Genomic DNA, 144,179 nt, shown 5'->3' with positions numbered 1-144,179 from the left:
TTTTATTCACATTACACTGTGAATACAAATAGCAATACACTATCATCTTGCAGGGCTTCTCTAACTATTTGGATCCAGGGACCCCTTATAAAGGAGAATATTTTTCAAGGACCCCCTTATCATCCCAGTGTCAGTTAAACACAATTTAGTGCCATTTGCAGCCCTAAATACCTTCGGAATTATCTATTCTTTGAACATTTCAACTCGAATATTTAAGATCTGTGTAGTAGAAAAAAACCTAAAGAGTAGCTGTACTAGTTTTATATAACAAAAAATATGTTTAATGTATACCAATAAACAAAACATAGCAACATTTATTTGAAATAAATAAAAGTGTAGTATGTTTGTTTTATTTGTGCATTGGTCCCTTACTGTATATGTTGTTTTATGCTTTTATAATGATAAGACATAAGTAAACCACTTTGTTTTTTTTGTTTTTTTAATTATCTTATGGACCCCCAAGCTATGACTCTGGTCCTCAGACCTCAGTTTGAGAACCACAGCATAATGATTCAAAGAACACCCAAAAAGCCTAAATGTAATGATCATTTAGTCCTTTAAATGTAGAAAAGTTTCTAAAGCGTCGGCTAAACAGTTTTTGATTTTCTTCTGTATACACTTTTTAAAAATGTCTTCCGCAACAATTTAACCACGTTTAATCTTTTCGACAAAGTTAAAACAGATGAATAGAAAAACTTTGCTGTTTTTTAACTATTATTTTTCTTTTCGTCATATTGTCTTCTTTTAATAAACTCAGCCACTTTTGTGACAATGAAAAAAACTCAGAAATACAACATCATTAGGTGGTTCATTATAACTGCTGTCAGCGCATACAAAAGTTACAAAGGTTAACTGCATCAGCTCTTTTTATTGACTTACAGGGTCCAGAAGTTGTCTTATCTAACTGGACAATAGAAAGAGAAGGTGCCGGTAATCTTTCCCGATAATAGAGTTTAATAAACCTCAAGAATGGCAATAATGCTGTGATATTTACTTGATCACCCTGAAAAAATATTTTCATCAGTTACATCAGTGCTTCACTAATTATTGCACATTTATTCTATGACATATTACTGAATTTGCACCTTTAATAATTAACAAGCTTGTATAATAAATGCAATAAAGGCCCCATTAAACCTGTGATACCAGCTCACACTGTTAAATATTAATAATTATTAGAAAATACATTATCTCATTAATTGCTTTGTTCACACTTCAAGTTATACTGCACCAGATAAGATTTTATCAAAGTGCCTATTTTGACAGGTCCATATATTAACATTGAACAGCTCATAATTGCACACTGCAGTACAGAATGTTGTCACGTGCACGTGTAGGCAAACCCAAATGCATTGACGGAGGCGTAGCTCAGGTGCATAATACCAACATTTATTGTTTTCTTAGGCATGGTCAGGCACACAGGTGGTCAGTCCAGGGAGGCAGAGGTAATCAAAAACACAAAAAGCAAAACCCAAGAACAACGGAGCGAGGGTAAACAAGAAGAATGTCCAAAAGCAAATAACACTTTTTGTCAATCCAGGAATTACTGGCATGAAACTGAGCCCAGGTCACAAGTGAATAACATAGAAAATGTCCCTGCACTCAACTGAAGCAAAGCCTCCCCATTTATACAAAGCAGTTAATCAAAATAAAACCCCATCCTGACAATTATATTGAGAACTTTGAGTTTATTTTACATGTACACGTACAAAAGTCAGCAGTTTATCACTTGTGTAAACATGATGAACCTGAGACCAGAAAAAAAAGTTACTAAAAAAGCCAATGAAACTCAAACTTCTTTTTCCCGGAGGGAAAATCTGTTTAATTATCTTTATTGGCTATTATAATTGATGTCTAAATACAGTTCGAGCAGGTACATTAAACAGTTTCACCAGTCCTAAAAGAAACTTCATAAACATGTCAGCAATCCACCACTGTCTGCTGTCCATCCATCCAGGCGTTAGAACGTGATCTTACTCTTCTTTTTTCATCTTCTTATCAAAAGGAAATGTTATAAAAACCAGATTCCTTCCCCCAGTGCCGAAAATGACATTTAAAGGCAGTGTAGTTTTAGACATCAAGTGGTTTGATAAAGTCACAAATGCAGGATTCCTGCGCCGTGTGAACCTGCCAAGTATGACTGATTTTCTTAATAAAGAAGAACCGTAGATGTTTGGACACGTGCACAGGATGGAGAAATACCAGCTAACCATGACAACTACTGTACTCCAAGCTCTGCGAAGGAGGAAGAAACCAAGGAAGAGCTTGACTCAGATTCAAAGATGTGGCAAAGTGAAATATTAGATGGAGAGACACAAAATCTTGGCAGTCAACAGCGAGTAACAGAACTGTATGGAGAACTGTCATCAAACCGAAGCTGAAACTATAGAACAGTCAACTGACTGTAAGAGAGAGTTTTAAAATTGTCTTTGGCAGTGGCTATCCGTACAGTTGCCGCATCAATATACCAACATTCTATCTGTATGCAGCGCCCCTCTTTGGCCAGTTTAGGTCTTGTGATAGGTCAGTCATTGGTAAGTTTAGGTCGCATGACTAAGACTAAACCTTACACTAACCCTAAAAATTGTTGCGATATTGGGTTATAACCTAACCCTAACCCTTAAAAGCTACGTACGTGTACATCCGTAACCGTACCGTACCAATCCGTGTTTGCGCATGCGCAGTCAGGTCCCCAATGTGACATCAATTTACGGGTAAAGGCAGTGTAGAGAGTTGCCTTTGCACGTAACTGCGCTATGCTAAATGCTATACTTAAGTTCACAGCACATTAGTGAATAGATGACACGTGACTGCTGCTGCTACGTTCTTTAACTAGTGGGCGGGTGACAGCGCTAGAGATGATAGAGAAACTTTGTTTTGAGGAAAAACGACAGCTTTTGAAAGATGGAGACCAACACCTGAGCTACCAGACCTTCAGCTAAGGTAAGGTCAGAAAATGTTTCATACTTTTCACAGTGAATGGTACAAAAGGAAGGATTGGCTTTGTGGATGCTCCTCACTGAGGATGTTCTAAGTTGTTGTCATTTTCTCTGTGTTTCTGTGTTTCCAACACAAACAACAGATGCGCTGTCGTGTCATGAGATATATGTTGTTGGGAGAGTATGGAGGCTATATTAAATAATTGTTTATGTTTCTTTAATGGTGTTTATGATGTTGATTTTGTTATATGGCTAAATACTTGTTCATGTGGATCTTATTGGGTTTTTTCTTTCTTTTTATGAATTTTATATTTTGATAAGCGCATTGAGATGACTTTGTTGGAAATTGCTTTATACAAATAAAATTGATTTGAATTGAATTAACACTTGACAGCAGAAACATATGAAATTGTCATTGGTGGTCTCGATTTGCAACGTGCCTACCCAGCCCTAGTGGTCACGGCACGTCACTGATGGTTACTACTAGCCAAGCCACTCTTGACACAATAACATTCACTGTCCAGGGAAAAAGAAAGAAAAAAAGGAAAAAAGCGCCCCCTGGTGTTGAAATATATAATATTGGCGATGACGTCATGTTTCTCGGAAATGATGATGATAATGGCAATTGTTGCTTTATAGACCTACAAGATTTGATAGGTAGGGTCATCCTGATGAAACTTCTGACTCTCCTTTCCTCTGTATCAATGCAAGTGTCAATAAAACTCAATCATCGTGCACTCATGGTCCAATAAAAGCATCATGTACATACTTTACATACAGTGTGTTCTGCTTATTTTATGCTGCCTGTGCTTGTTTTGCCCTTGTTTTGCCCATTTTTAAATTGTAATACATCAAATGTGTACTAAATAGTAAGTAATACTAAGCTCAAGGCCTGGAGGCCAAATTCATCCCTTAGTTAGAGAATCTAATTCAGCCTGCAGGAGAAAGTAAAAATAACTGAGAAAATATAAATTGTTGTGTAAAATACCAACTAATTCAGTTGTAGATATCTCAGCCAATCTAAAAATTAAAAATGATATGAAACTTAATATTTATCAGGGCTCACATTACATTACATGATGGCAGTCATTTTTTTATAGTATAAAATATATTACAAAAAAATAAAAGAACGCTCAACTTTTCCAAAATCCTTCAATTGTGCTAGAAATTATTTCACAAAATTTCCCCAAATTAAACATGATTTGGTCAAAAAAATCAAGGAAATTTAAGTGACGTTCCTGCAGGGCTGATGTCGGTCATTTATTGGTTAGATATTAATTGTCGGTGCCTTACACACTGAACATATCATTTGTATGTGGAAGTGCAGATTCGAGCACATTTATGTTGAAGTTGCTGGTTTTCCTCACCTATTATCTGAAGCCCTATATATATAAATATATATATATATATATATATATATATATATATATATATATATATATGTGTGTGTGTGTGTGTGTGTGTGTGTGTGTGTGTGTGTGTGTGTGTGTGTGACACCCCGGCCCTAATTGTTTCCTCTATTACACAGGAAGTTGTCACATATGAAATGTACAGTAACTCTAAAATTAAGTGAATATTATTACTAATTTATCATAATAGAATACAAAGTTTACAAGGAAAATATTTTATTGTTTTTTTTAAAAAAAAAAAAAAGAAAGAAAGCAACAAACACCAGCAGTCACATACAAAGTAATGATTATATGTTAAAAGATGAAAGATTTTAAACATTTATTTTATGAAATTTGCAAAATGTACTGCCTTTTACATTCTTTAAAAAAATATTTATTCAAACAAAGGACTAACATTGATAGGTGATTCACATTCATTCACCAAGGGGGTAGAGCACAATGCAGGGGGGTATATACATCTATTGCCTGATTAAAAAAAACAAAAAAAAAACAATTTATATATACAGCATATATGCATTTGATAATGATTGTCAGAAGAAACATCAAAGGCAATGACAAAATGCTAAATACAATATACTGGAGAGGAGGATATATAGAGGAGGATATATATATATATATATATTTTATTATTATTATTTATTTATTTTTAAATCTTCTGGATTCACTTTACAAAATGATCAGTAAGCATTTGTGTATTATTTCAACACTTTCTCATGGTTTCATTTTCATTTGTACTATTTTATTCTATTTATCTATACTGTGTAAAAGGACATCATCTAGTGGCGAAAGGTGAAGCTGCTGAAAAGGTGCTCTCTAGTCTTCAGCCTGACATGCTAGAGATGATTGGCGTAGTTTTCCTCACCATCTGCTGAGAGGATGGCTTTGGTTCGCTGAGTCTGCACCGAAGCATAAAGATCAGACATAATGGAAACATCATCTGTGATGGACTCCTCTACCTTCTCCCTCTCCACCTCTACTACATCCACTATATCTGAGTACTGGGTGGCCTCTGTTTGAGAAGAACTGAGGCCGGACTGCAGGTGAGGAGTCTGGGTCAGGTTGGCATAGCAATCCTAAGAGAAAAAGATCAACAATGTAACAGAAATCATGCTTTGTTAAATGTATCGGCTCCTTATTTTAACTTTAAATAATTCCACTACTGTCAAAGAGGCCCACGGCATAAGAGACCAGGCTTTTACCTGTGCGTTCAGATTGACTCTGTGTCGATCCTTGTGCAATGGGTGGGAAGCGTCAACTTCCGTGTACAAAACCTGTCCTGAGGAAATCATCATCACACAGTCATTTGCAGAAATGCAAACATGCAACTGCACAATCATAACCACAGAATGCACTCACTTGCACTGCTTACGTTTCCATAAATAGGATTATCTGCCATTTGCCTTGAACTTTGGCTTGCATTTCACAGAAAGAGAGGAAAAATATTTAAAACAATAAACAATCAGAAGAAAATTCAACACTAAAACGAGTGGATGTGTACCTTTTTTTTGTTTTTCGCCGACATGCCTTTTTTCCTGCATTGGCAATAAAAAATTCAAATAAATACCAAAAAATGAATAATGTCTTTTTTTAGGATATTTTTTTTATATTGAATTTACCTGAGGAGCATCTCAATGTACAGCAATAGATGTTCAAAAACAGAGAGATGCCCAACATTCCGGCTAATACCACAAAGACCACCTTAACATCCCAAGACAAACAGTTAAAGGTCAACGTTCCTAAAAGAAACAACAAGAAAAAACATTATTATTAGCAGTGGTAATAGTAGTAGTAGTATTAAACCTTTAGTATTTAAATACTGAATGTACAGCAACAAGACATAAGGTAGCCAAGGTGTATCAGCAGCTCTCTCACAGATTACAGGATTACAAAGCTACTGGGCACCAGACATGACAGTAGAAAAGTAAATTGTGGCCCCGAACTATCTATGACGCGTGCCCTAAACTCTCACTTTCGTCAGTAAAGCAAGCTGGTTCTCAATATGCTGTTGTCATACTGTACTGCTAGAGTCTGAACCAGAACAAAGAGGTCAGAACACTTTTTGTAACACAATTACTCCAGCCTCAGAATAGACTTTAAAGTTCTGCCGCTGGTGTATAAATGTGTGAATGGGTTTGGTCCAGAATACATCAGTGAGATGTTAGTCAGGTATGAACCCAGCAGGTCTCTCAGATCTATGGACACAGGTCAGATAGTGGAGCCCAGAGCTCACAGTAAACATGTTGACGCTGCTTTTAGTTGTTATGCTGCAAAGAAGTGGAACAAACTCCATCAGAGGTGAAGTCGGCATCACATGTGAACATTTTTAAATCAAAGTTAAAGTTGCACTGTTTGATCATATAAAGCACATTGAGTTGCCTTGTGTATGAAATGTGTTATAAAAATAAATTTGCCTTGCCTTGCCTTACTGTACCTCTTGATTAAAATGGTTCCTTGCAATGCCAAGCTTTTCAGAACGTGTCTGTTTCTCATTCCCAACCTACAATAAAACATCATTAAACAATATCTGTCTTTCATGTATCTTTAGCCCCTCTACTGTCTCCTCTACTACCTTAGTCATTATTCGCTTAACTCGAGTTGTACAAGCATGATATTGCTATTTCCTGCATACATTGTACTTATTTCATGATTACAAATTAAAATTATGTGGCTACAAATTAGTGTTTTGTGCATACATCATAGCTAATTTGTGACCACAAAGACTGAGGTTTAAAGATATGCATGTAATTGTTAGTTTTTCCATTGGACAGGGAAAAGACCATTCAACTACGCTTGAAAACAATTCAATCAACGTGAAGATCTTTGGAAAACCTGGTGGAAGAACCTTTCCCAAACCTGCTTGTGTGTACCTGAGGGAAGAATTCATGCTTTGCTTATTTGTATTCATTGCATTTTGGTAATTAATGAACATGATTTGTAGATTTTGCAAAACCACAATGAGTCCCCTGTGCAAAAGATAGTAACACATCTACTTCAGACACACAGCAGAGAGGAAGTTGGGGAATTTACAAGGCCACTCACTGTGGTTGTACATTGTATGTGCAATACAAACATAAAAAAAAAAAATGTTTTTTTTAGAGAAAGCAAAGAGGACAAACGCACTCTGGTTCCCAAAATAAACAAGACAGATAGTCAGTTTTCACCTTCGTGGTTTCATGGCTCATCTATCCAAGAAAAACTAAATAAAAGACACATATAAATGTATATAGTCAGTAACACATGGTGGACTGTGGGAGGAACCAATAACTGAAGCATTTCACAATCTGATCACATTCAAACTGTGAAGCAACCTGGGTAATCTCAATTAAAACGGATGAAAGTCAGGTGCAATTTTGGAGGTGTTTTCTCATCTCCCCTATAATGAAATGTTAATGTCTTTCATCAATCTATGATTAACAGTAGCTTTCTAGTCAATTAATTTTCAACAGGCAGTGTTTAATAAGAGGATTTTTTTTTAATCTGCTGAAGAGAAAAAAACACGTGTTAGTCATGTTTTAATTTGCTCCATCACTGAAGATGCCAGCTGCACTTCCTATCTCCAAATTATTCCATGAAATTACAAGTGACAAATCAGGTTTGAGGGGGGAAATGGAGTTTGTTGTGAAACTCAATGTTTCTGGTGGAAAAATGGCTTATCATAATTTCGAAATTCTTTTCATGTTGACAGTAACTCGTTATGTTTGGTATTTTTATTGAAAGACTTATCTTTTTCAAATTGAATTTTAGTCTATGAGGTTCATAGAAAGTGGACACACTGATTCATAATCGATTTAGGATCGATCAGATGCTTCCTAAATTAAAATAAATTAACGATGAAACGTCAATGCTTTCACTACTGAAACATTAACAAGGTAATGAAGACAATAAGCAATGTTTAAACTCTGACTCTACATAACAGATTTGTATGCTGTCATCATCTTCTTACAATAGTTGCATCATATTTTGGTATGTATGTAATTAGTATGTCAATATAGGCTCCGGTGTTTCTGTGTGATGTGAAAACTGAACAATAAGGAGTTATTCACCGTTTGGTTTTCAACAGAGGTGTATAGTAATGAAGTAAATGCGCGTAGTTGCATTACTTTTGGTGTAGTGTAGTACAAGAACTTAAGAAGTCATTTTTTCATAATTTCTTAAGGTTTTTACCTCCTCACAAAATGTACTGTGACTTCATTTTTTCAGCATGGTTCCCCTCATTACCTGTACAATTTTTAATACAATCTAAATATAGTTGAACATCCAAGCAAGTTCTAGATGACGAGCACGTCAATGTTTTTTTGATTTAATCAGGTAACGATGAAGACATGGGAAATTACATAGTTGGCCTACTTTGCTTCTATGTTTAGCTACATGACGTGCGGTGAGGTTCATGGCTTGGCACTTACTTTTAGTGATAAGATATCTAAAATAAGATTTACCAAATGTAGCTTATTTACCGTTTGATTTCATGTTGACATTTTTTACCTTTTATTTATACTTTTAATGCACTTTTTAAGTTTAAAAATTATCTGTCTCTTTTTTTCCAACTTTGATATATAATTCATTTAGATTTCTTTAATTGTATTTTATTTTTTCACCTTGTCCGCACATGCTGTCAAAGGTCAACACTATCTGTAGCGTGATCTTTTCATGACAGCTATGCATGTTTTATTATTGCAAATAAATAAATGCATTTATTTTATTGCGTAATTGTGACCAACACCAGCTCTCCCGAAGGAAGGGAAAGAAAAACTTTATTAAATGGAGAATATAAAAAGAGAGGCCAATGTTAGGTAAGGGAACAGGGAAGAGGGAGTCAGGGTAGGACAACGGAAGGGGTGGGGAAGAAACGACTATTTTTTTTTTTATTTTTTTTTTAAAGGATTTTTTGGGCTCTAGTGGCCTTTATACGACAGTTGCTTGACAGGAAAGGGATCAGAGAGAGCAGGGAATGACATGCAGCAAAGGGTCCCAGGCCAGGAATCGAACCTGGACCGGCTGCAGATGAGGAACTACAGCCTCCGTTTATGGGGCGGGCGCTCAACCCACTGAGCTAAATACCACCCCAGAGTCGACTATTTTAAGATGCAAGTGAAATGCATGTGATGTTACAGTTGCGCATATTGTGCATATTGTGCTGTGTAATCAGTTCAACCAGTCTGGTGACAAGTGTGGGGAAATTGAAGCGGGTGACAGCACCCAGCTTTAGTATAATGCTGGTGGCCGTGAACAGGGGGAAGGAGTGAGTGGTAACACCTAAAACTGGTATTTGGGATCTACGTGTCTAAGGTTAAGCCCAGTATGAGCTTATCCCACAGCCCAAGACATGCCAGTGTGTGCACGACCAATGTTTGTACAAGAGCAACTTCTGAAAACTCAGGCGCCGCCCTGGGCCCAGAGGTGCAGCCAGGCTGGCAGAAACAACGAGAGCTAAGGAGCGCCAGGCCTGGTCAACCCCCACGACCGCGCAGCCCCCCCAGATGACCTAGAGACCCCAGGCCGAGAGGCAGCAATATACACAAACACATATCTCTTAATTTAGATAAAGTTGATGTTAATTGAGAATCACTGCATTAGGAGAAATCATTTAAAGTGCAATTCGCAGTCTTGGAAATACAGCATTATTTAAGCAAGCAAGACCTCCTCCGAGCTCCACCTCCTCCTCCCTCTCTCATATAATCCCGTCAGGGATATGTTCAATGCATGGGGTGCTTTGTGGGGGAGTGGCCTATATGATGTAAAATTTAAAAATCCTGCAAAACAACAAGCAAAACAAATAATGAGATGTCCAACAGAAAGACAGCAACCAGTGCATCGCAGGAGAAGGGGGGACAGAGGGGGGCGAGGGCAGGACGAGGCATGAAGGCATCTGATTGGTTCTTTCTATGCGGACCAGATGCATTGGATTGGTCAGAGTTTTTACAGGAGTCTAGCTGCTACAGAGGTCTGATTTTGTTTGATGGAAGAACCACTCCACCCAGAATAACAAAAAGTGTTTCTGAACAGGATTGTGGACTCCACCTTTAACTATGGGCGACCGTGGATCAGGTGGTAGTGGGTCGTCTTCTGATCGAGAGGTTCGGGGTTCGATCCCAGTACCTGACTATGTGTCGAAGTGTCCTTGGGCAAGACACTGAACCCTAAGTTTCTCCCAGTGGTCGACTAGTGCCTTGCATGGCAGTCCTGTCCCACTGGTGTGTGAATGTGAGAGTGATTGGGTGAATGAGCTGATGTGTAAAGCGCTTTGAGACTGTTTCAGTGTGGTGATAAAGCGCTATATAAAATCAAGTCCATTTAGTCCATTTACCATTTAACTATACACGTTGAGTCTTTAGACTATCACACTACTAGTGCTAATTTTGTGTTTTGTACATATTTTTTCAATACTGTACACTGTAAATTGTAGTTTATTTTACTTATTATTTTTATTTCTTAAGTACATTTTTTCACAAGTTACTTTCTGTACTTTAGAACATTTAATTTGAGCTACTTAAATACTTTTATTTTAATAACTTTCCTTTGGGTGTCTTTTACTTTTACCAAGCATTTTCACTTCTGGTATTTGCTCTTTTTTTTTTTTTTTTTTTTTTTCTCCATGTACTTCATATACCTCTGCTTTTTCAGCCCATGTGCCTTTTAAACAAGAACTGAAGAAAGCTTTGTTGTTTAATTGAAACATAATTATAAATAATGATGAGAATAATGCAGATTTTACTTGTTTTAATTTTAATAATTCCATATCAATAAAGTCATTTTTCTGCCTCTAAAACACATGTGTCAAACTCAAGGGCCGGGGACCAAATCCGGCCCTGTTAAACATCCAATCTGTCCTGCAAGGTAAAGTAAAAATGACTGAGAAGACAATAATCATTGTGTCAATTACCAAATAATTTACATACGTAGGTGTGGATATCTTAGTAGGGTTGCAAAGGGGTGTAAAATACAGTGTTTGGCAAATTTCCACAATACTAAAATATAGGAATTATTTATTTAAATTAACCAGAAATTTGGAGTAATTTTACATCACTGTATCATCTTACCATGATGCAAAATGGAGCGCTTTAGACATTCCTTTGTTCCCACTGCAACCACTGTTTAATACAATTGCTGTCATCACTCTGATACCCCCCCGCCCCAACGAAATTCCTTTATTTGTCATATTTGTTGTTTTATTCAATTTAAAAAAAAAATTAATTTACAGTATGTCTGTCTTATAGTCATACAATTTGCACTCATATGATATTCATTCTTGTTCATACTGTCTGCTGTTCTACTGTGTTGCTGCAACATGTATATTTACCCTGTGGGGATCAATAAAGGTCTTTTTTATTCTACAATCTATTCTATTCTATTCCATACCTGAACATAAATATTGGCATGCAAGCAAAATACTACACTTAAAAAACCATAAAATTTCAACAGATTTATTTGGAAGTAGAACTTTGTCACAAATTTAATTAAACTCAACAATATTTGCAGGGGTCTCCAGTTTTCCCATGCTTGTATAACACAATGGTATTTGTTTTTACTCTTGAATTGATGGAATAAACCTAGTTTTTCCAAAATCCTGCTCAATCCTCAAATTATTTGAAAAATGTTCCAACTGTGAACTATTTACCATTCTCATGTACATGGTGCCGACCCTAAAAACGCTGCATGCAGTTTTAAACATTTGTTGGTGAAAATATGCTTTCATAAAAAAAAAAAACACTGTGCACTCAATCATCACACTCTGCTAGTAACGTTTGCATGAATGCAGTAACTGAAAATACATGCAATTTTTTGGGGTTTTTAAAAATTGTAGCAAGACAACAGCAATCAATTGGCAAAACAAATGTATCATGAAGAACTTGCTGTGAGTTACCTATTGATAGACTTTGTAATTTCAATGACAACGTGTCTCTCTTCATTTAAAACTTACCATTGCAGTTTGCCATGTGAAGATGGGACAAAGGACAGTTTTTCTCTTAAATGACGACGGTACCGACGACTCTGTGTGGCAGAATCTCATGTAAGAAAAAACTACAATGCCTCAAACATGTTCGTCCTAGCGCACCGTCAGCTACAGAGAGGAGGGCCTTTTTCTTTTTCAATGCTCTGTTACAGGATGTGTGCTCTTGCAGAAAACCACAAGCTTCTTGTATACAGTATATAAAAAAAATACTGAGGAAAAAAGATGCACACTGTATGCCAGAACCAAAGTCATCAACACATTGATTTCATCTTACATATCAACGACACAGTCCAATTAAAAACCACTATTTCTTATAAAACCACACAATGACGAACATGTACTAGACTGTATGGCTGCCATTCTCATCTTTGTTACACAGGTGATTTGTTTAAATATATATTGTTTTCTATCTGACAAAACCCTAGACAAAGGTAAGTTAAGACATATTAAGCCAGTAAAGTAATTTCAGAAAAAAAGTTTTTCTCAAGTTGGTAAAAATTTGAATGATTTATCAAAATTTTAAACTTCTTTCAGGGCTTTGATAATTCCCTCTCTTTTAATGCATGAACAATAAACACTGTGAATAAAGACTGATGAAACAGGGGTGGGACGACGCATGACTTCACAATACGATACGATATTTTTGAAAAGGGAAAGAAAAAAACAAAACAAAATTTTGGTTGGGAAAAATAACCATGCTTTTATTTGACGTTGACTCTGAACATAGGCCTACGACTTTGACAACTACTGTAAGTAAAAACAAACAATAACAATCTGGTGTGTAGAAGACTGTGTAGATTATTTTTATGTTAATCACATTAATGCTCACTGGACTTTACATTTATTTCCTTTCATGCTCCATTTGTACATTTGTAAATTTTGTGTTTAAATTCTACTTTATATATTGGCAATTGCTTCTCATATTTTATTTTTTTATTAAATACTTGTTACTTTAGCCTTGTTTTTTCTTTCGCAGCAATACACTAAGAGAAATTTCTTCAGTATTGGCTTCCCTTCATTGGCTTCCTGTAAAATCTAGAATAGAGTTTAAAATCCTCCTGTTAGCCTACAAAGCTCTACATGATCAAGCTCCTGTATATCCTAGTGTATCTGTTAGTGCCCTATCGTCCAGGCAGAACACTTCGCACTCAGTTTGCTGGTCTTCTGGAAGTTCCTAATGTGTCTAGAAGTAGAACAAGATGCAGAGCATACAGCTACGAGGCTCCTCGCCTTTGGAACCAGCTCCCAGTCTTAGTATGGGAGGCTGCTACTCTCTCCACCTTTAAGGCTAAACTTAAAACCTACTTATTAGCTAAAGCATATACCGTACAATAGCGTTAACCTAACCACTAGGAAAAAAGCCCTAAACCTAAAAATAGGAACTAAGAACTAAATGTATAGTAGAACACCAACATTATATTCAAACATGATTCACCATCTACACATAGTTCTAATGGGCTGCAATGGGATGATGTCCAGTCAGACACAGTTGTGCAGGGTTGTAAACAACCCCGCACTTCTGTCCGTTGTTGCATAACCCATCACACTGCTCACACTGCTTCACATCATTTACAATGATGTCCACCCCATATATCATTATGTGCGACCAGTACAAGACAAAACCTTGTCTGTAATGGTAGCATCTCAGAGCATGGAGGAAGCCGCAAGATGTTTGATGTTAACCTAACCACTAGGAACGAGTGTATCATAGTGTATCATATATTATTTCCTGCAGTCTGTGCCTTCTCCTCGCCCTCCGCGAGCTCTCTTTTCTGTTTCAGGTGTCTTGATGCTGGAGCTGGCGGTTCCTGATCAATGGTTCGTAGCTAAGCTACTCTAGCACACTCGAATGGACTGATCAATTGTTCGTGGCTCAACTAGTCTGGGACATCCGGATGGACTGATCAATGGTTCACAGCTCAACTAGTCTGGGACACTTGGTTGGACAATACTTCTATCCTATTCTGTTTGTTGTTCTGTTCACTAACCCCAGCCAGTCAAAGCGGATGATTGCCACCTCTGAACCTGGTTCCCCTGGAGATTTCTTCCAGTTCCAAGCTTTTTCTTCCCACTGTCGCTAAATGCTTGTTCATGTAGATCTTGTTGGGTTCTTTCTTTCTTACTATGGACTTACTTTGGTTAAGCGCTTTGAGATGACTTTGTTGTAATTTGCGCTATAAATAAAACTGAATTTAATTGAAATTCTTTGTATATGTAAATGTAGTTGGCAATAAAAAAAAAAACAATTCTTAGTCTGATTTTGATTCTGATTCTGATTCTATTCTCAAAGATATCTTGTAGTAGAATGTATTGGGCCACCTTAATGATGAAAGACTTAACTGCATATCTTGACTGTTTAGAAACAGGCATTTGTTTACAAGGAGCCCATTTCATTAGCACAACTGTAAGGGCAAATGTTATTTAGTCTAACATTAGTACATTACAAAGAGGAATTGGAATACTATCTGTATGAAAGTAGATTTGTGCCTTTGATATTCAATCAAAAAATAAAGTTGCGTTAACACAAAAAATATATTCAACAAAAAACATATTCAATAAAAAATATTTTCAAAGAAAAGTGTGCAAACAAATATTTCACACCCAAATTATAAAAGTAGATTAATGCCAATTTTGATGACGAAAATAATTTTGGCCAAATCAAGAATAAAGTCAAAATTTCAAGATAAAAGTTGAAATTTTGAGAATAAAGTTGAATTATAATGTCGAGATTAAAGTCAAAAAGACGAGATTAAAGTAGAAATTTTGAAAATGAACTCAAAATACAATATTGTGATAAAAGTCGAAGGTTTGCAATAAAAGTCAAATTACGGGCCAATTCATAACAACAAACAGCAGATTGTGGCCGTCTACAAAATGCTGTGTATTAATGAATATGTTAAACTATACTTTGAAGTTGGGTTTAACATCAAAAATTATTTCTCTTTTAGCTCATAAACACGATGTTGTAATCTCTTTAAGAACTTTGAAGAGATACTGCCAAAGGAAGAGGTGGAGCATTCAGTCCTATCAGTGGCTATTGAGGAGCTGTACGGAAACAGATTAGGGCCAGTTTTGATGGAGACTGTTGTCGTATATGGTGAATTGGCCCTAGTCTACTGCCGTAGAATTGACTTTATTATCAAACGTTCGGCTTTATTACGATATTGTATTTTCAGTTTATTTTCGAAATTTCGACTTTAATCTCGTCTTTTCAACTTTAATCTCGACATTTCGACTTTATTCTTGATTTGCCCAAAATTATTTTCTGTGTCATAATAGTCCCTAATTTGCTTCCATACACAAATAAATTGCATTTGAACACTTTTTGTCTTAGATTGAAATATTTATTTATTTTTATTGTTGTGAGGTATTATTTTATTGTTAACACTTCTGTTGTTTGAAGTCTTCTTTTTTTTAAAATTAGGACATATTTTGGGTAGGACATTTCATCATTCCTAAAATGTTGCTTTAAAGATGTACTTTAAGAAAAACAACAACTTTTGTTTGCATTCAGACACTTTTTTGTTTAAAGTTGAAGTGAATATTTTTTGATTGATTTTTTAGGTTTTCGGGGGTTGATTAGAAAAGACACAAATCTACCTCATACATCTGCTTTACTATGGAGGTAGATTTGTGTCTTTATCATTCATTCAAAAATAAAATACCTTTTAAAAAGAAATAGCTTCAATCAAAAATAATGTCTTCAATAAAAAATAAAGTTTTCAAATGCAAAAAAATATGTGGGACTCAAATAATTGTATTTGAACACTAAAGGTTTTTTGATTGAAAAGGTTTTTTTTTAAATTTTTTATTGAAGTCATCTTTTTTGTATTTGGGCCATATTATGGGAAGTACATTTGTGTCTTCGTTATTCAATCAAAACATTTAAAATTTCAATCAAAGAAAACATTTTCTATCAAAAAACATTTTCAATTAAAGAAAAAAGTCTTCAAATTTTTTTGCATTTGAACACTTTTTTCTTTGATTGAAAATATTTATTTTTCTATCCATCTACTTTCAGACCCTGACTGCAGTTTTCAATTCGGGGCGGGAATATTTATTTTGAATTGAAGTAAACTTTTTTTGATTGAAATGTATATTTATTTATTTATTGAATAATAGAGACACACCTCTATACTTTCCCATCATCACTGCATCATCTTTCTAGCATATTGAATTCTTTATATTTTAGCCCCGCCCACTACTTTGTTGACAGCCGTAGTGGGCGGGGATTGGTTCTCTTTGCCCCGCCCCTGCTGAGCTCCTGTCTTTCTTTTTACTAACGCTGATGTGGTGCTAGCTTCAGCTCTTCCTCTAATAAAATGTTTCATTTCAGCTCCAAGTTTGTGCTGCTTTTTCTGCTGGCTTTCCCCTGCGGTCTGCTGTCTATCGGTGAGTCCTGTTCACTCTGCCTTCGTCTGTTTGATTTATTGCTGTCATGTTAAAAGCTGATAGTTTACATTGACGTGGCACAGCCAGTCAGTCCATGCTGATTCTGCTGCTGCTCTGTGTAGTAACAGATGAGTTCACGTGAGTTTTATTCATAAACACATATGTGCAGCTTTGTTTGCTTTGTCAGTGAAAAACACTCGACAAACAGCACACGCTGATTCCTCCAAAGAACACATTAGCACTGAGAGGTTCAGGTGTATTTCATGTATTCACAGTTAGAGAAGAAGTTGTTAGAAAAGCAGCAGTTTACACTCACACACAGGGACACGTCACCATTGATGAGACGGTGCGTTCAGGTACACTGGGATTTGTTGGTTTTGCCTCTGGCTACTTTCAGACTGTCCTAAAGAAAAAAATGAACAGTCTTTATCAGTTAAATGACCCTAAAAAAGACTATTTAATCACTTATAGACTAATGTTTTGTTAGAATATTTAAAATGCACATGATAATTAGACATTAGAGCCATTTTTGAGGGAGTTGATAGCAATTTTCATACAGGCTCTAAAACCCCACCCAAGGTATACAGCAGTAGGTGAGGGTCTACTTCTCTATTTCCAGCTGTTACGCTCTATTTATGTTTTTTTTCTTCTTGTATTATACTTTTATAATTAAAGTATAAATGGCTTGGTTTGCACTATAGCGTTTTAACAAATTAATGTTTATTCTGAACAACAAAACAAAAACAAAAAAAATACAATATAGAAGTAGAAGTAAAGATAAGTACAAGTTTGTATGCATGATACAACCCTGCGGATATTGATTCACATATGATATATAGCAGCAGTTCTCAACTGGTGGGTCACGGACAGCTGGTCAAAAATAAATAAATACTTAATGTCTCTCATGTTGGACTTGTCTTTTATTTTGAAAGAAACTTTTATTTTGACAGGAATGCTGTGAAATGCATGTTGCACAGAAAAATATATAGATGTATGTTTGAAAAATATTGTATATTTATGTTTTCAACAACTATTTTTGAAAAACTAAGTTTGGTTGGTTGAATTCTGAAAAAAAAAAAAAAATGACTGTGGCAAAATGTGGGTCCCAGGGTGAGACTAGTTGAGAACCCCTGATGTATAACATTTGATACTTCATTGTTGGTAATTGTTTAAACTAATTATAGAGATTTTATGGGGGAAAAATGAGCATTTACTATTGAGGGACACTGTTTCATAAACTATTTGCATCCACGTTGGAATGATCTAGAACTCTACTTGCAGGTACCGTGCGTGCAGACACAGACTTTGAGGATGCTGTTGAGGATGCGGAGGACGCTGTAGAGGAGGAGGAGGAGGAGGAGGAAGATGATGAGGCCCTTGTTGAAGAAGATCAGATACAGCCATCGGTAAGTGCAACATTTGTGGTCATATTTTCACCGTTTCCTGGTTGCACTACAGCAGTGGTCACCAACATGGTGCCTGCGGGCACCAGGTAGCCCACATGCCCTCGGGAGCTCTAGTCACCAATGAGTTCCATCTAAAATCTGATTTACTTATGGGGAGTCGATTGTAAAGTTGCGCATGCCAAAATAAACAGCAACTGTTTGTAACATTTAGCAACAAACTACATTAAAAAAAAAATTTCAATTTTTTTAAAATCCTACTTTTGATCAGATTTACAGTAATATTTGTGAAATTTTGGATGTTTGTTAAATCTAAATGTTAAATGTTCGATATTGAATATAAATGTTGAATGTAAATGTTAAATCTAAATGTTAAATATTAAATATAAATATCAGATATTAAATCTCAATCTAAATGTAAATGTTATATATAAATGTTAGATATTAAATGTAAATGTTGAATCTCAATCTAAATGTTAAAAACAAATGTTAAATCTAAATGTTAGATTCTAAATCTAAATGTTAAATGTAAATGTTGAATCTCAATCTAAATGTTAAATACAAATATTTAGCTAATGTGCAAATTTACAGGAATGAGCTTTTATTTTTGTTACTAGTAGTACTAAACATGTTCTACCTTTTCAAGTTACTGCTAGCCTTTCTTATTATTTAACTCTCTGATTAACGTGAAACCGTAATCATTTAGTATTTAAGAAGCTCTTTTCTAACTGGTTGCCCTTCGGACTATACAGTACTTATGAAAGGTTGGTGACCCCTGCACTACAACTTCCTGTTTGTTGTCCTCAGGAAGGAGAGGAAGATGAAACGGACGAAACGGATGAAAAACAAGTGACCTCTCACGCTGACGCTGACACTACCATCGTCTTTGTGACAGGAAAAGGTTGGTGACGCCTTTCGAAATCTTTTAAATTGTTGCAGTGTATTTAAGCACCATGTATAATTTCCTCATGCTTCCATGTGCTTTAGACTTTCCTGCTAATGAAATAGTGAGGTTCCTGGTGGGCTTCACCAACAAAGGAAGTCAGGATTTCACCGTTCAGTCATTGGACGCATCTTTCCGTTACCCACAAGACTTCCAGTTCTACATTCAGAATGTGAGTCTGGTCTCAAAAACGTCACGCATCTTGGCATCACACGAACGCATCATTAGTCCCTGATAAGAGAGAGAGAGGGAGGAGTTGGGAATGCAACTCTACACCAAGCATTAAACACATTTGTGAACAAAGCAAGAAATAATGGAGAAAATAATACACAAGCCGTCTGGTTGGCTGAGGTCTAAAGGCACGCCAGTGATCCCTAGTGTTTTATCCCCTCAAGGTTTCATTGGTCCAGAAACTCTGCTTTTTTTGTGCCAGTGTGAACACGCAAACTAAGTCTAGAACACAACCTTTTTTGTCCCGTGTACCCATTGCATTTTTTTTTAATCATGTGTACCCCCCCCTTCATATTATTAGTACCCCCTCCATAATTTCATATAGTGTTAAACTCCTTGTCTCAAACATTGATTCTCTAAGGCAAACTCAAAATAATAGGTCCATTTAAAAGCAACTTTTATGAGATTACTTCAACAGTAAGTAAATACTGTCTCCTTTGTCGAATATAGCTCACTAATTTTTGTCTCCTATTGTCTGAAGTGTGATTAATCACCCTCTACAGCATAAATTAATCCTGTTTCAATACATGTAAATAAAACACAGTATTCCAAAGTGTTCCTACTATTTTGAAAACAATTGATAAAGTGTGAATACCCTCTGCAATGTGCTCCTCTACCTTTTGGGGTACGTGTACCCTTGGTTGGGAATCACTGGTCTAGAGCGAATAAAGCAAGCAAAATCTCCAGTGTTTGTTTTGGTTAGTTTGGGAGCGTTTGGAATCAAACTCACACGTCTGATGGAATGTTACATTAACAATGGATTTTATGAAGATGATACGTTCTGACTTGGTGCAACAAAAAAAACAAGCAGCTTTGTAATTAACTGTTTTTTTCATGTAATTTTGGAGCGGATCAAGAACTGTGAACACAAGTCATGGTGATAGAATGATTAGCATTGGCCTGAGTCTGGGACTATTAATGTGTAAATAGTTTAAGCAGGCATATCCTGACTGGAAGAAATGTACTATTTATCTCAGGATTAGTGAATGTATTATGAAATGAGTGCATACAAAGTGGTAAATTCAAAAACTAATTATTTTTGTGTAGTTGTAATTTGCATTAAATAGGTTTTTTTTCCAAATTTGGTCGGCTCTGATTTTAGGAGTCAGTGATTGTTTGCGTAGTTTTTTGGCAGTTTAGACGGTGTTTCGGGGGTGATTAATGCGGCCAGGATGGGTGGTGCACCTAATGAGTAGTCCCCGGAAACATTTGCCCATAAACGTTCCTTGCCTCACGGTGACGGCTTTTCATGCCGATTCTGTCCATTACCACGTTCAACAGTAGATTCCGTTTTCACTGATGGATTTCGTGACTCCCTCCACGATTTCGTTAACGTGGATTTTATGTATGGTTGTCACAAAATCACACGGTACACAGTTTGGGAACCACTGGTTTAAGCTGCATCAACTATAACTCAGATTACAAACTACTAAATCAATGTTTTTGCATGAACAGTTTTATTTACTGCATACTTTGTCATTGTTGGCATGTTTTTAATTGTGTATATATTCTTCTGTAACAATCTAGCATTGCTGCTTGTGCTGGTTATGGTCGGCTGTTGTTTTTTCCAGGTCTCTCTTTGCTAAAGGGATTGTGTGAATATGTGATTAATGAAGGTTTTGTCGTTTATCTGTGTGCTCACAGTTCACAGCTTTGCCTCTGAGCACTGTGATCCATCCCCAAGCTCAGGCCTCCTTTGAGTACTCTTTCATCCCAGCACAGCCCATGGCTGGCCGGCCCTTTGGCCTTGTTATCCTGCTCAACTATCTCGACTCTGAGGTATTGAAAAGTGAAGTTTTATTACAACAATTATTGTCCCAACATGACAAACTGTAATCATTCCAGATGAGTAACATTTTAAGATGCTGTGTAACGAAACAGTTTCTTTTTTGAATAACTGGTTTTACTTGTTCCTTCTCTTCGTCATATATTTATCATGAAGTTGTTCAGCGTGATGTTTTAAACAGTCTTTGAGTATATGCTGATTTATTGTGTTTCATCATCCATCAGGGCAACAGGTTCCAGACTGCTGTTTATAACCAGACTGTCGTCATCACAGAGAAAGAAGAGGGACTCGACGGAGAGACGTAGGTTTTTTTTTTTTTTAGAGGTTTAAAAGTTAAATAGGTTGTTCTACCATATTACTTTCAACGCAAGTAGTTCCCACTAAAAGAAAACATGGCCGAGTAACAAAACATCAAATGCAAAGCAGGAAAGTGTGATTTTTGTACAGTGAGAACGAGTCACGATTCACACTCTTTAATCCTGTATTTGGTGCTGAGGAGTATATTTGTCCCACTGAACAGAGGGATTAGTAGCCAATTTGTTAGAGTGTAAAAGCCAATTTAATTATTAAGTTAACCACACAAGCTTAAGGAGAACATGCAAACCACACAGAGAGAAACAAGGGGTTTATATCGCTTTAAATGCTTCCTCCCAGCTGCACTGGGGTTTAATCCCACCCACATTAGCCAGAGCAAACGTTGGTTCTCCCTAGGCTATCTTATTTGCTCCCACAGTTCAAAAACTCATATTTTACATCAATCAGTTTCCCTTAAAGAGTAACTAGACCCCAAAACCACTTTTTTTCCTGCTGAAAACAAACGTATTTGGGTATGAAATAGTATTATTGATTGAAGTATTTAAATTTAGCGGGGTTTTTTTGTCTTTCTTTTCTTTTCTTTTTTTTCTTTGTCTGCACATGCTGTCAAAGGTCAACACTACAAGAAGTGCAATCTTTTTAAGACAGCAATGCATTAAATGTAGTGTTTTTAGTTGTAAAATGTAAGAGTGGTTGCCCTTTATGGGTTGAATTACAATTGAAATTTGCTAATGGCTGAGAATGGTGGTTTGTGACATTTTAGTGGCTTCTTCACTGTTAGCCCCGCCCCTCTTATAAAAACTAACACCTGTCGACTCTGCAATCTGTGGTGAGTATATGGATTGAGCGAGTTCTGAATAGGGAAGTATAGTGAAGTACTGAGTAGGTAATTAACATAGCATAGATTGTTTGTTGGAGTTTTTATCGTATAGACTGAGTGTGTCTTAACTGCTCCAGGAGCCCCGCCCATAATCAAGGCATTTTTTTTTTTTAAATTTCCAGCCAAAACCTCTGGGTTTAGTAACACTTTAAAGGTGCAGTCCGCAACTCTCAGATCCCTCTCTCCCCCTCCTTCCCCGCTATTCTCTTGCCCTGCCTCCAAACTTTCCAAAGTCCCTCCCTCAGAGGAGCTAACAAGCTATCGTTAGTCTGACAGCAACATCACAGTAATATAACATGCTCTGTTAAAAGCATATTACTGCAATGCTTCTCTCTCTCAATGTGCACAAACCTCAGCAGCAACAACATGTGTCCCTTACAGCAGCCCACACGGAGGCTGCTGCACGCACATGAACAACACATGCACTACAGAGTTCTAGTGTAACAATTACAAATCAAACATAATGTAAATCAAGCAGGAGTAATTTTTATGCAGAAAAGTCACCAATTCCATCTTCTACTCCTCCAGACCATACACTGTAAAAAAAAAAAAAAAAAGACGGTGCTCTAGCTCCGGGAAAGGGGCGGAGACTATGAGCAACAGCTGTCAGACAGTCCATCAAACACAATCCTGGCTCTGATTGGTTCTTTTTGCTCGGTCGTGGTGCATTCTGGCAACCTGCCAAAGGCAGCAGGAGCAGCAGCAGGGGGGACTTATTGAGCCAGTTTTTTTTTCACACAAACTACTAGTTTGATGTAAAGCTGTCCTTGCATAGTGACAGCTTTAGAAAATATGACAAAAAAGTCACTTTTATAAGAGTTGCAGACTGCACCTTTAAATTGACAGCAGGTGTGTTTTGTATTACTTGTCTGTGATACTGCTCCATGCACTGAACCAGCTTTGATAGGCACAATGTAGAAAATGATGGAATAAGCAAATAAAGATAATTATTTTTCATTCAAATTTGATAGAAATCCAACTACGGCCTTCTAAGCGTAAGCATCTCTGCAGGCTTTACAATTCAACTCTTTCATGCAGACAACTGCAGCAAGTACAAACCTGTAATGGAAGGTGTGAAACTCGCACAAAGAGACTCACACTTTGGTTTTTTGCTGTTAGAAAAAACAACTAATAAAACAAAAACAGCTTATAGCTGTTAGCTACATTTGTCTTTGAACTGAGCAGTGTTTCTTTGATATGATTGAGCATCACTGAGGATAATAGGTCCACATTTGTTGCCTTTTTATTTGCAGAGTTTTCATGTACGTGTTCCTGGTCGGGCTCGTAGTTCTGATGCTGTTTGGCATCTACCACGTTCTGGAGACGAGAACGGTGAGTTATGCTCTGCAACTGGATCTTTGATTTTTTTTTTTTTTTTTAAGTGAAGCCTATAATCTTTTTATTGCAACTTATTTATGAAAGGTTATTGATTAGACTTTAATTTATTGATCATCTTTACACTTTGTTTTAATAATGAGAGTAACAAATTAAAAGTTATTATAATAACGTGTTCTGTCAACCTGCATCTTGCAGAAAAGGAGAATTCCTCTGAAAATAGAAAAGGGCACAGGTGGGATGAGCGATGTGGACATCAGCTGGATTCCTCAGGAAACGCTCAACGTCATGAGTATGTATAGTTTCATGTTTCAACACAGCTGTGGACATCTCCTCGTTACGCAACATAAAGGTGAAACGGCACTCAGAAACTCGTATCAATATGCTTTTTACAGACAGGAGTTCTCCAAAAACATCTCCACGGAAACGAGCCAACAGAGCAGCTGGGACCGATCAGTAGACGACGTGTCTGTTCCTTTCATTGTCAAACTATCGCGTGTCTTCAGAGAGTTGCCTTCTCTTCAGAACGAGAATTGTACCAGGAATAGAGCAAGGGTGTCATTTTCATGCGTCTGTGTGAAAGGTGCTTTAAAAAATAAAGAGAGAATATTGATATCATGATAGTAGATGGATTTAGTGCTGCTTCATTATGAATTTAGTGACTACAGTTCAGACCTTAAACACATTACTGGAAACAAAAAAAAGACAAATCCAGATTTAAATTTCTCCACCAATGTGCCTTAACTGCATTTTAGAGACCTTCCTCTGTGTTTTTTTATTTAACATCTTGTCACACGCGTCCAGAGGGAGATGGATTGACTCAAGGTGAGGGCTGGGCAATGGCAGCCAACAATAAAACAGTATTTTCATTGTGTCCACAGGTGAGTCCACCTGTGTCTATTTGCCTTTTTGCTGCTGCAAGAAGAGCATTACAGACTTGTTGGTGATAATAGTTCAGGCTTTAAGACTGTTCTCCATTATTTGTCACCTTTTTGAAATAAACAAAAACCATCACAAATATTTTTCAAATGTGTTGTGTCCGTCAAGTAAATTGGCAAATGTCAGAATACATACGATACATGCATTAGTGAAACCAATGTTTACAGAAACAATCTTGTAACTGTAGAGTTGCAGGTTTCAACCTGCTTTTGCCCCTTACTGTGGGCTTCTATAGGTGCAGGATCCCTAAACCACACTGCTCTCTGGGTGCCAACACTGCCCCTGCCCCTCAGTGATATGTTTCATGTTTCAGCCTCCCTATATACATATGTGATAAAGCAGTGGTTCCCAAACTTTTCACAGTCCCGTACCCCTTCAGACATTTAACCTGAAGCCATGTACCCCCTACTCCTGCAATCTTAAAAAAACATAATAATGTAATGTCATATACAATGTAGCCCTACAATGAAATTTGTCTCTGAATTGTACCTCCTGTTGAGGAATAATATATAATTTAAAAAAAAATTAATCTGTAACCACACAAAACATATTCAGAATTATTTCTTGATTTATTTGATTAATTAGTCTACTGGCATTTTCAGTGAGAATCAATCTCTTATTTTGGACAAATAAATCTACCAAACATTTGTTGATTGAACATAATGTGCCATATTTTAGCTTTTTTTTTTTTTTTTTAAATGAGATTTTTCTGTCACCACTAGACAGACTTGCATAGGCCAATGTCTATTTTGTGGCAATGCATGGAGGCTCCTGACTGCTAGTCAATTTATATTCTAGTTTCCAATGTCGATAGGCTGTTTTTTTTTTTTTTTTTAATGTACCCCCTATGACAATTTGAGTACCCCACTTTGGGAACCTAGGTGATAAAATATTCTTAAAGAAGATTGTGTCTGGGTTAACACAGAGGTGCAGGTTTTTAGACCTATTAGTATTAATAGCAGTAGTATTGGCATTGTTGTTGATACTATTTTGTTTTTGTTTTTTTATTTGGAGTTTTATTTTATTAGCAAACAAGATAACATACAACAACTTCCTCAGTTATACATCAATGCACAACATCTACAAACATGAACTAAATACACCACAAAATACAGGTCAAAAACCAAAGCAACAAGAGAAAATGCACACAAAAGGAACATTTTAGAGATTAAAATAATAATAACAAGGTTTTATATATATAAATTTAACTTGAGTATCAAATTAAATACATTTCTTCCATGAATATTTTCATTTAGCATATCTGCACTTGTGCGTATGATATTTCATCATAATTAAATTATTGGTCAAAAATGTACGAAGATGCCATAATGAATATTTTGAAATGACCAGAAATCCATATTTATATCTTTAGAAACAGCAAAACATAGAGATTTCCATATAGATTGGACTATTTTACACTCAAAAAATCAATGTTAACCTGTTTCGAAATTAGTTTTGCATAAATAACAATCATAATAGTAGTATTATTTTTCTAATACTGTATAATATGGATTCCTTGCAGTTCAGCAGTCGGACACCAGGGGGAGCTGCTCTCCTCCCCGCATGGGGGGTGGGGGTGGGGTGGGGGGCTGTCCGGTGCTGATGAGAGATGAGCTCAGCGCGCGCCGGGGGGCAGGTAACGTCAGCAGCATCCAGAGCCTCTCTCTCTCTCTCTCTCTCTCTCTCTCTCTTTTTCTCTCTCTCTCTCTCTCTCTCTCTCTCTCTCTCTTTTTCTCTCTCTCTCTCTCTCTCTCTCTCTCTCTCACACACACACAGGGAACTGGCAGAGGATCAGCTTTCCATCTTCAGATCTGTGAGTGCAGCATCCCGCGCCTTCCGCCTGGCTTGAAATGGGATGATATGGGATTTTCCATGTCGACGAAGATCGGAGAGATTCTTGTCTTTGCTGTCGGTAAGACATGCTTAGCACCTCTTTTGCTTCACTTATTGCTGTGAATCACTTGGTAAGGTGAGACATTAGATTTGTATCTGTTTAGCCACCCTGCTGCATGCTATACTAGGTTTTTATCCACCTCCATCAGCAGGGCTGAGCGATGGGACCTCCACCACAGCTCAGAGCCATATATACACACCCAGCATGCAGCGACGCTGGAGCTGATACTAATGTATCTATCTATCTATCTATCAGGGAGCAGGTTTTGTCCCATCAAACATTCAACTATTAAACCCTTCTATTGGTGATATTGTTGTACTTTTACATATTTGAACACTTTGATGGTGCATGTTTTATCATCAGTTTGTGTCTGCCTTACATCTACAGATGTTACAGTAACATTAACTGTAACAATTCTTCTTCATTACAGGCACAGATGCTCATATGAAAAGCCTTCAAACATTTCTGACATGTTTGTTTTGTTGCTTAGGGAGAAAACCAAAGCCCTGTCAAAGTTGTATAAACAAACTGTCTGCTCCTTGAGCAATGATTTATGATCAAACACAATAAATTGGTGAAACGTAGGGTCTGTGCTCGAGCTGCTTGATGATGATTGGTGTAGAATCTGCTAAAAGCACTTGAACACATGCACTAATGAATGTGAAAATCACAGATTGTGCCACTGGATGTTATCTTTACTTTTAAAGATGTGAAGAAGGTGTTTCTACCTATTTTTTGATTTTTTTTTTTTTTAAACTACAGTTTTTAATTGAATCTGTTTTGCAGCATTCTTGTCCCTTGCCGTGCCAGGAGACTCTGCAAATGTAAAGTGCGAGAACATTTACAAGGACTTCTCCCAATGTGTCCTGGAGTTGGGTGAGAGCATGGATAACTACCAGGAGAACGTGACCAGTGAGAGTGGAGTGGCAGCTGTGTGCAGGTGATGATTGCTTTATTAGTGATGGAGTGTGAACATAGGCCAACATCTGTCTGTGCACACACAACTTTCCGAGCTGAACAGACATCTTATTCTTTTATACCAAATGGGGGGAAAAGTCCATCAAAGATGCCACGGGATGTAAAAGAGATTAAAAAGTGTCTTTTGTACAGTTGCCGTATACAGACAACCCCCAGGGCTATTGGTAAGGTTACCGAAGTACACGTACGTTAGGGTTGGGTTTAGGTTATAACCCAATATTGCAACAATTTTTAGGGTTAGGTAAAGGAATGTGTTTTCTCGATGAGACCCCCCGGGGGGATTCGAGGACCCCCCCCAGTTGAACAAGGAACCAAAGGCAGGCACGGGCCGACGCTTGTTATTCGTGTTCCTCTCTTTCTTGTGCCACTCATCCAAAAGGGTTTTGTGAGGTGGTATCAGTATAGTGCAGTGTCAGTGCAGTGTTGTAAATATGGGACAAGGAACAGTGTGAGGGGGATGGTTGCACCCCGCCCATTCTGTGTCTGTTTGGACACCCTGTCGTCAATCAATGTGTCGTGTGGTATGGTATGAGGGTTCACAGAACTGTCAGCTGAGGGACAGAAGCAGGAGTCTGTTTGGGCTTCACCACAACTGGGTTTGTTTGGACCTCGTCCCAGCTTCCAGCCTCCCCCCATTACCTGTTGTCAGGAATGGGGTGGAGGTGGAAGTGTATTGGTGCATTCTGCCTTATTTTTCTTGGTAAATTTTACTTTCGATGTTGGGTTTTCTTTCAGTTTTGGTGTAAATTTAGGGTTTCTTCAAATAATTCTAGGATAAGGGTTATGGTTGGGGCCAGGGTTGGGGTAATTTGAGTTGAGGCGGTAGCGGTTAGGGTTAAGATCAGGGTCAGGGTTAGGGTCATTTGTGTGGAGGCGGTAGCAGTTAGGGTTAGGGTCATTTGTAAGGGGGCGGTAGCGGTTAGGGTTAGGGTTAGGGTCAGGGCCAGGGTTAGGGTCATTTGTAAGGGGGCGGTAGCGGTTAGGGTTAGGGTTAGGGTCAGGGCCAGGGTTAGGGTCATTTGAGTGGAGGCAGTAGCAGTTAAGTTTAGGGCCATAGGGTGGGGGCGGTAGCGGTTAGGTTTAGCATCAGGATTTAGGTTTTAAGGTTGGGGTTAGGGTTAGGTTTAGAGTTAGGTTTAGGTTTAGGGTTAGGGTTAGGTTTAGGTTATAACCCAATATCGCAACAATTTTTAGGGTTAGGGTTAGGGTTGAGGATTAGTCTTAGTCACGCGACCTAAACTGATCAATGACTGACCTATCACGTGACCTAACCTGGCCAAATAGGGGCACTGCGTACGAATAGAATGTCGATATATTGATACGGCAATCGTACGGACAGCCACTGCCAAGAAATTAATGCTTTGCAGAGGGAGGAAAACATTTCTTGTATAGCTCACCAATAGGCTCACATTTGCATTTTTAGCACAACCAGGAGGCCACTATGTGTGATTGAATGCTGCAATAAGGGCAGATGCATTGTGAAATATGCATTTCATAACAAAATACTGGCGAGAAAGAAAAGAGCATCTGCCATCGTTTCTCAGAGAGAACAGAGAATGGATGGTGCTGAGACACTGAGCCACTAAACTAAATAATGTATGACTTTGCTGCAGCAGTAATGACATTTCAAGGATGGTTTTTGTCTTTGCTACAGTGTGCACTGTAAAGGTCTTTATCAAACACAAAGATATGAACTAAAGCCTGTAGTTAAAAAGAAGAAGGGAAAAAAGCCCACTCACAATATGTCTGATACAGTTTCCCTCTGTGATGCTGTTACCATGGTAATTAAAGCCTGACTTACATGAAGCTGATGGTAGCCATCTGAGTGCTAGACTATTGGCAAAAGAATGAATCCCTACTACAGCTGTGGTTGATTGTGTAATAGATGTCAGAGCTGATACTGATCTCATGTCTTCTGTCTCCTGCAGCCACTGGGAGGCCTTCCACACGTGCGCGCTCAACGCCCTCTCTGACTGTCACGAGGAGGTCAGCTCCATCTGGGAGACTCTGAGGCAGGACTCCAGGAAGATCCGCTTCCAGGGAAGTCTGTTTGACCTGTGCAGCCCCAGCTCCTCCCCCAGCATGAGCTCGCCGTCTGCTGCCCTGACTCTGCCACTGATGCTGGTTCTGACTGGGAGCAAATGGTACTCTGTATTATAGGAGCAGGGCTGGAGCTGAGGGTTGGTAAATACCATTAGAGGTTCAAACTTAAAGCCAAGGATTTTAACACAATACATGTTTTAGATGATCTTACACGGAGCCACAGATATCTGCGGAAAGCCAATCAATACTTACTGTAATCAATTGTGTCTCAAAAATACTCTTTCTTATCCCGTCTCAACAAAATTGCTTTGATTCATTTCATTTCCATATTTAATTGTATTTGTAGGTTAAAAGTTGGTCACATGTACTCTCATGCAATCTAACACAGGCTGCAATAGTTTAGTTAATAATGAAGTAGTTGTTTTATTATCTCATTAAGTCAGTGCATTGTTCTTCCATCTCCTTATTTTAATGGAGTCGGTTTCAGAGAGAAGGCTTAACTCTGAGTCAACTCACTGAGATTTCAAATCCAGATGTTTAAATTTGTGATTGGGGAAAATATTGGTTGTCACACACAGGAATAACATTCCTGCATCAGGGATACCTGCAGAGGCCTGCAAATAGCTTTAGGTCAATTTAATCGCTCATTCAAAAACACGTAAAATAGCAATAAACTTCTGATTTATGAATTTTTAGATATAAATTTGACGGTCAAAATTGTCATTCAAAAATTATACAACATTCTCATTCAGAATACATTTATCATAAAATGTGACCAGCGTTCATATAATCATATATTTATATTGTCTGGGTGATTGGTTCACATTGATCTTTAAATAAATTATTAACATTCATCTTTGCATCCTATTTTTAATAGATACCTCATAGGGAATTCTATTCATAAGCATTTTGGGATATTTTCAGTTGTCTGGATCATTGATGCTGACCATGGTGCCATGATCATTCACACTTTAAGGATTGGAAGAAATGTTTGTCCCCATTCATAATTATATAGTTTGTCCAAATGAATGGGCAGTGGAGCATCCCCGTTTAAAAATAATAATAAATCGCATGAACTGTGCAATCTGGATGAAGCTCAGTGAGGTAAATGAGGAACTAACACAACATAACTCATCAAATTTCATAAAGATCAGTCAATTACAAACTGAGATGTAAAATTTTGAAATTTCACCAATAATGAGAAAAAGGGATTTTTTTTATTTTTCCAATGGCTCTAAATCTAAAATAGTTTTTCTCCATATCTTGTTTAATAGTTCACTTTTTTTTTTTTTACCATTTCATTAAATAATTTTAAGTAAAGTAAGTAAAGCCCAAAATATTATTGTGGCCCACCAGATACAGTATATGGTTACACAAATCAGGCCTATAGGTGCCTCAGATACTTTGACCATATAATGTTAAATCCTTCATGCTTTAAAGGGAACAAAACCCAAACCCTGTAGGTTTGAAGGATTACTAGAGACACTCTCTGGGTTCATCCCCACCAACAATGTGCAGGTTGGTTGCCATGGTAACAGACTCACAGCTGCAGGTATCTCAGGGTTACTATACATCTTCACTATTCCTGCTTTTCGAAACAGGCTTTATGGTGAGAGAATATAGATCCAACCAGGAGCAGTTACACACATGAGAGTGAGAAAACATTAAAATGATCAAACTTCTGTTAATTCACAGCAGCAATGTAGGTAAAAAAACAAAAATATCCATTATCATTTGTGAATGCCTGTCACAGAAAGAGAAAACCTTAAAGGGACATTTTACCAACTTAGTTTATAATTGAAAAACATGCATCTACCTAACCTAGGTGATATGAAGGCGATTTGAGTCCTTTAAAATGAAGTGTTTGTGATATTAAAGTGACAATCCAGGTACTTTTATCTGAGTTTTCAACCTCTGATCCTCACAACAGCGTTGGCCGACTGAGGCTAACGTTGCACAGCTGCTATTCAGACGCCAAAAACCGACACCTCTGATACAACTGGCCCATGCTTCAGTCACCATTGTGGTCATCATTGTGCAAAACATAAATCTGATGAATATTGTGTGTTGCATTTAACTTATTTTAAATAAAATAACAATGAGCAATACATTGAAATGAAGCCTTGACTAACGTACACAGAACAATAAAACAAACAAGAGCTCACTCTCTTTTTCTAACTACAGCCTCATTCATCCACCTTAATATTTAATAATGTGTTGGCTGAAGTATTACTTTTACGTGTTTACAAGTTGATAAAGGCAGCAGTCATTAAAGACAAGAGCACTAGGGAACAGATTAGCAAACAATGACTGATAACAATCAGCGTTATTAACATGCTTTTTCAAAATGAGCTCCTATTGGTGTGTTTAGTTTTACTACAGATGGTTTTAATAGACTTAATCCACATTGATTTCTTTTTTTCTGCTCTTGATTTGTATTACACTTGCATGGAAATCTAATTGTTTGGTGTTCCTGATCTCTGCATGAAGTTGGGCCGGATCTAAAATGTAAACAGCATCTATTGTTTGTTATGCAGATCTCTGAAGTGCACCTCCCTGCTTCCCTTTCCCCATAGCATGGTTGTTCTGCTTATGCTGACGTTGAAACGGTATCATGTCACCCATCGTATGTCTGACAGTGACGATCCAAAAATAGTGTTATATACTAAAAGCATGAGCAATATGTACAGCTACACCTTAGGAAGAGGACCTTGCTGTTTGATAAAGCATGAATACGATTGTGATCTGCATTAAACCATATATATTAGGGTATTAGGGGTGGGACGAGAGCTCGCGATATTTAATGGTCACGTCTCGTCGGGGAGTTTGCGTTGTGGTGGCACTTGAAGGTTTTTGCACTTTAAAAAGGAAAAGTGTTATTTCAGTTTGAAATTTCAAAAGATCATACAGGGTTCAAAGCAGTTTTAGTGCCAATTACATTTTTCCATTACAATTTTCCATGTTCAATTACAACTCAATTATGATTAAGATGACTCGCACTTTTTCCCAATGATAATTAAAATTACGGTTATTTTCCCCCTGAAAGTCAATTACAATTTCATTCTCTCCTCTTGTGTTAGCATTCTGTTAACATCTCTTATGATGTGTCTCAAATCAGCTGTAAAATATGCAAACAAATAATATCTATAATCTAATTTGTTGTTCATGTCTGAGTTACTTTGTTAGGCTTCCTAATCAATGAAAATATTGGTATTCATATTTTTGGCGTGGGTCAGTAAACCCCTCAATTTCATTTTTTTTTTTTTTTTATTTACGGTAAAATGATGCTGAAGAGAACCGTCAGGTAGTGAGAAAAGTAGATATTGAACACATTTTAATAATGAACTATGTATGTGTAAGCCATAGAACTGTAACATGGTTCCCCAGTTTTGCATTTAATTATATTGTAATGAACAGTTTTTGTAGAATTTCCATTAAATTCCATAGAATTACAATTACAAAGTCAATTATAATTGTATTACATGACTACAATTATAATTGACCCCAACCCAGGTTCTAAGTCATTTAAAAAATAAAAAAAAACAAATAACCAAATTTAATTTTTGTCTTTTTTTCCATATTGTATCGATCTCGTGAACCCATGATCATGTGAGGTATCATCCCACCCCTAATACGTATACTTCATTACAACAGTTTAAGCACACATTCTTGAATGTAAAAGCAGTTTTTTTCAAATTTTACCACTGCAAAGCACACCATATAGAGACTGTGAAAGCAATATGTGGAGAAGTGTTTGTGATAATAAAGCACTGTATTTAAAGTATCCACTGTGTGTTTGCTTGTATCCTTCAACAGAAAAAAAAAAAAAAAATGCACAGCCTTCCTTTTTTTTTTTTATGGTGACAAACTCATTTACAACCATAGCTGCAGTCGTTGTTCCCTGAAGCTAAAGTGTTGATAATGAGGGTCAAAACTACTCATTAGTGTTCTCCCATCTGCTCCATCCCACCTGGACACTTCCAGCTGAGGCAGAGGAGAGAGAGAGAGAGAGAGAGGATTTCATAAAGGTCGAGCCCATCCCATGCTGCCCTACTCCAGGATATCATAACTGGGACATAATGAGCAGTTTCCTCTTCACATCTTTGTTCAACACCAGCCAATTGTGTTTTAACATGCTGGCAGATTCATGGCTGTTGTAGCAGGGAAATATAATATGCATACATGCCTAAAGATGTGTTGGCCCGCTTATTTGCATCAGGCCTAAAAGCCCTTTGTGTTAGAATACAATACTTAGGACAATTATGTCAGAGAATACTAAATTGTAAATAATATCAGTAGTATATGGAGTTTCTACATTGTACGTTTGGGGAATAAAAATGCAGGGACCAACATGGCTCACTTTCCAGTTTGATTATGAAAATATCAAAGCTTCTTTTTCTTTCACCCTATCAGTTTATAATGTACTTTCTTAAATACAGTAGATTGTGTTCTTTTTAACATTTACAAGATTACACTTTATTATAAGATATAATGAAGTATATTTTTCAGATATTATTCTTAATGGAATACATATTACAATTAATATTAAATAATGATTCTAACCAGCCAGTGTTTGATGTAAACCTTTGGTTCTTTGTTTCTATATTATCCATCCATCTTTTGACTCGCTTGCTCCTTTTTCTATTGTTACGGGGGTTCTTGATTATTAAAATAAATTTAGATTACTTTTATAATCAGATTATTTAAATCAGAGGTTCTCAACTGGTTTTCGCTTATATTATAGATAATATAAGACAAACTTGGAATCAGGTGAGTTCAAATCTGAATATGAAAAATCTTTAAAATCATCATGCCGAAAAATCCCAACAAACTATCTGAGAGGAGGAATATGATTTAACCAGTTCATTTTAAAAAGAAATGCTGCACTGACTCAGCAAAGCCCCATGGAAAAAAAAGATTGAGAAAACAATAGTTAATCACATGAAATAAAAAATCTTTAAGAGAAAGTTAATAATAATTCAAAGATATACTTCACTGGAATATGGCTGACAGGGGTTTTGTGCTTCTTGATCAAACAACTAAAACACACAGCAGGATGTTTGCTGAAGCGTTTCACTGGTAGCAGCTCACAGTCAATAATCCGACATACAGCACTACTACCAAAGTAGTAAAATCACCATCTATCACCTGACATAAATCCTTTGAAGTTTGTATTTCACTTGATAAAAGCCAAACACTGAAGGGAAAAAGCCTCGAGATGGAACAGGAACTGGATACAGTAGCAGAACAGAACAGGCAAAGCATCACTAGAATCCCACTGCACTGTTATTGATTGCAAAGTATGGAAAACCAAATATTTGATTTACAGGTGCTGGTAATAAATTTAGAATATCATGAAAAAGTTGATTTGTTTCAATAATTCCATTCAAAAAGTGAAACATATATTATATTCATTCATTACACACAGACTGATCTATTTCAAAAGTTTATTTCCTTTAATTTTGATGATATAACTGACGACTAATAAAAATCCCAAATTCAGTATCTCAGAAATATTGAATATTACTTAAGACCGATACAAAAAAAAGATTTCTAGAAATGTTGGCCAACTGAAAAGTATGAGCATGTACAGCACTCAATACTTAGTTGAGTCGATCAGTCTGTGACATTGCTCAGGTGTTATGAGAGCCCAGGTTGCTCTGATAGTGGCCTTCAGCTCTTCTGCATTGTTGGGTCTGGCATCTTGTATCTTCCTCTTCACAATACCCATAGATGTTCTCTGAGGTTAAGGTCAGGTGAGTTTGCTGGCCAATCAAGAACAGGGATACCATGGTCCTTAAACCAGATACTGGTAGCTTTGGCACTGTGTGCAGGTACCAAGTCCTGTTGGAAGATGAAATCTGCATCTCCATAAAGCTGGTCAGCAGCAGGAAGCATGAAGTGCTCTAAAACTTAATGGTAGATGGCTGTGTTGACCATGGACCTAAGGAAACACAGTGGACCAACACCAGCACATGACATGGCACCCCAAACCATCAGACTGTGGAAACTTTACACTCGACCTCAAGCAACGTGGATTCTGTGCCTCTCCTCTCTTCATCCAGAGTCTGGGACCTTGATTTCCAAAGAACATGCAACATTTACTTTTATCAAAGAACATAACTTTGGACCACTCAGCACCAGTCCAGTCCTTTTTGTCTTTAGCCCAGACGAGACGCTTCTGACGCTGTCTCTAGTTCAGGAGTGGCTTAACACAAGGAATGCGACAGCTGAAACCCATGTCTTTCATACGTCTGTGCGTGGTGGTTCTTGAAGCACTGACTCCAGCTACAGTCCACTCTTTGTGAATCTTCCCCTCATTTTTGAATGGGTTTTGTTTCACAATCCTCTCCAGGGCGTGGTTATCCCTATTGCTTGTACACTTTTTTCTACCACATCTTTTCCTTCCCTTTGCCTCTATTAATGTGCTTGGACACAGAGCTCTGTGAACAGCCAGCCTCTTTAGTGATGACCTTTTGTGTCTTGCCCTCCTTGTGCAAAGTGTCAATGGTCATATTTTGGACAACTGTCAGGTCAGCAGTCTTCCCCATGATTTTGTAGCCTACAGAACTAAACTGGAGACCATTTAAAGGCCTTTGCAGGACACCAGGTGTCTTCAATATTGAACCTCTTCACAATATTCAAATTTTCTAAGATACACAATTTGGGGTTTTCATTAGTTGTCAGTTATAATCATCAACATTAAAAGAAATAAACACTTGAAATATGTCAGTCTGTGTGAAATGAATGTATACATTATACAACTTTTACTTTTTGAATGGAATTACTGAAATAAATCAACTTTTTTATGATATTCTAATTTTATGACCAGCACCTGTATGCCAGTTCATCCTATTTTGCAAGATCTTTTAAAAGTTGATTGCACTTGAATCAATATCCATGTCCAGTTTGAACATAAAGCATCCGATTCTTACACATTTTTCAAAATCTCATGAATCTTTTGTCTGGATGGCTCACACATCCAAGTGAAAATGAATTCACCTGTGAGATTCATCATCTGTGAAATTATTCCAGCAAGTAAATCATCCATCACTACTGAAACAAAATTAAGCGCCTGAACCACAAAATATGATCAGAGACCGGATTTTAAAAAAACAAGACACTGCATAATTCACACTCCCATAGCAGCTACTGTTCGGATTTGACAACGATTACACATATTAAGTGGAAATGTGGCTTTAATGTAAAATTATAGAGACATTTTAGGCTTTCAAGTTGAAAAAAGGGGCTTAAAATATAAATATAAAATTAGGGATATGACTACCAATGTAGAAACAATGCTAATGTCTGCTATGAAGGTTTTACAAACACAAATGGCAATAATTAGCCCCACAGACGCAGCCTGCTGGCAGAAGACAGCTGGTGTTTGACAAAATGTCCTCGACTCACCGTGGAAAACGCTCGACAGCATTGACGAGAAAGGCTGGTGACAACCATTCAAGTCAAACTGAGCCTGGTTATTACTTTTGTAATATGCAGAAAAATGATGGATAAACCATTTAATGAGTTTGAACATTTAATGAGTTTGAACATTTTTTTCCCCAGAAACATTACAGTACACCTTTAAAATCACCTTAATGTTCTTTCCAATAGCGACCAGGAGAGAAGATGCCTCTGATCGGACTTTTTTCACACCGTTATCTTTAAATTGGTGTCTGGATGACACATTTTTGATCAAGAATCAAAACATCAGAACATACTTAGTTGTTCAACTATTAAAATTTTATTACTGAGGGGAATATCACATCAACAGCCATTAGGTTTAGAAAATAGTGTGCACTTTGTTTTCAACTGCCTGGTATTGTCTGTGCCACAGAGATAATACTGTGAATAAATAGATTAGTTCATCTTTATATTCCCTTGATGTGGATATAAGCAGCGTTCCATTATTAGGGAAAAGAGCACCTCCTCAGTCAGTTCTTGGAGATTGGACAGCGCACCCCTCAGAGTATTGAAATTGGGACAAACAAAAGGTCACAGGTTAGATTTTGGTCCACTGTTGACTGGTATGGCTCTGAGCTCAGTCCGCATACACAAGTACTCTCCAATCACAGCCATTAAAGCTATGCAAGCGATGTTGACGAGCCACCAGGACAGAGCCACTGGGAAGTGAGAGTTATAGATCCAGCAGCCGATCATGTGAAAGAAGTGCACTGTAACTGTGAAGTCCAAGCACTGTTTCCCTCTGCGGATGAAGAACCACAGGCCCAGAGCGCTGTTGGGGACAGAGACGATTGGAAATTTCAAAAGAACTGCTTTTATTTCTGAGAGAAAAGCTACTTATCTTAAAAGTAGTGATGCACCGAAATTCTGGCCATTAAACATTTTTGGCCGAAAAGGGCCCAAAAGTGCACAGCGGTGCACCAGCAGCATGAATCTGGTTTCAGTCTGTCAGTGCACGTTTCACAGAGATCCTCTTTACTACATCACGACGGTACTTGGTCCGCGTTATAAAGATCATTACTTGGATGAGGTTAAAGCAGTGCGCACAAGAAATGATCCACGCCGCTATCAAAGCATAGAGCGTGTGCTCCTGGAGATGCACACGCTCTGTGACTTCAATGTCTTTGTGTTTTAATGGGAAAACATATTTAATGTGACTCTCTTCCAGCAGCCCAGTCAGTTATAGGCCTGTACAATATTATTTAATGTATGTGTGGGAACAAGTTAAACATTTTATATTGTGCATTGTTGGAATGTCAGTGCTAAATAAATATTTTTAATTGATTTATTCTGAAGCTTTATTTTTTATTTATACAATTGCAATGTTTTAATTTTAGTGGTTAGTACACATTCAGAGCCATAAACGCAATGGGAATAAGAAAATTGCATAATCATTTATTTTGGCGTTTAGGTTTTCTGCCTTGGTTCTCACATTTTTCGGTTTTGGGCCAAGAATTTTTATTTCGGTACATCTCTACTTCAAATACATTTAAAATGTGTTTTCATGTAAATAAATGACCAACTCTTACCAGGTCAGGGAGTTCAGAATAAAGGCCATCATTGAGAGCCGACCCTGCAGTGTTGCAAAGCCGAGGACCTGCCAGAGAGGAACAAGTTCTCAGTTATGAGTTGATAAAAACAATTACACAGAGACAGATTCTCATAACTTACTCCATAGCTGAAGACCTGATTGAGTGATCGACTGCTTTGTACGAGACTATCCACTGCGGCCAACCACAAACACAGAAAGCTGTAGTAGATGCACTGCATCAGCACAATCTGACACACGATGAGGACCGGGTCCCAGATGTAGCTGCGGAAATTGGCCATGGCTTGGATGATGTCCCACGTTTAGGCCTGAAGGACGTTTACTGGCCGACTGACACTAGCCAGCCTATCCAGCATGACCTGTGTCAGCGTGCTGTTCAACTGGAATGGAAAAAAACGCATTCGATTAAATCTGTGCAAATCTTACACATCCTCCGTTTGTAAAACAGGCCCAAAAGCATCAATGCAGAGAACGCTGACAATAAACTAAAAAACAAGAAAGCTGCTGGTAAAAATATATATATTTACAAATCCAACACCATTATTTATATTAAGATGCTAAAATTAAAAAAAAAACTACTAAATAATTAAAAAAAACAAAGTGATGTCAAGAAAAACTGGGCAGACACTGGACACATTACAGTTCACTTATTGGCCACACTGGTTTAGGAAAGGCAAAGATTCCTGAAAAAAACCTAATGTTTTAAAAGAGGGGCAGGGATCATAAGTCAGACGTTTATTTTATCAAAAATAATGCAGTGTTTGGTCCCACAATATAATCAAACATTAACAGGAATTAAAGGGATTATTTTTATCTTGTGAACACAGAGAGCACAGGGGAAAACTAATCACAGAGAATATCAAAGGAAGAGATCAAATTAGATGTGTGATTGATTAGTCAGTGAGGTACATTTAATTAGAACAATATAAATGTACCTAAAGAAATGTTCAAATGGTTAGTTTCTTCAAAATATGAAAAAAGACATTTAAAATTATATGATACAGGTTGAAAAACAAACCCTTACACATACATTAACTAAAAAAAAATAAGCGGCAAAAGCAAATACTGTGGCACCATTTCAAAATAGCAGTGGCTATTCGTACGTAGCCGAATCAATAAACCAACATTCTATCCGTACGTAGCGTAGTGTCTGTTTGCTATTGATACGTAAATTCCTAAACTACGTTACGGACTTACTAACCCTAACCTTAACTTTCTGAAGTGGATTTAAATTTCTTGCCACCGTGAAAACACGTTTTTACGTGACGTCAGCACTTGACCTAGCAACGCGCGCCGCTATTTCAAAAGGGCTATGCTTTAGCTTGACAGCCGCCATTGACCGCTGACAACACAATGGAGATCTTGCAGTCTGGCAGATTTTAATCGTCGAATGTCCAAATCCTGTGTAGTATTTGGCTGCCATAACCAGGCCAGGCTGAACGAAAAGATATAATTTTACAGAATACCTACAGAAAAAGGCCAGAAACGAAAATTACGGATCCATGCACTGAGGCGAACAAACGACGACTGAACTACATGGAGTTCAAAATCAAAATGGTTGTATGTTTGCAGTAGACATTTTGTTAATGGTTGGTTGTATATTCTGGGAATCTAATTTCTTCCTGACTGATTTCATGACATTGAATATGAATTAGCCTACATTTAAAGGGGCCAGAGGTAGAATTTGCAAGCAAATTCTGCCACCACCAGGAGGCAATACGCCTTTGAGGCATCTCGTCTGCCGGAAAGTAAAAAGAAAAATCAGAAAATACCTCATTGAACACCGAGGGGTTTAATAAAGTATAAGTATAGTATAAACGGCAAACAGCGCTGTGTTAAAAAAACAACACTAATAATGATTATTTTACACACGCAGAAGAAAAGAGTAAAGAAAATGTGCACTTCCTTCAAATTTGTACATTTAAATAATATAATAGCTTAATCAAAAATAATCATATGGACCTAGTTAATGAATGGTGTACCTCATAAATGTACCTTTTCAAAGTGAGAACTCGTACTGTAATACCTGCCTGGTCCACATCCCTGGTGTCATATAATGGCTAGTTTATATACATGTACAGTACATGTCTGTGATATGGATCAATTATTAGTCACAAACACATTAAGATTAGACCAAGTCAAGAAATAGGTGATACAGTATATTGTTCTTCACCATCTCACAGTACCATTAATATATGTTCAGTTATAATATCAAACAACATCACATATAAATTATATTTATAAATTGTATTCACACTTTTTTTATTTTCTTTGCGACTACTCATCCGTTACAAATAAAAGCGCAAATAGTAAATACTCATTGAAACTTGTTCGTTGAAAGCCGGTATAAGTGAGTACATGCAGTCTGAGTGTTGCACTTGCAATATATTGAATGTCAGGTAGATTAGGACTACCTTTATCGTACAAAAAGTCCGCTGAAATCTCAGCGCATAGCACAAACAGCGTCCTGTTGACATTTATATCCCTCTTCACCCATGAACCCGCGCCTGTTGCGCATGCGCACTTCCAGAGTGTGCAAATGCTTATAGGACCGGGGGGGGGTTGCCAGTACGGCAACCGTACGAATAGACACTTTCAATAATATATTTGTCAAAAGTGGGATTCGAACCCACGGCAGCGGAAGAAAGAATTCTTGAGGCACCTGAAGACCACTCGGCCATCCTGACACGGTGAAAACAGAGGCACATTACGCTTATGTAGAAAAGGTCCGGCAACGTACCCATAGTCCCAGTCACTTATGTGGTTCTGATCTTAACATAACCTTTGAGTAATGAAGATAATTTACTGACAACACTCCCGTTTAAATGAATATAAATAAATAAAAAAACAGTGCTGTGAGTCATGCCAACACGCTCTGATTATATTAGCCGATGATAATGATTCGGAGTTAGCATGTTTGTTTGTTTTGTGACGTTTAAACACAAACGGCCGACACACACCTGACTGACAGGAAGATCACAAAGACTCCAAAGTGTTGAGCTGTCCACAGTCTGTCCGACGAGAGAAGAAGTTCTAAACTCGGTTATTACTATAAACCAGGCCTGAAGTAACGGACTGAAGCATTGGCTGAAAGCTAGCTACCTGCTACAGCCGACCAACGACACGGAAGTCAAAGTTGCACAAGACCCGGAACCACAAAGTAATGCACAAGGAAGCACTTTCAGAATAAAACAGTTTGACCACGATCCCTTGCAAAAATAACACAAAGGAAAATCTACCCAGATTTTTGGTCTGGGTATCATTGAATAATTCCTACTTCATCTGTGAGCCAAAATAAAAGAACGGTTCTTCTTCCTCTCCTTTTCAAACAAAAAATAATAAAACTGTTCTAGCGTTTTAATCAAAAAAACAGAAAACAAACCAATATCGGCCCGTTTTTTTTTATTTGTTTCCTTTTTCCATTCTGAACCCTGAAACAACGTGTCAGAATAAAAGCATAGAGGGATCTATCACGGGGGTAATATATCATTAAAAGGCTAACAAAAACTACAGAAAGATCCCTTTTTTTGGTCATTTTTAATTTCGACATGAAATTATGCTGATGCTCGGGACTAGCACGGGCAAACTGTGATACAAAAAATGACCGCCAGGTGGCACTGTGGTAATATATTTCTTCTTTGTAGACTTGATTTGATGAATATTCACGTACAAAAAAGATACAGTAAACATATGAGTTGGAGATTGTCTTTTTATCAACCATATGGCTTACCCAGCAATGTCATTTTGGAGCTTTAGAATGAGCTCAGAGCAGGCTTGGTTTATTTTCTTCTTCTTCTTCTTCTTCTTCTTCTTCTTCTTCTTCTTCTTCTTCTTCTTCTTCATTATTATTATTATTATTATTATTATTAGTAGTAGTAGTAGTAGTAGTAGTAGTAGTAGTAGTAGTAGTAGTATTCAGTTTTATTTAAATGTGTATAAATTAAATTATTACGAGATCAAACACTATATGATACCATATGGCAAATCTATATACAATATAAAAAGTGCAGTGTGTTAACAGGAAGAAAACATGGGCACAATGAACATCCTAGTAAGAGGTCAGAGTTAACTAACTAATTTGGCACGCAGGATAAAGTGGGAATTACAGAAAGCATGAATCATTGTGTAGAACCAAGTAATTCAGTTGTAGAAATCTCAGCCCTTCCAAATACATACATTCAATGAATATCCACAAAATTTGCCAGTGCTCACAGTTTTCCCACACTTATATCACATGGTAACAGTCATTTTTAATCACAAATTGTTGAAAAACAAATCTTTATCTTTTCTAAAATGTATTAAAATTTTTCGACAATTTCTTTTCCTAAATTGAATAAAATATAGTCACAAACTCAAGGAAATTTAAATATTAGATATTGTGTGTAGCTTCCATTACTATACATTTAATTTATGGGGCAGAATAATGTTAAAATTGCCTACAATTTGTGGCCCACTTGAGATCAAACTGGTCCATGTTTGGCCCCTGAACTAAACTATGGCACTCCTGCTGTGGAACCTCTTCCCAAATAAAAGGACCACATGATGAATGAGCTTCTCTGTCATCTTCACCACTCACTGAAGACCTGCTGTCTGAAGCTGCAGAAGCAGAGGAAGATACGGCTTGATGGTGCAGTAGAATGTGGTAGACATCCCACACATCAGGTTCAGATGCTGCTGGGTTTACTAGACCATAGATGAAGTGTATAAAGACCAGTCCAGATTATCTGTTAAATGCACCCTCAGCTTATTGGTGCTGATGACCACCTCTACAGCCCTGCTGTCAATGCTGAGTGGAGTGTGACTAGGCTGATTTCTCCTGATGACCAATGAGTCTTGGCCTTATTCATCTCATTTCATCTTCTACCTGCTTTTTCCTGTACAGGGTAGCGGGGAATGCTGGAGCCTATCCCAGCAGTCATAGGGCGTAAGGCAGTGAAATTCGTGCTGGATAGATTTGGGGTGCAGAATGTAAAAACTCAGACACTGTTTCATAGCTGACATATTCTGAACATTTAGCTCACTTTCCTCACATTTAGCTCAAATTCATGTAAAGCAGCATGTTTTATATCATTGTTAAAAAATGTGTGAGCATAAAAGTTAAATATAAATGTAAATATAAATGCAAAAGTTAAATATAAATGTTAAATATAAATCTAAGGGGATGTACTACGAATCTGGATTCCCTCTTAACGCGCTAACTTTCGGGATTTAATCGGTGTGTCCTATACCATGATGCTGGCTAACTTCCTTCCGGGCTAAATCACCATGGTAACTTAGGGTGAACACCTAACCGGGTCAGGACCAGGTTTAGTGCTGAAAAAGATCTGAGCGAGTACTAAAATCCCGCCTCCTGACCAATCTATTCTCTTGTAAAATGAGCTGTCTATTGTTAGAAGATCTTGGTTGGTGCATTAAAGTACAATATAATAACTGTGTTGCACCGTTGTGTTGAGAGTGTACTTTGAAGTGCAGCTCGTACACATGCCATGGCCGCATGCTCGATCTCCGCCGCCGGGAGCGAACCAGCCATACATATCACCCAGGCAGGCATCGGTGAAGAGGTGTGTGGGAGCAGCTGTGTGTGTCTCTGCTTGTGTATTGGTTGAGGTTACAAGGGGCGGGGTCAATTAGCATATGTGTGAAACATTTAGGTTCAACATTTAGATTTATATTTAGATATAACATTTAACATTTAGATTTAACATTTAGATTTAGATTTAACATTTAGATTTAGATTTAAACATTCAGATTTAACATTTAGATTTAACATTTAGATTTAGATTTAACATTTAGATTTAGATTTAAACATTCAGATCTAACATTTAGATCTAGATTTAATATTTAGATTTAACATTTAACATTTAGATATAAGATTAAGCATTTAGATATGATATTAACATTTAGATTTAGATGAAATATTTAGACTTAGATTTAACATTTAAATATAACATATAACATTTAGATTTAGATTTAAAATTTAGATTTAGATTAAATATTTAGATATAGATTTAACATTTAGATTTAGATTTAAATATTTAGATTTAATGCTTTTTAACCTCTATATATGTAGTTAAATCTTGTGTTAAATGAAGGAAAATGTGCTAAATATGAGAAAAGTGAGATAAATAATGAAAATGTGTTAGCTACAAATTTTATACAAAATTTTTACACTTGGCACCCCATAACCTTGGTCATAACAGAATATAACCACACAAATACAGACACATTATTTTCATAAAACTATCTAGTGTAAAAGGGCTTATTGAAACACAAACTATATGTATTTGCTGTCTTGGGCTCACAGTTATTAATTACAGAATTAGCATACAGAGCTGCCACAGGGAAAAATATAATTTTAATCACCATATTGTTTGAACAATATAATTGTACAAACATTTTTGTACAATATAGTGATCAAGAATATATATTTTTTTTCCATGTGGCAGCTCTATGCTTCCGTAATTAATCACTAGCAAAGTCAACAAAGTGAAGAGTTTATTCTTTAATAACTACTCTGTCATATATCAGTGTCATTATAATGCTATGGAATCCTCATTAATATGAATATATTGTCAGTTTGTTCATACGGAGCGCCCCTCATTCGCCCTTTTAGGTGACGTGATAGGTGCACCATGTGACTTAAAGTTCCTTCAGTTTTATTTGAGCTCATATTTATTTTTAGCTATCCCGCTAACCCTTTTATTTTAGCCCTAACCCTAGCCCTATCCTTAACTTTATTTTTATTTTTTTTTACAAATTTTTTTTGTATATGTACTTTTAAAGGTGGAATTTGTCGTGTTAAATATGTTAAAATGAAAAAAATATTTATGACAAAAGTGGAATTTCAACCCATGTTAGCAGAAGGAAGAATTAGACCATCCTGGCACGGTAAATAAACATAGGCACATACAGTACTGTATGTTTCCGTATCAATAGACTCTTCCAATATTTTTTCAATGATAAGATCTGCTGCCCCAAGCTGTGTGATGGATTTCTACGGATTCCACTGAATACACAGTATTCTCTTGGATGTGTGGATGTGCAGAGCAGTACAGTACAATAGAATACAGTACGGTGCAGTTATCTTTCCAGCATCAATGCTGGTTAGAGCTCTTTACTCACACCAAAATAAATTCAGGTTTATCCCTAAAGGTTAAACATGCTTAAAATCCTGATGTTCTCCTTTTATCTTTATGGGTTGTTGCACCTCCCCTCGTAGTAAAAAGAAGTAAATGTGTGGGGAAAAAATCAATTGGAATAGGTTAATTCACATCACAACCATGAGTAAGTGTTAGTGTGTATGTGTGTTATCAACATGTGGTTTTTGGAAACTCAAATAATAAAGGGAAGCAAATTAGGGAAAGATCAAATTAGATGAGGATGAATAATTACTATCATAAGCTAATATGGCTGCTTGCTTTTAATCCATGTTGCCAGAGGGTCTCATCACTGTGTGCTTTATTGTGAATTTTAACTTCTATTGCATCACTTCATTGTAATCTAAAACTGAATGGGTGACACTCCCAAGTTTTTTGTTACTGAAGTATTTTATCTTAAAGGGAAACTAATCTGAGGAGCATTTTCAAAGAAAAATCCTGCAGGACTTTGTGTCTATCACTTATGACTTTTACTATTGTACAAATTGTCTGAATGTTAAGAAAACCCCTATTCGGGCAATAAAAAGTGAGGCCTAAGAAGGAATGAAGGCTGACTATGTGTGGCGTGCCTGGTCAGGTGCTCAGTGGAAGGATTTATTTCCTGAACACAGTTGTAAGCACATGAGGCGTCACATGCAGCGCAGCCTGAATGGTTTCACTAAGATGAAACGTCAACAGGAAAAGTGAGACTAGTATCAAAAGGCTGTTATCACTCTCTTTAGGAGAGAACTACTATGGTATATTAAACTGAATTCACTCTATAAAACCATTCTATCTCAAACAAGCTGAAGATTAAACACAATTTAGACGGTTCATATTATATATGTAGCTTGAGATAGGCACCAGTAGACCCACGCGACCCTGAAAACAAGAACAAGTGAGTCAGAAAATGGATGGATATATATTATATTGTTCACATTTTTCTACATACCTTTCAGTTTGAATCCTCTGCAATTTTACATAATCTTCTTCTTTCTATATTTTTCCAAGTTGTCACAGTGGATTATCTTCCTCTAATTTCCTGTTTTTCCTGTATCCTCCTTCCTATACCAACAACCTGCATATCCTTCCTCTCTGCATTTAACATCCTCCTCCCTGGCCTTCCTCATCTTGCCTGGTGGCATCAGCATCAGCATCCATTTTCCCACACATCTTATACATGACCAAAACATCTCAACTCCTTTCTCGTTGAGAAAACCTCGACAACCTCAGCTTTGAACCTCCAGTTCAGCTTCATGTCTGCAGCTCAGTGCCACCGTCTCTAAACCATACACATTACTGTCCTGTAAACTGGCTAAGGGCCCTTTTTGGTGATTGTTATTTTGTGTTTTTTCAATCAACAATGTACTCAAATTATCGAGTAAAATTTTGCTTTATCAAATAATTGCATTTATTTTTTGCGTTTTTAAAGGGAAGTAATGTCTTGGTGTGGATAAAACTGATTGCTTAGTCAATTTCAAGAGTAAAACCTTAGCGCTAAGGTTAAAAAATACAATGATAATTTAACATAATAGACAAAAAACAATAAATAGACAATAATAGACAATAAAAACATGGTTATATTTGATATTTCCAAAAGCAAGCTTTCTTCTTGTTCTTTTTTTAAATTGTCTATCATATTATAAACTCAATACATCGTCCCACTCCTACTCTTCAGTAATGACAATTTGTACAATAAATTATTATTGTATAAATTCTATAGCATGTTAGACAAGTAATATCTGCTACTTCTGAAATTACCAACATTTTTAAAAGGATTTACAAACTCTAATGTGGAATTTTTCAAATTCATTCTTGATATATATCTGATAGAGTTTTATGCCCTTATGACAGCGGGACAGACTCTAGCCCTTGTACAAAATAATGATAACGTTGAAAGATTTTGGGTATTTCTAGGAAATGTTGCATGTAAAAACATTCTGAACACATGTAAACTTTAATCGGAGAAAATGTGATGTAGTATCTGAACTTCATGGAATCCTTTCAGGTCGTAAAGGTCAAATGATGTCTCTTCCATCTTACAGTTCTGAAAGAGGACTTGTTTGACTGTGGGTGTGTCTCATATGTAACAGCCTGAGGTGAACGGTGGCATATGGAGGAACAGAAAAGGAAATAAGGATGCTTTGTATTTGGCCCCCATGCACTCATCTTATGATGTTCACGCACACACAGTAAGAAGGTCATACGTCAGACATGGGCATAACTTCTGCTTTGTTTAAAGCTTTCAGCCCTATCTATTGAACCAGATATTTACAAAGTGCAGAAAGTATTCATTGATTTCTTTAAAACACCATGTTAAAAAAGGGCCTTTGTTTGTCTTCACTTTTTTATTATTACCATAACCATCACTCTTTCTGTGCCCTAAAATCTTTTAAAAATCACATATTTTAGAGATGTGCTTGTGACTAATGTTACTGTGTTAAAAATTTCATATCTGGTTTTGATGATCAAAAACTCAAATTAACAGGCAAATGTCATTTTCAAAAGTCACAGTGTAAAAATACATTCTTGTGGGGGAAAAAAGTTGTTCGAGGAGGTGGTGCTAGACCTACAGTGAAGTCAGAGGTGTAAAGGGGTTGTACAGTCATTGAGGGGTAGGCTCCTCCTATAAAGAGTGAAGGAACTTTTGGCACTCTGGGATTTGTGTTTGGGGTTCAGGACTGCAGGGTGAGGATCAGGACTCAGAAAGGACAGAGACAACCACACAGGATGAAGATGCTGCTACTGCTCGTTTTGGCTTTCACTTCTGCCACAGCAACGAGTAAGTGAACACAAACTATATAAAACACATTCAGTCTGACTTTATGGCTTCTGTTTAGTATTATTAGACATAATTCAATCACGCTACAGAAGAATTTCCACCTGATCCGCATCACATTCATATGTCTTTAAAAAAAAAATGCATGTAGACACACGTTTATATGATAGATAAAGGATATAATAAATGAATGGAATCATGAAATTTTCTGTGTATTAATTGCTGTGACTAAAGCCATACAAAACATTTCTGAATCGAAAAGAGCAGTGGTTCTCAAACTTGTTTGGCTCAAGTACCCCCTTTTTCTCACTTCTGAATCCAAGTAACAACTTTATCCGACTACACCATTTTGCTCAGAATATTATGAAAAAACAACTATAGAGCATAACAAGTGATAAAAACACATTTCAATGAACTTAACTTTGTAAATAAATGGAATATAACAGCATTTAGTGTCTCCTGAATAGACTTATTTCTCTAGTTTTTATCAATTCCCATCATCTCCCACCTTGTTTGGGACCAAGACTTTTCAATTCATGTTCTAATCAAGATCATTTTTATTATCATTTTTAACTAAAAAGAAACTATTTTAAAATCCCATATTTCTAATGCTTTCACGCACCCCCTGTAGTGCCATCATGTAACCGCTATTTGAGAAACACTGAATTAGAGGCTTGTTTGTTGGCCTTTCTGCCAACTTGTCTACATTTGCTCCACTAAGTGAACAGCTGTTTCACACTTGCTAACGTTTCACGTTTTTTTCCCCCTAAACAGCCTATTTTTTTATGCCAGTTAGTGTTGGGAACTTAAAAGATTTGAAAAATCTTAAAAGGAGGCACAGCATAGGGGTTCAAACATTTACATCTACGAAGTATTTTTATGTTTTCTTGTGATGTAAAATGTATTAGTATAAATTCTATTTTTACTTGAGGAACAATAAGTTGAAAATGTTTCCTGCACTTTTGTAACCCGCCTTCCCTCACACCCCTTGGGATGAGGAAAAAAAAAATCAGTGATCCGGAGTCTGGGAGCCATCATTCCTCCCACTGGGATTACTGGTGGTGCTGCTCAGCTGATGGTCACATGAAAGGGATTGAGGGGGATTGTAGATCGTGTGACTCCCACTGCCAAGAACCCTCACCTACAACATGCCCATCAAGGCCCAGAATACTGACCTCTTCTTATTTACATAAGCATTCCAAGCATTCTGTTATGAACTGCAAAGCCATCATTTGTTAAGACGTAATCTATTCATTTTTGCATGTGTGGACGTCTAGATTTCAATGATGATCTAAGGCTTGCACTCTTTCAGGGCAAAGAAGTCACTTCACAAATTATCAATCATGGAACAGAGACATATACCCTGTGTGGAAAGATGGTGACCCCAAGTTTAGACACTGTTGGTTTGGTAAGATTTTAGGACTTTCTTTAAAAAAGTGAAAAGCTTTGCTCACTTCAGCCAAACAGATATTCTTTAATAAAGATATTTCTTCCAGGTGGCGAAGTGACTTTTGATCTGAAGAATGATGCTCCTACCTTGACAGGAGCAAAAGCTACCTTCAACATTAATATCAACTTCCCACCAAACCAGACAGTGCTTCCTGATGGGCAGGTGGTCTGGGCTCATGACGGCATCTTCAATGGTAAAATAACACCTGGCAGAAATGACATGAAGAAGAATTTGAGTCACTATGAATACTTAGACAAAAGTAGTACAGTACAGTAATACTTGTGTTTGTCAGACCTACTGTCATTTCCATGTAATTGTTTGTTTGTTGTAGTTGACATTAACATCTGTCAAATATAACCCCATGAAACATTTAAAGCTGCACGCATAAATGTTGGTCATTGTCTCTTCAGGCCAGCACTTCCACGAGGGCCATGCTGTGTATCCAAAACAAGACACTGATCGGACTGGAGTTTTCCCAGATGGCACACCTTTTACCCGCACCGGGGACCGGAAACCACAATATGTGTTTGTGTGGAAGACATGGGGTAAAGAACAGCCTAAGATACACCAAGAGTAAACTGAGGTTTCCCCAATTTTTTTTGAAAACACAAGAAATCTGTAATAAAGATGAATGTTGCTTGATCTTTACTAGAATGACTGTGGATTAAACAAATAATGGCCAGTACTTTGGGTTTCTGATAACAAAAGGCATTGTATAAATTCAATAACACATTTGAAAGAGCATGTCAGACCAGCCACTCTTTAAGAACTTGAATTTGTTTTTGTTCTGCACTGAAATGAAGCCACATTAATTTTCCTTCGATTGTTGCTGAATGGTACTTGGAATGCATCTAATCTCTACCAATATACAAATCATTCAATAATTAGCAATAACTGGATGCTAGTAACATTCATTCTTAAATATATTTTTCTTCCGAAGGACGTTATTGGCAGGTGGCAGATGGACCATCATCATCTCTATCCATCGGTACTGATAACGTCCCCCTGGGCTCCTACAATATGGAAGTTGTTATATACCACTGCCGTGGTGAAGACAGGTTTATTCCTCTTGGTTATGCGTCTACAGTTTTCACAATAACAGGTGACTCAGGAAACCTTTTCTAACATAATAATCTTTTGTGTCTTAAATTGATCATTAATATAACAAATCAGCATCTTTGTCTCTTTCATTAGACCAAGTTCCCTTCAGCATATCCCTAGCCCAGGTCAATGATGTCAACCAAAATGACCAAAACTTTATCCAGAACCACGCCATCGCCTTTACCATCAATCTCCATGACCCCAGCCAGTACCTGAGCAGCGCAGACATAAGCTTCAGCTGGGACTTTGGTGACAACACTGGAACCCTGATTTCCAGGGAGCGCTCCGTCACACACACCTTCCAGTCAGTTGGGACTTTCACACCTCAAGTGGTCCTAATGGCAAGCATTCCAAGTGCTTGTGAAGACCCCAATGCTGGTGAGATTTTTGAAGACCATACTTACTTTCACTAAGAAATCGTCTGGTATCTAAACAGTTTGCTACATCTCTGTTTTTCTAGCTGTTCCTGTTGATGCCTCAGCTGCTCCAGAGGTGGTTGTGATTGCCTCCACCCCATCTGTTCTTCCAGCGGAGGTCGGAGATGCAATTGCTCTTGATGCTGATGCTTCCGATGTTGCTGCAACAAATACAGAAGATGGGGAAGCAGCTGTTCCAGACACAGAAGCTGCAGGAGTCACCCCAGTGAATCCAGCAGTTGAAGATGCAGCTGCAGTGGAGGCAGGTGCTGCTGCAACAGATGTAGATACAGCTGCCACTGCTGTTCCTGCTGAAGATGGAGTAGTTATTGATGCAGCTTCAGAAGATGTACCTGCTGCAGAGGGTGAAGAAGCTGTTATTGACATTATTGAGACTGTCACAGCTGCCCCTGATATTGCTGCAGAAGAGGAAGCTGCTGCACCTGCTGCCGAAGTTAATGCTGCTGATGTTGATGCTGCTGAAGTAGATGCTGCGGCTGAAGCTGATGCTACTGCCGATGCTACTGCTGAAGTTGATGCTGCTGCTGAAGCTCCTGCTGATTTTGATGCTGCTGTTGCTGAAGTGGATGCTGCTGCTGAAGCTCCTGCTGAGGTTGATGCTGCTGTTGCTGAAGTGGACGCTGCTGCTGAAGCTCCTGCTGAGGTTGATGCTGCTGTTGCTGAAGTTGACGCTGCTGCTGAAGCTCCTGCTGAGGTTGATGCTGCTGTTGCTGAAGTGGACGCTGCTGCTGAAGCTCCTGCTGAGGTTGATGCTGCTGTTGCTGAAGTTGACGCTGCTGCTGAAACTCCTGCTGAGGTTGATGCTGCTGTTGCTGAAGTGGATGCTGCTGCTGAAGTTCCTGCTGAAGTTGATGTTGCTGTTGCTGAAGTTGACGCTGCTGCTGAAGCTCCTGCTGAGGTTGATGCTGCTGTTGCTGAAGTGGATGCTGCTGCTGAAGATCCTGCTGAGGTTGATGCTGCTGTTGCTGAAGTTGACGCTGCTGCTGAAGCTCCTGCTGAGGTTGATGCTGCTGTTGCTGAAGTTGATGCTGCTGCTGAAGTTGATGGTACTACGGCCATTGAAGCTGCTGAGGCCACTGAGGCTGTTGCAGAGGTTGTGCAAGCTGTATCAGAGGCCCCTGCTGAAAACATTGTGGCTCCTGCTGCAACTGAGGCAGCAGTTGAAGAAGTGGCAGCCCCAGCTGTTGCTGCAGATACTGAGGCTGAAGTGGTAGACGCTGAGAATGAAGCTACCACTGCTGCTGGTAACCACATACTCCAAACTCTTCTTACTGTATATGTGATGGTTAAAATACAAAAAATGCATTTTTTAAATGTTGAACACACAGGTGAGGAAGTGGCTGTTCCAGCTGAGAATGAAGTCCAACTTGAAGTGGAAGCAGAGCCAGCTCAGGTTGCCCTTGTTTTGGCAAAGAGGCAAGCCCCAGAGCTGATGGATGACTGCACAGTCTACCGCTACGGTTCCCGTGCAGCCACAGTACAAGTTGTCCGTGAGTCAGCAAAGGTTTTGTGTGAGAGAAAGATACACTGAATTGCTTAACTAAATCCTTGACACAATACCTGTTTGTACTCAACAGAGGGTATTGAAAGCATTGAAATTGTGCAGATGTCCAGTGTTGTATCAATGATGACAGAGCTGGAGCAGAATGCTGTGGACGTCACCATCACCTGTCAGGGAAGGTGTGTAATAATGATACAAATTATTACATATCTATTACACATTCAGTTAGGAATTACCCATTTCATTAGAATTAGAATGAAGACTAACTGATAATATTGTATTTCACTTCACTTATGGCATTAAGACTTAAATCACATGTAAAACTATGTGGGTAATCAACAAAAAACAACAATATTCTAAAAGGCATTTTTTACAGTGCACATACTGTAATTGTTTTGCATTTAACCCATATTGAGGTTATGCTTTACAGTTTTCTGCGTAGTTGTAATATTATCATGAAAACAATTGAGTATTCTGCCTGCTCCACTTTGTGTAGCTTGCCCAATGAAGTCTGCACAGTCATCTCTGATGCTGACTGCATCACTCCGATACAAACCATCTGTAGTGCAGCCTCGCCCTCTCCTGACTGTCAGATGATCCTCCGTCAGTTCTTTAACGAAACAGGCGTTTTCTGTCTCAATGTCTCGCTGACCAATGACGTTAGCTTTGCTGTGGCAAGTGCGAGAGTCAATGTTGCAGTAGGTGAGTGAAATTAGAAACAAGTATAGTCTGAATTCACCTTTAGAAAAGAATTCTCAAGTTAATAATGTGCTCCAATTTCAGAATCCGGTGGCTCTCCTGCAGGAACTGCAGCGACAGTTGTAGGTGTTCTGCTTGTTGCCAGTGTTGTCTGTTGCATTGGCCTGATGTACAGGTGGGTCCTGAAATTCAAAACAGTGACAAAACAGTCATTTAAGAAATTCATTAGAGGAAAAATGAGCCAAGAAGAAATATGTTGTAAGCAACCAACAAAGTTACTAACTTGCAGTACCTGTAGGATAGCACAGCAGTGATAGTAATACTATCTGCTGTGGTTTTGTAGGCTCTATGTACTGTAGTCACTGTTGATCTGACACGACAAACTAAATATTCATAATTATCGTGCACAAAATTTAAGTTTTAGAAGCAAAAAAGGCAAATGCTTGTGTGAAACTAGTCTCTTGATTTATTACATTTAAGCACTTAACCATTGTTGGGTAACAAAGCACTGCAGACTAGGCTACTCCCAAACTCAAAAGAACCATTGCTCATACAGTTTATGAGAAGCATAATGGTTATATATATATATCTCACATCCAGCTAACAAATATGTTGACAACACAGCGATAAACAAGCAGGGCCATTTCAAACTCTTTTTGCAATCTCCTGTTTGTGAGCCCTAAGTGTGTCAAACCCTGAGGGGGAGAGTCCCAAACATCAACAGTTGAAGAGAAAAAACTGGCTAAAGTGTGCAGCATGCTAATGTGTTAGAACATAGAACATTTACACTGTCCAAGGTCAACAGAAGCTTTAATGACGCTGAAGAAAAAAACTAGTATCATAGATTTTTCAAACAACAGAATAACAATACTAGTAACGTTATGATTAAATCTTAACGGAGCATTGCAGCTCATATTTGAATATGGTAATAGACTGTGTAATTACATAAACATATTTTGAGAGGCCTGTGAAGCAAAATTCAAAAACATGAAAAAGACGAAGCTCCTTTTCCAAGTAAAAAATACCAAAAAAGAGGGTGTGTTAATAAATTAATTCTCCAAACACACTGCACATACACACACTTCTTTTCGAAAAGCTACAACTGAGTTTTAAATATTGCACTAATCTTGGCATTGTGTTGTAACAGATAGATATCACACATTTCTTAGTCGATGATAAAATGGGTAGCAGTGATGAAGTGGTTAACAATTCTGCTACTATCCTGCTCCGTCTGTCTCGTTTATTTACAGACGGTACAAGCAATACCAGCCACTGAGGGAGGAACACGACTTACACAATGGAGGCATATCTGCTGTCACGTCTGTGCCTTTGCTGTTGTGGAACCTGCTGAGTCGACAATCTCCAGGAGAGAGCCGTCCACTGCTTGAGGGCAGGATTGTGTAAATACCTCCAGCATCCTCCATCATCCCCATTGTATGTGCACTGCTGTAAATCCAAGCCATTAAAATAACCTCTTAAAGAGAAATGTACTAAGCCCACACACAGCAGATGTATGAATAGTGTCCCATTTGTATAATTAAAGAAATAAATTTAAAGGACTTTTTTAATAAACGTGTGTTACTCTGATTGGTCCCTTTTTGCACCTTGACGATCCCTTTCTTCTACTATACCAACACATTTCAGCTCAGTTTCATTACCAATGTAAATCAAGTTCCATAACTCATATGATCATAATGGAACCTTAAAACATTAAATTGAAACTTTGTCACAATCATGTGTTTCTCTGTTATTTCATCCATTTATTACAACTGGCTTATGTCAGATAAATCATTAGATACATTTTCAATTCTTGCAGGATTAAAAATTAAACACCACATGAAATTAAGGGGTTACTTAAATAGAAAAAGATGATTAAAGACAGTCAAGTCTGACTGCCTGAGCGTTAAAGGAGACATATCATGCTTTTAAACCCTTCCTTTTTACATATAAATCATAGAGTTGTGGTCTATATAAAGCGGAACTGCAATGCTTGGGTCTGAATTCCTCATTATTATAGCTCCACCCCTTTTCTGATGTGCTTCTGAGAGTAACTCGTTTTGGTGCGGCCTCTTTAAATGCAAATGAGACACTTCATACCCCGCCCCCTCTCCAGGTTGCAGAGGTGACACTCGGTTCAGCTCCACCCTGTTCGGCCATTTTTGTAGTTTGATAGAAGAGATACGGCTATGTAGCGGCTCATAAACTTTTTATTCAGAGGTTATTTACAAAATATCAACAAAGGAAGACTTGTCCATCCAGCCTTACATGTTCGAGCCAGAGTCAGACCCAGCAGAGCGAGATGAAAATGAAGATGATGAACCTGCAGAACCCTAACAAGTGAGGGAACACAAGCACCGAGCTAACGCTAGCGCCAAGCTAACGTCACGAAAAGAATTTTAATACAGTCTTTTCAAAGACAAAAACGGCAAAACGAAATGACTAATGAAAACTTTAGACTTAAATTAAATCACGTAGGCCATATCATCAAGGATCTAAAACGAGCACACAGCGCTAACATATGAAGACGGTGCAACTGCTAATGCTAAAAAACAATGACAGGGACGTCTTATCATCACACTTTTTAGCGTTATTTACAGCTTACCGAAGTGCTCTGTTCGTCGTCTCCAAAGATAGAAGGAATTGAACCCTCAATCAGACAAAGTCTTTCGGCAAATCCTTCTTTATACTGGCGGAGGTTGCTGAAGCAGTCGTGCTTGAAGTGCTTCACACACACAAAAATGACCTTCCCCACAGATGTGGGTACATTTTCGTGAAAAATAAAACTCAACCAGGCACTTTGAAAAGGTTCTGATGCTGGGAGACGGTGTAATGAAGCGTGTGGGTTACTACATCCAACAACCAAACATTTTGACTTATCCTCTCGTAACTTCGGCATCCTTGAGCTTGGACTACAAAATAAAAGCGAGAAATAAAAATGGCGGATTGCTCGAAATGTTGGGCCTGGAGTCGATGTCTTAATTTGGCAGTTCCGCTGACGTTATTGTTCAAAAAACTTAATAGAGAATCGAAAATTCGAAACAGATTGAAAAATATGACCAAAACAGAATATAAAGATATCAACGGAGCAATTTGAACTTTTCTGTTCTTCTAAACACTCTAAATATACAACAAAATGAATTTAAGGGCTAAAAAAGTGGATTTAGCATGATATGTCCCCTTCAAACAACAGAAACCTACAGGTAAACAATAAACAAGACTGGAAAAACAAGGTTCCAGTTGTCTGTTACAGATGTGATGTAAAAACAGAAATAAGAAGAGGAGGAAAATGTATTTCCTTCAGTCATAAGGTGTGATGAACAGGACAGGTGGCAAGAACAGATGAAGAACACAATTACAACTGTGGCCTGGCAAGAATAGCTGGAAAGTAAGAAAAGCTATTTTGCCCTTAATTAAATCAAACTAATGCAATAAACAGGTAGATGTAGCTGTCAAACCTATAAAAACATACCTACACTGTAAAAAATATTATTCAAGATGTTAAGATTGATGCATCTACAGCTGCACTTGATGTAATACATTCTTCACAGGCATGGATAAGTGTTTTTATTTGCATAATATGTAACTGTAAGCTATATTTCCTGGACATTGACACTTAGGGCCAAGGAAAAACACAGATGATCATGCTGCCCTGTGCTCCATCTGACATAGCGGTAGTGCTGTGTTCGGACTCCATGCGCTGAACAGACAGAGACCTGCTGATCGAAACATTCACATATCATGACACACTGCAGTGCAGATAAAAACAGCTGTGACGCCACTGCAGCAAGTCTTTAGTGTAAGGAGTCCTGGCCAAGAAACAGTTTATTATTTGAGTATTTTTGTTACTGGATGAAAGAAAATATGATCTGGCAGGGATGTGGTGCTTCAGTTTGTGATATTTTCCTGCCTGCCCTATAGGCTGCAGTGTGTTTTGTTTCTTTCTTTAGTTACTTATATTAAATTCTTAGTTAATATCCCTCAGACAGACTCGTGTAAAACTGCAGCACTCCATTAGTGAATAGCAAGCACAACCATTCATCACATCTTCCCATTAAAATGTCTCCTGGTCACATGTTGCTGGTCCTATTGGCTCTTCTCCAATCACTCCCTGAGCACAGACACAAGCCAATGGCCCTTCAGGGAGGCCATCATTTTTCACAGGCGATCTTTATCAAAGTCCTGAGTCTGACGGTGGCGTTGTCTTTAGTAGATCACACCATCCTCTCCATTTACTACAGCCTAAGAAAGTCACCTTCATTCATATGGGTGTTACTAACCTTCCATGCTGATCATTTTCTGACATTTGACTCCAATCTGTGGAGTTAAATGATGAGTCAGAGACGAACGCAGGCGCACAGCTCTAATACGCAGGTCTGTTATTGCTCGCCACTCCCTGGCAACAGATCGCAACAGGATGCAGTTTCCTTTATCTGCCCTCAATGGTTGATGAACAGAAACTGTCACAAGTATAGGTAATTACCAATAAGCATTACTTAGGTCTGTTATCTCTTTTTTTCTGCAACCTAACTTCCAAAACATTAACAACTGTTGGAGAGCCTTCATTTTTAATTGAATAAAGAGGTAAAAATAGACTTGTTAGAGGAATCTTAGACAATACAAGAGGAATCTTAGACAATACAACTGGATCCATTGAAAACTAATTCCTTTCCAACATATAAAATCTGCAGAGACTGATTTTACCATTTGATTATTTGGTAAAACCAACATGTGAAAATAAATCAGGCAGATTTTATATGACATAGTGTATGCTTAAAGTTAAAAATTAAAAATAGACTTTAAAAAACTAACTTGTAATACATAATTCATAGCATAGTAATTATATTTATGTTGTCTATTTATGTTATTATTTTTTCTATTTCTATCACGTTCATACCCAGAGTAAGTTTGCCCAGAGTTAAAGTTAAAGTTAAAGTTAAATAGATGCATGGTTATTTTTTCCAAATGCAATTTTTTAGGTTTATTTTGCCTTTTCAAAAGTATTGTCCCACTCCTACTAATAATTAAAACCCTATATGGCTCAGATTTTCCACACACACAGTATGGTGTCTTTGTTGCCACTGCTAGATGCTTTTCAAGCTACACAATTGATTGGGTTTTTCCACTAGCGACCACGCCCATTGCATTAACCTTATAATAAAGAGTGCATCCATCACCTAACTAAATGAAATCAAAAATAATTAATCACAGATTTCCAATGACTGAGATGCCTACCGTAAATGGCTGAAATAGATTACAAATACAACACAGTGACATAGTTTAGTTAACATAAATTGGAACAGAGGATTTGGTCTGACAGCACCAGAGAAGAGCAATTGAATTTTGGGCCCATTTGGGAATTCCCTGAGACCCAAAGGATCCATTTCTGATGGTAACAAATGGCTAATGGGTAACACTACTCACAGTCAAGTGGAAAATTTCTGTATTTACATTTTTATGTTACACAGATTTAACATTTACATTGTATATATTGTTACATATAATTTACAGAATACACCATATGAATATGAAGGACAGAAAAAGGAAAAGAAAAAGAGCAATAGTGAAATATGAGAGTGAGGGACAGGGTTAGTCAGGGGGGAGGGATGAAGATGAGAGAGATATACTGACCATGAAGCAGGTTGATTAGATTACAAAGCAAAGACTAACAGACCATTTGTTACAGAGAACCAGACCTCACCAGTAGCAATCCTGCAGATGAAGGAGTCAAACCAAGTGCCCACATGTGTCTATGTGACTGACATGCAGAGAAAAGGAGATATTCCTACATTCTAAACCAGTGCAGCGAGGATACTGTTTAACGGATCACACCTAAAGTTAAAGATGATAGGACAGATGCTAAGTTTGATATTAGTGCTGATATACTTATTTGAGCATCTGTGTTTGAAGGAGAAAAGGAGCTGCATTAAGATATAAAAGAGCATAAATGGATGAGAAGCTACTAAAGGCACCACCGCACATCACTGAGCACATAAAAAGAAGAAGCCACACCCAGAGGATACATTTTCTGTATTACATCACCATGCAGCCTGTCTTCAGCCCTCAATAGAAAAAAAAGCACAAATGAGCAGGCATATATGCACGTGTACACTTCAGATAGAACTAATGTTCTGTCTGTAAATCATCCAAATTTTCATATTTTTGGACAATTGTCATGCAGATGACAGGACTGCTGAAGCAGAACAATCTCTGGACATTTTGCTGAAAATGTAGAAAAACCATTGCTAACGTGGAGACCAATAAATAGTGATTATAATTGTAAATAATGAGTGTCACTGCTCATTGGTGTACTAAAGCTGTCTGTAATAATCTAACAGAAGAATGAACATTGTTCAAATGAGCGAAGAATTTACAGGGCTTCTGATTCAGAAGTTTTACAAACAAGAAAGCAACTTGTCAACACTTTGGTTAAAATTCAATCGGAAAAAAATCTTGAATTTTTTGTGCTCTATTAACTTCATATCAAATAAAAAATATATTTCAGAGCAGTTAATATGTTGTTTTCTTGCCCCAATTCATACTAATCAGCGATCCTTGTGATGTACTAAATGTGCTTGACACATTTCATATTTGTGTAAATGTATATACAAAGAACAAAAGAAGTGAGATGACTAGTGTTTAGTAAGTCTTTTTCTTATTTTTTTATTTCTTTTTTTACATTTTTTATTGTCAGCTTGCATTAACAATAATAATGGTAGTTAGTACTTTACCTTGACCCCACAGGAATATTCAGGTAATGATTGTCCAACAGGCAAGAAACAGAAAATAATCTGACAACCCAGACTTTAACAGCCATTACAGGGTAAGGAGTTTTACAAAAGGATAAAATGACTGCAGAGTCATGGTTCTGCCCAGAATATCAATAAAGTATCCCATTACTGTAAAAGGAGAGAGACAGACGGGAGAGCTGTGGAGACAAATGGAGCAGTGAAAAAAATCCATTGTCTCCTGGGATTTAACGTTGTATTATTCACATTTTAATATAAAGAACAAGGTACCTGAATCACGATTGCCTGAAATCAAGAAGAAGAGGACACATAATTGGGTGTAGAGGTATATGGACAATGGTGTTCAGGAGTCCTATAAATACAATAGGCTGATGGTGTCATGGTTTCAGTGTCACAGGGATAAATCACAGAAGAAGAAGAGAAGATAAGTATGTGAAGACATCTTCCGTTATCAAAACATTAATCAGGAAATCAATTTAAATACTTGCTAAAGGCTTTGGTTAAAAGAATGAACCTGATGATACAGAGCTGGAAGCTCGGCTGGGGGCAGGGCCTGCCTCTGGAGGGTGGGGAGGGGCCAAAGCTTTCTGAAACTGGATGAGAAAGCAAAGTTTCCTGTGCTGTGGGGTGAGGAAGGGAGGAGGAAAGGGAGGTGGGGTGGAGCTCATATGGAGACAAGCTTTGGTTGCATATAAACCTTCGCAGTCTTCAGTTTGAGGTTCTGTTGCTTCACAGGCATCTTGAAACATCCAGCTCTCTACTGTTGCTCAGCCAGAGAACAGAATTAGAACCAACCATGAGCCATTCTTCAATGCATACCTCCACCTCCTACAGGCGCACTTTTGGAAGCCCACACCCCATCTCTGTGTCTTCCTACTCACCTGTGTCCTCTCGTATGCCGGCCTCTGGAGGTCGCTACATGCGTTCAATGTCACCAGCGATGCAAACTCGCTCCACCACTTATCACCAACAGCGCTCCCGCCCAAGTGCCCAGGCACCACGCCTGAGCTATGACAAGGTGGACTTTACGCTGGCTGAAGCCATTAACCAGGAGTTCCTGACCACACGCAGCAATGAGAAAGCTGAGCTGCAGGAGCTCAATGACCGCTTTGCCAGCTTCATCGAGAAGGTGCGCTACCTGGAACAGCAGAATGGGGCTCTACAGCAGGAGCTCAACCAGTTCAAGGGCCAGCATCAACATGGTCAACCCAACCGTGCATCGGACCTCTTCCAGGAGGAGCTGAGAGAGCTGAGGCGCCAGCTGGATGACACCGGCAAGGAGAGGGACCAGTATCTGATGGAGAGGGACAATCTGGCTGAAGACCTGAACCTGCTCAAGCAGAGGTTGGTACCAGTGACCAGAGTAGGATAGGTAGTGAAAGGATACACAAATTATTGATTTTCTTTCACTTCATTTTAATTTCAATAACTGTTCAGAATTGTATCTTCTTGTCCCTCCATGCAAGTCTTTTTTCCCCATGTTACAGCAATGAGGCAGCAGGCATCTCCCCGTATGACTGTGTTCGTGATGCTGAGGTAGGGCGTGGCATAAAGGCAGCATGCAGCATGACATAGGATGCTGCAGTGCATCATGAGTACAGTGTTTTTATATGTGACTATAAATAACTTGGACAACTTTAATGCCCAGAGAGACAAGAATCTCATCACATAAGAGAAGAGTGAACAACAAAGAGTGGAAGAATGACAGAAGCTGGATTGATTAACTATGGTAAAAACTCTTCAGGAATACAGATTTTTGTAAAAACGTTCAGTCTCAGGTTCAAAGAGAGATGAGAGGAGACGGGATGAGGATGGAGCTAAATTAGATACAGGGTGGGGTCAGACTGGAGAGGAGGGAGGGAGCAGAGAAAAAATGTGACCAGAGGAAGAGAGGTTGGATATCAGGCGGGGCAGGAAAAATCAATTTGACTCAATGATTCCATTAGGTGTGTTTCCTGCCTTCATCTGTGCAGATGGGAGGGTGCCAGTGAGCCCATTAGGACAAAAGGGCCCCAAGTAACACAACATGAATTAAAGATGAGGAGCAGGACCCACTAATCCACTTTCTTTCCTGCCCAGGTCGGACCTTTGTCTGCAAGGACACACAGAGCATCGACATTCTAACTACATCTATAGCAATTAAAGAAGATTGGCTGACAACTAACAGCATATTGTGAAAAAGTTCAAGATTACTTAACTCAGCACTTGTTTGGATTTAGCTCTGTTTGACAAGCAGTAGGACAAGTCAGGGTTGAAATAAATTAAACTTTGTTAAAAATTGTATGCTATAGACTATTTCGAAAAAGCACTTGCCCAAAACTCTTTCCCAAAACAGAAAGTTCTGTCTTAGAATTTGCTGACTTTCTCATATTACCCAGTCCAATCAAATCCTTGTGTAGAAAGAAGATGTGCACATCCCATAAATGGCTTTGTCTGCCTGTTCATTCTTAAGGTTGGAGGAAGAAGCCCAGAAGAGGGCAGATGCTGAGGGTAACCTGGTCTCCTTCCGCAAGGTAAACACTTAAAGATACCAAAAATAGCACTGGCCAGCATGAATAAAAAACATTTTCTTAGAACTAAAAGCAGAGCACTTGTGAATTTCTTTAATAAAACCAGGATGTGGATGATGCCACGCTGTCTCGTCTGGAGCTGGAGAGGAAGATTGAGTCTCTAATGGATGAAATTGAATTTCTTAAAAAGCTCCATGATGAAGTAAGTGTTACCCCTGCATTCTCTGAACTACCCTTCCCCCATTATAGCCCTGATTAGATAGATTGTGACCACTTAGGGATTAGATAATTAATGATAAAAAAAGATTTAGGATCGGTTATTAGAAAGCTTCAGTTCAAGCACTAACCCCTAACTAAAATAGGCTGACAGAAGAGAATTATCATCCCCTATTTTTCTATTCAAAAGGAAATCCAGGACGTCCAGGTGAGTGTTCAGACCCAGCAGCTGAAGATGGAAGTAGACAGCAGTTCCAGGCCGGATCTAACTGGTGCTCTGAGGGACATCCGGGCCCAATATGAGACCATTGCTTTGAAGAACATGCAAGAATCCGAAGACTGGTACAAGTCCAAGGTTGGTAATCGTTCACCCTCATCGTAATATTTCACGATAAAAGCCATTGCATGCAAATTAATTGTTCTTCTTCTCTTGTTGTTTCAGTTTGTTGATCTGACTGAGTCTGCAAAGCGCAACACTGATGCTCTGAGGCAGGCCAAGCAAGATGCCAATGAGTCCCGAAGGCAGATTCAGTCTCTCAGCTGTGAAATTGATGCTCTTAAGAACACGGTGAGACCCACTGTCGAACTTGATATTTGGATTACTTTTTACTTCATATCTGTTGAATTTCTTTTAGAATGAGGCTCTGCTAAGGCAGATGCGTGAAATGGAGGACCAGTTTGGAAATGAGATTGGCAACTACCAGGACAACGTAGGCCGACTGGAGGACGAAATCCGCCACCTCAAAGAGGAGATGGCCCGTCACCTTAGGGAATACCAGGACCTTCTGAATGTAAAAATGGCTCTGGACATTGAGATAGCAACTTACCGTAAACTACTGGAGGGAGAGGAAAGCAGGTATGAACAACATGCTCAGATCTGACACAAGCAAGAATGATAATGCAAAATAAATTTCTTGACTAGACATTTTATACAAATGTCTCTTCTGTTCAGGATTACGGTTCCCATCTTCAACATGGGTATGAGCAATCACCTTGGTGACCGAGGTAAGAAAAATATATTTTTTCCTACTATCAAACATTAAATGTTTCAAAGATCCTGTTTCAATCACATGGTGGTAATGTGTGTCATACATCTTGATCATAAAGGTTGTTTTCTGTTTTCTTTTGAAATGTTTATGTATTTTACCGTGATATTTGAATTTTTACTGTCTCAGACTCTTGCCTCAGGCTATAGACTGAATGATTTTTCTAGTTTAAGGAAATGTGGTGTTTCATCCTGACTTTTCCTAGACTATGAAAAAACTCCAGACAACAAGGGCAAGAAGACTGTGCTGATAAAGACAGTTGAGACTAGAGATGGAGAGGTACAGCAATTCAAACAAATGTGACAACTGTCAACAAAATCAATAGCCTGGCACATACAATGTGTATCGGTAACAAAGGCATTTCTTCCTGTGTGCTGTAACTAACCCTGGTGTCATTGTCTTCATCAGGTGGTGAAGGAATCCAGGAGGGAAAAGGAGAGAGACTCGGGTAGAGCTGACAAGGATGAGAATGATGATTAGATAGAAACTACTAAGAAGATGTTAAAGCCATTGCCATTCTAGGAAATTAAATGAAACATAAACCAGATAAAACTACAGAAAAATAGAAAAAACTATCAAAAATTGTTATTGTCCTCTTTTTCATTTTGAGTTAAGCTTCCATTTAAGTCTGTCTTAAACTAGAGTTGAATGTGGGATAAACTTTTCTAGTCTAGATTGTCAATTTGGTGCTATTCAAGTCATACAACTTTTGCTTCACAATTGTGTCATCTGTAGACTAAAACAACTTATTTACTATACCACTTTAGGCCTTGATTTACATAGACATCTGTAGACAAAAGTGTTTGTGGCAGAGGAAAAGTTTCAACACAGTAACTTAAAAAGTTTGCGTCAAAGACATGACTAACCAGAACAATTTCTGACTATCTATTGATGAAACCACTTTAGAAGGATTTTCATTCATTTTAAAAGCTTTGCTATCATATTGGAAGCCAAAGACATAATTTTCATTAAACATGACACACCTACAAAAGCTAAAGAATTAGCTTATCATCAAAAATAACGTTTGCTGATTATACTGTGCAACACTGTATGTATGTGATAGATTAAAAGCTGTAGGTGTATGTCCAAATAAACTGAATTGGAGCAAAACCTTGGTATCTGTGTTCATACTTTCACTACAATTGTCCCCTTTTCTTATGAATGAGCCCTAATTTTAATGTGGATAATGAGCTAAATATTCTGATAAATTGTTGAAGAATGCACTCGAACTATAGTTACACATCTGAACTGATTGGGTGCTGTTTGGTTCAGAATTACTAGATTTCTTAATATTTACATATGATCTCAAGGTTTTCAGGTCTGATGTATTGGCACCATATTGTTTGAATGTTCAGATTGTAGTATCTAGGATTGATATCACCAACTAATTTTGTCAGAAACCATTGTAAGCCACGGGGACTTTTGGGTTTAGAGGGTCATCCAAAAATTTAAAGTGTGGTCACCCTTCCTCTGTTATAATCAGCTCAGGTTTTAAGTGATTAACAAAGTGATGATGAGCAAATAAATGCTCAATAATTGATATTTACTAGGGTTAGGCAAGTTATGGTGGGTGGGCTGATGGTGTTCCATGCAGGCTTTGCTTCTTCATTCCTAACATTGTTGCAGGCCTTGTTTCAGTTCAGATCTTTAACATACATTTTAATGCACAGTTGTAGTTTTTTTTAATCATTTTTTAACATCCAAACCACTGTTTGAGGATGAGGCTGTGAGTCCGTTACATAAAAAAAACAAAAAATCTAAAAAACTAAAATCATGATTTGCCAGTTTGATTGATCCCAGCGATCTCAAATCAGCAGAGAGACAAAGCTGTTCAGAGGGGAATTCCATAAAGCGGGTTATGTTCAAACTCTGAGTATGTTCAGGCTCAAATGAGGGAAACTCTCAGAATCCCATTCTTAAACGCGAGGTATGTTCTTCTCTGAGTATGTTTCCATGGCAACATTGTCCGTGAACTAAACCTGGTCGCTGGCAGGTTTTATCAAAGAAACCCAGGGTTTCTACCTGGCTCCGCCCACCTGAACACCGTTTCTGAACACTTTAACAAACCTTAACACTCTTCTCTGAAACACATTAGTAACATCACACACCACAGACGTGTTCACATCATTACTAATGTTGTGTTGCTCTACGTTTTTTTTTTTTTTGTGCAAACGGTAGTTTTCTTTATATCATTGTGGATGTAGATCATTAAGTGAAATACACTGACAGGTTAATCTGCATTAAAACATCTACTGACGTCTGTAGTAAAGTTACCTGTATATGAACCTGTGGATAATATAAAGGAGAAGATGACAATTTAAATAATCCACTTTTAAGGCTCGATTGTTGTTTTATATTGTTATACAGGTAAATCTATAGTTCACCCATCTATGAAGTTATGATGGCGCAGTGAATTGTGACACTGCCCTTAGAAGCAATAGGTTGTGGGTTCGCGTCCCGCTTTAGTGTTTTTGTAAGATGTTTTTTAGGACGTTGAGATGACTCTGGCAACAATATTACATTTAAAATCAATATAAATGATTCGATATCAAGCGGCTGTCACTGTCTTACAGAATGGCTCTCTATGCAGACATCCTATGCTGCAGCCACGTCTCCTCAGACACATTTTATTCATATTATTCACCGCTCATGTCACTGAAGAGATAAAATTATGAAGCAACCAAAAAGTGTGACTAATTATGGGTGATTTAAGACACTATAGTCACTGAAGACTGAAGACCTTTAGAACAGGCTCATGTTCCTCAAACACCGACTTGTTTCATCCATCAGGGTGAATAAATCACCATCTTCCGTTTGGTTGCCATGGCAGTTTGAGTAAATCTCTGATCCACTGATGATGGCTTTTTATCTCTCGCGTGCACGTAAGTAACCCAAGGTTTATGTGCTCAGGGTTGATTAACCCACTTCATACCAGCTGTAATGGAATCATATACCCAGAGTTTTCCATCACTGGATATGTTGACCCAGAGTTTATGGATAGACTCAGAGTTTGTTAATCCTCCTTTATGGAACACCCCTCTGGTGAGTAAGTAGTTGTACACATAAACAAACAAAATTAATAAACACACTATTATTTTAAGGAGATAACTTCAGACTTTTCAAATGTGCAAGAAGTGGTGCGAACTCACCTTCAATGACTTCAGATTAAGTCAATCCAATCATACTTTAGATTAAAACTAAACCCTAAGTTGCTCTGGTTGAGGCTGATGTTACAGCTTATCTATTTACTTCTTTGTTTCCACGTGGAATTAAAGCAGAAGTAAGAGTGTACATGTGTTAGTGTTAGTAGTTTGCTATAAATACAACCAGTGACGTGCCGTGAGCACTAGGGTTGGGTAGGCAGGGCGTTCCAAATCGAGACCACCAATGTCAACATCAATGACAATTTCATATGTTTCTGTTGGCAAGTGTTGATTCAATTCAATTCAACTTAATTTGTATAGCGCAATTTACAACAAAGTCATCTCAATTCGCTTATCAAAATATAAAATTCATAATAAAAAAGAAAAGAGCCAACAAGATCCACATGGACAAGTGTTTAGCCATCTAACAAAATCAAGATCATAAACATCATTAAAGAAACATAAACAATTATTTAATATAGCCTCCATACTCTCCCAACAAGATACATCTCATGACACGACAACACATCTGTTGTTTGTGTTGGAAACACAGAAACACGGAGAAAATGACAACAACAACTTGGAACAGCCTCAGTGAGGCACATCCACAAAGCCAATCCTTCCTTTTGTACCTTTCACTGTGGAAAATACAAACAATTTTCTGACCTTACCTTTGCTGAAGCTCTGGTAGCTCAGGTGTTGGTCTTCAATCTTTTAAAAGCTGTCGTTTTTCCTAAAAAAAGTTTCTTTATCGTCTCTAGCTCTGTCATCCTGACTGTAGTGTTATCCCACCCACTAGCTAGAGAACGTAACAGCAGCGGTCACGTGATTTCAATTCACTAATACACTGTGAACTTAGGTATGGCATTTAGCATAGCACGGTTACGGCTACGGCAAAGGCAGCTCTCTACGCTGCCTTTGGACCTAAATGGTTGTCATCTTGGGGAACTGACTGCGCATGCACAAACACATAAAAACACGCTATGGGAACGGAGCCAGAGCAGCAACGTGCCTTTGAGAAGGGGTGTGGCCTCCTCCTGCCTTACAGCGGTTAGGAAATATTGATGTTTAGCAATTTGGGCCATGAAAAGCACAAAATGCTGACACTTTCAAACTTATAGGTATTGTAGGCTATCGGAAATTGAAAAAATAAATAATTTATAATTATATTATAATTAAAACAAATAATCAAAATATAAATTCACCCTTGGGTAGGCACTGCCTACCTTGCCTACCCTGACTGCACGTCACTGAATCCAACATACATTGGTAGTTTTTCTTCTGCGTAGTCACTGATGGTTGCTCATCATCGCTCATGTGGAAATGTCACAAAATATTTTGTGATGAGTGCTTTAAGATGTACAATTAGATTTTAATTTGATTAAATTAAAATGTAGAGTAAACGTCAATATTTTTGACATTTTTGTGCATATATTCAAATTTATTAGTATGAGCAGTTGTGGCGCCCCCTGCTGACAAGCCACCACTGTTGTGGATCTGAATTATAATGCCAGAGATAAGACAGGTTCCATGTAGTGTTGGTCTAACTAACTAACTAACAACTAACTAACAGAGCATGTTCTTCATGTGCCTCACTGATCTCTGTTAGATCAGTGGTGGAAAAAAAGTTTCACTCTTTTTAAATAGGGAAATAATTATTAGCGAATGGTTAACAGGTGATTTTGTTTCATCCAACCCTCCAAAATGTGTACATTATATTTGACAGTATTGGCAAATATCTGATGAAAGTGTTTTCTTCGCTGTGCAGTATCCAGGTCAATTTCAGAGTTAATGTGTGAATGTATATCCTCCCTAACAGTACCTAAAATTGAATTTAAAGCCTATTTTACTTCCCTATCGTTATTTAAAAAAATATCGAAAGATATATTACTTTTATTTTTACTATGTATATGTACGTGTATACAAGATTGTAACACGATTGTTGTCTCCCAACGAGAGTTTTGTATAATTGTTTGTATATTGCATTAGAAAAAAATTCAATACATAAAATGTATATCCGCTTACGTCACTCTACTTCCGCCGTAGCCTTCTGTTTTGGCGGGTGTTTTCAGAGCCGTGGAGCGGCGAGCGTGAAAACAAACCGAGTTTTCATCTGAATAAAAGCTTCATACACAGAGCAGGACAACAGTGAAGTGGACCTGAGGAAGGAGACACTATTACCAACTCCCTCCATCCGCTAACAGAGGTGAGGTTTGTTGCTTTAACTCGACCTTAAAGTGGCGCAGACCGTGGGAATGTTTTTTACGTACAGATAGCTGACTGCTAGAAGATTACTATCTCCAGAATAAATCACTATATTCCGAGTCAAATGTGCCCAACATGAATATTTCTGGATGTTTTATCATTAAAACGTGTACAAGACTCTGCAACAAAGGTTGTTTTATGATGAGATGTTCATTCACACACTAATAGAGGGGTTTAAAACTCATTTTCACTCAAGAGTCAAATACGGAGCACTTTGATATCAAGTGGGCTTCAGATTATGGGTCGGAAAAAAGAGCATTTTAAACATTATTGTACCCTAGTTTGCACTTGTGATGAACTGACAATATCTGAGCAATATATGACAGATATCAATCCGTGCAGGATCTTCACTTCAAAATGTCTTGATTTTGAGACAAATGTAGGTGTAATTATTAAGGGCAATTTTGTGTAAATAGATTTTATGATTGTTTTTATTTATTTTGACAATTTGTGACTGCAGTCTTGTGGTATAGGTACAGCAATATAGCAAGCTTCTGTAGATTTTTTTGAATTTATTGTTTTGGATGGACTGAAATTAGTGATGTCCCATCCCGATACACCTTTTTCACTTCCGATACGATACCGATATTGCAGCCTTACCGCTACAGCCAATATTGACCCGATACGATATCGGCACGATTCATACATACTTTTATTACTTATTTTGTAGTGTGGAATGTTATAAAAGCTTTGATCAAGTGATCAAATCGAACAGAGAACAATAGTCAGCAATTCAAGTTCACTTCAGTTTTTTTTTTACAGTGTATGGTGGGGACAAAGACTTATCGAAGCACTTATATCGGAGCTTTAGATGCAGTCCAATAAAATCCGATATTCGTTTTCTGGCTGATATTGGATCGGATATCGGTCCACCCCTATCTGAAATATGCACAACTTAATTATTAGTTAATCTACACAATGATTAATGTGCTCTGTCTTTTTTTTTGTTTTGTTTTTTCACTTTTTCCACAGCACCTCCTTGTAATTGACCTCAGAGTCAAAGTGCTAAACTCCGCCAGTTCATTTTTATTACCGTTAAGATTGAATTTTACATGTATTGTAATAGGTGTGTTGGTCTTTATATTTCCTTACCTGACAGCTGGCTGATACAGTGTGAAGGATGAACTGTGAACTGTTGGCAACATGCAGTGCCCTCGGTTATTTGGAGGGAGACACGTATCACAAAGAGGCAGATTGCTTAGGTAAGATCTCAAAACACTAACAAAAATGAAGTTAGTCACCTTTATTCAGCCCATATTTATATTTTCAACAAAGCAGCCTGAAAAAAAGATCCGGTTTTGTCGTTGCTATGAGGGGAAAACTTGATGCGTTTTGGTTCTGAAGGAGCTTTAACCCTTTCTACAGAGAGTGTGAAAGATTTAATCCGGTACCTACGCCATGAGGACGACACCCGAGATGTTCGGCAGCAGCTGGGTGCTGGCCAGATCTTACAGAACGACCTTCTGCCCATTATCACCCAGTACAGGCAGGAGAAGATGTTATTTGATGCCTGCGTCAGGTATGAAATACAACAATTGTATTTGATAGATTGTGGCTTGATATGTATTCCAGGCTAGTACCATGTTATCTGAACCCTTCATTATAGTTAACAAGTTTTATTTAATAAATAAACTGAGCTGACTCGGCTGTTTCTGCAGACTTATGGTCAACCTCACTCAGCCTGCCATGCTGTGCTTTGGTAAAGTCCCAGACGACCCCGTGTTTAGACAACACTTTTTGAAAGTCACATCTCATCTAGAAGCTTACAAAGAGGTAACGCCTTCCTACACTGATTCTATTTAAGCTGTCATCCTTTTTATTTCTGTATCGTATTATTTTCTTTTTCAGTCCTTTGCGAGTGAGACAGTGTTTGGCATTTTGAGCGAGACATTATACAACCTTCTCCAACTTGTGAGTGTTTTTCAGTTGCTGTGATCGCCCCACATGCAGTTAATGCTCTCAGGTTGTTTTTGTCTTGTCCTGTCTTTAATGTATCGTAATGTTACTTCCAGGACTGGGAGCAGAGACAAGAGGAGGATAACCTGCTGATCGAGAGGATTTTGCTGCTAGTCAGAAATGTGCTTCACGTCCCAGCAAATCCCTTGGAGGAGAAGGTCGGTTTTAATGCTGTGCAATGTAATGATATATATCATAGTGCGATATTAAAACATCTACCGTACGATATAACCCTACATCGCTTATATCACAAATTTAATGTGTGTGGTCTTGGTTAAGCTTTACTCGATCAGGATTTATGGGCCGATCACTGTTCATTGAGTTTAAAAAAACGATCACCGTTCCAATCATATGAGTTTGTTCTTTTTAGGTACCGGCCAAATTCCTTCGGTACTACCTGATACAGATTCACGGAAAAATCAAACGGTACCATGTTTCGGGACCTAAACGTAGCCTTGTGGCTGTGAGGGAGTGAAAGAGTTGAAGAATTTCCATGCAGGATCTGAACATAACATTGCACGCACACGAGTGTCATGGCTCTGCTTTTAAAATGCGTTGCAGATCGAGCACTTGCAAATATCAATGCAGATGTAAATGTGAGCTTCACTCCAGCACTTGAAAACCAATTTAATTTAGTCCCTGAGCAGCGGAGCAGCTGCGGAAGTAGACCAAACTGGAACTACGCAATGCATCCATTAGCATTAGGAGCAAAGACATATTTACTGACTGTGGCATCGCAAAACCCGCTGTTCCTTATAGTCTATATTCACAGGTGCACAGCGGAGATGAGGCACGCGCACACACGCCTCTGTGTCCACCACCACCCTGAAACGGACAGAAGTGTCTGGTATGAAAGTGAAAGTAAACGGGAGGCATCGCTTTGCTCTAGGACTCTTCATTTTAACATGCACAAGCTGAATAAACAAGCACGTATTCACATACAACACACACACAGATACTAACAGCAGACGCTGCCCCCGCTTTCAGAGCCAGTAGACTGGAGAAGAAGTCCGGCCGTTCAGCCTCATCGCTCCAACAGAGACACATTTTTGCCGTTCACTCATAGGTTTTCACCTTTGTGCACATACGTGAGTAAAATAAAGCAATGGGAGCATCTACAGAAAGTTTTATAATGATGTTATTGATCGGATTGGCGAAATAAGACATTACAGCCGATCACGTTAATTGCATAAAATGCAAAATATCGGCAGATCCAATATAGTTCATCTTATCTGTGTAAATCCTAGTCTTGGTCCCACTTTGTTGCTAAAATATAATGAAGCAGGCTAATCTACTCACAGCAACAATGCTACTTAGTTACTTAGCTACTTTGTAATAGCATGTTTACATCACCCGGCGGTACTAGTTTACATCAATGTTATGCTGCGTTCACACTGGGAGTGAGCTAGTCCCGGTCAACATGATTGAAGTAGGTCCGCCTTGTCTTAAGTCACCATCAGCTACTGGAGCCGCGAACAGCCCGGCCGTGCTCAGACATGAGCGTTAGGTGTTTAATTTAGCACAACAAAGATGCAGAAAATGGATGCTGTGGTATGCGGAAGTGAAACGTTGGTTTTTTTCGGCCAGATTGGGGTCCCCAGAGTGTCAGGAATCATCAATTAGTCTGTTACAAACTTTATCACGACAGCCAATAGGACTCTCCCAAGCAAAATAGCTGCAAACATGTCTCACAAATGGAGTAAAATGCACTACAGATACAGTTTAAAATGACAGTTGTGCCCCCTGTTTGTATTTCCACAAATCAGAACATGTGAAATCAGTTTATGGAGCAAAAGTCACAAATATTTCTTCATTGAGGAGATTCTTAAAATAGACGTACCATTCATTTTGGGATAAGAATGTATTGTTATATATAATGAATAGCAGTGTTCCTTTTATTTCATGTAATTTTAAGAAATAAATACTTTATCGGGATATTAATCTACCTATATCGTGGTATGATATTTTCTCCATATCGCACAGCACTAGTTACTTTGCTGACAATATCCTAGAGGTTCCTCTCATGTTATTACAAGAAAGGATTATAATGACTCCTTTTTCTCTTTGCTGTGGTTGCAGAAAGTGGATGACGACGCCAGTATTCATGACAGGGTGCTGTGGGCCATTCACATGAGTGGTTTTGATGACCTGGTCAAGTTCCTAGCCTCAGCCCAGAGTGAGCAGCAGTGGAGTATGCACGTGCTGGAAATAATCTCCCTCATGTTTCGTGATCAGGTTGGACACAAACTTCGTACACAGTCTTCCATTCTTTCTGTTTGTTGAGCATCTCCTGCATCTTATTTTCCTCCTGTACAGACACCAGATGCTCTGGTGAGCGCCGGCCACGCTCGCTCAGCAGAGGAAAAGCAGAGAGATGCTCAGGAGCTGGAGTCGCTGAGGCAGAAGGAGTTTGCGGAGAGACGCTCTCGAGTTTTACAAAGAGGAACCAGGTACTGATGATTCTTTCAGCACAGATCACAGCGGTTTGATAAATGAGGGAATTTTGATTGTGTGTGTTGAATAAAAATAGAATCGGCTGCTCCTGAATAGGCTGACGTATACTCTACCGAGTCAGGCCTGAAACCAGGACACAGTGAAAGTTCTAGTCATATCACACTAAGATATTAAAGGGATTCTGCTTTGTTCATTAGCGCACCAAAACTCACTGAATACCCACTAACACAGATTTTCTTAACTTTTTAGAAACGTCTCAATACAAAAGAAAGTCTTAATTCAAGTGGTGTTACCACAGTTTTTTCGGACTTTTTCGCGTTCCGATGTGAGCCAGCCCCTCTTTGTTTACATTTCTTTACCCTTTGAGTAGGCTACATGTGGGCTACAGGCATGTTCAATTTTTTATTCGCACTATGCTGCGATGCTAAGGGAAGAGTTCATTAATTTTTTTTTTAATTGTAATGTTATATGTTATAGAATATGTAGTTATCTGATTTCTTAATCAGAAAAATTTAAGCAACTGTGAAATTGCTGTTGCACTTTTGCTTAAATCTGGGTTGAAGCTTGAAATAGTTGCATGACTGAGGACATTCACAGCAATAAAGTTGCACTTTTGACAATATATATGATGTCTGCAGTAATTTTTAAGTGCATTAAAAAAAAATCGAAAATCGAATTTTCCTTAAAAAAATCGGAGATTTTTTTTTAGGCAAAATCCCCCAGCCCTAACTGAGCTCCTCTTCTGCAGCAGCTGCTGCGCATGCATGTGAGTGGGACGGAGGGGAGGGGGGTAAAGGAAGAGCTAGCTTTCACCTACCCTACCTTTAATGCCTGCTGGCAAATAAATATTTTTTTAGGGGGTAATGCAGACACGTACTACAGACAATAACTTCATGCACGTAGTATCTCGCGTTCCTTTCGTTTCTGACTTCAACTAAGGTTTTTCTGCATGTATTTATACAAAATAGAATCAATTAAAATAACAAAAAAAATGACATTCCTATTTTCTGCTGTGCACCGCACTGAATTAGACTAGGATGTGCTGCATGTGCAGACTTTAATCTACATTAAAATCTTGTAAACAGTGTTATTAAATAGCTCCTTAAATTCTGTCAATGTAAATTAAGGTTTTCAGGTGTTGTTTTTTTTACAGTCTTGTTTGATCTGTCTTTCAGGCATTCCCGCTTTGGTGGATCGTTTGTTGTTCAAGGGCTTAAGGCACTCGGGGACAAAGACGTGGTCTATCACAGAAATATTCACAATGTGAGCGCAAGTTCTTCTGTTTGATTGTTATTATCATTGAAAATGGGACGTAAGAGAAGTTGATTTGAATGAATGTTTTTGTAGTTTAAGAATTACACCCATGACATGGGTAAAGCAGTGAGACGTGTTCCTAAGAGGAATCGACGGGCGCAGGAATGTAGGGACGAACGGCGATCGGCTTTCAACGTGCGACTCTTCCTGCGAGAGTTTTGTGTTGACTTCCTGGAGAACTGCTACAATCGACTGATGTACCTGGTCAAGGTTGGCTCCTGCAATATTTTAAATGAAACATAAATAAATATAGGACAGAGAAACAGATGTGGTGCTGCTGAGAGGCTTTGAGGACTCTGCGTTTCTCTACAGGAAAGTCTGATACGGGAGCAGACTCAACAACACGATGAAACCTATTACCTGTGGGCACTTAGCTTTTTCATGGCTTTTAATCGTGGAAATGGCTTCCGTGCTGACTTGGTGTCTGAGACCATGTCTATCCGTGCTTTCAATTTCATCGAGCGCAACGTCACCAACTACTACGAGATGCTGCTCACTGATCGCAAAGAGGCAACATCCTGGTCTCGCAGGTGTGACGAGTCACTATGTGATCAATGCTGTTGAGCTTTTGTGCTGACTGCTTGTTTTTTTCTTTTTAGAATGCATTTGGCATTGAAGGCTTACCAAGAGCTGCTGCTGACTGTAAACGAGATGGATCGCTCACAGGATGAAACCATTCGCCAGAGTTCAAATGTTATCAAAAGTACGATTCTAAAGACACATTATGTTCCTGATTATACGTGAGTTTGTAGAGCCTGTTAGTCAAGGTTGGGATCAATTACATTTTAAAATTTCAATTATGTCTTCAATTATCCATGTTCAATTACAACTCAATTACGATTACAGTGAAATTTTTTTCCAATTACAATTAAAATTACAATTATCATTTCCCCCTGTAAGTAAATTACAATTACATTCTCAATTACTAAAGTTTAATTACAATTTATCACCTGAAAGAAAATACCCCATAAAACTTAACTTGTGTTAGCGTCCCGTTAGCATCTCTTATGATAATGGATCAGTTTTGACCCATGTCATAAATCAGCTGTAAAATACAAATAATTTGGTTCTCATTTATTGGTTACCTTCTTAGACTTCCTAATCAATGAAAATATTGGTATTAATATTTTTGGTGTAAGCGATTGAGCGTTTTTTTGTCAGTTTAAAAACATTTTTAATTGTAAAATAATCCTCCAGGGAACTGACAGGTAATGGGAAAAGTTCATCTGAAACATATTTTAATAATTAACTACTTGTATGTGTAAGCCATAGAACGGTAACATGATTCCCCAGGTTTTCTGTAATTTAATTGTAATTGAGTTTTTATCAAATTTCCATGCCAATTACAAAGTCAATTATCTGAATTCAATTACAAATTAATTATCATTAAAACAGCAAACGGGGTTTTTTTTTACAATTATAATTACATCATAATTGTAATTAATTACACAATTACAATTAAAAGTGACCCCAACCCTGCTGTTAGTGTATGAAAACACAAGTTATGGTCTGAGGGTCAGCTGGCATTACCAAGACATCTCTGTTTTGAGACCACACCAGAGATCCCAGTTGGCCTCACGTGTTTGTCTTCACACTGTAGGCAACATATTCTACCTGATGGAGTACAGGGAGATTTTTGTGACCCTGCTGAGGAAGTATGATGAAACCAAACAGCCTCACTCCTACCTCAAGGACCTGGTGGAGACCACTCACCTCTTCCTGCGCATGTTGGAACATTTCTCCAGCGGTCGGAGAAGTCTGATGGTCCAGGTGAGCTGTTGTAATAAATGTGTATGTTTTTATTTATCTTTTTCATCCTGACACGTTAACGTTGACTCCTCAGAAGAAGAGGGTGAAGCGAAAAAAGCCTAAAAAGAAGAATCAGCAGGTGGCTCCAGATACCAGTCCTGAAGCACTGGAGCAGATCTGGAACATTGTTGAGGAGGAGCTGAAGGCTACAGGCTTTCAGGTCAGCGTTGGAAATGCACAACAGCGTATTTCATAGGGGTGGAGGGAAAAATAGATTCACTTAAGAAACGTAATTCTAATCATCCACAATTCCAAATCGATTCATAAACTTCAAAAATCTTTTTCTTTTTCTTTTTTTTTTTTTTATTGCAAGTCAAACAATACAAGTAAAAACCAAAACAACAACAAAGAAAACCAAAGTACAGGACGAAACGAGAGTTGAGACTTCTGGAAGAAAGTGGCAGCTGGCCTAAGCTTTCATTTCGGCAATTTTATTTAAGTTAAGTTTTTATTCGTTTAGCATGAATAAATGTTACCTTTTGTCTGAAGTTTACCTTTGTGTGATTACATCATAGGAATCAGTTTATTCAAAATTATCTTGTACAAACTGTATTATTTTGATGCCAGAATTTGCCTTAAACTATGCATTGTATCAGTTTTTGAATTGAGAAACGAATTTGAATCCAATCGTGACCCGAACAATCGGAATCCAATCGTGAGACACCCAAAGATTCACGTCCCTAGTATTTCACCAGGTGCTGCTTTGACTTGAATCTTCTCATTTATTCTTTAATAATTCAAAGCCAGGTTAGATCGATCTCACTGATTCTTCCTCATTATCCGCAGCTCTCGGCAAGTGTAACCGAAGGCATTGTACCGTTTGATGCCACGTCTGACACTCCTCTTGAGGAGCAGCGAGCAGAGGCAATGGTACGAGTTCAAGATGCTCTGCTGGCTCGACTGGGACCAGAAGCTCTGGGGCTGCTGCGTGCTGCCAGGTCAGTAAACTTCTGTTAGCATACAATTAGCACTAGAACTAATGAAGTCTTTATAATCCGTAGGTTTTAAATCGTTATCCTTCATTCCTCTTAGTTCAATCCACGTTGATTTGGAAGAAGAAAAAAATCTTGCTCTTTGATGATTGTTTAATTCTGTCCCGTAATCATTCCCCGGTTTGCACAGGGAGGTGTGGCCCGAAGGAGACGTGTTTGGTTCATCTGATGTGGAAACGGGCGAGGAACTGGAACTTCTGAAACAAATCCTTCATGCAAACCTTCCCCGTAGGTTTTTTTGTTTGTTTGTTTTTCCTGCAGGAGTTCATGGCTTATGGAGAATGATTCAGTGCATCTGTGCAGCATACTAACCATAGCTTTAAACTCAGGTCCTCCTCCTCCGGAGCCTGCAGCAGAGGAGGACGATGACGGAGCAGAGCTCGAAGAAGAAGAGCTGGAATCAGTCCAGGTTTCTGAAACAGAGTTTAGCTTTCTGGACTTCATCAAGAGGTGAAGAAAATGGTTCTTGCAGCTTAAGGCAGGCATACACTGTGTGAATTTTTTTTTTTGCCCATTTTGAGCCGATTTTTCTCTAGTGCGTTTATTTTGTGGGATCGTGCGAGTCTCTGCTTGATTGTGTGTCGAGCATCGCGTATTATACATGGGGTAGCGAGAAACAATTAACACCTCACAACCAGCTCCTGATCAGCAATCGTATGTTCGTAAGGAAATCAAACATGTTTGGAATCCTGGTCGCTCCTTGTGAGGGTATCTCACAGTTGAAGCAGTACCACGGACTGGGTCACCTTAAACTCTCACACTGCGCATGGGCGAATACCGTAGGACTGCTATAAAATTGACGGACTGTACTGCCCACGTCTGTCCACCCAGCTCCTGGTCCATCACATCGCCGCCTTTTCTTTTCTAAAGGTATTTTTGCGATTTGCAAGTGTCTTTCCACTTTCGGGTTATTCTTCTTCTTCTGTTTTTATGGCGATGCTTCAGAGTTCTTCTTCTAATTTGTACGCTGCATTTTCAGAAACAAGACCCCGACGTGTCGTGTATGGGCGTACAGTTTGAGCAGTCAGATCGTGTCAGAGTGTTGGTCCGTATAGAGTGAGAACATACATTGTGAGCTGCGCACATTCGGGCTCTGCACATGAGTCGCACAGTTTGAGCTGGAGCTGAGTACAACAATTAAAAAAAATCGCACAGTGTATCCCAGCCTTTAGAAAAAGGGGATCTCTTTGTGTGAATCAGTCATCAAAGTGTTTAGATTTTTTTTTTGTTGTTGTTGTTCTGACAGGTTTGCCAATCCCAGCATTGTGCGTCCGTATATTCTTCTTCTGAAGACTTTTTCCAAAAACTCTCCTCACACAAACCACTGCATCGTTCGAATGTTGCATCGTTTGGCTGTCAACCTGAAAATGGATGCTCTGTTCTACCAGCTGTCCGTCTTCCACCTTTTCAACAAAATCCTGAGTGATTCGTGTGCAGACGCCTACAAGGTTAAGGAACTTCACCCCTTAGTGTCATCACGCATGCTGTTGGTTATACAGAAAAACTCACTGCAGCTAATTCACTTGGCTTAAAATTTTATTTTTTTATTCCTTTGCTTTACAGGAGCTTGTGACTTTTGCCAAATACGTGCTGAAGCGATTCTTTTCACTGACAGAAAAAAACAACAAAGCCTTCGTGGAGCTGCTGTTCTGGAAGAATGTTGGAGCTGTACAAGAAATGACAGAGGGCTACAACAAAGATGGGTCGGTGATCTGTCTTTAATGTGACAATTAGACACATTAACACAGTCTAGCCATGATCTCACTCTTAACTTATATTATGTATTTCAATGTATTCCTTCCTGTTGGCTTCACTTTGTCAGAGAGAAAAACAAACCCACTTGGACTGAAGAGGAGGAAGAGGAGCTGCGTGCGCTCTATGAGGACCATCGAGACTCTGACGGTTTGTTTGCTCATCTTTTCTGTCCTCGCGTCTCACAGGTCACTCACACCATAGCAGGGGGTTCATTTTGCTGTTTCTCCCTTCCTGTGTTTAGTACCAGACATTGTGGAGACTCTGCTGCCTTTACTCAGTAAGAGCACTCGCACCAGGAGACAGGTGGTAACACAGCTTGTACACATGGGTCTGGTACACAGCGCCAAAGAGCTGAAGAAACAGAAGTGAGCAGTTAGATTTATGGAAATAAAACAGGGGCCGAGTCTAACAGTGGTGTCTATGAAACACTGAAGGTGACTTTTTTTCTCCACAGGAAAGGTACTGGGATTGTTCTGTGGACTGAGGATCAGGAACTGGAGCTCCAGATGCTCTTTGAGGAGTACAAAGACTCTGATGGTACCTGTTAATCAGCGTTCAATCACCTGTTAAAGAAAGCAAAGTGGCTTTCTTCAGCTGTTCTGAATATGAGATGGTTCTGCTTTTCACAGATGTGCTGGGAAACATCCTGAAGAAGCTAACAGCCAAGCGTTCTCGGGCCCGTGTGGTGGATAAGTTGCTGAGTTTGGGCCTGGTGTCTGAGAGAAGGGAACTTTACAAAAAGAGGAGTCGCACCGCTCCAAGAAAGAGCTCTGGAAAAGCATTGGTAGTGTGACTTTTATACCAAAACCATTGAAATAATTGATTAACTTGTTTTTTAAATTTTTTTCTAATCTTGATTTGAGTGTATTAATTTGACTTCTAATGTAAATTAATTTCACTATTTATTTATGTTTTTTTTTTACAGACTGAAGAAGAGTTCTTGGCAGATTTATCACAAGGCTTACCAGACGATTCTATGGACAGGGATGATGAAGCTGAGCTGGAAGAGAGTGAGGAGGAAGAGGAGGATGAGGAGCTGGATGATGATGGAGAGCAAGAGAGAGAAACAGCCCAAAATGGTGGAAGAAGGAGCCAAAATCTTTCATTGGAAAGAAGAGCTGATGTCAGCATTATGGTGTCTGCTCTGCACCAGGAAGGTGAGGTGGAAGCCCGTTTACCCAGAGTGCTCACTTTAGGATGGGGAACTTGTAAAAAAAAAAAAAAGTTAGTTAGTAAATGTATAAAAGCAATGGCTTTATGTTTTAGCTTATTAAGAAATGTGTTTTCTATTGTTTGAATTGACGTTTCTCTTCCCAGGCCTATCAGGACCTTTGTTGTGGCTTCAGAATTGCTTAAACAAAACGGCCAATGATCGCGGAAATGATGGTAGGAGAGGCAATAATATGGCTTTATTCCAGCTGTTTTCCTGTTAAAATGTATGTTGACCTGCTTTCTTTAGGCTTTTCGATGCCGGTTCCTTTTGCTCCATTGACTGAGGAGAATGAAGACGCCATGGAAAACAAGAGCTTCCTGCGTTTAATACGCAAAGTAGGATTACGGCCACCTGCTAATGAACAGGTATTTCTACTGGCAATGTCTCTTGTATATGTCTCACCTCCAAATTAGTCAGACTACAAGAAATAACAGAATATGAAGTCATCAAAATGCTGCACTATAGTGTTTTTCTAAGAAGTGGTTTTTGACTCTCCTGTCTTTAGGAATCCTTCTGGAGAATCCCAGCAAAGCTTACTGTGTCTCAGCTTCGAAGTGCAGCTGCATCTTTAAGTCTCAGAGAAGACGGTCTTGAAAATGAAGAACAGCACCTGGAGGAGGACCAGAAGGAGGTGTCACAGGAAAGCAGAGCTCAGGTTCTGAGAGCACTGCTGCTGGCACGTAACAGGGAGCAACACACCACCGAGGATAGAGGTACGTGTGTTAATGATCTATGCATGTATCAGACAAGATGAAGAGAAACCATGAGACGTCTGTGAAGGTCCTCATTTATCATGAGGACATTGGGTTTTGCTTAAAGGGTAAATAAACCCAAAACTGCTGTTTTCTGCTGAAAATGTTTTTTTTATTTGGGTCTAATGTAGTGTTGCTAATTGATCATACAATTAGCCAAAGTATTTCAATTTGGCATATTTTGTTGTAAAAAAAATATGAGTGACTGCCCTCTATTGGTTAAAACACAGCTATTACAATTGATTATTTGCTATTGGCTGATAATGGTAGTTTCTGACTTTTATTGTGTTCTTATGTTATTAACTGCCATCATTTGCCCTCCTATTAAAAACTAGCACCTGTGGACTCAGCAATCTGTGCTGAGTAGGTTGTTCTTTGGAGATTTTATAGTATAGACTGGGTGTGTCTTAACTGCTCCAGGAGCCCTGTCCATAATCAAGATGCAAAGTCAGCTAAAACCTGTGGTTTAGTAACTCCTGAAATATACTTCATCTCTCATCTAAGAGGCTTCTTTAGTTCTGAACTTAATTAATAGAAAATATTGTGCTTATTTTTATTTGTTTTGATCTTCTGTTATCTGAGGATTTTTTTTGGAGTGAAAAACATACTTTTCCATTTATTTTATAAATATTCTGATTATGTTTGGGCAGTGACATTTTAAAACCTGAATAGTTAAAGCTGCTGGACAAGTGGCTCTATTTGACGTTTTCCTTCCTTCTGTGTTCCTTTGTAGCTCGGTGTAGCTCAGACGTTGATCCTGCTGATAATGATGACAGCTTGTTCGAAAGGTGAACATAATTTCAAATAAGGGAGATCAAATCCACCAACTCATCCTGATATCTTAAACTCCTGTTTTAGTGAGCCTCAGCTTCAGGTGAAGACGTCAGCAAAGAGAAGGAGGAGGAGCGGAATTTTGGACGAGGAGGAGGAGGAGGATGGTGATATCTCTACAGGTGTTTTAATGCTCATTAACCTACAACTGTCAAAACAAAGTACTTTATGTGTTAAGGGTTATTTTTTCCATAATGTTTGTGTGTGATTTGCTCTTTTCTTCAGGCCAAGTTAAATATTAAATATATGTTAATTTTATTTATTTGTAATACAACTCAACATATTTAAATTGCATGTTTTTCTCTAATACAGAGGCTAATTCCATTCCAGTGATGGACGTGGATGTACAACAGAATTCCGATTCAGACGGAGAGGAGGAAGTTTCTGCTCCAGTGAAGCGAAGACGAAAGATGGTCTTAATAGATGAAGAGGATGAGGAGGATTAGTCGCACTCTTAAAATATCTAGAATTGCCTTTAATGGACTGTAAAACTCAGCCCAGATGAGAGATGGTTCTAGTGCCACTTAAACAGCATAAAGGTGGAGATCTCTGGAGATCTATTAATGGAGTATTGAACACCTTGTTAGATCCTTTTATGTGATTGTTTCTGATAACTTTTCTGCATTTTCATACAGTTAAATAAAAAAGTTCTCCAGACGACAAGCTTTCCTTATTTAGAGCAACATTAGGCTGAGACCACTTTTAGACTGTCCATTATTTTTACTCTTCAGTCTCTCGATGTTGGCCGTGATTGTCACAATAAAATGCAAGTGTTAAAGTTAACCTGTAGAGCAGCCTGAGTGAAAAGTGTTCGCTTGGTTAATTTGTTGTATAACTCATATTTCAACACCAGGGGGCGCAAACAGCCAATAGCGTGTGCAATCAAAACGTGGCGTACAAGTCATTTTCCTATTTTGTATATTTTAGGCAGAGGTGAGAAGTAACGAAGTACAAATACTAAAGTGCATACACTTAATTAGTTTTTTTTTCTGGTATTTGTACTTTACTTATACTCCTTACTTTTTTAAACAAATATCTGGACTTTCTACTCCTTACATTAAAATAAAAAAATGAGCGTGTAACTTTGTTCGAAGATGACATTATGACTTAAAAAGACGCAAACATTTTCAAGTTTTTAAAAATGTTAAGCTTAAAGCTGCTCTGGGTTAAATTGAGCATTTGCATTTTTTTTTTCTTGAAACATTTTATTTGCAAATTGTATCTAGTATAATGAGTGCTAAATTCCCCAGGTGTTAATGGTAACATATTTGTTTTATTTCTATGTATCGGTTTTCTACACGTTCTTAAATACAGAAAAGATATGGAATTTGCTGGTTTAAAACCCCTGTCTTATCATTGAAGGGACATTAGTTTTACTTTTTACTTAAGTACATTTAGCAGCATTTACTTTTTGACTTTTACTCAAGTAAGGGGGCAACTTCAATCGATACTTTTACCAGAGTCATTTTTTATTTAAGTATCTATACTTTTACTTGAGAAATGAAGACTAGTAGTTTTGCCACCTCTGATTTTAGGTCATTATTTACAAGACAATTTTGAGTTTCAAAGGTTTCTTGTGAATATTTTTGCACAAGGAAGAAATAAAAACGAGCAAAAAGGGAGAATTATTTTTCCTCATGTGAGCAGAAAGGACACAATGCCTCTCAGTCTGTGTTCTTCTGTTCATTCTACTTGTTATCTTATCTTATGTGCACCAACAGAGACACTGCCTGTCTACCTCCACGTTTTCCAGCTGTTGCTGTGTTGGCCTGTTGTCCTCACATCTGGACCACGTTAGTCACTTCCTGTTCCAGCATCTGCTTCCACAAAGGCCAGAAACGACTCTGGCAACCCTCACGCACTGCTGGGAGCTTAACACGTGAGCAGCACTGTGCTCAGTGAGTGTGGTTATCAAGTTAAAGAGGTTAAAGGTAAATCACTTCTTCTTTTTTCTGTAGTTAGGGAAAGACCTCACGGTTCCTCGTGATCAGAGCCAAACCAGAACTGGACGGCTTGTATATTAAACAGAAGTGAGTCATTGTTTGATGTCTGTGACCAATTGTGTAATGGCTGTAATGCACACATGTGAGTAACAGATGTGTGGTATCTATACATGCATTCAGGAACATCTAATCGTTTCCATTTACATGTTTATTAGGTTTGCATTTTGCAGATACTGTAGGTAAAACCACATATGAAGTGTTTAGAAACGAACTAAACCCCAAAACCACTTTCTGAGGGTGAGAATGGATGATTGTGACATTTTGGTGGCTTCTTAGATCGCGAACTACCACTGTTGACCCCACCCCTCCTCATGGTGACTTTTGAATAGCTAATTTGCATAGCATGGATATTCTACAAACACAAACTTTGAAGATGTTTTCAGTTTAAGACTTTTGTCCAAGCCGCTCAATATTGTTGATTTATTTTTTTTGAACTTGCAGCAGCACTATGGGGCTGTACTACGAAGCTGGATTTCCTCTTATCGCTGGATGACTTCATACGGGTCTATATCACCGTGGTAACGTAGGTTGAACACCTAACCTGGTTGGGACTAGGTTATGAAATAGTAGACTGGAATACATCCTAATCTTGTATTATTCAATATTTAATACAGGCGATAGTCTGGAAGCGCTCACAAGGCGTTCGAGTTCTGGGGGCGGGACAAACACACGCAGAGTAACCAATCAAACGAACAGCAGACCTGACAACAATAGCGCGACAAGCGTAGATCTTTTTGGCGTGTAGTATGGTAAAGACTTGCAATTTTAAAGTATCTTATTGTTGTGGTTTCAACAACATATCCAGGTATTTTAAAACGCAGCAGCTACGCGTGGCTTCTCCGTGGCAGGCGCCATGTTTGTTTTGACGCCGCTTGGTGCCGAAGATATGATGTTATTTCTGTACGGCGCTGATTGGCTCTGTGTTTTCGAGTCAAGAAAGTGAGCAGAAACCGCTGCATTACCATACCCACTTTCTTACAAAAAGTAAGGAAGTGGGTGTGGCTTATTGAAAGGCGAATGAAGTGGATAAAATCTGAGTGAGTGAAGTCCTGCCTCCTGACCAATCAGTTCTCTTGGATAATGACCTGCCCATTGTTTGAAAATCATGGTTGTTATGCTGATTTGACAGCTGCGTTTGGGAAAGAAAGAATGAATGATCCGTGTCATGGACGGATCATTTATTCTTTCAGTACAGGTCCTTTGTGTTTACAGTCAATCTTTGGATTTTGTTGTTTTTCCCCTTTTGGTTTGTAAACAAAGTCGATACAAATATTTATAGCTGAGTGAAGCAATTCTGTATCTTTACTGTTCTCCTTTTCTGGCTTCGTCTAAGCTCCACCTAATTGCTAAGTCATAACATTTATTCAGTCTTAGAGTGTTTTTGCCGAGGTAATTATGGCCACACAGATGTGCTTAACTTTCGATGTTAAGATATATTCTTCTTACTATTTCTCAAAAAACACCATTACCGTTCATGATCATCTCATTTAAATTCAAACGTGACTGAACAGAGAAGAAAAGGCTTGTAAACAATACACATGTAGCAGCAAGTTTGAACTAGCATTGTTATGTTTGTGTCTATGATGAGGCTTGGTCTGTAGCCGTCTGACGTGAACATCCACAAAACCGGCTCCTCTGGCTGATAGAGAGGTGGAAAAGAAACGGCACTCACAGCTGCAGCTCATTCCTGAACACAGCAGCACAATCCTCAGGGTTATGTGTCACCAGTTGTTCATTTTTTAATTCTCAGTCAATCCCTCCGTGAACAAAGGAGGAGGGACGAGCTGCAGGGCCAGTATCAGGCCTGTCCACTTTTCCATCCAAACATTAGGAGCCTCTTACATGTGGAGGTCGTTACAGGCATCATTACAAATTGCTATTTATCAGACAACTCTGACGTGTCCGTCCAATCCAGCTTGTGGTGATGCTCCAAGGGAAAACATGTCATCAAATAAAAGACCAAGTTCATTTATTATTTTCTAAATCTTTTGAGACTAACCATTATATGGACAGATGGCACACTCTAATCCAGTGTTTCTCAAATGGGGGTACGCAATGGCACTAGAAAATTAGTAAATGAAAACATAAAAAATATAAGGTTTCACAATGTTTATTTTTAGTTAAAAAATTATAAGCAAACTGAATATTACCAGCAACTCACAAAAACATGCAAAATATGAGAAAAATGTACTGGATAATAAAAAGAACAGACAAACAACAAAATACACAAAATGACACCAAGACGAACACACACACACACACACAAACACACTCTAAGAGAACAACATACTTGCCATTACCAGCAGCACACAAAACGACAAACACACAGTAAATAAGAGAAAAATATACTATATACTAAAAAGAACAAACCAACAAAATACAAAAAAATTATCATAAAAATGATTTAGATTAGAACATGCACTGAAAATACAAAGGTCAATCTTTGTCCCACATAAGGAGGACGATGACCATAAATTATAAAAAAAAAAAAACATAGAAATAAATATATTCAGGAGGCACTAAATAGTGTTTCATTCCACTTATTTACAAAATAAGATTCTTTAAAATGTGTGTTATCACTCATTCATTCCATCATTATGATCTATAGTTGTTTTTTCACAGAATTCTGAGCAAAATGTTGTAGTTGGACATAAGGGGGTACTAGGATTCAAACCAAAGAAGTTTGAGAACCACTGATCTAATCAACTTAACTTGCATGTTTTTAGAGAAAACTCACACTAGCCCAAGAACCTCCAAACTCCACAGAGAACAGTCCCAGTTCTTCTACTGGGATTTGAACCAAACAACCAGGGCCTTCGTGCTCAAAGGCACTGTACACTACTCTGCTGCCCCACACCCAGTTTCCCCTATCTATAATGGAATAATTTGCACCTTAGGAAAAAAAAGCTTTTCTAATGGTATTAATTGAATAAAGCAAAATAAGTTATACTGATGTTTCCCATTTTACGATTCTGTTTTATTTTATTTTTAACATGTGATAATGATTAAAAAAAAAATTGACCTTTGTGCAACTTTCTCCATTTTCAAGACTTGGGTAAATCAATTTAAATTGTCCATATTGGTGGTTTATACGAAGAATATGATACAATACAAAAATATTGCAAAATACAGTTGAAACTCCAGAGTCAATGAATAAAATAATTTCCCAAAAAAACAAGAGCACAACTTTATAGTAATAATGATAAATAACTGAGTAATGTCACACTTCTTTTTTTTTTTTTTTTTGTTGTTTTGGAAGTAAGACTGGACACAGCTAACTAGAGTTGGTCTTTTGTTTTTTTGTTTTTTAGAAAAACTCACATAATGTTAAAGCATAAGCAGGTTTGATGCTGGTTAGCATCAGAAGAAGTAGTAACAACAGCTAATGTCAGCAGATGTGCTAGTGGTTTATCAGCAGGGCTCAGTTTGTAGCTTATGTGGCCACTTTTCAACAGCAGAGAGATATGGGGTGTCGAATGTAACAACTCAATCACTTTTTCACAGCCGACATATTTTGAACATTTAGCTCATTTTCCATTAGCTCATTTTTCTTTCATTTGAGACAGAAATGTATGTATAATAATTCTATATCAATGTTAAAAAATGTGTACACATGACAAAAATAAATCTTAATATTAAAGTTAAATCTGAATGTTAAATCAGTCACCAAGTGTAAAGCTAAATGTTTACAATTTATGCAAAGTGGGCAGGTCGGTGCTTGTCAATCACCAGGCCCCGCCCACACTGTGACTCAGTGAGTGAGGAGAGAGGAAAAGCGAGACTTTGCAGGATCGCTGCAAACTGAGGAACTCGAAAGAGCGGAAATGACTGGTGTACGGGCTGCACATCAGCTGAGGGAATGTGTGGACAACTGCCCTCAGATAGTTTAACAGACGTAGATTCACTGAGAGTACCAGCATGCTGTATGTCAGCTTACTTTTGCCAGTGATTAGAACAGTTGATGCAGAGGACCTTGGAGGGTGGGGTGTGTGGAGTGTGGGCGGGGACCCGTGATAGACAGGTGCTGACCAGCCCACTTTGTAGAATTTCTAAACATTTAACATTTACATTTAGATTTCACTTTTACATTTAGATTTCACTTTTACATTTAGATTTAACATTTACATTTAGATTCAACATTTACATTTAGATTCAACATTTACTTCTAGATTTATTTTTCACGTATACACATTTTTAACAATTATATAGCACATGCTGTTTTCCATAAATTTGTCTCAAATGAAAGAAAAATGAGGGCAATGTGAGTAAAGTGAGCTAAATGTTTAAAATATGTCGGCTATGAAAAAGTTACCAAGTTTTTACATTCGGCACCCCAGAGAGAAAGTGACTTTAGTTTTAATTACAAATGTGTGAATCACAGAGGTGGTTTTATGTACAATGGCTGACTAAACAAAGAGACACGCAATTTAAATATTTATAGACTGATGGGCTTGTTATCACTTGTATAAGGTTGAGTAATATGTGCATATTGAGTAATATGTCACTGTACATCAACTCCCAAAAATAATTTGCTTCCATACATACAAAAATATTTCTTAGCAGTAGAATGAAAACATAGCAAAGGTGGGATTTTGTGTAGCTCATTGTTATATAAAAAATAATTAAATATGAATGCACACTAGGAAAGAGTTATTTGTCAATATTTACAGTTCATGATCTCATTAACTACTTACTTCACCTTTCGAATTCTGCTAAGGAACCTCCCCCAGCTTTTATCTTTGGGGTTTACTTGATCTTTCTTCCATGCACACAATTAAAACAATTGTATTTTTATCAATGGAAGAGAGATTGGTCGCTTGTAGAATATTCCCAAAGTGGGGTACGGGTATCACCAGGGGTATGCAAATTGTCATTGGGGGTATGTGAATAGAAATTAAAAACACTGACAACATTGGAAACTAGAATATAATTAGAGCAGTTAATGTTGATGCTAGGCTAATGCTAATGCTGGGTTAAAGTTAATGTTACGGGAATGTTATTACTCAGTAAATGCTAGGTTATTGCTATTTATAAGCTAAAGCTAGCTAATGCTATTGCTAGGCTACTGATAATGTTAGGTTAAAGCTAATGCTATTGCTATGCTAATGATGATGCTAGGTTTTTGCTAGGCTAATGTTAATGCAAGGCTAATGCGAATTTCGGGTTAATGTAAGGGGAATGCTAATGCTAGGTCAATGTTAGGTTATTGCCATTAAGTTAATGCTAATGCTAGGCTAATGCTATTTATAGGCTAAAGCTAATGCTAGTTTAAAGCTAATACCAGGTCAATAATAATGCTAGGCTAATGCTAGGTTATTGCTAGGCTAATGCTAGTGTCACTACGAATCCTATCACGGAATTGGATCCTTTCAGATCTTTTCAATGCATGCGTGTAGAGACGGTCACTTCCTTCACTCGCAATCTTTAAGACAGAGCTGCTGGGACGTGATATTTGAATGTAAACCGACCATACGACGTTTGTTAAATATTTTTGATAGTACACATTTAAATATGTGATTGTTTTGTGGTGTTTTTAAACACACAATGTTTTTTTTTTTTGTTAATAAATCTTGCCATGATGCAAGATGTAAATGCTTTGATGTCTTCCTTTGAAATTAACTCGTAGGGACATATCAAAGCAATAAGTAGATGTCTCTGAGGAAGACTGACAGTTCAAAACATGTCAGGAGATAAAAGTAAATTACCTGAAAAAAGGTTGTCTGAAAAATAAATTCCTTAAGTAACATTTTCAAATTAAAACAAGTAAAATTACTGATTTAGAAATAAAAGTCATAATTGTAACTCAATTACAGTAACGTGAGTACTTGTAATCCATTACTTTCACCTCTGTTATAATTCAAAAACTATATTTGACACGGAATGATGGAGTTTGTCTTGAATACTGTAGGTCTGACACCCCTCTCACGGTGATTAGGTTACCATATTGATTAGGTGGTGTTATCGGTGTCATTTTGGAGATAAAGTTGGCCTCCTGTTGGTTGTGTTTCTCAGGTGGAGCCAGGTCAGGCAGCCGTTAGTCCCTGAGGGCTGGAGGGGCTCTCCATACCTCCCACCCCCAACAACCCCCTCTGACGCTCCAACTGCCACAGTGCCCGGGCGGAGAGGGAGGAGGGAGGGAGGGAAAGTTTCCCCTCTTTGTGTCTCTACAGTTGTGCTGACTTCAGCGGCTCAGAGGCGGAGTAGAGGAGGACCGAGTGGGACTGGATCACTTCAACGGCTTCCCCTGAGAATGGAGACAGAGAGGCTTCGCTCCCCTCCTGTTGTGTAGTGAACATTTGAAGCGGGGAACGAGACGAGCCATGCGGCAGTGAGAGAGCAGCTCCTCGGTCTAAAGACAGCCAACAGGTCTCCAGCTCTCAGCGTGTGTGTGAATGGTGGACCGCTGCTAAAGCCTGACAGGACGGGTGTCACCGAGCACTTCACGGCAGAGCTCAGCTTGTTTGTAAGTAGAAAACAAACTTTACAACACGTAAGTGGTTAAACGTCTCCACTGTTCAGCCTTTTACACCCAGTGCTTCTTCGTGAGAGTATGAATGGACCGTATGGAGCACATGTCATCAGTGGTTCTAACTAATCCCAGCAGATCCTCAGGCTGAAACGCTTCAAATAATATCTAGAGCTTTCTATGGTCCCAGGCTTATGATGCAAGTGATCCCTTAGCCTGGGAGTACAAAGACACACTGATCCATGGCAATAAAGGCTTTATTGGTGTGCACTGGGGCAGCCACTCAGACCAAAGTCTCATAGTTATGAGCTTTAATCCGTTGCTGGCTCACAAACTACTGGTTTGAATTTTCTCTGGGTCTAAAAGCTGTATTTCTATTTTATTTTATTTCAAGCACATTATATTTGATAACCCAATTACAATTATTTAAAAAACTAAGCAAAGTGTGCCCCCAAAACACTTGTAGTTTACACTTCCTACAGGTTGTTGTTGTTGTTTATTCGGTTTAAAGGACAGTTGATTTCTTCTTATTTAAAACACCAATAATGTTCAATGATTCCCAGTTTCTCCCTGTGACTCCACTGGGTAATCCATGCTGGGAATGACTCCTGGTTTCTGGGTGTGATGACAGCCTATACACATCCTGCCCTTTACTGGGGAGCAGCAGTCTGTACTTACAGACCATCAGTGGAACACACACTCCCCTCCTCCTTTATCTGACCTACTCAGTCAGTTTAGCAGATGGTTTTGCCTCTTTAAAAATGCAAAAAGGAAGAAATAGGAAGCCCGGCCCTGTTTGGGGAAGAAGAGCGGGCAGGAAAGAAGGGATGATGAGTAGAGGCTGATGAAAGACACACGGCACATGTTGATTTTTAAATTTTACAAGGCTTGTCACACTGATTTTTAAGAAAGTACAATTTAATTTAAAATGAAACCATGTACATTAAGAGAGAAATACTTTTTGAATCAGATATTAAGGCAGCACCGTAGTGTAGTGCATAGTTGCCTCACAACAAAAAGGTCTGGGTTTGAATCCCGAGGTGGGGGGGGGTGCCCTCCATGTCCGAGTACTACGGCTTCCTTCCATCATTCAATGAACATGTTAACTGGAGTGGCTAAAGTAGGCCTGGGCATTATATCAAGATTCAAGATATATCAAGATGTCTATTTTGGCAATATGGAAAATTCAATATTGCCTATAATTATATATTTGTGTTATAGTTTATTTTGTATTAAAATGCTTGTTTTAGTAGTCACTGCTTTCACGCAGTTAGATGTATTGCTGAGTGCGTCCCCCAATCCAAACCTTCCCCTAAACAAACCACACTCACACATGCTGTCTGTTGTAGGAGAAAAAGCCAAAAGTGGAACATATTGTGCAGCTGTTTAATTAATGTGCTTGTGTGGCATTTTTCTTCAGCCATTTTAACCCAGAATTGTCCTTCTAAGACTTTATTGCGTTAAAAATGTTGAGATTCATATCGTATATTGCCATTTTGAGTAAAAATATTGAGATGAGTTTTGGTCCATATCGTCCAGTGCTAGGCTAAAGCTGTAGACTTGAATGAGTATATGAATGGTTTGCCTCACGTCCCATGTGAGTCAGCGAAGTGCAACAGTAGACCCCTTAAAGAGTAAGTACACCCAAAACTTTTTTCTGCTGAATACATATGTATCTGGGTATGAAGTAGTGGTGTTGATTGATCCTAGTCCCACTCTTCACATTTTAGTAAAAGTATTTTAATTTTGGGTATTTGGTTGTAAAATGTCCAGTATACTGGCCACTAAAGGTTGAACGCCTGCTATTACAACTGAATTTTGCTATTGGCTGAGGCGGATTCTTTCAGATTCCCCTGTGTGATCAATTTTCACCGTTGGCCCGCCCCTCCTATAAAAGTTGAAAGGAGGGAGAGGGTTCCTCCAATCACAGCCTTCACTGTGCATTGATTGACAGCCAGACTAAGAAAGTCTAATGCTCCGTGCGTTCCTGCGGTGTTGTTTTTGACTCTGTGTTTCTATAAAGAGCAGAATCTGGTCTATTCAGAGGGTTCATCAAGCTATGTGTGTATTTACAGATGCATAGGCCACGGTTACATGATGTTTTTAATTCAGAATGAGTTATTTCAATTTAAATCATTTGGAATTAAAGTGTTCTGCTTCGTGTTTACATAGAGATAGTAATTCCCGAATTGAGGTTTACATGGAAAACCGGTTTATTTGGCTTTATTCAATTCCACTTCATGTCCGGGGGTTGGGCAGGCTTTGATTGGACAGTGGGTGAACGTGACGTATCACGTCTGTCAGGAAAAACGCACAACAAACCTTTTATTGTCAGCTATAACACAGAACATCACACACGAGAACTGTTTTCAATTTTATTTTGATTGTAGTTTTGAAGCAACAGCTCAACAATAACACACGGTTTGGACCGCGGCGCGGAAGGGAGATAGGAGCTAATCACCATTAAAAGCCCGCTATTACTCCGGAAAACAATCACCATGAATAAATAGTTGTTCCCTGGTAAAGATAGTAGCTCTAACAACAGGTGAAATGATAAACTTAGTGATATTTCAGCCTGTACATGCAGTACGGGGACGCATTTACTCCACCTCTGGGTCCTAGTGCCAGCCGCCCAGTGAAGCCTGTTCCATTTACCGAGGTCCATGTTGTGTTTAATAAGTCCGTGTGAAAGTACGCAAGTTTATGCTTCCGTCCATCCACTCTTTTCATTACATACATTTCCTTTAAGGCTCTTATTATATAGTCTCGGCTGGAGTCCGAGCCGCCGCCATCTTGGATTATGTCGTCACCAGCGCGTCATCGCTGCCAGTCGCACATGCTTTAACGACCCAAATTAACTTAAAGAATCAGAATCAGAATCAGAATCAGAAGAGCTTTATTGACCAGGTACAGTTTAGAACAATACGAGGAATTTGACTAGGTAGTTGCAGTGAAAGGAGACACATCAACACACCGGAGCAGCCATTTGCCATTAAAGCGGAAATAAGCAAGTAAACTGTTTACAAGAGGAATTATCTAACTCGGAATTAAAATCGGAATAAACCAGCCACTTAATTCGGATTTAAGTTTAATTCAGAATTAAATTAGCATTAGGAATTAAGTGTTTACATGGTCAGTTTAAAGAGGAATTAACTTTTATTCTGCTTTAAAGAGGAATTAAAGCTCCCATGTAAACGTGGCCATAGTGTGCGTATTCCTGTCTTAACCCGTCTACCGGGCTATCTGAGTGGGCGTGTCTTACTGCTACAGCAGTAACGCCCATAATCTAGGCATTTTTTGAATTTCACTCCTAGTGGCAGGTCAGCAGAAGGCAGGTGTGTACTTACTCTTTAAATCCTGAGAGCAGTAATAAAGGAACAAAGAAGATGGATGGATCTGATTTATTAATTTTCACACAAACACACACTCTATAAGGCTGCTTGCTCTTTCTCGTATCCACAGTTAAGATCAGCATTCGTCTTCAGATATCAAAATGGTCAAAGTTTGAGACAAACTATTTGAAACAACTTTTCAATTCCATACAGTTAAAAAAGGAACAATTTCCACATCACACTTTATGAATCTTAATTTAGTCACCTCAACGCTCACCTTACTCATAAAGGTCTGCAAATAGTTTCAGTTTAAATCATTTAACACAGTCATACTTCAGGCACTACGTGTTGGAGTTGCTTCCTCAGGCAGACTGTCCTGAACTATCAAAACCAGGCTGAAGAGCTGTTTTCCAACAACAGCCACTGCTTTAAATGCCAAAAGCTTGATGTGTAACATAATTATATGATAAGTCTGCCAGGGATCTGTGCAATGTTATTTAAAGCCAAACAAAAACCCTAAAATAACTTTTTTTTAACTTGTAGATAACAACATAACTATAGGTTATTTACCTTACCCCGGTTCTCTGAGTAACATGAGTGAGATGTCTCACCTCCTCATCTCCTCGTCATTCCTCAGAAGCCCAATGTCATTACGCCAATCCTGATTGGCTGGTGAAATGTATTCATCCACGACAGGTAGTCCCACCTACTATAAGTAGAGTGGGCGGATGATACTACGCCAATGAAATAAGCAAACCTCTTCTCATTTGCCAAGCAAGACAGGTTGTATGGTGAGACGGCTTAATATTGAAAAATGGATTCGTCTTATAGAATCTATATTGGATTTAGTGGCAGTAATTGTAATACTTAAACTTGGACTAACCCTGCTGTATAGCTTTAAGCATTGGCTGTAGCACTGACATGTGAAAGGCATGTGAAAATTGATGGGGAAAAAAACGACATGTATGATATTTGAGACTCGTGAGACCGCTGTAGGAGACACAATTAGAGTTATTGCTTGATGTAAAATGATAGAGCTGTGCTTGAAGGGCTCAATTCATGTACAGGCACTACACTGGAGGTCTAAACCACTGCTGTGTGACTGTGGGACTGCCTGTATGTTATTATGTCTATTTATGAGCTCCATCGAAGGGAAGCATTGCTGCCTCTCAGTAAGGAAAGTGTGGCTTCAACCCTTGGTGGGACACATTTTTATGTTAAAGTTAGCATTTTCTCTCCCTAGGCCTGCTGTAGTTATCTTTGGGTACTCTGGTTTTCAATTCATACATTCATAAATATGTATGTTAAAATAGTATTTGTTGTCAGTTGGCCATGGGAGTGGATTCATATGTCTGTGAATGTGTGCCTCAGTGTATTTGTCCCAGTAAAGGTTGTATTTGCCTTTCAGCACTGAGTAATTGTGCATAGATGAGTCCCTAGGCCAGTGGTTCACAACTTTTTCTGCCCGCCATCGCCCAAATAAAGGTGTCAGAGACCGAGGACCCCCACTGTTCCTCAGGGGTGTGAAAAAAAAAAATTGATTTAACGATATATCATTATTTTTTGGGTGCCAATCAATAAATCAATTTTTTTATTTAAAAAATTGATTTAAGAAAAAAAAAAAAAAATCATCTGATATTTAATCAATATTTTTTGTGTATTTGTGCAATATTTCAGTAATTACAATGTTTTTAATGTGTTGCAATGGTTACTTGATGCACTTGATTTTATGATGGCAGTGTGTAATGTCTGCAATATTTATGTATGCACAGGGATTTTATTTTCAGATCAGTGTTTAAACTGACCCAATAGGAGAAATTATTTGTTCTTATTTTTGTGCATTGTCAATAACTCAGGGTGCTTTATCCTTAATGTTCTCACTTACAGTTGTTACAATATCATCATTATGTTGTAATGGTTACTTTGAGACTTCTACACAGTAGTTTCAGTGAAAAGAAACTTGTTGCACTTTATTTTATGATGACAATGTATAACACTAATAATAAATAAAAAAAATAGGATGTTTTGAAGCAAATAGGTGTGACTCAATTTGTCCTCTGAATGATCAATATCTTCTAATGAACATATACAGCAACTTGATTTTTCATCATTAACTGGGTAGAATATCGCAATAATATCATATCGTGACCCAAGTATCGTGATACGTATTGTATTGCAACATCCTTGCCAACACTCACCCCTACTGTTCCTGAAGGTTGTTGAACACAGACATGAACTTTGAAGATGTGGAGACAAGGTCATCTATAAGGGGGAATAAAGGGGAGAGCTTTTTGGGGTCCATCCATAAAGTCAGCAAAATGATGGTCCATTGTTCATTGAATCTGGAATAATCACATTTATTTATTTATCTGAATAATATCCACTGTTATCCAGGAAGTTTAGTATTATTTGTGCCATAGTATATAGTCATCTTAGAGATGCAAATCCTTGTTTTATTCAGAAATGAAATGGGTTAAAAGTGACCAAAAATGGTGTAAAAGTTGGTGAAATGGGATTTTAAAAACCACAGAAATTGGTTAAAAGTTTGACAAAAACAGACAGAAAAACTGGTAAAAAGGATTCAAAGTGTCAATATTGGAACATTTAGTTTAAACTGGCAAATAATGGGCATGACTAATAATAGGCAAAATAAGCATGGAATATGGTGAAAAGAGGTTAAAAATGGGTCAACATGTGACATTAGGTGGGAAAAGTGGTGGAAAGGGTTAATGAATGTCGAAAATATCTTGAAAGTAGAAAAATGTGCATAAAAGGCATTGGAATTTGATGGAGAGGTGGCAGAATTGGATTAGTGTAGCAAAATACATTAAAAGGAGCAAAAATACGGCAAGAAAAAGTTATGAAAATAGGTTAAAATATGACAAGTTTGGTGAAGTTGCAGAAAAACGGTAAAAATAAGCAAAAATGGGCTTAAAGGAGCATAGGGCAGGATCTAGAAATCAGACTCCATAGTAGTGACACCACTGTGGATAGTGTAACTGCCAGTGACGTGCCGTGACCACTAGGGCTGGGTAGGTACGTTGCAAATCGAGACCACCAAATACAATTTCATAAGTTTCTGCTGTCAAGTGTTAATTCAATTCAAATCAATTTTACTTGTATAAAGCAATTTCCAACAAAGTCATCTCAATGCGCTTTTCAAAATATAAAATTCATATTAAGAAAGAAAAAACCCAACAAGATCCATATGATTTAGCCATCTAACAAAATCAACATCATAAACACCATTAAAGAAACATAAACAATTGATTAATATAGCCTCCAAACTCTCCCATCAAGATATACGTATCTCATGACACGACAGCACATCCATTGTTTGTGTTGGAAACACGGAGAAAATGACAACAACTTAGAACAGCCTTAGTGAGGAGCATCCACAAAGTCAATCCTTCCTTTTGTTCCATTCACTGTGAAAAGCATGAAACATGTTCTGACCTTACTTTTGCTGAAGGTCTGGTAGCTCAGGTGTTGGTCTCCATCTTTTAAAAGCTGTCGTTTTTCATCAAAACAAAGTTTCTTTATCGTCTCTAGCGCTGTCATCCTGCCTGTCGTGTTATCCCGCCCACTAGCTTGAGAACGTAGCAGCAGCGGTCACATGATATCAATTCACTAATGTACTGTGAACTTACGTATAGCATTTAGCATAGCGCGGTTACGTGCAAAGGCAGCTCTCTACACTGCCTTTGCACGTAAATGGTTGTCATCTTGGGGACCTGACTGCGCATGCGCAAACACGTAAAAACACGCAATGGGAACGGAGCCAGAAGAGCAACGTGCCTTTGGGAGGGGGCGTGGCCTCCCGCTGCCTTACAGCGGAGTGAAAAAAAAAAAAAAAGACCGTGCAGCTGTTCCAGGAAATAGCGCTGTTTAGTAATTTGGGCTATGAAACGCACAAAATGCGGACACTTTCAAACTTCTAGGTACTGTAGGCTATTGGAAATGGAAAAATAAATAATTTGTAATTATATAATTAAAAAAAAAAATTATAATTAAAACAAATAATCAAATATCAATTCACCCTTGGGTTGGCACTGCCTACCTTGCCTACCCTGACGGCACGTCACTGGTAACTGCAGTCATCAGCCAAGCCGCTGCAGGGGTGCACATCAACCGTTGAGCACCATCACACAGCTGATACTGTAACTAGAGGATGGATACCTGACCGATCGCTGACAGGACCCGACGGCACTGGACTGGTCAGGTTCAGACAGATGTTTAGAACTGGTGGTCGGCTTTGGTCACATAGTGTTGTTTGCGTTCAGCATTTTTGCTTTCCTGCTGCAGCAGCCACAGCTAATGTAGTCCTGAAAAATGCAACTTTATCTGTAACAGTGAGAGCCGTGATTCTTGGTGCAGGGAGAATGGAGCAGAGGACGATTATAAAGGAATACACCGTTGAAACATTCTTTTTTCTGCACAATAACATGGATTATATTTATATTTGATACATGGATTATGTACAGTAAATAGATCCAATGGGTCTCTTGCGTGCACCCCGCCCCCGTTTGTGTTTCACTTTTGCTTGTTAACCGTGCGCTGACCTGATGTTGACATTAACAGTTCTTTGTTCATAAAATCGGTGCTTACCACTAAAACAAACTAAATATGTCATTTCTTTGAGGAAAAAAAAAGTGGTTTTCACTGTCGGGTCGGACTCGGACGAGGAAATGCGGGCCGATCCTCACTCCAACTGTAACACGGTTATTTATTTACTTGCCATTCATGTGACAATTTTCTGTATGCATCTGTGGAACCAAACTCTCCAATCCGTCAAGAACGCGCACCAGCGTCATTTGACTTCACGTTCGCAGAACTGCGTGGGAAATTCACGCCCAGAACAGCAGTACAAAATGTATCACACAATCTTTTCAAGGCAATAGTGTAAGTGTGTGGGCTCATTCTCTTTGGTTTAGAGCGCTTCATCACTCATTAGCATAAAAAAAACATAAAATTAATGTTTTGTTTTTTTTTTTTTTTTCCAATTCCTGCCCTATGCTTCTTTAAATTGTTCAGATAATATTCTTAGTTTGTTGACGCCATCTGGAGACCCCAAGGTTGAGAACCCCTGCTATAGAGCACAATATTCCCCTGAACTAGATAAGTTGGATGAGAAAAGGAAGCAATGCCTGCCTGATCACCTTTTGCACATTATCAGCCATCAGATGAAACAAAATATCAGATGTAAGTCAAAGCCCATCCAAACAAAGTGGAGAACACATACATTTCACACAGATTATTTCAAACCCCACCCCTTCTTGCTGAGAAGCCACAGTGCTGACAAGTAAACCACTTTGCTGTCTGACTGTAGCTCCCGTCCTCCAATCCTGTGTTCATCAGCCACATACTGTGTATAGTGTATCTCCATTCCACTTCACTGTCCCGCCCACTAAAAGCAAAAGCTTCTCAACATCACAGACCTCACTTTGTGTACAATCAGCACGCCCATCTTCACTGGCCGATAACAACCCAAACGTTTTACAACAGCATATTGTGTGGCTGGATATTACTACTTTGAGAAGAATGCAGTGTGTTAATGAACGTATGTGGTTCACATGTTCACTACAGTCATGCTTCATAGACACAGGACTTCTTTTTGAAAGTGTTTTTCATCAATCCTAATAAGTAGTTCTCTGTATTCTAAAGCTGAAAGACCACCATTGTTTTCTGCAATATTCAAGCAAGTACAAAATAAAACAATTAGGAGTGGGGGGAAAAGCTGGATTCACTGAATTTACTACAACTATGAATAATACGCATTTGTAGGATTAATTATACTACAGCATTGGTTTATTCACTTTATTGAATTAGTTTAGGAGCCAAACATCAGACAGAAAATTGCATAAATGTGTCCTTGGACGAGCCATATTTAGCCTAAAACACAAGTCAGCAGTACTTTCATGGGTTAACAGCTACACAAACAATTAGTAACACACATTTACATTTAGGTACGAGACTAGCTTCACCCAAACACATGCTTTTGGAGTGTATGTGGAAAAATTCCTCTCAGGCATAGTGGGGACGTGAACTGCACACAAAGAAATATTTGTGGGCCAACAGGCCACACCAGTGAACATAACTATTGTTGAATATGTTGTGCCAGCAACTGTTCTATCTAGCTTTAAAATGCTCACCAACCTCACAATAATATACAATCATAAGTTTGCCAATTAAATGAATGACAGTCGATTTATGTTCATATAACAGAGATAAAAATGGAATATTATACACTGGTTAACTGTTGCGTGTTTCAGAACCAGTGCAACACAAACATTTAGGTTTGAGATAACGCATAAACCCTGGTGTTCACGGTAATGTTTTCTTTACATGTGAAAATCTGAAAATACAAACAAATTGACTCAAAGCTGTAATTATAACAGATAAAAATAACCGTATCCAATACATTAATGCTGGGAGGTACGTAGTTACCTCTTACGTGTATTCTCCCATCGGAGTGGACGACACAGATCAAGTATTTTGTATAGGCATGTAAAAATTAATCATGAGGCAGTTCAAAATCTATTCAAAGGTGTCACTGTACTTAAAAATTAAAAACAAAAAATATTTATATTAGGGATGTAACGATTAATCGTAAGGCAGTTAAAAATCAATTCATAGGTATCACGGTTAATATCGATTCTCTGAAAATTGAATCGTAGTACTTTTTTGAACAGCAGAGGGCGCTATATATTTTACCCTTCTCTTGTCTAGAAGTGTAGGCCGCGGGCGGAATCTGCTACTATTTTCTTTCTGGCTGCCTCCTACTCTTAAACATGTTCATAAATGATTCCTTACCCCTTTAGCACCGCTAATTATATACCGGTATTGCGGTACATGAAAAATTCACAACATTATATTTTTTAAAAACACTGGTATTTGGTATCATGAGCAGATATGCTACATGTATAATACGTGTTCATATAAGTCTTTCATAGATGACCATAATTGCTTTCGATCAGTCCTAGAGAGAATACAGTATGAATAAAAATTCATCAAAACCATAACAACTTTATTTATGGGGGCTACTACTCCCTGAGCCAAGTGTGGTATTTGAATGAACTACATATAAATAAATAGGACTTGTCAGATGATACAAGCAGCTCCACACACTACAGTAATCCCCTAAATGCTCTTTATTGATCCAGAAGGAAATTCAAAACACCAGCAGACCCCTACAACCCCCCACATGTAGGAGTAAGAGAGGTTAAAAAATGAATGAATACCTAGTTTGGCATTATACACAACACATACAGTACAAGACCTAAGTTCAACTTTAAAGACTTTGGGGTAATAAAGAGTTTACATTTAATGTTTTCAGAAAGAAATCATTACTTTATATTGTGAGGACATAGCTAATTGTTTTCTATTTTTTTTCATTGATAATGTTAACATTGCTTCAGGGCAAAATATTCTTCCATGAAGTACATATTTTAAATAAGGACATTTACGACTGATCGTGGCATTTTTGTTCTTTGAACACTGGTTTAAAGGCATTTTTTTTTTCTTCTCTCTGTTGTGCTACATTTTTACACCACACAAGCAGCATTAGCTGCTATGCGTAAAACCATTAAAGACTCTCAGGCATGTTAGCAAAGGCACTTTTACTCAGTGCTTTTGTTTGCCAGGCAGACAAATAAAAGCCTTATTCTCACTGCATCAAACACAGTTGCTCAAGTCAAAACATCTGTAGTAACAATGGCATCTTTAAACACTGTGATGTTCACGTTTTCTGTATTCCATTGCTTCATTGTAAACACACGTCTTTGGTCAGTTGTGTCATCTCTCAGAGTCAGTTCCTGCTGAAACCTGATGTTCCACTTCCTATTCTGGCCCTGAGCTTCCTGCCATGGTGGAACAGGAAGTGTGGATCTGAGACTTTTGAATCCTATTCATTTCAGTTCAGAGTGAAAGCAGATGTGTTGTGGCGGATGAGTTTAGGACGGTGTTTGTGTGTATACTATTTGATGATGTAAAAATGTACCAGTGACTGATTATCAGTGTGATTCAGTTGATTCTCAGTGTTGGGGTGATTTATAGTTCCAACTGCTCGGACCACCGTGCATCCCACATTCTTGTCAGTGAAGTCTTCAGACTGCTAGTCTTGTGCTGCAGGTTTTCGTATTCTCAGCTGGTCCTGGTCATCAAGTCAGTGGAGCGCTCACTGAATCCTTGGCTCTGCTTCTCCACACCCCCACCGCTTAATGACACACACCCAGATTTGCTATGTGGGGAACTTGTCTTTTCCTCAGCAGCTGAGCACTCATTTCTGGTCCACTCCAGCCCCCAGTCAGTGTTTGCTCAAAGGGAGTGACCTCAGGACCAGCATGATATTCCATAGTTCCTCTATAACTACTACTTATGTGTAAACTGTCAGTTCCAGGTTGACACTGCCTCAGGAAAAGTAAATACCAGCTCATATGACATCTTACTGTCAAACATTCCCTGGCTGAAATTGTTCTTTTGAACCGTCAGAGTTTACAACAACAAAAAAAACTCACATTTGAGCACATTCATTAGGAATTGTATAATCTAGTGTGGTATTTTAAGTAAAATAAGGTTCTTGTTGACTGCGAAATAGTTTATAAAATGCATTCTTAACTGGAAATTGTAGATTCCCCCCTTACCACAACATTTAAAGCACACATGTCAAATATAAGGCCCACAGGCCACATCAGGCCAAGCAAGCGTCACATTATTGTAGTATGAATTACAGGGAATAAATAGGTCAAAGTATAACACTGTGCATTTTTCAGGGGCAGATATTTGCATTGCAACGTTGATTAGAAACAGTGTTTTGAATCAATAACTAATGAATGTGATTAGAAGGCTGCATAGATTGTTGTTGATAATATGCAATTATTCTTCTGATGGGAACAGCATAGCTGATGTTGTTACCTTTGTATTAAAGCTGCCTTACAAAGCTCCTCGCTTGGCTTTACATCACTTTTCTCTTTGCCTTTACATTGAAAGAGTTGCCAGGCAACATTGGCTGGTCGGAGATTCAGCAATGGGCGTATTCAGGGGGCCCTCCACAGAGTCCAGGCCCTGAGATGGATGGCTCTGTTTAGGATCCCGCCTCTTAGTCTGCAGCACTGAAGGCAAACATCTTGGGCTTGTTGCAGTTTCCTCACCAAACCAAGCCATCTTCATGCAGCCTCTTGTTTGTGTGCAGGCTTTTCTCTGAGTGCTATCGGAGGTCACAGCATGGGGCCTCCCAGCCTTTGTTATTGTCCAGAATGGCTCTTTTCTCCCACTGCAGCTCTAACTTCCAAGTTTGCTGAACATGAGACACTATTGTGACGAAGGGCGGGAGTAACCTGAGAGAGAGATTTGAGTTTATCTCAAACCATTTGTTTTTCACTATTTGCTTTATTACTGACAAAGTTATGATGAATTATTAACTAGTTTACACATACTTTTTGTCAGCTTTTGCTTGTTACCGTTACCCAGAGTTTAAATGGATGCCAGACGCTGACCACAAAAGTCTCTCTCTGCTAAATGTTGTACGTTACACCAAGTTATTGAAGTTTAATTTCATTGATTATTGTACCAAAAGCTACGCTGTAATTTAATGTACGTATTTTACCAGATAGTTTACTGAGAAATTGTCAATGAAATTGGATTCCTTTGCCAAGCGGCACAATATGCATCTGCTTTTTAAGCACAAAGCAGGGAGTACCACAGCGAGTTCGAGCAAGTTGTCAAACAGGTATACAAAGCTGCACACAGGTGTATTTCACATTCAAAACACATGGGCAGGTCACGCAAGGCGTCGCACTACACTGACGCCAACTGGAGCAAAGTGCGGGGACAAGTGTGCGCCGAATAACAAACTGGTGTAGTGAGCTCACGCACATGACAGATATATATCTGCTGACATTTGTCTTTGTGCTTCTTCATTCCATTTAAAAAACAAAACAAAAAAACCCTCCTTGCTGCTCTCTCATATGACTGTATCTGCTGTAACTGGGAAAGACAGATCAGAGCTCCACCCAGACAGCACTGAGGGACTATGTATTTAGTTTCTTGAGTTACAGTCTGTTACAGCATGAACACAAATACAAGGACAGAAATTAAGAGTTTAGTTTATATTTCCAAAGTTGCTGCCTACTGAAAAACTAACTGTACAGTACTCATTTAAAACACATTTCTAATTTCTAATTGAGAACAGCTTGACTATGTAGTTGGTTTCTTCACATCAAAGTGTTTTTGCTCCCTTTTATCTAGAGCATTGGTTGTCAAACATTTTTGGCTCGGGTAACCCTTTCTCTTATTTCTGCATCGAAGTACCCCCTTTGTCAAACATTTTGGTCAGAATACTATGGGGGGGGGTACTGGGATTCAGAAATAAGAAAAGGGGATACTTGAGTCAAAAAAGTTTGACCAAGGGTACATGTACCGCTAGGGGTACTTGGAAACATTGAATCTAATTCCAATATCCTGAGTCATTTTTTAAGCCTATTACAGACACTGTACATGCTCATCCAACATCTTTTCCACTCGTTGACAATAAACAGCATTAATGGAATAAACAATATTGTGGCCTTAATATCCTACTAAATTGTTACTAACATGTTATGCTCATCTACCTATAAAAGCAAGAAAGGTCTGCGTGCGTGGGTGTTTGTGGAGCGAATATCTCCCCGACGCGGTGTCTGTTCGACCTGAAAATTTGTCAACGGCCTCCACATACCCCAAGTGTGTGCATCCGTTATTTTGGAGTAATTCACCTAAACCGCTGCATTGGTACAAACTTTATTTAACAATTCATCATGCGCATGTCCCATAGAATTAAACAAAGGAAATTGCACACGCTATTTTACTTTGCATCCGCAAAGATACCCCTTTATAACACTACAGAGTATGTAAACCTTTTTGTACATCCAACCTTCAAACACATACTCATTTGACCATAATTGACCACTCCCACATGAATACATACTTCCGACGGGCACTGTACTAGTTAATAAAAAAGGTTGACATTTTCCAGCTGTAGGATATTTCAGACGCCAACATGTTAACAACATGTAAATAAAACAAGAAAGGTTACTAAATTGTGACGAAGGGGTTCTCCTAATCTAAAGAGAGGCCTCGGGGGGGTACATGAGACAGAAAAGTTTGGGAAACACTGCTCTAGAGGACAACAATGCATTTGTAATGTTCCAAATATTGGTTCATATAACTCCTAACAAATGTGTTCTTATGCAGGTTATTTGTTTGCGTAGACTGAGTACAAATGGCCACTTCCTGGACGGTGTTGTTTATCAGAGCAGAAGTGAGACATGTGAGCGATAAAAAGCAAAGGGAGAGGGAAAAGCTGAAAGGGACTGAAGAAGAAAAAGGAACTTTCCTATGAACTCATTTTTTCCATGTCAACTCGTCCATAGACGGGACATTCAATTACAGTCTAGTGTCTGCAAAAGGAGGCAAAACAAAAGCTGGAGGAGAGAAGCTGGCAGTGAGTGCAGAGAAAAGGCAGGACAGACTGGTCCTGAATGTTTGTCTCAAGCAGAAAAAAACCGATGAGTTTGTAATTGGAGCTTAGCTTTGGTGAGCTCATAAGGAGGCCCGCCAGCAGACTGGTGGAGAAAGAGCAGTCCACCCGTAAACCTTCAGTCCTTCTGCAGCTCTCCACAGGCCTGCCAGCGTAAATATCATATACCATCCTTCAACAACACCAGTTGTTGCACTTCAGCTGACAAAGAAGGCATGTAGAAAGATCGCTGGAATCATTAGTTGCTTTATTTCAGTGCTGTGTTTTAGCGTTAGCCACACGTTCTTTTTCATATGCACATATTTGTTGTTGTTTGACATAAAATGCCAGAAATCTTACTGCATTTTCTACAATTGTTAATTGGAAAATGGCTGTAATGATTGAAAATAGAAGATAATAAGTTTTTGAGTATGTTTTTTATGTGCATCTAAAGAGCCAAATCCTTCCTTCACTTCACCTTTAATTCATGACATCTTGGTTCATTTGAACTTTTTTAAGGAAAAAAGGATTTGAGTTTATTTGCTTTATTTTTTTATTTTTACAGCAATCCAACCTGCTCAGATGGACTCGAGATAATGCCAAGTGAGGTCCAAGCCTCATCCTGAAGTTCAACCAGTCCCAGAGCCCCCTGACGTGAGAGCAGAATGACGGATCCCACTGGGCTGAGTTCTGAGGGGGCGGGTGCAGGCATGGCGGAGGTGGATGCCTGTAGTTTGGAGATAGACAGGAAGTATAATGTCATCCCTGTCGTCATCTGCTCCATGTGTTGCCTGTTTGGCATCATTTACTGCTTCTTTGGTGAGACCTTGACACTGATCTGTCTGATAAGGAATCTGATCTTAATAACATACACATATACACATATACATACTCTGTTGTTGTTGTTGTTGTTGTTGTTGTTGGGATGATCGTGAGTGCACGTGTTGTAGAGAGGTCTGGTGCATCCCCCCAAGAAAAATGTGCAATTTATAACCCTCTGATGGCCAAATTTTGTAAAGTAAAGCTAAAGTTAGTTTTTTTTAATCTTTTTACTGCCTTACTTTAAAGCCAAAAGTGATTTGTCTAATTGGTGAAGGGTCATGATGACTTGAGTTAGAGGTAATCATGGTTGGTATAGATCCTCCACTAATAAATACTAAATACACTGTATAGACATGAAAAAACATTTAATTTATAAGACTGATTTGAAGACGCTCTTATCAAATACAGATTATAAAGATGGTTTAAACCAGGGGTTCTCAACTGGTCTCATCCTGGAACCCACATTTTGTCATTGGGTCCCAGAATTCAACTAACCAAATTTAGTTTTTCAAAAATCGCTGTTGAAAACACACACAATCTTTTTTAAAACACAAGTCTCTATATTTTCCTGTGCAACATGTGTTTCACAGCATGCCTGTCATAAGAAAAGTTTCATTCAAAATAAAAGACAAGTCTAACATGAGACATTAAGTATTTATTTATATTTGACCAGCTGTCTGCGACCCACTTTTGGGTCCCGACCCACCAGTTGAGAATCACAGGTTTAAACAACACGGACACGCCTGGAAGTCCAAGTCTGCAACAATTATTACGACGGTACCGATTAAAAAAGAAAAAAACAACAAAAAAAGCCCCCCGACACTGGTTGAAACACATCGTAGGGGCCGACATCACACCGTAGAAAAGCCCCTACGTTCAACAGCACTGACGCTGGCCCTGTTACATTCTCTCACTGCTACTCTGTCCTTTCACTCTTCCAGGCTATCGCTGTTTCAAAGCCGTCATGTTCCTGTCGGGCCTGATGTTCGGCTCGGTCATCATTTTTTTGCTGTGCCACAAAGAGCATGTGCTGGACATGCAGCTCAGCGTGGAGGCCAGCGCAGGCATCGGCCTCGGTATCGGTCTCCTGTGCGGCCTGGTCACCATGCTGGTGCGGAGCGTCGGCCTCTTTATGACCGGGTTACTGCTGGGACTCCTCCTGGCTCTTGCCGCTCTGCTGGTGACTCAGCAGTTTTACACGCCCACCACAGTGTGGGTGCCTCTGGGGGCTCTGCTGGGATCGGGAATGCTGTTTGCAGTGCTGACGCTGCAGTGGCAGAAAACATTCACCATGTTGTCCACGGCCGTGTTTGGAGCGGCCATCATGACAGTGTGTGCAGATTACTTTGTGGAGATGCTGGCTCTGGCCTCACACGTGTATGACTGCCTGCGGCTGACGTCTGGGCCGCCTGTCTGCTGGTACAGCTGGGTCATCCTGGGCATCTGGCCTGCACTCAGCCTCTTTGGAATACTGGTACAATATAAGCTGACGGATGACAGCTTCTCACACACCGAGGGTAAGAAAACCACTAAGAGGGTTTGCCTCAGTCTGTGGGCGTGGCTACAAATGGGTACATTGATCTAAGAGGAAACAAAGTCAACTGTGAACATGACAGAGTCAGAGTACTTTAGGAAGTATAGCACAGTGTTTTAATCTTAGCAGTTGATCTCTTCTTTCACATGTCAAACTCAAGGCCCGGGGGCCAAATCCGGGCTTTCAGAACTTCCAATGTAGCCCGCAGGTAAAAGTATGAATGACAAGAGAAAACATAAATCATTGTGTAAATTTCCATCTCAGTCCCCCCGTGAATGCACAAATTCAGTGAAACTCCATAACATTTCCTTGGCTTATAGTTTTTTCATGCCTAGATTACATGATGGCTGTCATTTTTTTATTATATCAAATTGTTGCAAGAACTCTGATTTTTTAATTTTTTTTTTTTCCCCAAAATGCTGCAATTTCCCTCAAATGATTTCACTGAATTTAACCAACTGAATGAAAAATTGGTCACAAAATCAAAACAATTTAAAGTGAAGATCCTGCAAGGACTGGTATTATATCTGTCACTTATTGCTTGGATATTGTTGGTGCCTTACATACTTATCATTGATACACGGAAGTGCAAACTAGGGCACAAAGTTGACATTTTTTATTTTCCTGCCTAAATTCTGCAGCGCAGCAAAAAACAATATTTTGAGTCAAACTGTAGATGGAAGCCATTTTATTGTGTAAACACGTTTTCTTAACCTGAATTTTCATTACATTTGACTAATTAAATGTGTATTTCCCTTCACAGTCGTTCTCAGCCGGAGACAGAAAAGAGTGCAGCTGATGAGGATTCGGGAAAAGGACGCCAAAAAGCGTCAGCAGGCAGGTGGGCAGGAAGGCACATACCGTCGTAAACCCACCCCAGTGAAACGTTACGCTGGGGATCTACTGGCGCCGGTCAGTGTTTCCTGACGTAGCGTAGGCTGTTGTGTTCTTTGGAGATCTATAGCACAATACGCAGAGTAGTTTATTTATTATAAATCAGAGAAAGAGGAATGAAGCTTCCTGATGTGTTTTGGGATTGTTGTCACTCATTTGTCCCTGTGCTTTGCTCCTCCTCTCCTCAGAGCTACCTGCAAAGTCTGCGGGACAGACAGATGGGCACAGGCACCTCCCTTAGCAGCCTGAGCACCAACAACCACACCATGATCGACATGGACTACGACACCAGCTCCACGGTGCCACTCACAGCTACAACTCCAGTCGTCAGAGTCTGATGAACTCATAGAAAAAAAGGGACTAACCAGTGACCTCCAGTTAGTCTAGCTAACCTAGAGTGGAAGCTGGTTACTGGTCTGCAACGAAAGTTGTTTTAATCCCCGTCTAACCAGTTTGTAGCAAGGATGCAGCTTCTGGTCAATCATTGGAGAAGTCCAGTTCCTGTTTCTCACAGAAACACTCTCAAACTACCCACCCCTAGGTCTGCACTCATTTCTGTTTAGAATGTCTTCATTACAAAACCACAAGTACGAGCCTCAAAGAATGACATTTTATTTTTGTTAGTTTGGATATTCATGTACTGTATTTTGAGAGTAATTCCTGAAACCTGTCGACTTTCTTTTAACTGTTCGGTTGTTGGCTTCGTTTCATTTTGTGTGTGTTTTGTAGCTGGAACGTGATGAAAGAGTGAAATATAAGCGCTGATAGATGAAGCGGGACAAAGAAATGCAAAAAACTAAATAATGCAAATAGCCCTGCAGAGCTCCCTGCAGCACTCCTAACAGTTCTGTGACTTTTTTTTATTCTATCTTTGTGGTTTAGACGAGTGATGAGAAGAATGGAGGAAGAGTTTTTATTTTTTTTTGATTAATTTATCTTATTACCAAGTTTGGAGTCATTTTTTTGTATTTTTTAAGACAAAAAAAAAGTCAAAGCATGTGTGTTGTTTTTACAGTTATTCATTGGTTGTTGCAGGGACCGTGCACTTGGGACCTGAATGTGTAAATACCTGTTGATAGAAATTTCAGAGATAAATAAATGCGTTTGATTGAAAACTGATTCCAACTTGTTTGTTTTATCAGTTTTTCTGTGTCCCTCTTAGCAACATAGGCACTGACACTCTGGATGCTTCACTTACAATAACGAGGTCATGGCAAGGATTTCCCTCTCTGCTATTGGTCAGGGTTGCCATGGTGCCCCTATGTTTTTTTTCTCCCCCTCTCAGGGAGAACAAAGCGGGACAGAACACTCTTTCATCAGTAAACTCACATCATGACATAACCACAGTCGGACAGTTTTAAAGGGAATCTTGATTTAATTATAAAAAAGTACATGTGCATTTAACATTTATTCACTTTGTGACTCACAGTTCAAGTGTACTGAACCGACTGCATGTAATTGATGAAAAGCGCACACTCCCATCCTCACATTACATCTCACACAAAGTATTGAGGAACCTAATCCAACACATGTGGAAAAAACAAAGACTTGTTCTCGGCTCTTCATACATCATAGTAGAAGTTGCATCATGAAGCAGAAGACAAGCAAAACAAGAGGTGAGTCTTAAGAGTTCAGCCTTTCTTTGGAGGCTCGCCCACAATCTTGAAACAGACCTACAAGCCCAAAGTGATTTTTTTTTACCATTTGTGCAGCAGAATCTGCAGTTGCAAAGCTGTCAATGAATGCCCTCTGACTGGAAGCAGCAGTTCTCCTGCACATACCTGCTGCTGCCACCTGCTGGCTGCTTACAAGCATCGCATCCATCGCTCCCTCTTGCTCAGTGGGTATCCTTCATCTACTGTCAGCATCTCATTCACCCTCCAGTATTCATCTCCTTTGAAGAAGAAGATCTTTCCATTGGTCCAAGTGACGGCTGCGTCTGGAGACGAGGGCAGGCCAGGGAAGAGCAGGCTGAGCGCTCTAGGGTAGAAAGTGAAGCCGTTGTACTGGTACTCATCCCACTGCCACTGCTGGGAGCCCTGCAGACACACACAAGGTCAGGGGTTCTCACATGGAACCCACATTTTGCCACAATCCTTAAATTCTGACCCACTTTTTTTTCTTTTTTTTGAGAATTCAACCAACCATATTTAGTTTTTCAAAAATAGCTGTTGAAAACACAATCTTTTTTAAAACATAATTTCACAGCATGACTGTCAAAAGAAAAGTTTCTCTCAAAATAAAAGACAAGTCCAACATGAGAGACATTAAGGAGGCTCTTTATTTATTTTTGACCAGCTCTCCACGACCCACTTTTGGGTCCTGACCCACCAGTTGAGAATTGCTGCACTAGGTGTTAGGGTGTAAAGCACATGTGTCAAACTCAAGGCCCCCCCCCAAAAAAACCATGAAATGTGTAAATTACCTAATAATTCAGTTGTAGATGTACGTATACAGTATATCTCAGTTCCTCCATATACACAAATTCAATGAAACTTCACAATATTTGCAGCGCTCACAGTTTTCCCAATGCTTATATCACACGGTGGCTGTAATATAATTCTCCATTTTTCCAAAATCTGGAGATTTTTCTCAAATTATTCCACAAAATTTCCACAAATAAATTAAAATTAGTGACAAAATAAAGGAAATTTAATTGAAGATCCTGCAGGGACTGATGTCTGTCACTTATTAGTTTTAATATCTTTGCACTTTATCTTTCATTTGCACATTTTCTTTATGTAGTCTTGCTCCTTTTTTCTGTGTGTTTATTATTAGTGTTTTTTTTTAATATGCCACTCTACCATCTACCTCTACACCATTCTAATTATCCCTCAGGGTTTAATAAAGTCAGATTCTGATTATTTTTGCTTGGATAGTGGATATATCACATGATGGCAGTCAAAACAAAACTCAGAAACTAAACTTATTGCATCCACACAGCATGAAGATGTTGGTCATTTGTTTTTAACAATGACTAATTTGATCCATAAGTCAAAAAGCTGATGTTTAAATTTTTTTTTTTCATTGACTCCAATTGTTTCGTATGAGAGCCAAACTCGAAATGCTGAAATAAAAAATCAGTTTTTGAGTTAAAATTGTAATATTTTCCACATATCATCTACCACGACTCCAAAGTTTTGGTAATTTTTTTGTGAACAACCTTGAAAATGTATTTATCAAGAATTCATTTACAAAACTGTTTCCAGTCATTATTTTTGACAACGTAGGCTAAATCTTTGATAAATCAAGAAAAAAAAATAAAAATATGTGGATCATCTGTGTAGGACTGTCTGAAGATGCTCCAAGTTGGGTGTCAATTGAGCCAAATTGTGGGAGAAAATTGGTTTATGATAACTGAGTTACAGACTTCATAACTCACAATATGTTTAAACGTACCAATGTTCATTTAATATTAAGGCTACATTTTGGTGAAAGTTGCACTTCTGTAGCACATGTAGTTGATTCCTTGTGAATTTTCAAAATTGAAACTTTGGACACTTGCTTTAGCACCACTTTTAGGACTATTGGCCTGTTTTTGCAGCTGGGACAGTCTGTCACTGGAAAGGACCTTTGTGCAAAATGTGGTGATTGTTTGCACATGGGAAGTGTGATTTTCTCAGAAGAAGAAGAAAAACCATGCAGGATAACGATATGCTCCTGGCAGTACATCGATGTCACCCCTGATGACTCAGTGGGATGAGTTAACATGGACAGATACCTTAATGAAGACCAGCTTCTTGTTCTTCTTCAGGTACAATGCTGCATCAATGTTGGAAGGCAATCTGTTCATCACTTTGGGGTAGCCATAATCCAACGCGAAGCTGGTGTACTTCCACACTCTATTACCTTTGATAAGAACCACAGAAACTAGAGTCAGGAGCAATGTACGTCACGGGGATATAACACATATCCAGAGTTTCCATGACCTTACCTTTGAAGAAGAAAGTCTTGTTGGTTCTTGGTGAGTGCACAGCAGCGTTCAGACTTCCTGGGAGTTCCCTCCACAGTCTGTCAATCCTTATTGGTTTATTATACCCAAGGTCAGAGATGGTCCAAACATAATCCCCACTAAAAGCAAATGTTTTTTCCCATGGACCTGATGAACATGTTGTGCACAGTCAGTTGTTAGCTAAGCAGGATTCCAGCAAACAAGAGACACAAAGGAAGCAAAAAAAAACATACAAAATTGCACAATTTTGGTCTTTTTTTCCCAAATGCCTTAAGAGTAGTAACACTGACAATGACCATGTGTTCAAATCAATTGACTTGGTGTTTGCATAGTCTTCATGACTGTGTATGATGTGAGGACACATGGACAACTGTATGTGGCCCTCAGTCTAATTTTATGGGGCCCCCAAAGTAAATGCATAAAATGACAACAAAAACACACCAGACAACAAAAATACACAAAACAACAATAAGAGCACTTGAGGGTGTAAAGTCACCAGCAAGTGGGGCTTCCTTTTTGCCTCACCACATTTCATTTAAATATGTTCACAACTTGAGATATCCTGCTAACAAACATCCACAGTAACAGGCAGACAAATGCTGGTGAAAGCATTACCTCCTTGGAGGAAGTAAATAACAAACAAACAAACAAAAATACATTAAAATGACAGGAATTTACACAAAATGACAACAAAAATACACAAACCCTTCTGTCCTGTATTAATGCTCGGATTGGTCATTATTCTAAATGTTGATGTCAATGTTAATTGAGTTATGTTATATTTTTGTTGCCCCTACTGGGATCAAAGTTGCTAGTTTCTGCTTTAGAGTCGCTGATTTGGCAAGTGTAGAGATTGTGAGTGGATGGATGGCTGGCTGGCTGATGGATGGATGGATGGATGGATGGATGGATGGATGGATGGATGAATGATGGTTGGCTGGATGGATGATGGATGGATGGATAAATTAATGGTGGATGGATGGATGGATGACTGGATGGATGGATGGATGGATGAATAAATGGATGGATGGATGGATGGATAAATTAATGGATGGATGAATGGATGGAGGACTGGATGGATGGATGGATAAATGGATGGATGGATGGATGGATGGATGGATGGATGGATGGATGGATGAATGGATGGTTGGCTGGATGGATGGATAAATTAATGGATGGATGAATGGATGGAGGACTGGATGGATGGATGGATGGATGGATGGATGGATGGATGGATGGATGGATGGATGGATGGATGGATGACTGAATGGATAAATGGATGGATGGATGGATGGATGGATGGATGGATGGATGGATGGATGGATGGATGGATGGATAAATGGATGGATGGATGGATAAATGGATGGATGGATGGATGGATGGATGGATGGATGGATGGATGGATGGATGGATGGATGGATAAATGGATGGATGGATGGATGGATGGATGGATGGATGGATGATGGATTACCTAAAGGCATATGATTGAAATAGTCTCCTTGTAGTCATTTAAAGCTGATATCTGTTACAGCTGCATAGATGAGTCTAATTCACCTCTTTGTTTATTTCTTGTTAGATTGTAAATCAGGGGCCAGGACATGTGAAGGCTTCCATAAGTTACCTAACATTATGGCGTCCAAGTTAGCAGAGCAGGGGTCAGGGATGCTGTCAGGCCTGTGGCTGCTTTCTGTAGGATGCTGACTGTGTGGAGCATGTTGAGTAGTTAAACTGCTTGTGATGCTTTTGCCTAAAAAAGAGAAAAGACACAAATAAAGATTTTTCTCATTTGAACTTTAAAAAGATGCATGAATTTAATATATTTTTTAGACCAGACAGACACATCATCGTTCCACTTTAATCTTGCAGAATAAGTCACATTAATGGTCACGGTGCTACTGGTCTCACCGTATAAAGCCTGGATTCCTTGCACATCATCTGGGTGCAGTCTGAAGTTGACGCGGTATCCAGTGTAGACGGCTGCCATTAGAGCAGCTCTGTGCTGAGAGTGGGCCAGGCCCAGGGCGTGGCCAATCTCATGGGCAGCTACAATACGCAGATTAGTCCCATAATACATCCCCTCTGTCCAGAGCTCATCCTCATCAAAGTGGACAATCCCTGATTCTGGCGACTTAGCATGTGCCAGTACAAGACCTGAAAAAGCAGAAATATTTGTCTCAGGAGCATTTGACTCTACTGATTAGAGTGTAAATAAATAAAAACAAAAAACAACAACAACCTTTGCCGTCAAACGGGAAGTCACAAGAGCCATCTTTGCCATGGAAGGAGATCTTTATGTCGGCCTGTCCAAAGTGAACCTCTCTGAAGGTCAGAGCTGCCACATCGCTCCAGTACTTAAAGGCAGATTGGATGGCAGCCCTGACCTCTGACCTCTGCATGTCAGGTGTGTAGTTGAAGATGCGATATGTCAGACTTCTTTTTTTCCATCGACCTGAAAGAAAAAAAACACTCCATTACGTCTGGTTGAAGAGATTCTATATTATATTCCTCGACTATTCACTAGTCATGCGTCAAATATCATCACACAGTGTTCAACATGTGCTCGAACCAGAAAGTGATTGTACGTTTGTTTATTCAAACTGTTAACATGTGAAAATCTTCAGCATTTGCAATGATTTGGTGTTTCCATCATGCATAATTACATTACAGTCCTTTTCTTTTGGGAGACTTCCTGTGTTATAGAAGATGTAGCCGTTAGCAAGTCGCTAATCAATAATAAAGGTGGATTTAAACTACTTTTCTTTATGCATTTTGAAGGTAGTATAGGAATATTTAAGTTTAATGTTATAACATGAATCAGGTTTCATAGACTGTATTTGTATGTTTACATTTTGATTATATATTGGTTTTTCACACAGAAAGTTGTACCCATAATTCAATGGTGGCAGATGCTAATGAATAACTTACTAAAATAAATTGTCTTATCTTTTTACTAAATATTTTTTAAATAATGTTCAAGTCAAGTTATATATTCGTTAAATGGATTGATAGCATCATTTTATTAACATATAAACTTGTAAAATAAACATGCATAAATGAACATTATTATTAAATTATTAAAATATGAAAATATATACATACATTTTTAGGAATAGGGAAAACAGCCTGGGTTACTTGTCTAAACTCGAACGTATGCATAAGCTTAATCTATTGTTGCAGATTTATATTATGAGGTCAGTTATTTCCTCACTGTTTTCTCTCACTGCACATGTTCTTCATCGTGTCCATTTAATTGTGTAACTTTCTCTGGCGGGATTTATTTTCAGGAAAAATCACGCAAACACAGGACTTCACAGTTTGAAGGGAACTTATCATCTTGTTGCAACATGTGACTCATATTTTCCCCCAATGCTTATACTGTACATCAACAGGTTAACGGCCTCATAAACACACTTTTCCACAAGTTTCTTACGTTTTGTCTCTTAAGTGAATAAACCCAACAATGAATGTTGATTAACTTCTATACAACTCATCTTTAACAAAATATTTTGTTTCTAACCTCATCTAGTTGAAAATGTATAAAACATTTATAATAATAATAATAATAATAATAATACATTTAATATTCAAAAAATGTAAGGATAATAATTTAAAATGTTTGTTTCATATTATATATTTATCAACTTCATGAATCCCAGCTGCAGACATAAGCGCAGAACATAAACAAGTAGTAATGTACATAGTAACCATGTGATCCCTAGTCTGGAGCTTAATGCTGGACTCACCCATCACTCTGTACTTGTGCAACTTCTTGTTAAATGCATCCTCCAAACCACAGCGAGGCATCTTCATGAGTTCCAGTGTAGCTTCATCCAGTTCACCAGTAGGGGGCAGTTCATTCGCCCTCTGGAAGACCCTGAACAGGACAATGAAAATAGCAGCACACACTGAAGACTACATAGATGATGGGTTGACTAAGAACATGACCTTTCTCCTTTAATACCTCAGAGCTTCAATGACCTCCTCCAGGTACTGAGAGTCCTGTTGGTCACTGTGTTCATACAGGTAGCCGAACTGGATCAAATGCGCCTACATGGGTGCAAATGAGCAGCAAAATGGACATACAGTTAAAAAGATTAGGAAACACGTTCGCTAAATTATGACACCTTTGGAGCTATGTTGGCATTTGTTGTTGTTTGGAGGGATCTAGTGGGGTTAAGTAGGGTTAGGGATGAGGGTAACCAAGAGTTAGGGTTATGATGAACGACACTTAATGACAGCCTTCATGACACCTTATTCATGCTAATGACAGGTGTCATGTCATAATAATGACAGCATAATGTCAGCCTTATATATAAAACTTCAAGTAAAGTGTTACCAAATATGATTTACTTTATCATTTTGGGGTGAAATGCACCAACTGTGAAAAAATCACTAAGAAAAATGATTAAAAAAAAAAGAAGTTTTTAAACAGCATTTGCCTCCTTACCTTTGCTTCATCCAACTCTGCCCATTGAACCACAGCACAGAAAGCCCCTCTGTGGCTGAGCAGCAGCAGCAGCAGCACCAACAGTCCTGCACAGTCCATAATCAAACCTTCATCAACAGATCCCGACCCATAAATCCCAAACAGACACAGGTGATGTTGGATATTCTGATCGGAGTGCAGCAGAGTCCCACAGCAGACTCTTTGTCCTCTGGCAGCTGCAGGAGTTTTTAAGTGAGCTGGGGAATGAGTCAGCCCTGCTGTGGCTGCGATGATCCACTTCTGAAGAATGAGGATTATACATGCAGCCATTGACCAACAGCCAACACGTCTGTTTGTGTGTTTTACACACGTATAGAGAAGATGTGATGGTGACCTTGAGCCCTACGTACAGTGCAGTGGCTAAAGGTGAGTCCATGTGAGTGGTTTAGTTGTTTGTACCCCCTTCCTGAATAAGCCAGTATCTACCAGCAGGTTTTCAGATTGCGTGCCCTCACCTGTATTACAGTTCAATTATGGGCCTAAACCACAAAAAGGACGCCTCCTCGTCTCCACATTCCTACCATCTCTACTCCTCCATTACCTGGGACAAATACTGTTGTTCTCCAGAACGCACAGACAAATGATGCCATTACCAGACACGGGAGTGTTTTCCACCCACTTTGTTATATTTAATCACAAGGTCATATATCTAAGTAAGATCAGGTCACATGTTGTGAAACCAATCCCAACTAGTGTCAAAACAAAAACACATGGCATTGTGAAACTTATTATGATCATGGAATTAAATCATTGCCACATATTTTAACACCTCACCCGGACGTAATTTAAATCCTAGGACACTGGACTTTAAATTATGTTGTGGTTTTTCCCCATTTCCTCACATCCTGCCAAAGTTACAGGTGTCTACTAGAAAGGTGAGGTGGACACCAGTTTAACGCTCGGCCAACATCTAAAGACAACCACCGTCATTCTTACCAGTTTAAACTCCAGTTAGGTAATTACCATACACATAGGTTAATGACTTACTTTTTGTTATTCAAATACTAATTTCTTTAACAAACATACTTTCAATATTTAAAACTCATAAGGCATTGTTGAGTGAATTCTCTTCTGGAAATACAAATGTGATACACTACTTTCACCTGTGGTAGCAACCTGGACTATCAGAAATACAAGCTCTATTCAGTATTTCGTGAATGCCCATCTCTCAATGAGGGGTTTTAGCTTTTGTTCGGTGTTTACACAAATACCCCATTTAGATTGTAGAAAGACTATTTCAACATATGGACAATTTGGATTTAAAGATTTTAAGTGTACTAGTAGTTCTAGTAAAGGTTTTTGGCCATCTAGTGCATAGTAAGTAGACCTGACTAGGAAAGCAAAGTCATCAACTCGTAAACAATTTTGTGTTACTAATAATACTAATGGACTTAAAATATGTTACAAGAAAAAACTCAAATCTTTACTTAGTTTCATTTCAACTTATATATTTAAGGTATTTGTATTAGAAATGAACGTAGAGCACCTGTACTATTAAAAATTATTTTAAGATACCAATAAACAAAATATGTGCACATTTATTTTAAAAAAAATTTAATTGAAGTCATTGACAAAGCCATCACACTTCACAGAGCAACAGTAGTCATGTCCAGTGTCCATATACTGAAAATGTAAAGTATGTTTGTTTTATTGGTGCATGTGTCCCCATTTGTAGTTATACACTTTGGTAATGAGTAATAGTTTTTTGCTTATTTAACAGACCCCTAAGTTAAGGACCCCAGTTGTACTGTTCTACAACAGCAGGCTGTGTTCTGGTTAAGCTATTTCCTCATACTTGTTTTGCAGATTTTCCATCTATAGCAATTTCTTTTTTGCTTCCTCTCACCTGCACATGTCACATCAGCACTTCTCACTGGTTTCCAGTAACTGCTGACGTAGAAGGGAGTGAGCATCAGTCAGCTTTATACTTCCTGCCCAATTAATGTGTCACTGATGTTCCCTTAAAAATACTGTTTTGTGTAAACGGGAAGAAAAAGCACTTCATTTCCATTGAATTCAACTTTAGTTGTATACAGTTGCGCAAATTACAGCAAAAGTCATCTCATTGCGGTATCATAACATCAAATTTGTAATAAGAAGGAGAAAACCCAACAAAATCCACATGAACAAGCATTTAGCAACAGTGGGAAGAAAAAAACTCTCTTTTAACAGGAAGAAATCTCCAGCAGAACCAGGTTCAGAGGTGGCAGCCATCTGCTTTGACTGGTAGGGGTTAGTGGACAGGAGGAGGAGAACAGAACAGGATAGAGAGGTAGAACATCAGAGTGTCCTAGACTAGTTGAGTCGTGAACCACAGATCAGGTACTGTTTCCTCCAACTTCAAGACACCTGACACAGAAAAGAGAGAAAAGGGCGAGGAGAAGGCACAGACTGCAGAAAAACATGACAGTATTAGCAGGTCTGCCTGCATGGTTTTAGGCTTTATTCCTAGTGGTTAGGTTAACGCTTGTTAGAAAGGCGACAAATCTCTTCCCGTAGATTTGTAAGCTAGCGGCGACTCCATGGTCTATAAATGCGACCGTTACAGACGAGTCCATGTCGGCTCTAGTGGTTAGATTAACACTATTATATTGTATACGCTTTAGCAATCTCTTCCCGTAGATTGGTAGTTTCCTTATTGGCATTTAGTCATAAAATGTCTTTGATGGTGGCTGAGAAGCAGCGTCTTCATGGTCTGTAGAAGCGGCCATTACAGACGTTGTCTGCTCTAGGTTAGGTTATTGCTATTATACGGTATACGCTTTAGCAAATAAGTAGATTTTGAGTTTAGCCTTAAAGGTGGAGAGAGTAGCAGCCTCACGTACTAAGATGGGCAAGGAGCCTGGTAGCTGTATGCTCTGCCTCCTCTTCTACTTCTAGACATGTTTGGAACTTCCAGTTGACCAGCAAACTGAGAGCGGAGTGATCTGCCCAGACAATAAGGTGTTAACTATCTTTAAGATACACAGGAGCTTGATCATGTAGAGCTTTATATGCTAACAGGAGGATTTTAAACTCTATTCTAGATTTAACAGGAAGCCAATACTGGAGAAATATGCTCTCTCCTGTTTGTACCTGTTAGTATTCTAGTTGTAGCAATCTGAATGAACTGGAGACTTTTTAGTGAGTTACTAGGACATCCTGACAGTAGGGAGTTACAATAATCTAGTCTAGATGTAACAAATGCATTGATTCGTTTTTCAGCATCACTCTGGGCCAAGATGTTCCTGATTTTAGAGATATTACGGAGGTGGAAGAAGGCTGTCCTTGAGATTTGCTTAATACGAGAGTTAAAGGATAAGTCAGTATCAAAGATAACATCTTAGTTTTTTTTACTACGGAGCTGGGTGACTGAGTAATGCCATCTAGAGACACTATTTGCTCTGATAATTTCTCTCTGAGGTGTTAAATAAAATAAGTTCAGTTTTAACCTGGTTAAGAAGGAGAAAGTTACGGCTCATCCAGGATGTGATGTGTTTAAAACAAGCCTAGAGTTTTAATAACTGATGGGTTTCACCTGATTTCATTGACAAATAGAGCTGTATGTCATCCGCATAGCAATGGAAATTTATATCATGTTCTATGATCATGTTACCTAGTGGAAGCATATATAATGTGAAGAGTATTGGTCCAAAAACTGAACCATGTGGAACTTCATGATTAACTCTGGCGTGCACTGAGGAGAGATTATGAACATGACCACTAACACAGTATACTCTATGTGATTCCTGGGATGTTTTGTTTTTTGGTGCATAGATCAGTGGTTCCCAAACTTTTTTCACAGTCCCGTACTCTTTCATACTCCTGCACACTTAAAAAAAAAACATAATAATGTAACATCATATACAATCTAGCTCTACAGTGAAATGTGCCTCTGAATTTGATCTATCCTGGAATAATATATAATTTAAAAAAAAAAGAATAATAATAATCTGCAAGCACAAGAAAACATCTTAATCAGTGAAATACAAGAAGAATCACATGACATGTAAAGTAACTAAGAACCCAGGGCTCAGCCAGGCAGAGTAGAGAGTAAAGAAAGCCAAACATTATTCTTTAACTTTCACTATCAGCTGCTGGAGGTTTACTTTGAACTTTTGTGCATTAAAAACCAACATAAATCTAAGTCGCTTCTTCTTTGGATTTCGCTTTCATTGTAATTCCTTCAGATACACAACATAGATGTATTTTAATTCCAGCAAGATTCTTTTTGTCTTCTTTTTAAATAAAATGTTATGGTTTAATGTATTCAGACAACTGTTCCCCAGGGAAAGGAAACATCAAAGCGACCAGCAGACGCCTCTGACGATGACTGGCAGTTGACAGTCGAAACATGTCAGGAGATCATAGGCGATTTCCCGAGGAACAGTTGTCTGAATAAATGAAACCTTAACATATTGATACATTTTACTTTGTCAGTTTCTCTGTGTGTGTCACCATTGGATGAACCAGAACTGCAGAATTATAGAAAAGTGTGTGTTTTATGCCACAATAGGAATCACCACAACTTTAGTCATCTGTGAATCACACGCAGACGAATCCTCAGAACTACTAAATCATCCACATGGGCAGTTTATATAACTTAGAAATAACACATGTGCACTTCAGGGAGGATAATGAGCTAAAACCAAACTCAAGGAGATCGCTCAGTCATCACCAAGTACCCTCATATCTTCATTCTCACATTGAGATTCAAGCCACTTTAATGCTGACCAAAGAAAACAGTCTGAAAGCAAATGAGTAAATCAGGACTTTGTCTTATTCTCACCTCTAGCTTCCTTGATAAAAACCCTCTGAGGGCTGACTTCAGCCTTCAAACCCAAGAATGTAGCACCAACATGAGAGTGCAATCTACGAGGTTACCTCATTTGACTTTCAACCTTCCTCCCTCTCAGGAAGCTTCACATACAGATGAAATGTGCAGACAAACTGTTTTTTTTTTTCATGATATACTGCATCAATGACAGAAGATTACTAAACACCAGTTAAATCTAGAGAAAACGTGTGTTTTACCTTTGTTTCTGTATCGTATGTAAACCTGTAATAATGCTAGGCTGTTTGTTGACGTCCCTCACAGCTTTAATAGTTGTGGGTTTGAACCCAGCCAACAAATGCAAACTCTTTCTGGACAGTTTATATTTCTTTGTAGTTGTTTGGACAACGGCAGTAAAAGTGTGTGTGAGTGCCTTGACTGTGTTTGCATTACCTAATCTGACTCAAACTCATATCTCGATATACGATATAAATCTCAATATTTTCAATTCTAAATTTGCTAATGAAAAATGCCACAAAGGCACATTTATTAACAAACAGCTGCACAGTACGTACCACTTTTAGCTTTTTCTTCTATAAGGGACAGCACGTGTGAGTGAGTTCTGTCGTGTAGCTGATTTAGGGGCAGGTCTGGGTTAGGGGAGGCACTTAATAATCATCTAACTGTGCTTTTCATGCTGTTCTGAGAAGTAGCGAAAACAGAGACTCCTAAAACAAGTATTTTGATACAAAATAAGCTATGAAATATTTAAGAAATATGTAACGGACACTGTTTGACTGTACTCTATGAATAATATCAAATACTTGTATTGCAATATTGCCATTTTCTATATCGCCAAAATAAAAAAACTCGGTATATCTTGATTCACGATAAATTTCCCAGCACTACTCCCATCTAGAAGAGCCTGGGACCATTTGCTTTAGATTTTGCATGTTCTCCTCATATGTGGGACATCTTAACGGAACTTCAGTTTTCTCCCAAAGTCCACAGATTAATATCGGGTTGATTGGACTCTCTATTTTGGCCCTGGGATTGAATGCAATGAGTGTTAACCCTGTGTGATGGACTGGAGTTCGGTTGAGGGTGGACTGATGGGAGCTGACCCAGTGCAGAATAAAGCAAGTTTGTGGATGAACCCTCAGGTCATGCTTATAACAGATGCTTTAGATGAAAACTATGATTCTTGGTGCACTTTGGATTGAACCTAAAAATAATCCAACAAACATGTTTATTCTCCTTTTCTAAATAGCAGCAAAGGGTTATAAAGTATTGTACACTGTGAACAGTTCTTCTTTAGTGATTATACACATTTTTGGACATGTGCTTCATTGATTAAGTGCCGTTATTTCCAATAGGCACAAACCTACTGTCTTTATCCTTTGGTTCCAGACAATTTGTTGCCGATACATTGTTGCCGATACATTAGAACTAAGATGGCGCCGCGGATGGTCGCCTCGGTACTGCGCTCTCTCGTAGTTGTTGTGTTTTTCTTTATTTTTGTAGTTTATTGCTCCCCTTCTCTGGTCTCTTTCACCAGAGAAGAACTATTACAAGTTGGACAGTCCTCTGCTGATCTTTTTTCACCGGTTCTCATTGAACCAGAAAGTTATGCGGAGATTCTCACCGGAGGAGCAGCAGCGCTCTATGGAATTTGCAGGAGACGCCGCAGACGGGGTAAACGAGCAGGCGCGCTTGTTAAACTGAGGCAGCGGGGATTACGCACTGCGCTTCCATCCATTCACCTGGCGAATGTCCGCTCACTGGCAAATAAAATGGATGAACTGCTGCTTCTAAACACCAGAAACTCGGACTTTTGCAGATCCGCCGCCCTGTGTTTTACTGAAACCTGGCTCAGTGAACTCATCCCGGACAGCTCTCTACATCTACCGGACTTTCAGCTCCTCAGAGCGGACCGCGTAAAAGAGCTCTCTGGGAAGACGAGGGGCGGCGGAATATGCTTTTACATTAACCAAGGTTGGTGTACAGATGTCACAGTGTTGAAGCAGACGTGTAGCCCTAATCTGGAGAGTTTTTTCATAAACTGCAAACCGTTCTATTCTCCACGGGAGTTCTCCTCGTTTGTTATGGTCGGTGTTTACATCCCACCTCAGGCTTGTGTAACAGAGGCGTTACAGCACCTGGCCGACCAGATAGCAGACGTGGAGAAAAAACATCCCGACTCTTTGCTAATCATTCTCGGGGATTTTAACAGAGCAAATCTAACCCATGAACTCCCTAAATACAGACAGCATATAAAGTGTCCCACCAGGGGTGCTAACACACTGGACCACTGCTACACTGTAATAAAGGATTCATATCACTCTGTTCCCCGTGCAGCTTTGGGGCTCTCTGATCACTGTCTGATTCATCTCATCCCCACCTACAGGCATAAGTTTAAATCTGCTAAACCTGTAGTAAGGACTGTAAAGAAATGGACAGAGGAGTCAAAGCAGGAGTTACAGGACTGCTTTGACTGCACTGATTGGAGTGTTTTTGAAGCTGCATCAGACAACCTGGATGAACTGACTGATACTGTGACATCTTACATCAGATTCTGTGAGGACATGTGTGTGCAGACCAAGACTTTCTGCACATACAACAACAACAAACCCTGGTTCACACCTCAACTTAGGATGCTACGTCAGGCTAAGGAGGAAGCCTACAGGAGTGGGGACAGGGACCTGTTCAGGCAAGCCAAGTACACACTATCCAGGGAGATCAAAGTAGCCAAGAGGTGCTACACTGAGAAGCTAAAACAAAGCTTCTCAAACAAAGATCCTTCTGCAGTGTGGAAAAGCCTACATGAAGTTACCAACTACAGGAAACCCTCCCCCCACCCCACTGGTAACAAAAGACTAGCTAGAGACCTGAACAGCTTCTACTGCAGGTTTTCACCCCCACCCCCCAGCTCATTAGCATCAGCCCATCACCTGGACTCTGCCCTTCCTGCTCCCCCCCCTACCTCACCCTCTGTCCCCCCACCTGCCCTGAAGATCAATGAAAGAGATGTGTGCCAGCTTTTCAAAAAACAAAAGATCAAAAAGGCTCCAGGACCAGACGGAGTGTCTCCTTCCTGCCTGAAAGCCTGTGCTGAGCAGCTGGCACCCATCTTCACACGGATCTTCAACACATCACTGGAGCTGTGTGAAGTACCTTCCTGCTTCAAAAGTTCCAGCATCATCCCAGTCCCCCAAAAACCTGCCATCACAGGACTTAATGACTATCGACCCATTGCTCTGACATCCGTAGTCATGAAGTCCTTTGAGAGGCTGGTTCTGAGCCACCTGAAAAAGATCACAGGACCCCTGCTGGACCCCCTGCAGTTTGCCTATCGGGCAAACAGGTCTGTCGAGGATGCAGTCAACATTGGACTGAACTACATCCTGCACCACCTCGACTCCCCAGGGACCTACGCTAGGATCCTGTTTGTGGATTTCAGCTCTGCATTCAACACCATCATCCCGGACATCCTTCACCAGAAACTCACCCAGCTCACAGTGCCGGCCTCCACCTGTCAGTGGATCACCAACTTCCTGACTGACAGGAAGCAGCAAGTAAGGCTGGGAAGCATCACATCTGGCACCCGGTCACTCAGCACTGGCGCCCCCCAGGGGTGTGTTCTCTCCCCACTGCTATTCTCCCTCTACACCAATGACTGCACCTCAGGGGACCCCTCTGTGAAACTCCTGAAGTTTGCAGATGACACCACCGTCATCGGTCTCATCCGGGACGGGGACGAGTCTGCCTTCAGACGGGAGGTGGAACAGCTGGCTCTTTGGTGCAGTCAGAACCACCTGGAACTGAACCCGTTCAAGACCGTGGAGATGACAGTGGACTTCAGAAGAAATCCCCCCCCACTCCCCCCCCTTACCATTTTAAATAGGGAATTGGCTACCGTGGACTCCTTCAGGTTCTTGGGATCCACAATCTCACAGGACCTGAAGTGGACCTCCCACATAGACTCAACCAGGAAAAAGGCACAGCAGAGGATGTACTTCCTGCGTCAGCTGAGGAAGTTCAACCTGCCCCAGGAGCTGCTGATCATGTTCTACACCTCCATCATTCAGTCTGTTCTGTGCACCTCCATCACTGTCTGGTTTGGATCTTCAACCAAACTAGACAGACAGACTACAAAGGATAGTCAGGACTGCAGAAAAGATCATTGGTGTTGATCTGCCCTCCATCCAAGACTTATACCTGTCCAGGGTCAGGAAACGGGCAGGTAGCATCACTGCAGACCCCTCCCACCCTGCACACAATCTGTTTAAACTCCTCCCCTCTGGCAGACGCTACAGATCACTGTACGCCAAAACAACCCGCCATAAAAACAGTTTCTTCCCCCAGGCTGTCACTCTGATCAACACTAAACAGTCAAAGAGTGTCAGTCCTGTTTCTGTGAAAAAACCCTGGAACCAAACATAACAACCTTGGATCAATCTGACACTGAGAATGTTCATGTACATACCTTTAATTTAAATGTTCTACTGCACTACTTATCAATGCTCTACTGCACTATTTTCCTTTTATTATTATTATATTTTATTATTATCTTTCTTTTCTATTATTTTCCTTCTTTTATCTTATTTTTTAATTTTTATTTTGTATCTATTTAATTATTTTTTATACTATTATTATTATTATTATTATTATTATTATTATCATCTTGTTATTTGCACATTCTAGTCTAACTACTGTTTATATTTATACTTATGTTTATACTTATCATCTTTTCTAGCTGATTGTTTATTGTTGAAAAATTTTTGTTTTCACTATTGGAGAGAGCACAGTTGACCGAGTCAAATTCCTCGTGTGTACAACATACACTTGGCGAATAAAGATGATTCTGATTCTGATATGACATTACCGCATGCTTATTTTCTTTCTTTGTTTTTGATTAGTCATACAATCTTCTTTTACAAACTCATGCTTCTTTGTTGGAAAGCTACAATTTCATTATTGAAGTTTTGCTCACCTCCAGGCGCGTCTCATCCATGGGGGATGCAAAATAAAATTCAAGGGATTCATTGTTGAAAATGTACTGGTCCAGTTAGACTGATTGATAGCCAATCAATCAATCAATATTTGTATAGCGCCAAATCATAACCAATGGTATCTCAAGACACTTTACAGTAGAGCAGTCTTAAAGACCGACTCTTCATTTTTTGGATACACACATATGCATATATACGTATATACACATACATATGTATCCCACACCCAACATGAATTCATCATGGCGGCAAGGAAAACCTTCTGTTAAGCAGCAGGAACCTTGTGTGGATCCCATTCCTATGATGAACAGTCATCCACGTTATGCTGTGTTGGGTGTGTGCAGAGGAAAGGGTGGAGACAGAGTTGCTGAGACTCTGTAACTCCACACTGAGGATCCCACGGACCTGCAAGACAAAAGCCAGAAGGAGTACAGGAGCAAACACACAAGGGAAGAAGCAGACATAGAGGGAGTGTTTGAGAGAGGAATGGGACCCTCTCCGGTCCCTCTCTAACCTAAATGACCTCTCTCTTAACGCCCTCTCCAACCTCTCTCCAACCGAGCATGCCAGACCCCCCGGCAGTCTATGCCTATTGCATCTTAACTATGAGCTATGAGCTGGTTCCTAACTAAAAGCTTTACCAAAGAGGAATGTTTTGAACCTAACCTTAAAGGTAGAGAGGGTGTCTGCCCCCCGAATCGTGGTTGGTAGATGGTTCCAGAGAAGTGGGGCCTGATAACTGAAAGCTCTTCCTCCTATACTACTTTTAGAGACAAATGGAACAACGAGTAGTCCAGCATTTTGAGAGCGTAGTGTTCTGGGGGGATTGTATGGCACTACAAGCTCCTTGAGATAGACTGGTGCCTGTCCATTTAGGGCTTTATAAGTGAGAAGAAGAATCTTGAATTCTATTCTATATTTTATGGGAAGCCAATGCAGAGAGGCTAATACAGGAGTAATGTGATCTCTTCTCCTAGTTTTAGTCAGTACACGTGCTGCAGCATTTTGAACCAGCTGAAGTGTCTTAAGCGACTTGCTCGGGCAGCCTGCTAAAAGAGAATTACAATAATCCAGTCGAGAGGTAACAAAAGCATGGACTAGTTTTTCGGCGTCGCCCTGAGACAGGATAGATCTGATTTTAGCAATGTTACGGAGATGAAAGAAGGCAGTTCTTGAAGTTTGTTTTATGTGAGAGTTGAAGGATAAGTCCTGATCAAATAGAACCCCAAGGTTTCTAACAGTTGTGCTTCGTGCCAGAGTAATGCCATCTAGGGCAGTTAGGCTAGCATAGGTTTCTCTAAGGTGTCGTGGGCCCAGTACAATGACCTCAGTCTTGTCTGAGTTAAGAAGAAGAAAATTTTGGTCCATCCAGGCCCTAATGTCCTTTAGACAGGCCTCAAGTTTAGATAGCTGATTTGTCTCACCTGGCTTCATTGATACATACAGTTGGGTATCATCAGCATAGCAGTGAAAGTTAACAGAGTATTTTCTCATAACATTACCAAGGGGGATCATATAGATACAGAAGAGGATTGGACCTAGCACAGAGCCCTGAGGAACCCCGCAGCTTACTTTAGTGTACACAGAAGACCTATTATTCACGTGTACAAACTGGTACCTATCGGATAGGTAGGACTTAAACCAGTTTAGGGCAGTCCCTGTGATTCCAAGTAATTCCTCTAATCTCTCTAGTAGAATATAGTGATCTATAGTGTCAAAAGCTGCACTAAGATCTAATAAAACCAGCACTGAGAGTCGTCCTTCATCTGAAGCCCAGAGTAGATCATTAGTTACTTTAACTAAAGCAGTCTCTGTGCTGTGTTGAGCTCTAAAACCTGACTGGAAGCTAAGCTAAGGACAAAAGGAAGTTTAAAGGAGATTACACTGCCTATAAGAGGCGAGATTGCTTTTTACCTAACCTTCGTACGTTTAACTCTACGGTAAAAAATTAAAACAAGTGTTTTCAAGGCTAAAATATCAATGACAACAAGTTTGATTAGAGTTAGCAGAACACAGTAGTAGAGCGCTGCAAGCAGCGGTAGAGCGTAAACAGGAAATGATCGACACGTCAGCACGTCACCCTCTTTGTCAATCACAGCCAGCCATTTGACAAAGCCGGCGTTCTGAGAAGGTAAACAAAGAGTTAACAGCAATGTGTAAAGCGTAACTAAAGCGACAAAAAATGGTCCATAAGTGGCAAGAAAAGAGTAAAAAGTGACTAAAAAATGGACAAAAAGCAGTAGATAGTCTTATTCATTGGGCAAAAGGTAGCTTATTTGGATGAAAAATGGCAACAAAAAAAGGTTAGAGAATCGACAAAAATTGGATTAAAGTGTCAAAAATTAGGGAAAAGGGATATTTATTGATTAAAGGAAGCTGAAATCTGAAAAAAACAAAAAAGTGTACATTTTTTTGGAAACGGGGCAAAAATGAGACAGAGGTTGTAAAATGGCCAAACAAAAAGGTAAAAAGGGGTTAAAAAGTTCCTCCCTTTTAAGGTTTTCTGGGGGAATAATAATTAAAATAAAGACAAAGAGTCTCATGTTGTGTATCATGGTTTAGTCAATTTAATAAACTAAATTAGGAGTCATCAGATGCCCTACACTCAGACCTTAGCTTTGTTTTAGCATCCAGAACAGAGCAGCTGGTGTGAACTTAAAGATTTTATTCATCACTTAAATATTGATATCAGACATTACACGTGTATGCTGAGTAAGCCATGTTAGAAGACGTGAACCTGTGACGATGATATGATCGGTTTTAAACTTCAACACTAATGAGCATCATTATTTCCTGAAACATGACATTCAGTTTGTTCATCATCGTACCAGAAAACCTCAGGTTAGAACGGTGCTCAAGGGAAGCATTAATGCATGTAAACTACAGCTCAGAGCACACAGTGCGTCACACTTCATCTGTATGGATGCTCCATCCAAGCTCAACTCTGACTCCAACCATGAAAAGTCCTTAAACTACTAATAAGTAACTTCAATTTAGTTCATTAACCTTTAATTTCTTCTAGAAGTTTAAACTTCACTTAACTTGAGGCCACATAAAGCTTCTGCAGCAAGACAATGATCAAATCCATAATAAGAAGAGTTTTATTTTTCTAAAAGTGTGTGAACAGCAGTTCAAATATGGACTTTTTTTTTTCTTCTCTTAAATAATATTTTGTTTTTCAATATTTAAGTGGCACATTTTGTGGTAAAATGAACATTTAATAAAAACATTTTTTTTAAAAATCTAAAATATGTGTTTAATATTAGATTTGCATGAAATCATTTTTAAATTAATGTTTCATAATTAACTAAAACAAATAGTTGATCTGTGCATGTGGCATACAGCTGAAGGAAGAAGACTCCCACTAATTTTAAAGTACAAAAAGGCCAAAATGTACCATCTTATTTGCCAGATTGAGACCGCAGACCTTTTTTCATACCCCTCTGTAATACATTTCTAAGTATGAATAAGAATTTACATACATAAATACAGTATTTAAGAAAAAGTTTCCATTACTCTCAGCTGTAGTGTTCTGTGAAATGAGCAGCAAACTTTAAATACCGAGGAAACTAAAAGTTAAAAGTGTGTGATGAAATCCTTTTAGATTAAAAATATATCCCACAGTCCTTCACAGTGTCCAAGCTGTGCGGTGTCAGTCAGCATGAGATGTACTTTATACAAAAATAGAAGTTTCTATAAATAACACTCAGAATTGAACAAAGTGCACTTCCTGACTTAAGTGACTCAAACGGAGCCTTGAATCAACATCTTTCCCTGTGATTCAAGCAGACATGGCTGAACACTTTTAGAAACCCTGTGACTTCATGGTTCCAGAAATAATATCAGATAATGTGTCAAATAGGTGTTTGATGATGAATCTAAAACGGTTCCTATTCCTGCAGCAGCAGTCGACGTGGGGAGGTACGGAATGAAATCTATTCTTCATCCTCTCTGATCTTCACCTTCACTCTGTGCCAGGCGTTGCTCAGAACTCCTCTGAGGTTCCAGATGGGAGGAACCGAGTCAGGCTGCATGTTGTAACTGTTGTCAACTGCCTTACAAATTATCTCCACTTCCTGGGTCTCAGGAGGCAGTGGAGCCTCGATTTCCCACAGCTTCCACGCCCAGGCTTGTCCCGTTGGAGGCGAAGGCCCAGGAGGAAGTCCTTTCTCGCTGCTCTGCAGCTGGGCAACCTGCCAACTTTTTCCTCCATCAAGAGACACATCGACACGCACCACCTCTCGACCTCCTCCGCTCCACGCGTAGCCCTTCACCGTCACGGTTTCCTGGCTGCGGTCGATGGTGCTGCCGTCTGCTGGCGTGGTGATGGCTGATTGGATGGGCAGCTCCTGGATGGCAGGAGCAGATTTGAAGTCCACGGTGTCCCAGTCCGTCCCCGGGGAGAAGCCTTTGTAGTCATTCTGCTGCCAGTGGCTGCTGCTCTCCTCAGCACTGACAATGATCTTACCCAACCACTTCACGTTGCGAGCACCAACGGTGCCGGGCACCACCACACGCAGAGGGAAGCCATGATCAGCCGGGAGATCCTCCCCGTTCATTTCATAAGCCAGTAGCACGTCACCATCCTCGCTCACCGCCTTTTTCAGAGGTATTGACGCCCCGTAGGTGGTACCCGTCACATCTTTGTCCAGCCCTTCAAACTGCACGTGGTGCGCCCATTGGGCCACATCAGGGTTATAACCTGCAGCCAGCAGCACATCCCTCAGCTTGGCCCCGCCCCACGTGGCGTTGCTGATGGCAGCTATACCCCAGTTCAGCCCTTTGACCAGCTTCACCTTATTCATCTCACTGCGGCGGTTCCCCGCACACTGCAGTGTGGCGGTAACCGTGTGCTTAGGGAAACGAGTCTTCAGGTCCTGTAGGGACAGCGTTAGGACGCCACCGGGTAGACCCTCCACATGCAGCTGGAAGGAGGCGGGGTCTACCTGGGGAACAGGCAGGTGGTTCCTCTTGAAGAAAATGGCAGAGGGTGTGATGTAGCTGTCTGTGAGGATCTCAGGAGGAGGTTCAGCATTGAAGGGCTTCAGGCTGTTGATGTGTAGGACAGGATGGCGCTCAGGGTCCGTCGAGTAAGGATCAGATGATTTAACAGCCTGTTGCTTCCGTAGGTCCTCCACGCTGAGCTCACCAACCTTTAAACACAGATAAGAGGATCTTTATGTGAAGCCACATAAAAAGTATGACTACCACCATTAGCTGTTGCATAACTGCATCTGCTCATAAATTACATTTTACCCTTGAAGACAAAGTGAAAAAACACATTTTAAAAAAAGAAGGACAAAAGAAAAGAGACAGAGCAGTTCCTTTTTTACTAACTGCAAAAGCAAGCACCACATATTCAGCCTGTAACTTATTTTATATTGTAAACAGTTCCATCAGATATGCCTGGAGGGATCAACAGTAAAACTAAGGTGAACGAAAGGGGAACGGGAAGCAGCAAAGATTATATTATGAAAGTAGTTCCTTATTTTCCTCTGACGACATCACAACAGAAATGGTAACCAATGAATTGAACAATTCAGTAAGTTTGACTAAATTGTAGATATCCTTCTTCTCCTTGTTTAATGTGAGTAGGGGAAGGCTGACACTTTAAAGTGGACTTTATAACAGTAAACTTCTTTAGATACTTTTTCCTTTACAAAATATTGAAAAAAAAAAACAGGTTCTGCCACATTTATCAGATCTTCTCCTTGTTAAATATTCAAAACCAGATGAAATTTCCACAGTTTTTACAGTAAAAAACACGTTTTCCATTCATATTCAATTTCTGACCCATTTTTGTTGGAATGTCATTATTACTAGAAAAACTAATTTACAGAGAGAATAGAAGTGAGAAAGCTGTATACTGAAACTCTCTCACAATTATGAGGGTTATATACTGACTCCGAGGGGTTGTCTAGAGCGGGGGTTCTCAACTGGTCTCACCCTGGTTCCCACTTTTTCCCATGGTCATTAAATTCCGAGCCTTTTTTTAAAAAAAATTATTCAACCAACCAAATTTAGTCTTTCAAAAAAAGCTGTTGAAAACACAAATATATATTTAAAAACATATAAGCAAATACAAACAAATAAATACATCAAATTGTTTAAATTGTGGGCCCTGAATCTATAATCTATAAAAGTTGAACTTTTCCATGATATTCTAATTTTTTTTGAAAGGGTCTGTATATCTGCATTATTTAATCATAAAAGTGTTTTGCAAAGAACCTGTGGTTACTCTTTGACACGTCCTCAGTGTTAAATAGACGATGAAATACAAAAACAGTTTTTTGTTCAGTGTGCGATGATCCAACACTTTAGGTCGCTGTTTTGTTTTTTTCCCAGTGAACCTAGATTTTTGCCGCTTTTCACCCAGAGGGTGCAGGCACGGGGCAGCCAGCAGAGTGGGCGGAACATACATAGCGGAAGTGGGGCAGCTGTGTTTCACTAAAAGCAGTCCGGGGGGAGGACACACACACACACAAAAGAGTGAGCAGTCGACCACAGAGACCACAGTACACAACTCAAGCATATTTGATCGTTAAATTAGATGCAGGTCTCACCTTGTACTCAGACAGGATTTCCAGCACATGGTCCTGGTTGTGCACAGCATACAGTGCCCAGAACGGTTCAAGGGCTCCACCTGCTGCCAACAGGATCTTGTCCCCACCGGGATGCATGGCGACAAACTCAGTGATGTCATAGACGCCCCCTTTAAAAGTGACCCACACGCCATCCTCTAGAGAACGGTGCTTTGTAACCTCCTCCTGGCTGATGGTGGGAAAAGAGCTGGTCTTTTCTTCACTCAGCACGGAGGTGTCTACTCGCTCAGCCTGTGCACAAAAACATCCAACAGCATCGTTTCCATCCATCAGTTCAGCTGTGATGAAACAGGCAAAAGGCTGCTCCAGGCTAAAGATAATAGAATATTTTCCTTTATGATCAAACTTCAGTGCATAAAATATAAGAACGAGGTGGTATTCTTTCATTCTATTTTACAAGCAAACACTGAGGGGCTGTCAAACTCAAGGCCCAGGGGCCAAATCTGGTCCTGGAGAGCATCTAATTCGGCCCGCAGTATAAAGTAAAAATGACTGAATTTTTTTTGTAATTTACACAATGATTTTCTATTTTAGATATGTCAGCCCCTCAAAATACACTTGGATACAAATTTACAATTTTCCCATGCTTATATTACATGATGATGGCATTCATTATTTAATCTCAAATTGATGGAAAAATAAACTTGCTAATTTCCTCAAATTATTCTACAAAATTAAATAACCATTGTTCATACAATCAAGGAAATGTAAGGGAATTTATGTTTAAGGTCACTTAACGCTTGGAGATTGTCGGTCATATACTTTATATGTAATTTATACCTGGAAGTGCAAACTAGGGCACATTAATGTAGAAATTGCTCTTTTTCCTGCATAAAATCTGTGGCCCACTTGAGATCAAACTGTTCTGTATTTGGCTCCTGAACTGAAATGAGTTTTACACCCCTGTTCTAAACCAAAAACACTGTTTTGATATTAAACTCAAACTAGGAGAGGGCCTCTCATTCATTTACACAATCATAGCTAGTGCATTGCTTAATAAGATTAATGTTTCTGTATGTATGTGTAACCGTGTGTGTGTGTGTGTGTGTAATGAAGTCATATAATATCAAGGTAAAAGCAAATCTATTACTGTAATATACTTGTGGTATCATGTGTAATTAAATTACAATTGAACAGTTTGAATAAATACCATCCAACTTACTTTGTGGTGGTGTAACCCATAAGCCAGCACAGCCCCAGTGCCAGCCAGTAGTCCGGCCAGTCCATACCTCCAGTAAGGACTGTGGAGCTGCTGGTAGTAAAACCTCTGGTCCTCGCTGCGGCTGCTGCAGAGACGGACTGCACATGATGCTACCACAGGTGTTACAAGACGTCTAAAAAGGAAAACGTTCCCATTGCACTGATGAAAATTTAAGAATCATTTCATTGAGTATTTACACATTTGGAGCATCCAGTAAATGGAAAGTGTCTCATTTGTAAAGGCTTTTTGGCACATCACACTGTTACTTTATCATTTACTCTGTTTGGCAGGACAGTTCAAGGCCCAAACTCAAATGTTCACAAAGGGAACATGAAGTAAAACTGAACCGTCATAGTATCAGGAGTGTACCACTATAAACTCTTCTACCCTGAACCCAAACTCTAAATGAAGTGGCTGATAGTTGGAGGGAGTTTGGAGTGATTTCTGTGGATCATATTCATATCTTTTGGTCCTGCTCATATGTAAAGACTTTCTGGAAAGATGTGGAACAGGTAATGGTAGAAAATGTGGGCATAAAATCCTGATTTCTCATTAACCTACATGTACATCTGAGAAACCTTGAAGGCCTCAGTAAAAGAGATTCATATACTGAAGATATTAGCAGTTGCAGGTAAGAAAGCAATAAATAATTGCTGGCTCTAAAAGAAAGCCTCTGATCATGAGACTCCTTATATGTCAATCAAATTCTGTCTGCAGGAGGAAGTAAAAATTACAGAAAAAACCTGAATCCACACTTCTGGTGCTTATACCGCATGATTACAGCCATTTTTAGTGTTAAAACTCAAAAGTCTTACAAAATCCTTAAATTTTCCTCAAATTGTTACTTAACATTTCCTTTAATTCAATAGAATTTATTCAATCTAGGAAATTTAAAGTGAAGACCCTGTTGGGACTGATAACTATCATTTATTTCTAGAATATTGTCGGTTTCTTACATATTTTGTATTTTATGTATACGTAGAAGTGCAAACTATGGAACGATAATGTTGAAATTAATCGTTGATAAAATCTGTGGCCCACTTCAGATCAAATTGCTCCTTATTTGGCTCCTGAACTAAAATGAGTTTGACACTCCTGCCTTATAACATTAAAAACTGTATTTACATCTCCATGTCCAGTACCTAGATTCCTTTTAGTAATCATTTCTACACTCACACTTGCGGCCCAATCTAACTGTGCCAAGCCTCATGTGGTTATATTGGGAAAAAAAAGATAGAAAAGGAAGTACCAGAAAAAGAGAACTGCTGTAAATTACAGTCACATTCAGTTCATATGCCTCCAACCATCTTTAAAGTTTTTAACCGTACCTTTGAATGTTGAGAGGGCTGAATGGAGTCAAACTGCGACAATGTCTGAGAAGCAGCATTGCATTGACGCTCTAAAAAGAAATCAGAAAAGTAACAAAAACATGAAAATTAATCCATTTTAAAAGTCCTGATTAAACAAATGGGAACATCCTGGATTTTTGATTCAACATTTAGCACATTGCTCAGGTGCTTCCCACTTTCTAGTCTAGAAACTTCTTAGACGCAAGTCTAGAAATCACCAAAGGTAACACAGGCCTGTGTGAGTTCTGCTGAAGAACAGTGACGTGAACTATAAGATGAACCATTCTAAGGCAAACACAGCATTAAAACTAACACAACTTAGGTGTATGTTTACAGCGAATGAAGGAAAAACTCAATCTTTAACTCTTCTTTTTCTACTCCTACTCAGCTGACCAATCAGCTGCCTGCTCAGCCTTCATCATAAACAGCCAACCAGCTGAGGGGGGAGTACACATGTTTGAGCTCACTGCTGTGCACCCACAGACATGCAACAGAAAGAGTCACTGCTTACATTAAAAAAACCACAACAAACCTCAACCATTCTGTGGAACTTTCTACAGTAGTGGTTCTCACACTTTTTTGGCTCAAGTACCTCCTTTATCTTATTTCTGAATACAAGTACCCCCTTGGTCCAACTACAACATTTTTAACAACTATAGAGCATAATGATGGAATGAACGAGTGATAACACACATTTTAAAGAAGTGGTTCCCATTCTTTTTTTTTTAACTGCATTTTAGTACAACTAGGTCTATATTTCCCAAAGTGAAAGTTTAAAAATAGTTGTTTAAGATTGTGTGTTTTATTTTTTTCTAAAAAGGACAATAATTAAAAAAAAAAAAAAAAAATCAAAAATCTAATTTAATTTTTCAAATATTTAAGGTGACCTCACATGGGGTCCTGACCCCAAGGTTGAAAAGAAATCTGATTTGGTCGCTCCTGAATAGATTTATTACTACAGTTTTTATCATTTCCGGTCATCTCACGCCTGGGCTGGGACCAAGACTGACACTTTATTTGTTAATTTTCCACTCTCTTTCAAGTACCCCAAGTAGTGCCATCGCGTAACCGTGGGATTACACGTACCCCCATGTGAGAAACGCCATTCTACAGCAATAACAGGGATATAGTCAATGACTCCATCACAAAACAAACCAAATCCCATAATTCAAAAGTCTGGAAATAGCTGACTTACTGGAATAATAAAAACAACAACAGTGTTTCCAATTTCCAGTCTATAAGCCGCTACTTTTTTCTCACGCTTTGAACCCTGCGGCTTAAACAATGACGTGGCTAAATTGTGGAATTTTCCCTGGTTTTCAAGCTTCATGCTGCCACAAAATTGAACGCCGTCACATTAGATCAGGAGGACTAATGAAACTGTTATTAAAACATTAATGCTCCCACTGAATCATTCTGATCAGTCATTTTGTCATGATGCTCACTGGCTCATTATGGCTACGACACGAAGAAATGTTGTCAGAGAGCGAGAGAGAGAGAGAGCGTGCCCGCCGCAGCAGCGTGGATGAAATAAAAGTCAGCCAGTTTGTTATGGATGAACAGCATAAAGTTGTTAAAACAACATGTTAGGTTTGTTCAGGATTGATCGGTGCTCTGGACTCTAAGGCTGATGGAGTGGCTTCTGTAAACGAACAGACGGAGTGGAGATCAGCTGTTCTGATCTCCACTCCGTCTACAGTAAAAGTCAGACAGTTTGTAATAGTAGCATAACGGCATGAAGTTGCCAAATCACCACGTTGGATTTGTTCAGAAGCGATTGCGTGCGTATTCTGAGTCCAACTCGCTATGATCGCTCCGCGGTAGTTTACGGTAAGAAAAGCGGACAAAGTGGTGTATCAGTCTGGTTTCAGTAAAAAGTGACCATAAAAAGCTGTAAATGGACTGATATGTAGACGTGAGGCAGTGAGTAAAGGAAACTTATCAGTTGAAACCATTGACTGTAAAAAGAAAAACAACACGTGAACCTAACTTGAGTACAGCAGCCCGCCTACCTGCCTGTTCTGATTGGCCGAGTTCTCTACTCTGAAAAGCACCTTCATCAGCCAATAGAGTGTGGCCTATGTTAGGCTACGGCATTTGTGTGGATTTTTCTTGGAAAATTGCAAAATTTTGGGAATGTGCCCAATAAAACAGTGCACTTTATTGTCCAGAAATTACGGTAACTCTTCTTCAGAACATCAATAAAGAGAGCATTATGCTCAAGTGCCAGCTCATCCAGAAGCTTTACCTTATCAGTTCAGTACCTCTGCCATATCATTGTCTACAGCAGCCAAACAGATAACAGGGTGTTATCAGGTCAGCTTTCATAGAGGCTGTTAGCAGCTGAAAACACTGAAAACCACTAAAGCCAGTGGGTCACAGGGGTAAAAACTGACATCTGCACTCACAGACCAACAAAGAAAAGGCTGAGCTGTTCTGTCAAACAACATGAATGGGGCGGTGTTTAGCTCAGTGGGTGGAGCGCCCGCCCCATGTACAGAGGCTGTAGTTCCTCACCTGCAGCGGGTCCAGGTTCGATTCCCGGCCTGGGACCCTTTCCTGCTCTCTCTGGCCCCCTTTCCTGTCAGGCAACTGTCATATAAAGGCCACTAGAGCCAAAAAAATCCTTTAAAAAAAAAAAAAAAAAAACAACATGAATGGCTGTGACCACACTTTGGACTCATGCACTGACAGCGTAGCTCAGAACTAGCGCATAAAAAAACACATCTGCAGGTAGTTTCTATTCAACTCCAACACCGTCATCCTCTCGTCACACTGACAGACCTTTGAGTGGAACTCAATTTGGCAAACAGATGCATGTTTATCTGTAAACCAACCAGACAAGTCTGTTGTCCCTGCATTCAAATCAAGTGCATGAACCACGAGTCATGGTACTGGCAAACAAAGGTCAGTTTAGGTAATACTTTCACTATGATTTCATGAGAGGTTGACACATGTGCTTTGGGAAACAGTGACACAAAAACAGAGAATTAATGACACTGAGGAACTTATGATATAAGGACTCTGATTTTTACATTTTAAAACCTCCTCAGTTTACTCATTTCCAACATTATTTCCGTGTCAATTTACCCATTTCCGTTTTGCTTCTGTTTCCTTGTCCTTCCCTGTTCAGATGAATTTACTGGCTATTGAACTTCCCAAAACCACACCCAACATGCTAATTAGAAATACGGTTAAAATAAGCCAACTACTGTTATTATTAATTGTATATTCATATGTTTCAAATGACTAAACCGGGAGAGTTACGCTGAAATCATGCATGATTACGTCACAAGAAATTTGACATGTGTGTTTGCTACATTCAGCCACCTGTTATACAGGAAAACTACCATGGAAATATGGAATATATTCCAAAAACACATGCAAGTGAGAGTTTAGTCAGTGTTATTTAACTATTTACATTTTATTTTCTGCATAATACCGCCAACCGACCAATCACCCAAAGTTTTGCATGAAACTTTGTGTGTCAGTGTGATTACAAAGCGCAAGATTTTGAACAAAATTGTCCATGTGCTACACTTGCTAGACATTAAAGCTGCAGTTTGTAACTTTTTTTGGCATCATTTGGTCAAAAATCCATAATCATCTTTGAGCATATTGTAATAGAAAGTGTTCTGAGTGAACAGTGAATCTATTCTTTTTCTCCTGGCTCTGTAAATGAAATATATAAATCCAGGAGTGTGATGCTCCTGGAATCAGGATGTCAGCCAATCAGTGATCTTTCTACAAACATGTGTGCTCCATATGCTGTTTTTGGCATTACTATTGACTGCTCGACTGAAATTAGGCGCTTACAGGTACCCTCGGTAGTAAAAGTGTAATGATGGACATTACAGCGAAAGTCTCCATCGCGCTTTAGACACAACAGTTACACAGCAAATCAAGCGTAAAAAGGCAGACCGAGGTGGAGAATAAACAGTTTAAAAGGCACAAACATACTGAGGAGGAACGGAGCGCTTTGTGTCCTCATGGACCCTCCACAAACACTGGTGTCAGAGAGAGAGTGATAACAGACGGGATAAATCGTGTGTAAACCTAAGAGAAGCTAACTCAAAGTGAATACAGTCTGGATGCGGAGTGATGGTGGTCACTCTGGGATCAGTGCGCTGTTCAGGACAGTAACAATAGAGTGATACATACATCATTCATGTCTTTAAAACACCAGAAATATCTCCAATAACACAAGACAAAGTCCATACATTTGTCACTAGTCTCCACAAAAAAGTCACAAAGAGCGTTCACAAAACATACCGGTAAAGGAGGAGTTTTGGTTTCGTTTCAAATGGAACGGAGAGAGGATTCTGCAAACTGCAGCTTTATGTCACCCGTTTCCCATGAAAAAAATAGCGTGTAAATGCATGCTATTTTCCCAAAACATGCATGTGAGGCATTTCTGTGTCATATCGAGGCCTGATTTTAAATAAATGTATTTCTTTTTAAATGGTTCACGCTGCTCATTTTAAAACGTGAATTCTGTGTTTTCCGTGATCACAGAAATTCGGAGTCCCAACTAATGCGCTAACTTCTTGGTCTGAATTAGCGTTGCACAGCAACACTAAGACACCTAATATTATAGCGGTCAAGCTGATGAAAGACAACACAGCACTAAAGCATCCTACAACACAGGTTTGCATGTGCTTGGCCTTTTAGTTGAACGTCAGGCAAACAGCTCCTAAAAAACGCAATACCTGGAGTCAAAATGGAAGTACAAGAAAATATGTCTAGAGCAGAGCCATGCTGTTGCCTTGTAGTGAAAATGTCCCAATAGTAGTCACTGTGTGATGGTATTGTTCTGTAACACGTGTTTGTATAGGGCTTAACTCTGGCTGTGCAGCTGCTGCTGTAGTAGACACATCTGTCCTAGCTGATAAAAACCCAACATGTCTGAAAAAAGTTTGCACTTGCTTCACCACACTCGATAACATGAACCAAAAAATTAAAACTTGGCCATTTGTAGATTTGTGTCCGTAAATGAGAGTGAATAACACAACATACATTTTTTTTTCTATACAGGCATTAAACACAGCTAACAGTTTGGTTTTCAAAGTAATAAAAAGTTATGTTGTGTTGTGAACCAATTATGTTAGTGTCTAACTCACTTTAGCTGAGCTTTATCCTGACCGCTAGAAACCACACCATTACAACAGGACTGAAAATATGTATTCTGTTCTGTCTCTTGTGTGCCAGACGCTGTAAAGTGAAGCACCTTTCAATGTAAAACTGTCACAGTACAAGTGTCCTATCTGCACTATTCAAAGCCATAAATGGCCCAAAATATGACAAAGAAAGAAGCTCCCCAATCTGTTCAGTCCTCTACCTCTATTATAATGCTCAGGGTGTATCCTGCTCTTTGCACTGACTGTCTGCTATAAGAGTTTTCATCTTTTGGCAATCAAGATTAAATCATGCAGATAATAAACTATTATCTTATTATTATATAATTAACTTTCAGATGGAAGGTATGGTCAAGGTGCAAAGCCACAAAAAGTCCGCCCTAAAGGTCTACAGTATGTGGAATTTTGAAAAACAATTTTGAGTGCTTTTTTTTATTCTTCACTATTTACTCTTTTTTCATAGTACCTGATAGAAGTTGGGATACAAGAAGGCAGCAAGAGAACATGTTGACCTATCTGTGTTACATGTAATTTAAATGGAGAAGCCTTTTTTTTCAACCAGTTTGATAAGAGTCAAATTGTGATACTGGATTAATTTCACAGAGTTCCAAAAGCTTAAACAAGACCCTGTGACATAGATATTTTATCTTGCTGAAGAAAAGCAGGAAAATTGCCTGATTCAAAGAATGAGGGTTCATTTTTAATCATGTAGATGGTGGAGCACTTCAGCCATTGCACTCATTACACATGGCCAGATAAAAAAAAGATTGAGAAACACTTCATTTGAACGGGTATATATAAGGCTGACATTAAGACCTTGTCCACACGTAGCTGGGTATTTTTATAAATGGACATCCACCCTTCTCCGTTTCTAAAAATAGTTACGTCCACACATCATTGTATAAATTTTTTTTTAAAAAAAACATCTATCCACACAAAACTGCATAAATGTGCTATTCACAAGTGAGTGGACGTCACACTCTGTTGTTGGTAGCTTCATGTATTGGGGTCCCAAGTGCACAGTTATAGCTTTGCACACCTGCCTAACAATGTTTGAGATGACCTGTCTGGACAAATCAAACGCATTTGCTGTTTTGCATAATCTACCCTCATCAACCAAATAGTATAGGTTGTAGGCAACTTTTTTAACCACACTGACCTGCGATTGATTATTGTGGCCTGTCCCTCTATATGAGGACAACGCCACTCATCATGGATGACGACTTCAATCTCAAAGTCGTCCCAACAGCTGGAAGTAAGTCCAGGTCTGATCCAAAATCGCCAACAGCCTCTTTGACGAGCAGCATGCCTTCGAGGTGGAGGGAGGTTTATTTCATGTACAATCGCAGCGACTCCTTTGCTCCTCAAGGAGAAGCAGCAGTTGGACTCCTACCAACAGCAGCCAAAAAGCACCTGAAGCAATGATTCAAGTAGCACAGTATCCATGTCGCCCACTGCAATAGGAGCTCAAATATGACATTCATTCATTAGATGTCGCAGACAGTGACTTTTGGAAACTTAAAACTCTGGTTATCTATGACCACACTTAAACGCAAAACCAGAGTTTTCCCAAATCTTCACTTTGGTTGGAGTTTTCCAAAGGCCCCGTTTTTAATGACCTTATCCTGTGTTTTTGTGTGGATGAGAGGCCAAACCGTAGAAAATGATATTCGTTTTACAAGATACCCAGCTACGTGTGGACAAGGCTTAAGTGTCAGTCGTTACCGTAACCACTAACCCTAAAGCCTGATTCAAGGTTCTGCGTAAAATCCCCCGCCGTAACCTTACGTGCGCCTCCCAAAAATCCTGACTGCCTGTCAAGTCTTCGCCTTGACGCGTAGTCAGTTAGGACTGTGATTGGTCAGCTCCAAACCTCAGCCCCGGTCACTGCCTTTTCCAGTCACCACCGCCGTGTTAAAATGTTTTACAGAGTGATACGAGAGTTATTTCTACAGTGGATTGAGTCACAGAGAGAACCGAGACGTACTAAAAGTACCATGACTGCAGCACGTGAAGCACCGCCAAACGGAGTCAATCACAGACAAAAGGTGTGTGTTCACTGTTTTTATCGCGACTACTGCCTCGTCCGTGTACCTACAGTGTGTGTGTGTGTCATTAACAGTAAACAATGACCAACATGCTGTGGAGGCTGCCAGAGGAGCAGACATGACGTTATGTTTAAAGCGACCTTTACAGCGCTGTCCCACTCCAACTCCCCGCTCCGCTGGGGTCGGTGTCCCCTCATCCCCGACGTGACTGTTGACCGGAGCAGTTGACAGTAAACTACACGTTTTGAAACCGTTGTTTTAATGTTTGTGTCCAACAAAATACACAGTTAGGTACCTCAGGTAAGTAATAATCCAGAAATAAATCACATTTTAAGATGCTTAAAAAACATAAAACATATTTTTCTGTGACTGGAAGATAAACAAGGGCTTTTTAATGCTCATTTGTAACAACACACAGCCACAACCCCCTAGCGGCAGGGCGGCTAATCACATAGCAAGGCGTTCCTTCCATGCTGAAGTAAAAAGGCCAACCTCCACATTGACGGCATGCCCCCGGCGTAAGCCCTGATGCTGAACCTTAAA

The 144,179-nt window shown here is 39.0% G+C and overlaps 9 protein-coding genes across 13 annotated transcripts in view; 6 read left to right on the top strand and 3 right to left on the bottom strand.

Annotated features, from left to right (window-relative positions):
• The first annotated feature begins 16,553 nt into the window (after positions 1-16,553).
• On the top strand, positions 16,554-24,604 carry LOC114462939 (translocon-associated protein subunit alpha-like). Its single transcript, XM_028446059.1, has 9 exons — positions 16,554-16,691; positions 17,973-18,097; positions 18,902-18,995; positions 19,082-19,209; positions 20,913-21,047; positions 21,279-21,355; positions 23,503-23,581; positions 23,783-23,876; positions 23,980-24,604. Exons 1-9 carry the CDS (start codon positions 16,622-16,624, stop codon positions 24,042-24,044), a joined length of 867 nt encoding a protein of 288 aa, XP_028301860.1. The 5' UTR covers positions 16,554-16,621; the 3' UTR covers positions 24,045-24,604.
• Positions 24,605-26,162: 1,558 nt separating this feature from the next.
• Positions 26,163-31,153, top strand: LOC114462941 (neuritin-like). Its single transcript, XM_028446062.1, has 3 exons — positions 26,163-26,435; positions 27,204-27,357; positions 29,324-31,153. The coding sequence occupies exons 1-3, from the start codon at positions 26,384-26,386 to the stop codon at positions 29,553-29,555; spliced, it is 438 nt and encodes a 145-aa protein (XP_028301863.1). The 5' UTR covers positions 26,163-26,383; the 3' UTR covers positions 29,556-31,153.
• A 5,809-nt stretch (positions 31,154-36,962) lies between these two features.
• sys1 (SYS1 golgi trafficking protein) lies at positions 36,963-41,598 on the bottom strand. Its single transcript, XM_028446061.1, has 4 exons — positions 41,412-41,598; positions 38,574-38,831; positions 38,432-38,499; positions 36,963-37,674 (listed from the first exon to the last, which is right to left on the bottom strand). Exons 2-4 carry the CDS (start codon positions 38,730-38,732, stop codon positions 37,434-37,436), a joined length of 468 nt encoding a protein of 155 aa, XP_028301862.1. The 5' UTR covers positions 38,733-38,831; positions 41,412-41,598; the 3' UTR covers positions 36,963-37,433.
• Positions 41,599-48,259: 6,661 nt separating this feature from the next.
• Positions 48,260-54,978, top strand: pmela (premelanosome protein a). The gene is made up of 12 exons (XM_028446205.1): positions 48,260-48,369; positions 49,679-49,774; positions 49,863-50,009; positions 50,227-50,361; positions 50,757-50,918; positions 51,011-51,295; positions 51,378-52,598; positions 52,683-52,844; positions 52,932-53,034; positions 53,352-53,557; positions 53,639-53,729; positions 54,805-54,978. The coding sequence occupies exons 1-12, from the start codon at positions 48,318-48,320 to the stop codon at positions 54,956-54,958; spliced, it is 2,814 nt and encodes a 937-aa protein (XP_028302006.1). The 5' UTR covers positions 48,260-48,317; the 3' UTR covers positions 54,959-54,978.
• Positions 54,979-60,951: 5,973 nt separating this feature from the next.
• Positions 60,952-65,182, top strand: prph (peripherin). Its single transcript, XM_028446058.1, has 9 exons — positions 60,952-61,644; positions 62,753-62,813; positions 62,917-63,012; positions 63,217-63,381; positions 63,469-63,594; positions 63,662-63,882; positions 63,979-64,031; positions 64,278-64,351; positions 64,481-65,182. The coding sequence occupies exons 1-9, from the start codon at positions 61,097-61,099 to the stop codon at positions 64,550-64,552; spliced, it is 1,416 nt and encodes a 471-aa protein (XP_028301859.1). The 5' UTR covers positions 60,952-61,096; the 3' UTR covers positions 64,553-65,182.
• Positions 65,183-69,268: 4,086 nt separating this feature from the next.
• On the top strand, positions 69,269-83,213 carry timeless (timeless circadian clock). 2 transcript variants are annotated; one of them, XM_028446033.1, is made up of 31 exons: positions 69,269-69,421; positions 70,580-70,682; positions 70,846-70,999; positions 71,139-71,253; positions 71,329-71,391; positions 71,493-71,594; positions 73,516-73,671; positions 73,753-73,886; positions 75,066-75,153; positions 75,238-75,414; positions 75,517-75,734; positions 75,804-75,907; positions 76,805-76,974; positions 77,048-77,173; positions 77,800-77,951; positions 78,136-78,233; positions 78,335-78,455; positions 79,252-79,270; positions 79,394-79,453; positions 79,569-79,708; positions 79,828-79,907; positions 80,002-80,125; positions 80,215-80,297; positions 80,390-80,544; positions 80,686-80,917; positions 81,078-81,146; positions 81,220-81,338; positions 81,479-81,686; positions 82,459-82,513; positions 82,584-82,678; positions 82,869-83,213. In XM_028446033.1, the coding sequence occupies exons 2-31, from the start codon at positions 70,601-70,603 to the stop codon at positions 83,000-83,002; spliced, it is 3,633 nt and encodes a 1,210-aa protein (XP_028301834.1). In that variant the 5' UTR covers positions 69,269-69,421; positions 70,580-70,600; the 3' UTR covers positions 83,003-83,213. The 2 variants fall into 2 exon arrangements, with proteins under 2 accessions (XP_028301834.1, XP_028301833.1); XM_028446032.1 differs by having other exon boundaries at positions 79,252-79,453.
• Positions 83,214-90,541: 7,328 nt separating this feature from the next.
• On the top strand, positions 90,542-110,217 carry LOC114462937 (transmembrane protein 198-like). Of its 2 annotated transcripts, none has more exons than XM_028446057.1 (5): positions 90,542-91,022; positions 106,414-106,667; positions 107,612-108,187; positions 108,968-109,045; positions 109,287-110,217. In XM_028446057.1, exons 2-5 carry the CDS (start codon positions 106,514-106,516, stop codon positions 109,337-109,339), a joined length of 861 nt encoding a protein of 286 aa, XP_028301858.1. In that variant the 5' UTR covers positions 90,542-91,022; positions 106,414-106,513; the 3' UTR covers positions 109,340-110,217. The 2 variants fall into 2 exon arrangements, with proteins under 2 accessions (XP_028301858.1, XP_028301857.1); XM_028446056.1 differs by having other exon boundaries at positions 90,545-91,022; positions 108,968-109,116.
• Positions 110,218-110,453: 236 nt separating this feature from the next.
• mmp19 (matrix metallopeptidase 19) lies at positions 110,454-118,829 on the bottom strand. The gene is made up of 9 exons (XM_028446045.1): positions 117,498-118,829; positions 117,012-117,097; positions 116,794-116,924; positions 115,287-115,499; positions 114,956-115,201; positions 114,672-114,797; positions 113,033-113,197; positions 112,820-112,947; positions 110,454-111,137 (listed from the first exon to the last, which is right to left on the bottom strand). Exons 1-9 carry the CDS (start codon positions 117,804-117,806, stop codon positions 110,904-110,906), a joined length of 1,638 nt encoding a protein of 545 aa, XP_028301846.1. The 5' UTR covers positions 117,807-118,829; the 3' UTR covers positions 110,454-110,903.
• Positions 118,830-129,845: 11,016 nt separating this feature from the next.
• suox (sulfite oxidase) overlaps positions 129,846-144,179 on the bottom strand; it is a 15,190-nt gene continuing 856 nt past the window's right edge. The window contains exons 2-6 of one of the 3 annotated variants that reach the window (XM_028446043.1): positions 138,971-139,079; positions 136,433-136,503; positions 135,066-135,237; positions 133,865-134,134; positions 129,846-132,454 (exon numbers count right to left, since the gene is read on the bottom strand). In XM_028446043.1, the coding sequence (XP_028301844.1) occupies positions 131,237-132,454; positions 133,865-134,134; positions 135,066-135,237; positions 136,433-136,491 (1,719 nt within the window). In that variant the 5' untranslated portion in view covers positions 136,492-136,503; positions 138,971-139,079 and the 3' untranslated portion in view covers positions 129,846-131,236. Of the gene's footprint in view, positions 132,455-133,864; positions 134,135-135,065; positions 135,238-136,432; positions 136,504-138,970; positions 139,080-142,747; positions 143,003-144,179 lie in introns of those variants that run through there. The other 2 variants (XM_028446044.1, XM_028446042.1) reach the window with 2 other exon arrangements.

This window comes from Gouania willdenowi, chromosome 5 (assembly GCF_900634775.1).
Source record: "Gouania willdenowi chromosome 5, fGouWil2.1, whole genome shotgun sequence".
Taxonomy (NCBI): Eukaryota; Metazoa; Chordata; class Actinopteri; order Blenniiformes; family Gobiesocidae; genus Gouania; species Gouania willdenowi.
This window is presented reverse-complemented; position numbering and strand designations above follow the sequence as displayed.

Coding starts and splice junctions, on each gene's coding strand:
- LOC114462939 (XM_028446059.1), top strand. CDS start 16,622: ATGTTTCATTTCAGCTCCAAGTTTGTGCTGCTTTTTCTGCTGGCTTTC. Junction 18,098..18,901: donor AAGATCAGATACAGCCATCG/GTAAGTGCAACA, acceptor TGTTGTCCTCAG/GAAGGAGAGGAAGATGAAAC. Junction 18,996..19,081: donor CGTCTTTGTGACAGGAAAAG/GTTGGTGACGCC, acceptor CATGTGCTTTAG/ACTTTCCTGCTAATGAAATA.
- LOC114462941 (XM_028446062.1), top strand. CDS start 26,384: ATGGGATTTTCCATGTCGACGAAGATCGGAGAGATTCTTGTCTTTGCT. Junction 26,436..27,203: donor GATTCTTGTCTTTGCTGTCG/GTAAGACATGCT, acceptor TCTGTTTTGCAG/CATTCTTGTCCCTTGCCGTG. Junction 27,358..29,323: donor GGAGTGGCAGCTGTGTGCAG/GTGATGATTGCT, acceptor TGTCTCCTGCAG/CCACTGGGAGGCCTTCCACA.
- sys1 (XM_028446061.1), bottom strand. CDS start 38,732: ATGGCCAATTTCCGCAGCTACATCTGGGACCCGGTCCTCATCGTGTGT. Junction 38,500..38,573: donor ATCAGGTCTTCAGCTATGGA/GTAAGTTATGAG, acceptor CCTCTCTGGCAG/GTCCTCGGCTTTGCAACACT. Junction 37,675..38,431: donor ATTCTGAACTCCCTGACCTG/GTAAGAGTTGGT, acceptor TGTCCCCAACAG/CGCTCTGGGCCTGTGGTTCT.
- pmela (XM_028446205.1), top strand. CDS start 48,318: ATGAAGATGCTGCTACTGCTCGTTTTGGCTTTCACTTCTGCCACAGCA. Junction 50,919..51,010: donor TACAGTTTTCACAATAACAG/GTGACTCAGGAA, acceptor CTCTTTCATTAG/ACCAAGTTCCCTTCAGCATA. Junction 53,035..53,351: donor ACCATCACCTGTCAGGGAAG/GTGTGTAATAAT, acceptor CACTTTGTGTAG/CTTGCCCAATGAAGTCTGCA.
- prph (XM_028446058.1), top strand. CDS start 61,097: ATGAGCCATTCTTCAATGCATACCTCCACCTCCTACAGGCGCACTTTT. Junction 63,382..63,468: donor AAGACTGGTACAAGTCCAAG/GTTGGTAATCGT, acceptor TTGTTGTTTCAG/TTTGTTGATCTGACTGAGTC. Junction 63,595..63,661: donor TTGATGCTCTTAAGAACACG/GTGAGACCCACT, acceptor AATTTCTTTTAG/AATGAGGCTCTGCTAAGGCA.
- timeless (XM_028446032.1), top strand. CDS start 70,601: ATGAACTGTGAACTGTTGGCAACATGCAGTGCCCTCGGTTATTTGGAG. Junction 78,234..78,334: donor CCTTCATGCAAACCTTCCCC/GTAGGTTTTTTT, acceptor CTTTAAACTCAG/GTCCTCCTCCTCCGGAGCCT. Junction 81,147..81,219: donor CAATGATCGCGGAAATGATG/GTAGGAGAGGCA, acceptor TGCTTTCTTTAG/GCTTTTCGATGCCGGTTCCT.
- LOC114462937 (XM_028446056.1), top strand. CDS start 106,514: ATGACGGATCCCACTGGGCTGAGTTCTGAGGGGGCGGGTGCAGGCATG. Junction 108,188..108,967: donor CAGCTTCTCACACACCGAGG/GTAAGAAAACCA, acceptor TTCCCTTCACAG/TCGTTCTCAGCCGGAGACAG. Junction 109,117..109,286: donor CTGGGGATCTACTGGCGCCG/GTCAGTGTTTCC, acceptor TCCTCTCCTCAG/AGCTACCTGCAAAGTCTGCG.
- mmp19 (XM_028446045.1), bottom strand. CDS start 117,806: ATGGCTGCATGTATAATCCTCATTCTTCAGAAGTGGATCATCGCAGCC. Junction 117,098..117,497: donor CAGAGTTGGATGAAGCAAAG/GTAAGGAGGCAA, acceptor GCACCCATGTAG/GCGCATTTGATCCAGTTCGG. Junction 111,138..112,819: donor AGAAGCTGGTCTTCATTAAG/GTATCTGTCCAT, acceptor GTGTGTCTGCAG/GGCTCCCAGCAGTGGCAGTG.